This window comes from Morchella importuna (genome assembly GCF_003444635.1).
Source record: "Morchella importuna strain M04M26 chromosome Unknown Morimp01GS002, whole genome shotgun sequence".
Lineage (NCBI taxonomy): Eukaryota > Fungi > Ascomycota > Pezizomycetes > Pezizales > Morchellaceae > Morchella > Morchella importuna.
In genome coordinates this window covers 37,490-159,385 of record NW_025763399.1, presented here as the reverse complement: position 1 = coordinate 159,385, position 121,896 = coordinate 37,490, and the positions used below count along the sequence as shown (strand labels likewise).

At 46.8% G+C, this 121,896-nt stretch overlaps 26 protein-coding genes across 26 annotated transcripts; 11 read left to right on the top strand and 15 right to left on the bottom strand.

Annotated features, from left to right (window-relative positions):
* Window positions 1-299: 299 nt before the first annotated feature.
* On the bottom strand, window positions 300-917 carry LAJ45_00938 (uncharacterized protein; the record flags this gene model as incomplete). The annotated part of the gene is made up of 1 exon (XM_046110537.1): window positions 300-917. One exon carries the CDS (start codon window positions 915-917, stop codon window positions 300-302), a length of 618 nt encoding a protein of 205 aa, XP_045975715.1.
* Window positions 918-4,806: 3,889 nt separating this feature from the next.
* On the top strand, window positions 4,807-5,895 carry LAJ45_00937 (uncharacterized protein; the record flags this gene model as incomplete). Its single annotated transcript, XM_046110536.1, has 2 exons — window positions 4,807-5,705; window positions 5,775-5,895. The coding sequence occupies 2 exons, from the start codon at window positions 4,807-4,809 to the stop codon at window positions 5,893-5,895; spliced, it is 1,020 nt and encodes a 339-aa protein (XP_045975714.1).
* Window positions 5,896-9,017: 3,122 nt separating this feature from the next.
* LAJ45_00936 (uncharacterized protein) lies at window positions 9,018-10,039 on the bottom strand (the record flags this gene model as incomplete). Its single annotated transcript, XM_046110535.1, has 2 exons — window positions 9,018-9,857; window positions 9,920-10,039. The coding sequence occupies 2 exons, from the start codon at window positions 10,037-10,039 to the stop codon at window positions 9,018-9,020; spliced, it is 960 nt and encodes a 319-aa protein (XP_045975713.1).
* A 1,414-nt stretch (window positions 10,040-11,453) lies between these two features.
* On the top strand, window positions 11,454-12,841 carry LAJ45_00935 (uncharacterized protein; the record flags this gene model as incomplete). Its single annotated transcript, XM_046110534.1, has 2 exons — window positions 11,454-12,749; window positions 12,809-12,841. 2 exons carry the CDS (start codon window positions 11,454-11,456, stop codon window positions 12,839-12,841), a joined length of 1,329 nt encoding a protein of 442 aa, XP_045975712.1.
* Window positions 12,842-15,749: 2,908 nt separating this feature from the next.
* On the top strand, window positions 15,750-16,799 carry LAJ45_00934 (uncharacterized protein; the record flags this gene model as incomplete). The annotated part of the gene is made up of 1 exon (XM_046110533.1): window positions 15,750-16,799. One exon carries the CDS (start codon window positions 15,750-15,752, stop codon window positions 16,797-16,799), a length of 1,050 nt encoding a protein of 349 aa, XP_045975711.1.
* Window positions 16,800-18,931: 2,132 nt separating this feature from the next.
* Window positions 18,932-19,789, bottom strand: LAJ45_00933 (uncharacterized protein; the record flags this gene model as incomplete). The annotated part of the gene is made up of 3 exons (XM_046110532.1): window positions 18,932-19,531; window positions 19,599-19,685; window positions 19,748-19,789. The coding sequence occupies 3 exons, from the start codon at window positions 19,787-19,789 to the stop codon at window positions 18,932-18,934; spliced, it is 729 nt and encodes a 242-aa protein (XP_045975710.1).
* Window positions 19,790-20,989: 1,200 nt separating this feature from the next.
* On the bottom strand, window positions 20,990-21,833 carry LAJ45_00932 (uncharacterized protein; the record flags this gene model as incomplete). Its single annotated transcript, XM_046110531.1, has 3 exons — window positions 20,990-21,341; window positions 21,402-21,550; window positions 21,639-21,833. The coding sequence occupies 3 exons, from the start codon at window positions 21,831-21,833 to the stop codon at window positions 20,990-20,992; spliced, it is 696 nt and encodes a 231-aa protein (XP_045975709.1).
* A 673-nt stretch (window positions 21,834-22,506) lies between these two features.
* On the top strand, window positions 22,507-24,228 carry LAJ45_00931 (uncharacterized protein; the record flags this gene model as incomplete). Its single annotated transcript, XM_046110530.1, has 1 exon — window positions 22,507-24,228. The coding sequence occupies one exon, from the start codon at window positions 22,507-22,509 to the stop codon at window positions 24,226-24,228; it is 1,722 nt and encodes a 573-aa protein (XP_045975708.1).
* A 1,892-nt stretch (window positions 24,229-26,120) lies between these two features.
* LAJ45_00930 (uncharacterized protein) lies at window positions 26,121-29,631 on the bottom strand (the record flags this gene model as incomplete). Its single annotated transcript, XM_046110529.1, has 5 exons — window positions 26,121-26,490; window positions 26,556-27,297; window positions 27,346-28,488; window positions 28,588-28,848; window positions 28,923-29,631. 5 exons carry the CDS (start codon window positions 29,629-29,631, stop codon window positions 26,121-26,123), a joined length of 3,225 nt encoding a protein of 1,074 aa, XP_045975707.1.
* Window positions 29,632-31,285: 1,654 nt separating this feature from the next.
* Window positions 31,286-33,622, top strand: LAJ45_00929 (uncharacterized protein; the record flags this gene model as incomplete). The annotated part of the gene is made up of 1 exon (XM_046110528.1): window positions 31,286-33,622. The coding sequence occupies one exon, from the start codon at window positions 31,286-31,288 to the stop codon at window positions 33,620-33,622; it is 2,337 nt and encodes a 778-aa protein (XP_045975706.1).
* A 2,046-nt stretch (window positions 33,623-35,668) lies between these two features.
* On the bottom strand, window positions 35,669-36,646 carry LAJ45_00928 (uncharacterized protein; the record flags this gene model as incomplete). The annotated part of the gene is made up of 4 exons (XM_046110527.1): window positions 35,669-36,065; window positions 36,178-36,258; window positions 36,333-36,387; window positions 36,454-36,646. The coding sequence occupies 4 exons, from the start codon at window positions 36,644-36,646 to the stop codon at window positions 35,669-35,671; spliced, it is 726 nt and encodes a 241-aa protein (XP_045975705.1).
* Window positions 36,647-53,566: 16,920 nt separating this feature from the next.
* Window positions 53,567-58,005, top strand: LAJ45_00927 (uncharacterized protein; the record flags this gene model as incomplete). The annotated part of the gene is made up of 7 exons (XM_046110526.1): window positions 53,567-53,630; window positions 53,687-54,971; window positions 55,213-56,780; window positions 56,840-57,027; window positions 57,103-57,793; window positions 57,849-57,874; window positions 57,940-58,005. 7 exons carry the CDS (start codon window positions 53,567-53,569, stop codon window positions 58,003-58,005), a joined length of 3,888 nt encoding a protein of 1,295 aa, XP_045975704.1.
* A 4,211-nt stretch (window positions 58,006-62,216) lies between these two features.
* Window positions 62,217-63,178, bottom strand: LAJ45_00926 (uncharacterized protein; the record flags this gene model as incomplete). The annotated part of the gene is made up of 3 exons (XM_046110525.1): window positions 62,217-62,230; window positions 62,291-62,954; window positions 63,023-63,178. The coding sequence occupies 3 exons, from the start codon at window positions 63,176-63,178 to the stop codon at window positions 62,217-62,219; spliced, it is 834 nt and encodes a 277-aa protein (XP_045975703.1).
* Window positions 63,179-69,435: 6,257 nt separating this feature from the next.
* Window positions 69,436-70,643, bottom strand: LAJ45_00925 (uncharacterized protein; the record flags this gene model as incomplete). Its single annotated transcript, XM_046110524.1, has 2 exons — window positions 69,436-69,971; window positions 70,046-70,643. 2 exons carry the CDS (start codon window positions 70,641-70,643, stop codon window positions 69,436-69,438), a joined length of 1,134 nt encoding a protein of 377 aa, XP_045975702.1.
* A 1,381-nt stretch (window positions 70,644-72,024) lies between these two features.
* On the bottom strand, window positions 72,025-74,783 carry LAJ45_00924 (uncharacterized protein; the record flags this gene model as incomplete). Its single annotated transcript, XM_046110523.1, has 3 exons — window positions 72,597-72,612; window positions 72,689-73,102; window positions 73,186-74,783. The coding sequence occupies 3 exons, from the start codon at window positions 74,781-74,783 to the stop codon at window positions 72,597-72,599; spliced, it is 2,028 nt and encodes a 675-aa protein (XP_045975701.1).
* Window positions 74,784-75,747: 964 nt separating this feature from the next.
* Window positions 75,748-77,083, top strand: LAJ45_00923 (uncharacterized protein; the record flags this gene model as incomplete). Its single annotated transcript, XM_046110522.1, has 4 exons — window positions 75,748-75,751; window positions 76,005-76,083; window positions 76,143-76,640; window positions 76,714-77,083. The coding sequence occupies 4 exons, from the start codon at window positions 75,748-75,750 to the stop codon at window positions 77,081-77,083; spliced, it is 951 nt and encodes a 316-aa protein (XP_045975700.1).
* A 1,030-nt stretch (window positions 77,084-78,113) lies between these two features.
* On the bottom strand, window positions 78,114-78,792 carry LAJ45_00922 (uncharacterized protein; the record flags this gene model as incomplete). The annotated part of the gene is made up of 2 exons (XM_046110521.1): window positions 78,114-78,532; window positions 78,747-78,792. The coding sequence occupies 2 exons, from the start codon at window positions 78,790-78,792 to the stop codon at window positions 78,114-78,116; spliced, it is 465 nt and encodes a 154-aa protein (XP_045975699.1).
* An 819-nt stretch (window positions 78,793-79,611) lies between these two features.
* Window positions 79,612-79,989, top strand: LAJ45_00921 (uncharacterized protein; the record flags this gene model as incomplete). Its single annotated transcript, XM_046110520.1, has 1 exon — window positions 79,612-79,989. One exon carries the CDS (start codon window positions 79,612-79,614, stop codon window positions 79,987-79,989), a length of 378 nt encoding a protein of 125 aa, XP_045975698.1.
* Window positions 79,990-80,017: 28 nt separating this feature from the next.
* On the top strand, window positions 80,018-80,389 carry LAJ45_00920 (uncharacterized protein; the record flags this gene model as incomplete). The annotated part of the gene is made up of 1 exon (XM_046110519.1): window positions 80,018-80,389. One exon carries the CDS (start codon window positions 80,018-80,020, stop codon window positions 80,387-80,389), a length of 372 nt encoding a protein of 123 aa, XP_045975697.1.
* A 724-nt stretch (window positions 80,390-81,113) lies between these two features.
* LAJ45_00919 (uncharacterized protein) lies at window positions 81,114-81,631 on the bottom strand (the record flags this gene model as incomplete). Its single annotated transcript, XM_046110518.1, has 3 exons — window positions 81,114-81,200; window positions 81,267-81,406; window positions 81,481-81,631. 3 exons carry the CDS (start codon window positions 81,629-81,631, stop codon window positions 81,114-81,116), a joined length of 378 nt encoding a protein of 125 aa, XP_045975696.1.
* Window positions 81,632-82,242: 611 nt separating this feature from the next.
* LAJ45_00918 (uncharacterized protein) lies at window positions 82,243-83,932 on the bottom strand (the record flags this gene model as incomplete). Its single annotated transcript, XM_046110517.1, has 3 exons — window positions 82,243-82,458; window positions 82,527-82,981; window positions 83,038-83,932. The coding sequence occupies 3 exons, from the start codon at window positions 83,930-83,932 to the stop codon at window positions 82,243-82,245; spliced, it is 1,566 nt and encodes a 521-aa protein (XP_045975695.1).
* An 882-nt stretch (window positions 83,933-84,814) lies between these two features.
* On the top strand, window positions 84,815-85,953 carry LAJ45_00917 (uncharacterized protein; the record flags this gene model as incomplete). The annotated part of the gene is made up of 3 exons (XM_046110516.1): window positions 84,815-85,135; window positions 85,196-85,363; window positions 85,441-85,953. The coding sequence occupies 3 exons, from the start codon at window positions 84,815-84,817 to the stop codon at window positions 85,951-85,953; spliced, it is 1,002 nt and encodes a 333-aa protein (XP_045975694.1).
* A 2,450-nt stretch (window positions 85,954-88,403) lies between these two features.
* LAJ45_00916 (uncharacterized protein) lies at window positions 88,404-91,126 on the bottom strand (the record flags this gene model as incomplete). Its single annotated transcript, XM_046110515.1, has 5 exons — window positions 88,404-88,830; window positions 88,879-90,429; window positions 90,510-90,640; window positions 90,698-90,981; window positions 91,075-91,126. 5 exons carry the CDS (start codon window positions 91,124-91,126, stop codon window positions 88,404-88,406), a joined length of 2,445 nt encoding a protein of 814 aa, XP_045975693.1.
* A 943-nt stretch (window positions 91,127-92,069) lies between these two features.
* LAJ45_00915 (uncharacterized protein) lies at window positions 92,070-95,937 on the top strand (the record flags this gene model as incomplete). Its single annotated transcript, XM_046110514.1, has 3 exons — window positions 92,070-92,402; window positions 92,635-95,589; window positions 95,647-95,937. The coding sequence occupies 3 exons, from the start codon at window positions 92,070-92,072 to the stop codon at window positions 95,935-95,937; spliced, it is 3,579 nt and encodes a 1,192-aa protein (XP_045975692.1).
* Window positions 95,938-96,761: 824 nt separating this feature from the next.
* LAJ45_00914 (uncharacterized protein) lies at window positions 96,762-97,310 on the bottom strand (the record flags this gene model as incomplete). The annotated part of the gene is made up of 1 exon (XM_046110513.1): window positions 96,762-97,310. The coding sequence occupies one exon, from the start codon at window positions 97,308-97,310 to the stop codon at window positions 96,762-96,764; it is 549 nt and encodes a 182-aa protein (XP_045975691.1).
* A 4,228-nt stretch (window positions 97,311-101,538) lies between these two features.
* Window positions 101,539-103,826, bottom strand: LAJ45_00913 (uncharacterized protein; the record flags this gene model as incomplete). The annotated part of the gene is made up of 13 exons (XM_046110512.1): window positions 101,539-101,563; window positions 101,625-101,859; window positions 101,914-102,270; window positions 102,324-102,558; window positions 102,609-102,710; window positions 102,765-102,831; window positions 102,890-102,900; window positions 102,974-102,995; window positions 103,064-103,206; window positions 103,259-103,348; window positions 103,471-103,481; window positions 103,551-103,629; window positions 103,701-103,826. 13 exons carry the CDS (start codon window positions 103,824-103,826, stop codon window positions 101,539-101,541), a joined length of 1,503 nt encoding a protein of 500 aa, XP_045975690.1.
* Window positions 103,827-121,896: the final 18,070 nt, after the last annotated feature.

Below are 121,896 nucleotides of genomic sequence, written 5' to 3'. Positions count from 1 at the left end.
CAGACCGCCCTGAAGATTCACCAAGCCTCAAGCGAGGCTAAATTCTTACCTCCGGTACCGTGTCAAACTATGATACTATGCTTAGGTCCGTTTATCACGATCACTGCCTGAGAAATCGGGGTATTTAAATTTTCTTTCGACGCTAACTAACACCATTTTAAGGCTACATCTATCATCTATCGACGTTCCAGGTAACTCTACGGACATACTTATCTATACGAATTACAAAACAACAAACACAAGCGGTTAATATATTGCCATACGGAAATCCGCGCAGCTTCTATAGCTTAGCCCCATAATCAATTCTTCTCCGGTGCCCTGGTGGTCCTTGGGTTGAGACTACTCATTCTTCTAAGTAGGACCTCTCCCGCATGCCTTATCCGGTCCCTTCGTCTAATCCTATCTGTACCAGTAGCCGGAGATGAGGCTCCATCCTCACCCAAAGCCAGACTATCATTATCCATAGGATCAGCATGTTCATCCCCATCATCTGAATACCAACCAGTACCTTCAGGAAGCTCCCCACTAGCCGTTGCTTGATGCCACTCGCTTTCTGTTCTGACCCATTCAAGTTCTTCTCTCAAAGTGTCCAACTCTATCTTTCTCACCAATCTCGCTGGTATATTCACAGCTTCTGGATCCCTGATTCCTTGGCCCGGACGCGCAGGTCTCATAAGGATAGCAGTAGACTCTGCAGTCTCTGGCTTCAGTGATTCTATGCTGGCTCTGCTCATAAGTCTCCTTATGCCGCGGGCTATCTCTTCCGTCTCTATTTCTACCTGGTCTGCGGTTTTACGTGCGTTTTTGGCTTCAATGGCGGCGCGGAGGCGGTCAGGAATAGCGATGGGATTCCCGGAGATTGGGGAATTGGGGGGTGCGGTGGTTTGGCTGCTATTTGGGGTGTTGGGAGCGCTCATCTTGAGATTTGTGTATTCGGCTAAGAACGGAATGTTTTAGAAGCTTGAGCTAATTACACTTAATAGTCCTTTTGTTGGCTTGAAGTGATGGTATAACAAGCTGGTGATAGTAGTGAGGAATTTATTTCTTGCTGGTAATTCTGTCGCTTTATACTGGAGAGATCCTATCTCAAAATCTCTGCAAAGGGTATACTTTCGATAAATTTGCACGAAATCTCCATCTTGAAACAGTATTTCTGCTCTCCTTCAACTTTCGTGAAGAGTTCTCCATTTCATGCCACCCCAGAAGATTTTTTGATAGCTAACTATAACCTTGTAGTGTAACTTGAAAGTCGACCTTGTAATGCAACTTGAAAGTCGACCATTTATATGATTCAGTTTTATCAATGCGGAAAGGCCATGTATAGATTTATCTATTGGCCAACCAGCCGGGAGTGTTTCTTTGAGCTGCCGAAGAATGTGTAGCATATTATATGTTAGTGGATCTATTCGAATGAGGCAGAACTACCCATTTTTGAGCTTTGGAGGAACAGCGACACCACTAATACAAAATACCACACTCTACGTCTGCTCTAAATCTTCTCAAAGGACCTGGAAGTTCTAAGAGTTTGGCTTTGGAAAATTGGTTGTGATTGCGGTTTTCTTTCGAGCCCTGAATGTCTAGTTGCACTATACCCTTCACGGTAAGCGTGTGCGAATAACTCGAGTGATATTATGTGATCGCGTTAGTCAAGGTTTACAGAGCGAATCATGAACGTGGGGGCCGGTTCTCTTTGAGATTTAATCATGTGAGTAAAGAGACATACTTGAACTATCATCCTCAATGGGAAACAGGAAACAGTACGGCGATTGCTTACTCAGTAATATAGCTACGATATCGGCGAAAGAAAATGCAAGTTGAAATGTTATCTAGGACTTTGAACATGATGTTTGTACAAGATCTTAACAATTGGAAGAGGGCTTAATCTGGTACCAGTTACCACGTCGCTTGCCAATACATCTGCTGAGCTTAATGACCACACTGATCCCCGTATACCCCTGCGAAGACTCAGCACCGAATATTCTTCATGGAAAACCCCGAATTTAACAAGATATTAAAGATCTCGGATGACCCAAGCTGATCATTTACAAATAATCCGTACAGGTCGACCTAAGCCTCCGTCCGAACCTACGGCCGCTATAGGCCAGCGTCTCTGTAGTACTACTACAATACCTTTGCCCTCTACACTCAAAAGCCAACATTGCGAATCTGGTGAAGATCAAATGTATCCCGCTGCACAGCGTCGTCCAGAACGTGCGCATAATCAGTGTTGGAGCGTGAAGTTGAGTCGTAGGGTTAGGGTTCCCGCTAGCGTCAGTGGTGACCTCGAAGCGAGATGAATTAGCGCACACCAAAAGCCTAGAAGCATAGCAGATACTCGTTGAGAGCAGGTGAGGAGAGGCTAATTTTTTGATAACCTAGTTCACAGTTAATAATTTGTTCAAATAAGCTTAATACTTTAGTAGATCAATCCGTTGTGGTGTAATGGTTAGCATCAGTCGCTCTCACCGACTAGATCGGGGTTCAATTCCCCGCAACGGAATAACTTTTGTCACTGGATCCCCCCGCGCGATAGTTGAACAAGAGATATTTGAGCTCCTTGAATAATTGTTTTTTAATTTGGATTATAAAACCTACCCACGAGTGAGGTTTCCGGGTCCATAATGTGGAGTTGGCGATCCTTCTGCAAAGTAGTAATGTTTGTGCGCCTTAAAGGAGAGACCTATCCTATCCTGTGTGCAGTTCTGTCATTACGAATGATAGATCGGCTGTGTTATTCAAGAGCAATAATCCAACCCAGTCAATGATCAAGATAAGATGAGATGAGATTAGATTGCCAAGCCAGTAATTCCTCTAGGCTAGCCTACCTTCGTCATTACCGAGCACGACTCTACCTCTACATCTCTAATTTCCATCGCCAGGTTCAACGGGGGCGGTCCCAAAGCTCAAATCGTGTTTTCCAAAGAAAACTGGCCCATAGAGGGCGTGTTAGGTTGCTATTAGATTAACTTCCGTCAGATTTGGATATCAGCTACGTACATGTAAACATATATTAGCTACATTCAAGTCCCTTCTCTACTAATATATTTTATGAAACGCGGCGGAGCGCATACCACAATCAGGCGTAGAATTGATATCCTAGCATGTTTCTTCACCCATAATCTGCCCCACCGTAAATCACCTTTCATGTGTCTCTTACCCGGTAGCATGGGTTGGCAGTTAGTATCAACTAAACTAGCTTACCATGCGTGTTTGCGGCGGTCTGGCAGACTCTTCCGGTTGGAGATATTCCTCCGTTCTAAATAAGACTGGGACGTTCCTATCGACGATAAACCCCCATTCATGATTTTGAGGCCAAGACGAATCGGGTGGTATGATATATATCTCAAGTACCTAAACACCGTGGCCACAGAAGCGGCTTTTCCTCGACTTCTCTGCCTACACAGATATTTACTATAAAGCTTGTCAATGAATATAAAGCACGACCAGCCCCTCCTAATTCTCTGCGGATGATCGGCGGATATAATTACCCATGTGAATTGACTCATTACTCGCCCAAATCTCATTGTTTCAACCTCCTAGCCATATTTGTAGTTATGTGCCCATTGAAGACCGGCCCTCCAGGTATCAACCCTCCTGAGCCGACGTAGAAGACATTTTAGACAATATAAACTTTCGGATTTAGGTTGCATACGCTCTTTCCTTTATTAACTGACGATAAACATAATATCAGATCCATGAAAACGTCCAGAATGGTTGGGAGATATCAGAAAACTCTCCTTTACCCAGGCCTCTTATCAATCAGACGCAACCGGAGCTGGAGTGATCTTTTCTCATACTCAATCTCCCAGCGTCGGCCTAGCCTTGCGAGTCCCGTGAGCAACAGCTAGGGACCGTTCACGCGCTCCCAATATAGAAAGTTGAGGCTGTCGAAAGTATCCCGCACTAACCAAGGAGAGCACTAATGTATAATTCCCAATATCAATTTCATGTCCTATATACTTAATTAAGAACCTGTACTTAATTAAAGTCAGCAGTTGATTTATTTCCGCGTCGAGACTCCACCGCCAAGCGCTGCCAAATCGAGTGATACCTTATGCTCCGTTGCCCCACGCCTCAGCCCGAGCGATGGCCCGAACTAAGTGGGCAGTGCAAGGCGCGCTCTGAACATAATATAATATATCTCGGGAAGATATAAGTCCTCCGTCATACCGCTTGATTCTGCACCAGGACAGATCATATTTAGTTCCGGTGGTCTTGGCGACGCCCTAGCACATGGAGACCAATGATAAAGTTACATACTCTTACTAAGTTAGAGTAAAGGTTGGGCGGATCGACTACTCAATCCGGAAAACCGGCATTACCAGTAAAGTGGTTATGCATAGTCGAATAATTACAATACCCTAATAATCGTCCACACACAAGTACGCGTTCTCGTATCTGTAGGCACAGCCCAATGAGCCCATAGAGGTCCATCAAACGATCGCCCCAGGACTCAGGAGATGTCAAGTAGCGTTTGTGTTATACTTTTTCTTACAGGGCTTCCTGGCTGCGGCCGTTACTTGTCGTCTCAAGTTGACGGTGGCTTGGAGCGCTCTGTTCGCTTATGATAAGGCAATATGCACAGCAAGTAGCATTCCTGATGGGATAATGAAATCTACAGGGATCAGAACAAGGCATCCCCCTAAATTGAGCATCGATCTGCCAGAGCTTACTTTAGTTATTTATGCATCCAAAGCTGTCGGTAGTGGACATAAGAGCTCTCGAGCTCCGTCCAACGGAGTGGTCCATACTTATTTTCAATCACAACCTATTCTCAATCGCAAACATTTTTTCGCAAAATCCACAATGGGTCCACCAAACGTTTCTTTCAGCTTCGTGCGCAGCGTCCTCCTCAGTGCTATCTGGCCCACACCCTACCCTAACACCTCATACGCCGGTAAAACCGTGATCGTAACCGGCTCCAACACCGGCATTGGCCTCGAAGCCGCCCGCCACTTCGTACGCCTCGGCGCCGCCAAGGTCATTTTGGGCGTTCGTAACCTTGAGAAGGGCGAAGCCGCTAAGCGCAACATTGAGACCTCCACACTGCGACTCGACGTTGTCGAGGTGTGGCAGCTCGATTTATCGTCCTTCGCCGGCATGAAGGGCTTTGTTGACAAAATGATGGGCCTGGAGCGGCTGGATGTCGCAGTTATGAATGCTGCGGTGGCGTGCTTGGGGTGGAATGAGAGCGTAGAGGGGTGGGAGCAGATGCTGCAGGTAAATGTGTTATCGACGGCGCTGCTATCTCTATGGGTTCTGCAGAAGCAGCTAGAGTCTGCGAGGGCTCATCCGGATTTTAAACCACGGCTTGTGGTTGTTGGGAGCGAGGGGCATGAATTAACCACGTTCCAGGAGCGCAAGGCGGAGAATGCCCTGAAGGTACTAAACAACAAAGAGTATTTTTTGGACCCGGCGAACGAGTGGGAGCGGTACCCGTTGTCGAAATTGTTGATTATGTACTTTGTCAGGGAGCTTGCAAAGAGGGTGCCGGGCGCCGACACAGGCAAACCTGAAGTTATAGTGAATACGGTCAATCCAGGACTGTGTGTGTCTGAGCTAGGGAGGGATCATAGTTTTGTAGCGAATCTCTTTTCCACGATTGTGGGGAAGAGTGCGGAGAGGGGCGGTAGAACTCTTCTGGATGCGGCAGCGCGGGGAGAAGAGAGCCATGGAGGGTACACCACATTTTGCCAACTTGTCCCGTAAGTTTACTTCTCTTTCTTCCTTGGTAGCAGAAGATATAAACTAATGCGAATATCCATCAAACGCAGGCCGGCGGCGGTTATCACAGGCGAGGAAGGCCAAGTTGCGCAGAAGAAGATGTGGGGAGAAATTGTCGAGGTGCTGGAAGAGAAGTATCCGGGGCTTGTTAAATTCTGCTTGGGCAATTAGCTACATGTTAGTTGAGGAGAAAGGTTGCGATTGGACTACTGGGCTATATCTGCTTGAGATTCCAAACAGGAAGGAAGTGGGGCCTAGATCATGTATATAAACAGGGGAATGGCACACTGCACCACGGAAAGTGCAATTTTCTTCATGTTGGATTTGTTTTCTTCAAGCTCGCTATGGAAGAGCCAGCTATTCGAATATTTCTGCGAGGGATAGCTTACAACTGGATCTTCTTGCCTGTGCTATAAAAATATTGTCAAAGAGAGTGCCAATAGACTATGTGACAAGACACTTGTATTTATTATGGCGGATCATTTCCCTCTTTGGCTCTCTATTTGTAGTTGTGAAACCTTCAAGTTTCCATCAGAATACTAGGGAGAGTTCCAGAGGCTGAAGTTTTATGCAGGCTTTTGTGAAAAAGAAATTTACACTACATGGAAGGAAATTTATAATGAAAAGAAAAAAAGAGAAGAATGAATAAAGAATTTCCCAAATGGGACAAGGGAGGACAAAAGGAAGTGCTTGAGTAGTAGCTAGGATGGCGTATATACATAGTTCACTATCCAGGCTGGAGCGTGTACATACGCATACAATTCTCTTACACCGTGCATTCATATGTTGGCCTGCATTACTGAGGCTGTGAGAAGTGTTCTACAGCTCTTCTTTCTGGACTTTCTGGAGGGCCGGAAATCTCGATGAATGTCTGCGGGGCGGTGGTTTGCGGTGGAGTTTCCCTTCTGTGGTTCTAAGACCGCGCACCGGTAGTAACAAGCACCGGAATTAACCTGGGTAGCAACCTCCAAGCGCTATCAATCGACTGTCATGAATAGTTATGGGTACGGGACCAGTTATCTCAAAAGTAAGTCTCAAGAGCTTTGGCAAGATAGTAAGAAAACACCCGAGGACTGAAAAAACACAGCTTTATCCCGAAATCTCTCATAATTGTACTCAGTTTCCCTATCGGTCCATTGCTACTAAGCCACGCCAATGATTAGAACTTTGGAAGGAATACGTGCTCGGAGAGATGGTAAAGATGGTTTTCCATCCGGATGTCTTTACCAAAAATACATACCTGTGGGCACGAAGCATTGCCAAGTTTCGTCTTGTCTCGTTTTGTCTCGCGCCCAGGACCACTTACAGATCCCCAGGGCTGCAAGTCCATCGGTACTTTCGTGTATTCTACGCTCAACGAGTTGGATTATATACTTGTCTCCACCAACCATATACAGCAAGGAGTATTTAAGTACCAACCAAGCCCTGCAGTAAACAACAGCGCGGGAGTCTTGGAGTTTTAATTTTAGATTAATCTTCGCTATTGCAATCCTATCCATCGCAGGACAGCCTACACGAGAGGGATAACGGATTATTAGTATCTGCAGTCGGCACTGGAGGGCATAAGAAGGTATGTAATTTTCTCGCACAGTTAGGAAGGGGAGTATAACGTTTTTTCTAGATTTCCTTATCTGATTTTGCTTCTTTTCCACCTGTAGCCTGCCAATCGCTGTACTCAATTTTACTTCAGTAAACAGCATAGCGAACGGCCTCGTTCCGCATATTACATTCATTTGATAGATGGAGAAGAAGTTTGATGAGTTTCAATCACCGCTCCCTAACCTAGATCCACTTATGCCGCAATCAGATTGTTGTTAAATGCCTTGATCATAAATCATCACTCGGAATCGTCAAATATTGATTAAAATAGGAACATCTCGACAGACCTGAAACGGGAGCTCAACACACAGTTCTGGAACTACATAGCTAATTAGCTCACCACCAATTATGTACAGAGATCGTTCTATACAGTCCATTCTCTAAAGCGTTGGAAACCTAAGATCACATCCCTACTCAGGGACTCAAAGCCATATATGTCCAACCCGAGCAGCCCCCGGGGGTGAGAGAAAAGGTGTAAAAAAACATATAAACATATGGCAGTCTCTTAATATCAATATCTGAAACCTAGAAAGGCGTATTCAAAGAGATCAGTTTTAAAGCCGCCGGGCCACCTCCTAATATACTCGCATTAATTTGAGAGCATGATCATGGGCCGTTGGTCTGTACATATATAAATGGGATCAGAAAAACGGAAGTCGGATAGCAAAATAGAGATCTCAAACGGAAAGAGGAACCTAAAGGGACTCTGGTAATATTATTGATGCATATAGGGGGGGGGGGGGGGATGGGACGTAGTATACGACATCATTGATTTTCTCCGGTTCTTGCGAGTGTTCTTGTTGAGCCTTGGTTCATAGTTTGGGATTACTTATTGAATCGAGAGAGACTCTGGCTCTGGGGTAGGGGGGGTCATGTCTATATCGAGTCGAAGGATAGAAGAAGCTTTATGGGGTTGGAGAGATTCTATATCTCAAGATCTTCTGCAATATAGTTTTCTGGTCTTGAAGGTTGTGAGGAAGATGATTCAGTATACATACAGCTCTGAATATACCACTGAAAATAGACTGCACAACCAGAGCTTGTCGAAACGCGAAACACCACAGTTAACAATATTATGTGATTTTTAACATTCCCACGCTTTGTCTTGTTGGTAAAGAATACTACTACATGGTACAAACCATGTATATTTGATGTCTTTGCGCTTGACTATTGTATAAAATGTGGCTATTAAACAATAACACCGACTCTTCTAGACAAAAGAAAGAGTATAGGTAAAGCCCTGGAGTACATGTACACGTCCAATACTGACGAAAGAGAGTCGCCGTCAACCCTACAGTGATGTGCCAGGTATTTCAAACACTTAGATCACAGATGTCTTATAATAAACATACACCCACACCGCTAATCTTTTGTATCTCGAACTTTTATCCTCGAACCGGCTTGGCCTGGATCATTCTGTCCTAAAATTATTTCGTCTAATGCGAACAGATGCGAGATTATATCGCAATCGCAGGTGGCCAACAACTACGGTAAAATCTGTAGCTGGTCGCCTCATCCTCCTTGCCCTCCTTCTGCGGACCACATAAACTCTTGGGGGGACTATTGGCCCACCTGTGCAAGGGAAAAGTGATCCTCTGTGGTGTTTGCAGGTGCATGTATTAACCCTTCCCCTTCTGGGAGCTTGCTGCGTAGGTGGATCGTTAGATCGTTCATGCTTGTGCGTTTTATCCACATTAGCCATATGCATAATCCTTCTTTTTGTAATGGAAGAAACCTACAACCTGTGTACCAAAGATAGGCGTATTATTTCTTTGTGCTGATGGGGGTCGGGCTCGGGAACGCGAGGTGACAAGAAGTCTCCTTGCTGGACCACGTTTCCCTGTTGAATTTCTTGGTAATTTCGATTCTATGAGTATACCCTGATCTGATGGTACTGTCGCTTTAGAATTTAGTATTTGGGATGATGAATTTCTATTAAGGTCGTTTCCTGAAACTAGGCGTGATGATGGTGGATGTTCCTCTGAAAACACTTCGCCGATATCTTTCGTTTGACGTAAAGATAATGACTCCTGAGCTCCGGTGAATTCTAGGGCACTATAATTAGCGTATACATGATTATCGTCGATCTCAGCGTTGTAAAACTGATGAGAACCGGAATCCTCATATGGTGGGTAACTTGGCCAAGGCTCAGAACTTTCCTCCCCCGGTGCGGAGGAATCTCCCGAGGAAAATCCACTATTTTCATCCTCTATGTCATCAAGGTTTTGGGCATCTTGAGGATATTCCTCCCCCGACATAGCGAAAGCCTGCGGTGAAGTATCATCTGTCTCATCCATTTTATCATCAAAGTTTCCAACATTGTGGGGACACTCCTCCTCCTCCTGCCATGCCTCGGACCAACAGCGGGAGGCTTCGGCTTCAGCTTCTGACGGGCCGCATAGCGTATCACGTCCGTGATGCACGCGATGAGCGGCCAATAGACCCTGGACGTATATTTTCTTTGCTTTGTCTATCCTCTTGTCAAAGGAGGAAATTCCGCCCAAGGCGGATGTCTCTAGCCGGTCACCTTTAAACTATAATTCCATGTAAGATATTAGTCCAGTAGTCACCTCCTTCGTGAAAGGGCTATGCATACATCCCAATCTTCCCATGGGTCTCGGGAGCCCTCAACCAATACACCTTCCGCTAGACAGTCGAGACTCCTTGAATGTTGGATATTTGGAAGAGCTTTGTTGATACGGTCCCAACTCTGCATACTGATAATTGAGCGATAAAAATTTGGATAATGATAGCAAGCTAAATATATTAGTTGATAGAAATGTTGTAGAGTAGGATTATCACTGTTATGACAAGTGAGGAAGGGTTTGTTGTGATTTGCCCCACAAGTCGGTGAACTGTCATCTGGAAACGTGTGCTATTGCTAAATGTAGCCTCTTGTACTTGGTGGAGGTCAATCATTCGGGTGTGTATGTACGTTACACTACCTGTGACATACCTCGCAGCCGCGAGTTACCACGGCTTTCACTCGATATTCCTTGTTGGAATTCAATAGCCTAGTCGTTCTGAGGAGGACTTTTGTTTGTCGCCTAGGTGTAACCAAGTTGATTGGTACCGTTGAGGTCTTGGGTTGATCTTAATGCTATCTGGGTTGGCTGCGACGCTCTCTACCAATCAGAGCTTAAGAATTCAACCATAGAATAGCAATGAAGGTAACTCTAGGTGAGACTCGAGAAAATCCCGCACGCGACCAACTCTATGATTTTACCCAAATTCCATTCCTTCATTACTCTACTCATGAGTTCAACCCAAAAAGAGTTTGTGCTGTCGCATGAGGACAGTGTTTAATGGCGTTATGGTTGCCAAGACTAACCCTAACCCATTCAACGAGTGAGACAAGATGCCGCGAGTGACAAGATGTGCTGCGAGTGAGAGGAAGTGACGGAGAATTAATGGAACTTCAGGACGGTACCATATTTAACGTCCGACTAAGTAAAGAATGTACTTAGTTGATTATAATAGACAAAGAAGACGGCAAAGATGATTTCCCAGAATTGCTTTGTGATCGTCTTAGTATACGCGGGGGAGTTCCTTCCAGCTTTATCTTCATTCATAAAGCCCACAAAATGCTTCCCGCATATACACAAATTCAAACACGAACTTGGTAATATACGGTAATTTTACTCGTATCTACATGTATTCAGTGGATCGAGTTCAGTATCAGAGATAATGACTACATGTATCGAAGTTTGATTCATGTGACCCATAGAGAGAATGTTCAATATAGAAAGTGCGCGTATATTCCTTGAAATTGAATGTAGCCCAGGCGGGGAGTTCAACAAACCTTAACCCAAATATCGTCATACCCCACTCTGTGTAACTGAAGTACAAACCTACCGAGAACCATCCCACTGCCTTATCTCCGTCCTAAGAACGAACCAATAAATTGGTTCACCGTGTGATCAGCTCAAGGCTCGTATCATATTGGGGGGAAGATACTTCTTTGTCTTACACTAGGGGGGCTGCTCTCTACCCCCAGCGATCTTCGTCCAGGAGGGCCGGGGGTCTTCTCCTACATCAACCAACCTTCTCTCTCCCCTACTCCTACACGTATCGACATCCACGTCTCCTCTCATCTCCGTCATCATTATCAAACCCAGACTCAAGCAGCCATGACAACCACTGCTGCTGAAGCTGCCATTTTAGCTGCACAAGCCGCTGCCGATGACGCTTTCTTCAGAAGTCTCGATCTCTCGGAAAGTAACAAAGAAAATCTACCCCCATGGCTCCTTGAAGAACGCGAGCCCATCTGGGAACGTCAGCGCGCATATCTGGCTGCTTGGCGCCCTTCGCCTGAGCAAGAAAGACGTTACAGAGCGCGCCATCCCCTTCCCCCGCAGCGAGATGCTGCAATCCTCGACATCCATTTTAGCATGGCTTCAACACTACCGATTATCCGCCCCAGACGCGTCCGCGATGAGTGGCATGAGATTTTTCTTCAAGAATGGGAGAAGCCTATCCTACCAAACCCAAATCAACCCCCGAGGATCAGCAGTGCCCGTCGCGGGAACCCTGTTCCACAGCCGTTCTTGAACTCGCCAATCCTAGACTCTGGAGGCAACTTGATCCACTCTGTTCTACCAGCAACAGAAAATGAACCGAGTGAAAGACAAGAGCAGATAAATACTAGGCCAGAGCCGCCTAATCCAGCCGCATCTGAGCGGTGGAGCCGGAATCTGCAATGGAGAGCACCTATTCCGTTTTCTTTTTCCACACCCCAGATTTCGACACCGAGAATATCTGCAAGAAACCGCCCCATGTCCATGATGACCTTTCCTCAAGAAGACAAGGTGAACGAATTCGAGATATTCATAGACCCTGGGGAGCGGGAGAATTCCGCCGAAGAAGATGATGAACTAGAGGATTATGAGGACGAAGAAACGCTTAGAGCATTTAGTATGTCCGTTGATGTACCAGAGAGCGATCAAGAGGGAGAGGCGGTGGAGGAATTGGCGCAGAGGCTGTCATCAATCAGGATTATTGTTGATGGACCGGCTGATACTGGAAGGAATGAGCTTACTGAAGCCTTAGTTTCAACGCTAGCGATTACTCCAACAGTTCTGGCGGCTATCCACCGTAGGCCTAGATCTGCAACCTATCCCGGTAACAAAGACCAATACGCTTTTGCTCCCGTCGACATCATAACGGAAAGCTCTCCCAGCCCCGTCCAGATGGGCCTCCCCAAGCCGGGTCCTATCACAAGAAGCATACCTAGCCTTAGTCAAGACGCACCGGCTACACTAACAGCCGCCGATTCAACTGGTCCAGTCATATCCCCCTTTTTCCAGGATTTTGAAGAGTTTAAAAAGAGCTTTCCAAGACGCGTACGTGAAGCTTTAGAGGTACCAGTCATCGGTAACAGAAGAGTGCGGTCATGGATGGCACTTCCGTCCCCTCCTTTTGAAAATGTATATCTGTCCTAGTTTCGATTGAAGTATATTTCACAGCTAACACTCTCTAACTCTAGGAAAGTGGCTTCCTTGAGGCGGTCCAGAGTTAAATGCCGAATTATCGTCTTATTTTTACAGTGAAATTCGGACGACGAAGCGAGAGTATCATTCTTAGATATGCAAAAAGAGACATGAAGATAGGGAGGTAATGGAGAGAGAGAAGGCGTCGCGGAAGGTCACATACGTATTTTTTTACTAGGGAATTAATATTCAGCAATTTGAAGGCACTGTAGCGAGCTCTCATTAGTCTGCTCGGCGATCAAATAAGCACACCACATATCTGTATATTTTATATCAAATCGTTAAAGCTTAAACATAAATCTTTACAATATATTAACAATTACCACAACCTCTTTTCCTTAAATTAGTGACCTAGTAATATCTATGAGTAACATTGCTCCTCCCGAATCCTCAGGTATTGCGCTATGCCCGAGGTCTTCCCGCCCCATCTGTGGGCATGGCGTGACAGTTGATGGCAGTATTTTCTTTTATATATTTGAGATACTAGCTATCGCAGTCCTCGGAAAATTAAAGCTCGAGAAAACCTGGTAGGAACATGTTTTAATTTCTAAAGGGTATATGTAATCCACATTGCAGCCTGCGTGGCCTGATAATTGACTGCTACAATAAATCAACAAACTTTGTCTCTCTTATACCAGCTTTTAACGTTATCATCAATAAGAGCCGTCTTTCAGGCTGTATAGAGTATTCCATTCGGTCTCCCCTGCTGTGCCCATGGCCCACATGTTCAGGCTTCAACCAAACCTTCCAAACATGGAATCAACAGCTGATTTGGAGTACTTGGATATATATTCTGATAGTTCAGGGAGCAGCTCGGGCTCTTCATACACCCCCGGGTGAGATTCCCCCATTAAACATCTTCCTAGCCCTTCATTGCAGGCAATATGACTGACGGTCACGTACAGGACTCTTTCCACATACCGAACTCCTTCTCTCCTGACAGCTCATATTAGAACATCACTCCGCGAGCTTGATCGAATACTCGAGTCGATGTGCCCAGTACATGCGTCATCTACCCGTTCCAGAACTATAAGTCGACTCGGGCTAGGTCCCGGGCTGAGACGCGTGCTTAGTCCTGAAGAGATGAGAGCCTACCTGGATTGCGCTGATATTATCAGAAACTTCCCGATATTGGTTGGAGAGTCGGTGGATGAGATAAAAGTGGTCTTTGCCCTGATACTGGAACAAGATAGTCAGCAGAATCTCAATAATTCAATGACCTCAAGGAGACGGGCTTTTCTTCAAGGACGCGCAGAGAGAGATAGATCGCTTGAGCAACTGTTTGAACCCAGAGATAGTGGCCACTCTGCAGAGACCCCTACTCTCTATAATAGGGCTCGATTACGGGCGACTAGTCCTCATTCCCATATTCCAGGTGAGGGGTGACTCCTGCTTGGGAAATCTTCAGTACAGAGTTCTGGTGAATATGACACTGACCTGTAGATTTATATAGATATTCCGGATCATATATTAACCCTCGAGCATATACTTCATGTTCACTCCGCACTCTGGCGTTATCGGAGGAGAAATATCAGAGCAGAACATCCAGATCTGGGATCACCTCGCCGATGCTTTTTGCGTATCAAAGATTATTTCGTGAACGGGGCCAGAGAAGTTACAGTGGTAATGCGCCTTGATACTGAAAGATCGTTTCATTTCGAAATATATAACCGCCCGAGCAACCCGCCTGGGGGCAGGCAGGAACAACAAATATCCCTCCACAAACTCCAGAAGCCATTCTAGCGACACTCGCCGCCGTACAACCGCCAGAAGAGGACCAGCGGGGTATTTTATGGAATCATAGGGTTACGCTGAGGAGAATACTCGGAGAACCTGAGGCTGTAGAGTCACACCCTGAACTCGAAGAAAATGATTATGGTGTTCCTGTGTCGCAGGCGGACGTGGATACACCCGAGTCCATAGAGCCAAGAGTCACCATAAATGTGGGCTACTTCACGATGGGAGCTAGGTCAGTTCGCTGAATTGACCATCTCTTATGCGCCAGCAAGAGGGTTAGACGCTCAATCATCATCAAGTGCCGATCATAATCTTCTGATTCATTGATGTTGTAGGAATAGTCATACAAAACGTATATTAATCTTTGATGTTTTCAAATGTTTGTAGATTGCGGTGCGTCCATCAGCAAACACCGAAGACTGAGTGCGGAGATAACATGCATCTCGCTAAGCTTGAGACAATATATGATAAAAGTTTCCTTTGTTTTGTCCTCTTCGTTCCGACTGGTTCTCCCCCTACATGAGGATCTATGAATGTCTTGGCATCGAGTGATACTTTATGATTGGGCACAACTAGTGATGCCATATGATATTGTCGTGAACAACGCACTTTTCCAGTACACTAAAGTTTTCAAAGTTATTATAGTTGTTGTTGAGAATGAATGCTTGGAATCAAATCAATTTCGGGACTGTATAGTACGTAAGGGGGCTCTAGAGAGCCGAAGTTGACTTCCGTGAGGAATAGCACTTGTTGAGGACTGCTAAAACATATTATCACGCGTACCAGGGAGAGTTTGTTTCTGAAAAACGCAAGAAATATTGATTGACAGCAATCTCAGGTGGTCAGAAGATACGTGCCATAGAAGAGGACATGTAGGAGTAAAAGAGCACAGTGCCGTAAATACCCATACGAATACCGGAGGTAGGCATGGTCTTTCTGCAGGTATACATTTTTTTTTTCTTCTTTTTTTTGCGTAACTCACTGTAGCTACACTGGAACACAAAACTTAAACCTCGAATCAAAAAATAGTACGCGGGCCATCCACTCGGCCGCACTTGGCGTGATGTTCTATTTGGTTGTTGTCTGGGTCTACACAATCTTCTTATCATATAACAACGCCCCACATTCATAATCACTCGAGTACTCACCATCGCCTCACATTCTCCACTTCATCGAGTCCGCTATATTAACCCCTCAAAAATGCCTCGCAAAAGACCACCCCCGATCCAAGTCCCCCCCAACCACCACCACCAGCGCGTCCGCTCCTCCAGCACCAACACAGTCCTCCACCTCGCCCAGCACTCCCCCACTCCCTCCTCCCCATCCTCACCGCACCCGCAGTCCCCTGCCCAGCCGCGCTCACCGCTGGTGCGCCAAAACAGCATCACGCCCTCCATCTCCACCCCGCTCTCCATCAACCTCTCCCTCACGCCCCCCTCGGTGGTCGAAATGTGGATCCTCTGCCGCCAGACCGGCCATTTCTACAGCCACTTCATCGACACCGTCACCGCCACCTCCCTCGACTCGCGCCGCGCGAAAATTACACAGAAGAACAACATGTACGCCATGGCCGAGCGTGCACTCACCGTCGCGCGTGAGTTCGCGACAATGACACACTACAATATCTCGGTGTATGACCTGGGACAGCGCAAGATGGCGAAGGACTGGGCGATCTGTGATACGCCGAGCTACGATAAGCTGTTCACCATCTGTGGGGAGAGCTCGGTGGAGATCTTTGGCGAGCGGTTGGGGAATAGGATTGATCATCGAATGATGTATGAACCGCCGTACGTGCCGGCGAGCAGGAGTATGAGTAGGCTGGAGGAGGCGGGGCTGCAGCAGGAGTTCCATAATGTGCTGCTTCAGTCGATCCAGAATAACATGGACGACTGGGGGCGGAAGGTGGAGCGGTATATTATGTGCTTTGATCCATTTCGCCCGCTGGATGCGGTGAGGTTGATGATGGAGACGGCGAAGGAGCTGAGTGTGGCAGCGAGGGCGGTGGTGAGGCTTGTAGAGCATCATTATCGGCTGTGTTTGGGGCTGCTGCCGGTCGAGGGGGTGACGGATGCGAAGAGGGCATATGATTTGTTGTTGCTGCAGCGGGGGGAGGATGTTGAGGGGGAGTTGGTGAGGGAGATGCAGAGGATTGCGGCGGAGGTGGAGACGAGGTTGTGGGTGTTGCGCGGGGAGAAGAGGGAGGCGCGTGCGGGGTTGCCGGCGGTGATGGAAGGGAGTTGCAGGGAGTAGTCAACGGCATGGCTGTGTTGGTGCAGACGTCGTTTAGGTTTTGTAAGCTGTGGCAGTGAGTTGTTTCAGCAGTCATGCCCATTAATGTTTCTTTCTATAATTAATCCAAATGTGTTTTATCCTGCTCCATGTACTTGAAAGCCTGATTCCCAGGCAACTATACACTTTTTAAGGAGATGAGAATTTAATGTTAGATGCACCGCACTATATCATCATCACACCCGAAATTCCTTTTTGCGTTCTGTGTATTTACATTTAGACCTTCCATACTCCCTATGGATAGCCCCGATAGTAACCGGTGTATGAGCAACCCCTTATATCTCCACCCCCGTATTCTTGCAATACCAAGCTCCACTCTTCATCTGGGTCGAGATAAGATCACGACTTATGGTGTGGACTCAAATAACCTTCTGTAGCATCGTCCGGAGGTCCTGCAGTCTAAGGTACAACTATTGAACGAGTAACATGCTGGGAGGCCTAGTAGTGACGTCCTCTCAAATTAGAATACCGTATATAAAAATCTCTGTGGCACGCCCCCCTGTATAGAGTTGATATAGGGTCTGTGTAGATGAATGTGTACACATATATAGCGAAGAAGCCGAATACGCAAGACAGCACAGTAACTTGGAGATAAACACGAATCAGCAAGAGACAAAACAAGGAGAGCGGTAATGAAAGCGTACTTAGCCTCCAACCATACTCATCAAACCATATTATCCGTCTCTCCAGGCCGCGAGAACTCCCCAGAGTAGACGTAGTCGTGCAATTTGGGAAGAAATTGAACGGGCCACATGTTTAGCACCGCAAATGTCGGCCGGAGGTTGATCGATATTTTCTACATCCTCACAAGGAGTTCTGATTGTTATCGCCTTACGTCTCTCTCATACGCCATGATTTACTCACCAAATTTGCCCCCCGAATCTACTGGGATAATGTATCACTTCCCACGAAGCGTGTAGTCCCCCTATTCTTCATTTTATAAGCCTGGACAAGTCCTGTCGAGACTCTGCGTCATCGATGGTATATACACTCGGAGGACAAGATTGTAAACGGCAATTCTGTCGAGTGATATTTTATGATTGATCCTTCTTGTGCTGCCGGGTAAAAAAATGGCAAGCTTCGTTTTTAAAACTACAGTAGTGGAGCTTACTACGAAAGACGAGAGCTCTGAGGGGTGTCGTATTGGTTGTTGCCGTTGCTGGGAGAAACAGCTCTGTCTGCAGGGGATACGTGCCAAGATACGAAGGCAACACCTAGCGCTACCACAAGTACTCAAATTGAAGAGGTGCAACAACGAAGCAGTTCAACTTAAGGGCAGATGTAGTCCCATACATCACTATGCACGCATCTGTCTCCCGCCTAAACCCGCTACCGGAGCTTCATTGAAGAAAGAAAAGTAAGGACCGCGATTCGCTACTCCGGTACTACGAGAAGGACGGTTTTCATCCACCATATTTTGCAAACTCATGCGGCCTGTGTCTTCACTCAAGGATACAGGTCATGATTGAATCAAACCACAAATTTGATTCGTAATTAAGCTCAGCAGATCCATTAATTATTTACGCCGACAAAAAGAACTTAGTCAACAGTTAACAGCACGGAAATTTTTCATTATTTCTAGCAAGGAAATAAAAGAAAGAAACGAAATATCAACCCGGTACTTTTAGTAACAGCAAGTCCTCCTTAGTAACTCCGCTTCCTATGCAAACATATCAATCCACGACTCATCTCAGGAATCGACCCCCCAGTGTTCGTTGAAATATCCTATAACTCTAGCGAAATGTAAGAAACACCGTCCCATCATTCTTGCTACGCAAGAAAACAAATTTAAGAAAATATTAACAATCTCATCAAGCGCCATCATGTCATTTCTGCCACGCATTAAAGAAACAAATCAAGAAGATATCAACAATCCTATCAAGCTCCATACGTATCCATACCATTTCAGCATATTCATACGATAAATTATCAAGCAAAAGAAAAAGGAAATTAGAATGAGAAAATCAAAAGAAAGAAAGAAGAAAAGTCAATGAAAGTAAGAAAGCAAAGAAATGTCGTCACGTCATTTTATCCTCCAACTTTCTTTTTCAGAAAGGTCCTAATCGATGCTCGACGCATCAAAATGACGACACTTAACGCTTGCGCTCATAGCAACGCTGATTCTGGTATTTATCTTGACCATTATGATAGCACTGCTCATGCATCGCCGGCTCAGGACGGACGAAGAATTTATCTTCGCTGTCATCTCTAGTCTCAGTCTCGGACTTAGCCTTGAAAGTGTCAGATGACCTGGCTGCTAAGAAAGCGTTTAAGCAGGCAAATACCTTGATGTGCACCCCCTGGGGCACACCAGGCATTCCGAGCGCAGTAAAACGTTCCAAGTTCTTGCCTCCCATAGTAAATATGGTGGTTTTGACAGCCTGCGAATACTCAATGATAGCCTCGGTGGTTTCTTGAGAATATTGCTCGGTCTTCTTTTCGTGTTTCGAGGGAATTCTAAGAGCTTTTCGGATCTTCCAATTGTTGAAATCTTGACGCTTGGCAATCTGTTCAATAACATCCTTTTCGCTGAGGAGGCTGGTAGTCATAATAGGAAAGCCATCGGCGGTAAAAGAAGTAGTATTTTTATATGCCCTCAGAGGATAGTTATCGTTAGATTCGGGCTCTCCAGTACCAAAGTAGTCGAAGACCTCGTTGAGGTACTCTTTCCACTGGTCTGGGGCAATCCACTGCTAGTAAGTTTATTAGCTTTTTATTTATTTTAATTTCTGCTATTATAAGGAGTAAGGTGAAACTTACTGCCTGCTTAGCCGCATCGGTAATGTGAGTTTGGGCATACACAATCCACTCCTTTTTCAAAGGATTGACATGGTTGGTGAAGTGGTACTAACAATTCATCTTAGCAAAAATTCAGAGCCAGGATTAGGAGTAGAATTCCTTATACTGACTTTCGGAGCGGAGCGTGGGGGAAATGTGGTTTTTCTATACATAGTATCGACGAGGATAGGGTTTATAAGGGAAAGTTGAGTTAAGATAGTTGAATTGAAAACGGATTAACTATTTTCGAGATGAGAGAGACTCAATTGAAACAATTGAGATGATTCAATTGAAGGTAGATCAACTTCTATCAGGGATGATAGATGTAAAGGGATGTGATCAATTAAAACTCGGGACAGATGAGGAGAGAAATAATGATGGAATGTTATGAGAAGATGTCTAAAGGAAGGTTTTTGGAGTATTTCTTAACGAACGTGATGATTGGAAGGAGTATGAGGGATGAATAGAGGAAGAGAAGGTATTTGTGTGGTTCAGACTGTCTTATAGGATGCGGGGTAGCTGGGCAGTAAAATATCAGACCATAAATTCCTCACGTTCAACTTTCACACTATTATATCCGAGTCTCAGGGGTTAACATTGACCGAACCCTAGGTACCGTTAGTATGAGTGTAACAAGACGGCTTTTCCAAAGTTTAATTTCTATGCACACTGATAATTACCGGTAAGAACAACTATTATCTTATTTATCAACTATTTGTGCGCTCTTTTACAATCCTTCTCATATGGTAAAGGTTAGAAAACAGCAACTGTTTTCATTTAGATATTCATTGTTCAAGTATTTCCTCATTCTCTGCCCCAGTTAACAATAACAATCACATATATTTGCACTTGTCATAGGAAATAGTTCGTTGATCGATTGTACCAGCTAAATTGGCCAATACCCCCTCTGGCATTCTACTACTAAAACAACCCGAAAACTACATGTATATAGGTTTAAAGCGCTTCCCTTGTGATATCTATATACGAACAACGCTTCAGGGGTTTCGATACTTTACGAATAAAATGGGAATGATGATATGAGCTTTATTCAGAAACTACATAGCCGCATGTATTTATTGAATGAAAAGCTCAGACTCTCGTATCGGATTTCAGCCAGCGCCACCGGCTCAGAGATTGGTTCGGTAATAAGATCGATCTATTGGATTTGTGAGGAGGAACCCTAAAAGCGACTATGTCGACAAGGATAACGTTCCAAACGTATAATCAAGCACTCTATTATTGAAAGCCCATAGCTGCAATTTCTCTCCAAGACAACCTCTCCCTCTTCAGAAATCTTTGTCCAAACGTACCCTATCCAGTTATACGTCTCATACCGGCCCGGAACGTATTACTACAAAATTAAGATCCTATACCTATTCGACCCACCCAATCCACTGAGCTGCTTCGTTAGCCGGCCGTATCGGAGGAATAAAGCATAAATCTTCGCTTATTCCTTCAATATATTTAAAAGTTGTTCGCTTGTTATTCAGCGTCCTCCTATCGATAATGTTGAGGATGCTTTTGATCACTTCATAATCGGCGATGGAATTTCCCTCCCCATCAACGAAGCCATAGCGTTCCCAGAGCGGACGCCAATTTTTAACACATCTGAGGATATATTCCGAGTCTGTATTGATTATGATGTGGCGTGCATCAGAGGCCGAAGCGAGTACCCCTTCAACTCGCTTTAGCTCTCCACTATCTTGCCCTGTTGGTGGAAAGAATCTAATCTCGGCGTTAGTTCAACTCATGACATTCCACCATACTATTCAATTCAAAGCTGACCCTCTCTCGTTATAATCGTTATAATCGCCCGCGGAATACGCAGAGGTAACCATATTGATTGATGCAGGCCTTTCGAGGTGAATTGCAGCCAGATCCCTACCCGCCATGTCCCTTTCCATAGGATTGCTTTCATAACTTGGCTGATTTAACTACCCGTTCAAATTAGTCTCTGATAAGCAATTATGTACTGCTTTCTTCCCTTAATTACGGGAATTTGTTTTTAGAGTATTTACGTACCAGTTGCAGGTTCGGGTCATCATTCTGAGGTAGTGTATCCTCGATTGAAAGACCATCCGTAGGAGAGCTAATAGAAGATGAGATAACAGATATTCCGGGCTGAATACAATTGAGTATTAGAGGGTCCGGATTATTCCTTCTGGCCTGGACTAAGTTTGAAGAAGCTGAATTAGGGTCTTCGGAGTTTGTAGACATAGTTGATGAAAGTGACTATACTATTCTACCATGGCGCCACTGGGGCGAATTCAGCAGTTCATCGAATAGCGAAAACTGTTCTCAATCTCGTAAGTCCTAAACTACATGTATGCACGCACCAGTTCATTGATAACAGTTTAATCAATGATCGTGGCCTTTTTTAATTTTAGCATTTGATCTGCCTGACTGCGATATCGGTGGTGGCCTCAGTACTCACTCCCACCTGTACGGTGGTTCGACATACGTTCCTTCCTCGATGGCTATTCTGCGCCTTTTAGTACAATTGAAATTACATTAACAAGGATATCCATGCATGATTGTCGGGAATGACGGGGAACACAATTTCTCAACCAAAAACACATGCAGCTTGCAAATTTTTATACATCTCATGACGTGTGCCGGAACATCTGAAGAAAATTAAAGGACCAGGCAAGTTGACCCCAAACGCACATAGCTGCCGAATTAATCCCCATCGATGTCTAGTGGGACATAATGCTACCTGCATATAGGAAGAGGGATATTCAAATTCATAGATCTACGCAGTAGTTCTCATAGGCCAGTAACGTACATCACTGGGAAGTCGGATATAGCTGTGAAACCGGATGACTAAGATACACCTCAAATTTCATCGTTTGCAAGTTCAAAGTGCTGTATCTCCGCATCCACAGCAGTTATGGGGAAGGTGAAGCAACACGCTGGTGCCCTTTCCAGCAAAGAAAGGGAAGATCGAATTCATCGTGCCCTAGTCAAGAAGGCTGAAATACCAAAGGTTCCGTGGTCTGTCCTATCTTTGGAGTTCGGCATACCCGCTTCCACCCTCAACGATCGGTTCAATGGCAGAAAGAATCGCCAGGAAGCTCATCAGAGCCAGCAAAAGTTGTCACCGGTTATTGAGAAGTCACTTAAGAAATGGATTCAAGATATGGATGATGCGGGTTTTCCTCCTAGGGTGGATCTTTTGCGGGGTATGGCATCAGCCTTAGCGCAGAATATTGCAGAAGAGGACAAGCTTGATCCTACTGCGGCTATTATTGGCCGAAACTGGGTCTCTCGATTTTTAGACCGACACCCTGATTTGGCATCCAAATATAGTACCCAGCTAGACCGACAGAGACAAAATGCGAGCAATCCTGTCACCCTGCGCAATTATTTCAATAAACTTAGCCGGCTTGTACGTCGCTTAATCCCCTTGGGACTTCGGCCTAGTGACGATATTTATAACTTTGACGAAAAGGGTTTCATTCTTGGATATTCGGCAAAGGCAAAAGTAATTTGTCGATCCGGTAGACGAAATCCCAATGTCGCACAAGATGCATCAAGAGAATTAATTACTGTCGTGGAAACGGTTTCTGTTGGTGGACTCGTTTTACCACCTTGGGTAATATACAAAGGGAAGGGCCACTACATGGGCTGGCACCAAGAGACGAATGACGCGAATGCTGTATTTGCATATAGTAACAACGGCTGGACTGACAACAATATGGGACTGAGATGGCTACGAGAACATTTTGATGTGTATTCTTCAAAAATCAGTGGGACACGACCTCGACTACTGGTTATGGACGGTCATGGATCACACTTAACATATGAATTTTGTTCATATGCGCTATCTCATAATATTTATTTAATCTGTCTTCCCGCACACTCAACGCACCTCTTACAACCACTCGATGTCGGATTATTTGGTCCTCTTCAGCACTACTACGGAAAAGCGGCGGACAACCACATAAGAGAAACCCGAACAGGCATCACAAAGGGAACATTTTGGTCTTTTTTCACAGAGGCAAGAGCCAAAGCCTTTACCAAGCAGACAATCCAAGCATCTTTCCACGCCACGGGCATCTTTCCGCTGAATCCAGATAATGTGTTGACCAAAGTGAAACCAAATCAACTTACTGCTATACCTGTGGGCTCAACTGTTTTACTTCAGAAGCAACTCTCAACTCCAAAAAACCGACGGGAATTGCGCCAGCAGACACAATTTGCCCTTAATCCAGAAGCGCATCTAAAGATTGGACCAGCGGAGTCAAAACCAATTCTCAATCCGACCGATTATTCAGCGATCATTCTTCGCCTTTTGCACTTAGCTGAGGAGACACTCACACAAGCGGACATAGCCAAAATTCAACTCCGGGATCTGAGGGTAAAATATGAAGGTAAAAGAGCTATTAGGGCAGACAGGCGGGTTTTATCCAAAGCTCAAGTCATTACTGGAGCGGAAATAATAAGGCTCAAGAACGCTTTAGAAAAGAAGGAAATGTCCTCTAATGCCTTGAAAGATAAATTATTAGCTAAGAAGAAAGAGGAGGCGGGAGATGGTACAAAGCAAAGGACTCGGAGTGTGCCAACCAGGAGACAGCCTGCAAGACCTAAAAAGAACCTTGACATGCTTTAAATATTTTTGACCAACGAGTTCAACAGAGAGTTCTGTACCTACTAGGTAAGCCTGAGACCTTACTTTATCCGCAATTATCTATTCTAACATAATAAATTAAACTCCCTACTAGGCTCCTATTCTTATTATTATCTACATTTGTCATTTCTCGTGCTTCAACTGATTTTTGGTTTGGACCCGCTGCCAGTGGTGAAAGGGAGTGATTTGGACATTGTTGTACTGTTGGGGTAGAAGAATTGGAAAAGATGACTTACCTATTGTATTAACAACTTCTTCTTTTGACTGCTATATTGCTTAATTTCAGTTCTTCATTCACTCGTACTCTGTAACTATTTGCCAGTGCTACATGTAGTAAAGTGAGACAACATGAGTAATCTGAGACATCCGGCTTCAGGGTTATATCCGACTTCGCCGTGATATACGTTATATATCATCCAACTTCCAGCCTAATATTACAACTTCCTACATGTAGTCATCTTACAGCTAGGATACACGACTCCAGGTACTACGAGATATCGCGCGCGTTGTTCTCGTGGTGGATGCCATATTTAAACAGGATCGAAATGCCAACATGAAGTTACCAGGCCCCTCCGCTATACTTAATCTATCTCTTCCTATAGAATGATGACCCAGCAGAACAAATTATCGGACACATGTACCTCGTGACATGGGTCGCTTTTGAATTTTTGTTGTTAAGTGGTTAAGCACTCGCTAGGGCGACACCAGCACGCAACCCATAACAATATTTTAGAACCGCACCTATAGCTACTCACGAATAGGAAGAATCGAAGCGAAAAGATTGATATAAAGTACATATAGTAGTCGCGGGGTCCAACGTACTCTTCTCTGCATCGTTACATGTATTCTCAGCGGTGTGATTCCCTCCGGTATTCTATACTAACCCAATCCGGTAAGTTTGCACCACAGGTCAATGATCGGTCGACAACCTTACTGAAACAGTCGAGTTTTTCCGACTAGTATATGTATATGGAGCTGATAATTCTATGAAGGACTTTAAGCTGCATTGCTATGATTTGTACATTTCTGCTTGGGCGATATTCTACTTGTTTGGCATTTGTCCCTGATATATACATACCTAGCTAAACATCATAATACGGCCTACTATAATCCGTAACTACATGTATGGATCAAGTAGATTCATACACTTCTGTCCAAGTAAAGTGTGACCGGTTGTTTCAATGTGATAACGAGAAATTAGAATATAAAAAAACATAGTAGTAAAGCTAGGCCGGGGAATGTCCGCGAAAAGGGACTGCGTAACTCACACGCCGCTTCTACCAAACTACCGAGAAGACATTGAGTATAGAAAAAGGAAAAGAATAAACCCATCTGTGGATGGGTAGGGTATCAAAATACTCTGCAAGATCTTCAAGCCTATAGGGAAAGGAGACTCTATATCTCTTTTCCACCGGCGAACATTTTCCTTCAACTGGATCGTTGTATCATCTACATACCTTTCATATTTCCTATTAGGATATATGCCATGCAAGATTTTATTTCGATCTAACTTGTCGCATCTTATAGTCGGATTGCAATTCGATCATAATTAATAGTGGGAAACCCCTGATCTCGTATTTCTTATTTTGTTTGAGCTACTTAAGTAGAAAATGAGAATGCCGTATACATGTAGTTCGCCCCCTCAGATTATGAGTACGATGAAAGAGGATTTAGTTAATCAAATCTGTTGAAATGACAAGATTTGTACATAGTTAGATAAGGACTTTAGCTATAGTACTTCTGACAATTTTAAACTTTGCACAAGAGAATTGAAGTGTATCCATCATCGGTAGTTCGCTTATGTATCCGTATAATAGTCTTCCCCGACCAACATCAGATATAGATAGCACTGTAGAAGACTATGGGTTAAGTAATCAAGAGTTGGTTCCAGACGAAGCTTGACCATGGGCCTCAAGATATTCCCTTTGCGCCTCTAAAATCAGGCCCTCATAAACCTTTTGTCCACCCCAAACACGCTTGAACTCGGTTTCTTTCCCGCTATTCTTTCGCTCCTCGAGCAATTTAACAGCCTCCTCGATCAAGGCCTGGTCACGTGGTGGGACCTGAATTCCCCATTGAGTTCTCCACTGTGTCTTTCTAGCCTTGAGATGGTGAACTGTAACCCACTCAATGGCGGATTGTGAGCAGGTATAGATATACAGACGTCTATCACTTTTCCCTTCTTTCAAGGCTTCCACAAGTTCTCGAAACTCAGTAGTGAGGACTCGGTCAAGAAGACTCGCGCTAAGAGAGAATTCGTTCAGCGGATAAACTCCAAGACCAAAAAATGCATGGTGGGGTTAATTTACCGTTCCTCATATATCCTCCTCCATGTTATGGGACCTGGAATAGCGGAGGGAACGCTTGTACCAATAGCACCGCGATCGACATAAATACGACGAATCCCTCCCTCATTTTTAGCAAACATAACTTGAGTTTTAGATGGAGGAGAGATATCGGCGGGTGCGGCGACTACTATCGGCCCAACCGAAACTCCACATATAGTTGCAGCTCCAGCTCGATCAATAGTGTTTTCGTTCTTGGCGTGAGCCAACCTTACCCTTTTGATAGGTAACTGCGCGGTTTCGATAGATAATTCCAAAGCTTGAGGGATGGCCCTTTTCGTATTCTTCTTTAAGTTAGGAACCGCTCCGAGCGTTTGGAACATTCCTTCGTCAAGGATGCTCTGTGTCTTCTCTTCGTTGGTATTACTAATGACCTCTGTGTCTTCATTCACGTAAGTAAAGTTCATATTAGAAAGAGTAGCGCGTATCAAAGGTCCAACCCTAAGCGTTTTATACCTCTCTAAACTAAGGCGATGATAGGGCTTACCAGATTCTCGAACGTTGTGATCGATACCAGCAACCCCTTCCCTATCCCTACTGTGCTCCATATCTTTCCCCAGATCCTTAAGGGAATTGGAACTCCCAATACTCCTTCTCGCATGAGCGAAAGTCATTAAAGATCCAACTGAGCTTCTTGGAGAAATATCAAGTAATTCTTCCGTCTCCAGTCGCGGTTTAGAAGACTGTGCTTCATGTGGTCTCAATGCTTCATGATGTCAGTATTCATAAAACAAAAGGCAATTAATTTACTCACAAATAATCTCGCCCGAGGGTTCCGCCACACTAAAACCCTCTCGGGCTCCACTCACGACCCCGCCATGGACGGCAGTGCCGGGAGTGTTCGTAGAGGCAAGTTTTTTCGGTGATGTGAGACCCTTTTTCGCTCTACCCCTTCCAGCTGCCAGTTCTGCAACTGACCCTGTCTTGGCCTTGCCGAGCTCCTCATGGGTAGAATTCCCTTTCAAGAGTTTTCTACGACCAGTTAAGCTATTTGCAAGATGTGGTTTTTCAGGAGAGACAGGAGCTTGAATTTCATTATCCTTGTCGGTAGATGGGGGTGCGAGGACTTGGCGAGCGATGGAATTGTCAATACCAGTTGCTTGAACAACATCTTGATACACAATATCAAAATGCTTCACTGGAGCACTTTCTTTTCCGAGATTTTCCTGGATTTGTTTCTGTGCATCCGCTTGGGAAGCGGCATCAGCACAACTAACTGAATCTTTTTCCATCTCGTCTTGACCTGGAAGAGGTAGGCTGCTGTGTTCAAGATCAATTTGATTTAAGTTAATTGAAGATAATGGTTTGATTTCGTTGGTTGTTTTGCGTACGGAAGACGAAATAGAAGGTGTGGTGAGATCCTGCCCGAAGTTTATAGGGATGGGAGTGACGAATCCCATTTCAGTAGCTTCTTCATAATCGTCGTCTTTGTCATCTTCAACGTCCCCTTCGCTTTCATCGTCTTTCTCATCTTCTCTATCCAGAACGGATTTTAAGGTAACGGATTTTAAGGCAACAGATTTACCATGTATCTCCTCGTTGGGAGACTCAACTTTTGATAGTTCACTGTTACTATCGGCATCATTCCTCAGGTCGATAACCTCCCTTACACGGGTAGCTGATGTATTGGCACTCTCCTCAAAAGTACTATTTCCTCCTTCATTCTCCGGGCTTTCCTGGTTGTCGATCTCGCCAATGGCACTGTTTTCGTTGGCGGAGATATCTAGCTCCTCTATGAATGGAAGCTGCTCAATTCCAATAGCTTTTTCGTCGCTAACTGAATCCGCTACCTCCTCCTGCTTATCATCTTCATTCTTTTTACCCGGGGCTTGTTGCGCCTCCTCTTCCTCCCTTTGGCTTTTCTCACTATCAATCCCAGTCTCCACGCTCGCGGTTGCTACTCATGTTAGTGGAAGAAAAGCAAGTATCCGTTAGGGAAGTAACATCCTATGGTAGTGTGCTCTCTTCTTTAACGAGCAAGATTAAGTTGACTTACACTCTTGGTAGCCCTCAAGATCAGCAATCTCAGCATCGTCGCTGTCCTCATCTTCAGACTCGGCAGCTTCCACCCAGTCATCCTCGACATTGCTTTCATCCTCATCATCGCTTTCTTTAACCGGTTTCGCAGCTTTTTTAGGCTTTGCTACTAATTTCGAGTTTTTTAACACCTGGTTTTTCGAATCCCCCCTTGGTCGCAGAATTATTCCAGGTTTCTGGGCAGAAATCCTAGTCTTCACGGCTGTCTCCTCTGGTGAAACTAAGAATTTGTCAGTAACTAAGTACAATCAAATATCGGGAAGTAAATCGTACGTGTGCGTGACGCAAAAATACCTGTTCTCTTTCTTTTATGAGCTCCGGACTCATATACCCACTCTGGGCCCGAAGATACAGCATCAGATGCGCTCCGGGGCCGTCCTCTACCCTCTGAGACACTTTTTGAAGCTATTGTTCTAGCAGCATCTGATTTTATAGGGCCGGGAAGCGTTCCTTTACCCTTGGGAGTAATGTCTGGACCAAGCTCATCGCGATCATCCGATTCCGCAGGATCGACAAAGACAAGCTTACGTCGAGCTGTCTTCTTCAATGCTGGTATCTCTATGGAATTCTGGCCATTAATTCCTCGTGGATCCACGCCTCTTCCATGCTTAATTTCACGTTGTTGAAGCGTATAATAACTTTTGATCATCCTAGCTTCTTTCGTTCTATTGTAAGTGGCGTTGAAATCAGCAGTAACATCTTCCCAGGTACGATCACCGCTAATAACTCTTTCTGCTTGCTCAAATATCCATTTCTTTTCTTCGAAAGTATAGTTTCGCTGAGCAGTGTGAGATTTTGTACCAGTCATCATTAAACTAGAAGGTCCATTTACAGGCGTGGATGGCTCTCCAATACCTCTGGTCGACCTGGTTATCTTGGCGTGAAGGGCCCGTGTTGAACTTGAACGGCCAATAGTGGCAGGTGGTGGAGGGGAATTAGAGCTCGCTCTTAGATTTCTTCTTTTTCCCATAGTAGAAGCTCGTAGAGGTTTTGAACTTCCCATTCTGTTGATGGGTAAACGATGTTTGTGATGGGAATTAATGAAGATGTGTCAGATTTCGAAGAGGTGTGAGGTGTGGAAGACTTGGAAGGTGTAGAAGGTATGTAAGGTGTGGATTTGGTTCTAGGACACGTTCTACCATTCAAAAGCGTGGCTTACCACTGCAGGCTCGTAGAATCTTGGCATTTGGCTATAACGAATTTTAATCTCGGAAACAAAGGCAGTGGTGGCCCTGCCTTTCCTCCTCAAGTCAAACGCGACCAGGGAGCTATCAAACTATAAAAACAATTTTTCCCCGACGTCAGAACACGTATTTCTCCACTTATTTCTCTTACTTCCATCAAGTATATTCGTCAAGTCTTGACAAAAGAGATAAATAACGCACATCCACATATACATGTATGCAACCCTAAAGAAACTTCCAGTGCGTCTCATTTCTTACGAATTGAAGACAAACCAGGTCGGATCTTGCCCTTATGCCGACATAAAATCCATCTGTATCTCCTGTTTGTTCCTTCTTTCGTTTTGTTTTGTTTACGCGACGTTCCTTCTTTATTATCAAAGTTCAATCCCTTCTCCGGAAATATACGGATGAGTACCTGTATTTACCGCTGCGGCTTCTCTTCATCTGTATTCGAAGTTTTACTCATACTCGACTATACTTTCACTGGACAAAAACCCTTGACCGTAGTCTCAAGCTTTATTAGCCCACGGAGAGAGGAAAAACAGCTCACCAGATTTCCTTAAGACGGAAATCACAGTGTGTCACTCGAGCTAGCCCAGATATGCTAGTATTGAATAGTACTACCGTATCACATATAAAATCCTACACGAAGACTTGGCGGTACCTGCATGCAACCACATGTATCTCACATCCCTTCGTTCGCTCCTGGTTTTCACAAGAGTAGGTTCAGCGAAAGCCTATGGATAAACGTCAAAGTAGCTGTTATTGGGTTTGTAACACTGCCAGAAAAGAACAATCCCTTCTAAAGCTAGTAAGAGCTGCTCGAGAATAGGTGGCGAACGTAACATTAGGCAAAGAGGTCCGCGGGTTAGTAAGGGTTAAATAGACTACAACTGGAATTGCCCGAACAAATTAGTTTTCACTGTAGCGAGAATGAATGAAGGGACGCGCAAGTTGACGCGGAACCTCCATTAATACCCCCCTCTTCAAAACACATCGTCGAGTAAGATGCAGTGTAAAGAAGTAGCCATCTTTAGAGCGTCATTCTCAAGTAACCGCTATAAGTACATAAAACACCCACGCATACGAACCAAATACTCCGCAAAACAAGAATTCTAGAGCAATTTAATGAATACCAGTTCTAAAGGCTCGAGCCTCCCAATGTCATTACCGGAGTACGAATGAGCTCTCGAAGAACTTTAATCGTTTAGTTGGGATAGTAGAGACACGAACTACACCACTTGGCTTAAGTCTCCTCATAAAAGAACACCATACTATAATGGTATTTACCGAGTGATACTCCGTGATCGAGACATATATCTATTCTTGGCACCACGTGATCGCGAATCTTGGCGGTAACACCAACAATTACAACCGAGAAAGTTTCTGCCACCTCTTGACGAAGATTCACTCCCCTTCTTTACCTCCCACTTTGCCCTCTGAGCCAGAGCCCCGCAGGCGGAGAATCACGATATGGACCGTGATCATGATCACGGTCCTCAGGCGCCCGCTAGTTATCCAGACCACTATCGACCTCACCAGACCGCCACCCCGCGAGGCAACTTTTCTACCCCGGAAATGAATCGGAACCACCAAAACTACCAGGAAAAGGACAATCTTGTACATCCGTCGCGAGAAAGTCGTTTTCCTCGCCTTGAGGTGCGGCGCTATGAGACGCGACAGTATGGGGCAGCAGCATACGCCCAAGTACGGGATAATTCTGCGCAAAACCCTATCACACCGCGAAACCTACACTATTCCGAGCGACTCAATCGTACACAATACAGCCAAGGGCGAGACTACGATATGCGAGAGTGGAGGGCAGAAAGCAATAAGGCATCATTTAATCCGGCACAAAGTCCTGCCGTACCCCGACCCATTCCCACGGCCGGTGCAACGGCATTAGAGAATTTGGTCGACCACACCAAAATTTACCTTCGATCAATCAAGGCGAAAAACATACACTCTGTAGTGAAAACGTTCTGGACTCTTGATATCGCACCTAACAAATACCCTCTAGTGAAAGAATTGTGGTCTAGTCTTGAATTTTCGCTGAACCTATCCGTCGAGAAAAACCTTCGCGGAACTATCACGAGGAAGTTCATGTATCTACACTGCACACCACGGTCGTCTAATGACCGAGCTTGCCTACTCTTCCATATTCTTCCCCTGGAAGAAGTGTATTTAAAAACCCATGACGGGAAGCCATCGTCTTGGGTTTGGTTACAGTTGTCCTCACCCGGCACACCTTCTGGTACTGAAAGTATTCAAGAGGAGAACTGGCGTACAATTTTGAAGAAGATTCATTTAATGCTGCTGGATGCTACTGCTCTTCCCTCGACGTTACAACTGGAGTTAGAAAATCAGGGCGATGTAAGAACTATTCACTCGTTCTTTAATGGCGGATCCGCCGCAAAAAGTACCGCCAAAAGTAAGGAATCCGGGGCTATGAAGAACGCCCCTGTCGTCGACAATGATACAAACACCACCGAGGAGCTACAGCAAGAGAATCCGAAACTCTTGCCCACCCAAAACGGTATTGTCAACGGTGGGGGGCTGTTTACTGGAGGGGCATCTGGAGTCGATCTCGAAGCCCCTCGGGGGCCACGGCAAAAGAACTCGGTACCCAAAAAAAAACCGACCCCCAAAAAGAACTCATTTCCCCGAAAGATCTCGACTCCCCAAAACCCCCGGTTCACCCAAAACGGTACCGCCAACGGCGGAGCATCTAGAGTTAAAACAAAGTTTTCTGACGACAGTAATATTGAAAAACCAGTTCTGCCACGGCAAGGGAAGAGAAAGAAGCAAGAGCCAGAGGTTTCTGAAACCAGCGTGAGCGATTCCGAACGTCCCCGACAAACTAAAAAGAAGAAGCTAGACCCCGTGCCAAAATCAGAACCGCAACCAGAGCAGGAACGAAAAATTCCGGTTGTTAGTAGTGATACCGAATCCCCGAAGGAGGCACGACAGAGGAAAAAGAAGCCACTCCCATCGGAACCGGAGCGAACCGAGGAACCACGGCGGAAAAAGAAGAAATCACTGCCCTCGCAACCGCAACGCAAAGCTCCTGTTAATAATGACAGCGACAGCCCGGAGGAGCCTCGGCGGAAAAAGAAGATGATCCTGCCATCAGGACGGGAGCGAGGAGTTGCTGTTGACAGTGACAGTGACAGTGACAGTGACAGTGATACCCCAGAGGAGCCGATACAGAGGAAGAAAAAGAAGGCACGACCATCAAAACCACGACGAAAGGCTCCCATTGACAGTGACAGCGACAGCCCGGAGGAGCAACGGGTAAAAAAGAAAAAGAAACCACAGGCTCTTATTGTGCTGAGTGACAGCGATACCCCGGAGGAGCCAAAGCGGAAAAAGAAGAAGTCACGGCCATCAGAACCAGAGCCAGCCCCCCCAGCACCACGCGGGAGGAAGCCGAAACAAGATAAGGCACGATCTATGTCTAAAGCGCCACAGTTAGAACGCACAAAGTCAAAAAGGAAGAATAAACAGACTCCACCGCCTTCGCCGTCACGCTCCCCGTCACCAGATCCAAGAACTCCGCCCTCGAATAATACCGATCTCGAAAATTTGCAGAAACGCCTCGCGGAAATCGCCGAAGCGAAGAATGAACTATTTGTGGAAGAGCTGGAACTCAAGGCAAAGATGTTACGGCAGAGAATGCACAACAACAAACTGAGTGGCAGTGAAGGGAAGTCGCTCGGGCATTTCACCTGCTCTGCCTGTGGCGAGTATGGGCATAGGAAGGATTCGTGGAAGTGCGAAAAGCACCCGGGGAGGCAGAGAGTGTTATGACAATAACTTATTTGGTAACCAAATCTTTATATACCCGTTTACCGGCTACCCGTTGTTGGCCACTGCTGCTATGTATGTACATGTACTTAAAGGAACGTATCGATCATAGAGTAATTTCTCGTGTATCTTTATCTCCAGAGTTGTGAAAAGGAATGTTAAATTATGGTAACACAACGCAGCGAGGAGTATGAGCGTTATAGTAGAGTCTTAGCATGCGACAGATGATACTATGGCATGTATGGTGTAGCGTATTATCAGTGCGGGTATATGTATAAGGAGATTAGCTCCTTGAGCCTTCTCTTATAATCATTAGTAGTGGAACCCTCAAAGATACCGCATACATACTTCAAAGATTATACTACCCCAAATACCACAAACTACGTATGTGACACACATCCAATAGCCCACTTCGCGGTTTGGAGTAGTGAAGTCAAAATTTATTATTCACAGATTATCACTCGATCAGCTAGCAAGGTTGCCAAGGCCACATATAGACACAAAGGACTTCATACTGCCAAACCGGAGGGAGTCTTCTTTACCGCGAAGAAAAGCGATCACTACCAAAAAATATCACCCTTTAGCCGCGATAATTACACGGTTCTTGTACCCGATACGTACTCACTTCTAGTTTATCGTTTCCTATTCCCGTCCCCAGGCACCCAAGACCCTGCGCCCCCCGCAGGACGTCCAGTCAGTCCTTGTTTGCGCTTCAATAACGAATTCAGAAACAAAGCTCGAGACGCGCGGTCGACTTGGCAAGAGATGTGGTATAGAAACCAGCTCAGATCTGACTCCCTCCGCACAGGAGCTATTTCCATTTCCTATTACCGCTCTTGGAGCGCCAGTGCCCAGTCGACTGATGATTCATGACTGCACCCAACCCGCTCCACGATTAATCTTGGAAGGCCGCCTTACAATGTTAGATTTTCTACCCGCAATGACGCGATACTTACTCAACGCCCGGAAACAAAAACTTTGGTCTGACGCCGACCATTGGCGTTTCGGCTAGCCGTGATTCTGGTGCGGCGGGGGAATTCTGAAAAGATCACCAGACTTCTATATCGGTATTGGAGGATGACAGCTGGCTGACGGTGGGGCTTTGCGGGGGTCATCTATCAAAAGAGTCCATGACGTGAATCGGAACGCATTTCTCCCCTCCACTTGAGTTCTACAAGTTCCCGAAAAACTCGATTATATGAATTAACGTAGTCCAAATAGAGGAAGCGCGGCCGCACGGTCCAATCAGATCAAAGACCGGTATGGATGTTTTACTTCGTTGTAGAACTCTTTAATCAGTACATTCTACGGCTCCATTCCGTGCGCATTACCATACACTGCGAGAGGCACCTAGGCACACAATTACCACGCAACCGTCTAACCGCTTCACTTAGCTCTATATCCTAGCAGGAGGTGGGTATATAAACCCTTCGAGCTCTCCTTTGTTTTCCACCTCTCCATATCACATGAGTTGACAACGCTTCCACTACATACTTCATACAATTCGATAGGATACGGTTCCGGCCGACACCGCATTCCTTCCTCTCCCTTCTATCCTATCAGCCATGACTGCGTTGCGCTAGCTAGGCTCGCTATACGAACCGGATCGAATCGAGATGGCGATGGATTGGTTGGTGGATATGGGTGATAAGAGAGGGCGTAGGGTCTTCCGGGCACGTAACCTGTTGAGTTGTATTAGGTGTGGGGAAGGGCCGTGTGGGCTGTGTTATAAACCTCTTTTCCTTTATTTGGTTTATTTGGGGGGGCCAGGGAGGGCGTTTGGGGTAATGATTATTTGGGAGGATTTTGGAGGGTTGGGCTAGGTGGTATCTACATGTAGTCATGATCACCTAGCAACAATACAATACAACTACATCACCTTCTACATTTATTTCCACGCTGAGTTCCGTTTCCGTATATAGACTTTAAAGTTTCTTATAAATTAAATTAACCGTACCATACGTAACCAATCCTTCACAAACTAGGTATTAAACCCTCCATCTATGCCCACATGTAGTCAAGTAGGTACATATAGTCGAGTAGCTAGATTTAGATAAAAGCCCCACCGACAGCCAACACAACGGCGACCACTCCCGCGCCCAAAAATCCCTCCCTACCCGCTGCTCCACCGGAAAACACAGGTGGCTGGGACACAGTGGAGTTCGGTGCAGTGATGTTGCTGCCGACACTCGTAGTGGTCGGGTGGATGGTTGATGTGGAAGAGCTGCTGTAGGCAGGGGGTGTGGTGTACGATATCGAAGACGAAGAAGAAGATTCAGAGCTCTTTGTGGCAGAAATGCTGGGGGTCACAACGGAGCTGAGGGTAGATGTGACGGTGTTGGTATTGGTGGAGGTGGACGTGAGTGTGTTGGTGATGGTGAAGCTTTGGTTCAGCTCGCAGATTGCGCGTCCACCTTGGTAGGTGCAGTAGGGGGCGCTGCTAGGACTATAGTTGGAGTGTCGTTAGCCATGAACAACATATAGGATCGGACTTCAAGCTACATAGCACCCCCGACGACAACAACCACGGAAAACAAAAGGAAGGGGAATAGACGAACCAGCAGGCCTCATTATCGGGACACTTAGAATCGCTCGCATCGTAGCAGAGTGTTGCTACACCGCACTGGGAGAGTGGTTTACTGTTACACCCACACTTCATCAGCACCCGCATACGATAATGCTTCGCATCTATCAAGACTTCGTTATAACATACGTGATATCACAGCACCTTCCACCAGATTCACAGCTGTAGCCAAATTCGCAGCTAGCTATTCCCCGGAACACATATCAGCATGTTTAACTACACAGACAATGAATGGATGCGAGATACATACTTCCGTCGGAACAGCAGTTCTGCCCACACTTGATCGTGTTCTCGGTCTGCTCACAGATGTTTGGGTTTGCACCAGAGCACTGGAGCTGACGGCCACTCAGGAGGATGCTGCGGGGCATGATGCCGACATTGGAGGCGGCGATGGCAGTGCTGCTGAGGAGCAGAGAGACGAAGAGGGGGGTAAAGGCGTGCATATTTTTCTTTCTTTTTAGGCTGGAAAAGAGTGTTTGTTTTTTCACTTTTGCAACGAAGGTGGGAGTGGACAACGAGTGGAGTGCTGAAAGACAGGATGGGGATGGGACGACTGCGGAGGATGGGACAATTGCGGAGGATGGGACGATTGCGGAGGATGGAGAAGGGTTTTTATATCTCCTCCAGATTGGGGGATTGTCAGTATGTAGGCACCCTTTCTTCAGCCCCAGGTCTAGATTTAGGAGGAAAAAGAATGAAGGTATATGTATAAAAGGCGATCTTATTTGGATAAAAAGCAGTGATAAATTACTACCCCACCATTACATCTAATCAATACGAGCCGGTAACACTAACTAATGTTCTACTGTCCTTTGTTTGTAGCATGTTAATATTCGATACCAACCAAGCGCCAACTCCGGGTTGTACCTGCGCCATGAGAGGCCAATGAGGCGTATCAAGCATTACCTACGTGTGCGCGACCCCAACGTGCAGAACTAACGACCGACGATCCCAAGGGGTTGTTGCCAAAATGCAGGAAAAGCAGCCGGGAAACTTTATGCTTAATTACAATTCTGGGGGGGGGTAAGCATTGAGAACGTAATTAAGAGCTGTAATAATAATTGGCTCGATCGACGTCAAACCTAGATCAAGGAAGTGAGTGGTTGCTGTGTGAAACTGCACTTACCACTTTTAATTTCCAGGAACAGGTGACACAACCAACACCGCGTTACACCCGTACATGAGTTGCAATACGAGCACACCTTATCCGGGAACCCCCGTTAATGTAAAGTGCAGCAGGTTCGGGTAAGCCGACGTTATATGAGGGATTGTTCGTCTTCAGGAGTGCATACGGGCATGGCATATTCCGCATGGGTTCCCGGGGAAGATATAGAGGATTCCCGCAGCGGATCGGCAACAGATACTAGAGACTCTGTCGGAAACTCCGTAAACCTTTTAAGATATTATTACCACAGACATGCCTGAATTCGTGGTCAATCGGCTATGTATGTACCAGGGCTTTGATCATTCCCGGTCCCCTTGCCACGAACACTTAGGATCGCGGATGTCTTGCTGACTCTAGTGATTTGAGCATGTGTATCTAGATTTCTTGCTATTGCTATTGTTATCCAAGCCACACTTATATTCGAATTCTGCCGGAGACACTCACCTCTACAAACGTTAAACGGGTCTTCATTTAGCGAACCAAAAGCAAGGCGGCGAATACACCTGCGATTAACATCTTAATATCAAGTTCGTAAAAATGTTTCTGGCGTCGTGGCAGGGATGCACTAGACGTGGTTAAGCAGTTTTTATTTCCTAGTGCCTGAGCGGATAATATTGTGGTATTCTAGTAGATATCGCTGTCGTCAGCTAGGTATATAGCCATATTACCAGCATCACCCACTAGGCAGTCTGTAAGTCCAGTTAGCGAGCCTCCTAGATTGTTGACCGTCGCTCAAGTCTTTTCCTTTCTGCTTATCGGATTCCCCGATTCGCCAATCCACCGATTCATCATTCCCCGCTCACCGGACCCACTATTATTACCAATGAAGGGTGCCTATTCTTTAATCCTTTAACTCTTTCACTTCCTCCTCTTCTCAATTTTAGGCAGCGTCTATACCCCAACTTCGGTCCGGATTCTAATAAGCTCCGAGCACTACCCTTGTGTGCTGAGGGACTCTTCCGTCTCCATGCCACTGATTCATGATGCTGTGCTTCTAGAGATACCCCGTCAGACGTTTGATCTAAGTCTAGGATTGACCATGTAGAGTATAGACCTGCAGAATCAGGGAGTGATGCGCGAGGCTACCCCATACGTTTAGCAGAGAAATTCAGGGAGTGCGGAGACAGTGAACCAGATTTTGTTAGCGACGAACTTCCGCTTGGGATAGAAGTACCTACAATACTGGTAACCGTACTAAACGATTTGATAGAAGAGAAGGGGCTAAAACTTGGTGAAATTGGAGTAATGCAGAAGTGAGGGGTGGAGCGAGTTTAAAAGGCCGGTTCCGATAATAGTTTAGCCAAGACAACCGACACGAGACTCGTTAAAAGTAGGAATAGATGAATCTTTTACATAACTAGATTTGACGAATGTAATTTCTGTATTACCACTATGCATGATTGTGTGGTTGTGACTTCTCTGAGTGATGTGGTCAATCAAAGACGTGCGATACCAGGAAAAACGTTTCACGGACAGCTGCTTGCGGTTTTAGCGCCGGTCAGACCCGTCTTATTTTTTGGGCTGGATTCTCAAGGATACGTATTCGTGTAATATGAAATCCAGGCTACACATATAGTATCGAGTGATCCCTTATGAATCCCACTCCCTACCCAGCTGACGTTCTGGGGATCGTCCCTTCTCCTACTCTTTCTTTCTAGACTAGATACGCATACCAACACCAATTATGATCAATGCAGGATAACTAGTTTTTACAATCTCTTGAGGTGAGGATACATTATTATCCCAGACAGACCAACAAGGGACGAGTGGTACCATAATATCGAAATCGACTCAAACTTCAAGTAATTTCAGCTCTCCGTTAGATACTTCCGATTACACAGGACTTAATTAAATTCCTTCAGTCTCAGTATATGGGTATAGACTCTACGGCAGTCGGATAAACTCCAGCAAAGAATGGTGATCGACACCGAAGATATCCGCCTTCGAGCATATCTTCCTGCTGTATAATCTGCGGCTTCACACCCGCACATTGTAATATCTCAGCGGCAGGAACGCTGTCTTAAGACAATTGCTCCGTAAAGGTTCTTTAGGGGATTTCACGCGGTGGGACCATAATCTGTGCAAACTGTTGGCTTTTGTTCATTGCCTATAGCCACTAAGTTCAAACCGGCTGCAGTATCGGACATCGTACCTGACAGATTTTAGAATGATGATGGGATGGGACTGTGTAGATACACAACCACCTATGGGCACGCCGTTTGGGGATTACTGTACAATTACAGTCGCTCACCTACTGACGGCGGATCCTGTTTGATGGTTCTGTTTGCAGTAATTTGCCCTTGGCGTCCATAACCTAACTCTTTTATTGGCCTCAAATCGCTGACCGCCTGCATCTGACGGGATCCGCCTTCACCCCGTGAGTGTGTGTAGTGTTTAGATTGTACTCGGAGAGAGCTTCTGTAGTTGTATGGAGTACGTATATACGCAGCACTCGACGATTTAATAAACCCACCTACTCTATGACGACCATTCCCGTTCTTTTCAACTCTCAAGAGTATGTCGCTAGCTAATTTCTCCTTCACTACGTAAGGTCCTGCATTCAGTATCGTGGTGTGTTATCTTATCAGATTCTCATCTACAATTTACACCTCGCTTATCACAAGATTGTTATCTACTAGTAGCTTGGCACTGATGGAGCGATAGTAAGCTTTGATAATAGGCTTGGCATTCAAATAGGACTTCCGGCCAATAACACACATGGGCGAGTGGCCTACCGGTTAACACTCGCCTTCCGGAACACCGCGTGGTTGTGCCGACCTTTGAACGTCTATAGAAGGTCCACGGTTCAACCCAGGGGTGGGGGTAGTAGATGCCAGATCTGCAGTACCTTTTGTTCCTTTTATGTATCAAAGAATTTGTTCTTTTTATGAAATAAATACAAACCCAGATATCTTTACCGTTTCTGCGAAGCTCCTAAATCTTTGTTCCTATACTACAGCTACATAAGTACATGTACATATAGGTTTTATCTACATATTTCATGTCCTTCATGTTGTTTAGACGTGGTTCCAAACTCTCTGTTCTTTTATCTTAGAGCCACCCTGTTCTCTAAACTGTACTTATAAAGAGCGAACCTCCTCCCTGTCTCCCCGCCCCTAACTATCAGTTCATACAATACACTTTATGTTCCCGGTTCTCTATTTCTTCAAAAGATCATCCCGGAAAACCCCCCACAAGACCACCCCCCAACGCCCGGTTCTTTTTTTTTTTCTTTGGCAGACCGGCACTAAGCAACACAGGAGCTCCAGACGATATTAGTAAGAATATTGAAAATCTACCATTCCTTCCGCCTTTACAAGAAAATCACAGGTGCTTCTCGATTAACAGCAGAGACTTTAATCGAGTGATATTTCATGATTAACTTCCCATCGTCCGTCCGAGCTGCACCCAACACCAAACACAGGAGCCCCCGCTCTCCCTGTATAAGAGTTACGCGAAAGTGGAGCTCTTCCAACAGGACTGAAGGAGATCAACTACAACCCACGCCCCCTGGCATAAGAGAGAAGGCGGGGGCGGGCGGTTTCCCAATTCCTCAGATTAGGCCGAGACTATATATATATGGTGTTAGGGATAGTGTGGTCCACAAAGCGCATCGAGGCGAGAAAGACGGGGTATATCGAGTTGCCTCTCCCTCTGAGGAGACCTCCTTTGTGTTGCCTCGAGCCATATACACCAATGCCTTGAGCTATCTCGATGCTCCTCGAGGTAGGTCTTGGCAGTGTGTTCTCAATAGTTCTGATCTGGTTCGATCGCCTGGGATGCAGGTATATTAGAGCGTATTTGACAACTGTCGATTCCGACAATTGAAAGTTCGCTGGCTGCAATAGCGGTTGCCGAACCGTCAATTCTGATTGATGAGGGTATCGGCACAGGGTACCGGAACTTGGAGCTGGACTCTATCAATTCGCAAAAGGCCTTATGTCTCGATCTCGCCACTGATAATGGTCGAGATCTAGTAAATAATTTGAGAATTCGTGAAGTAAATGTCAATTTTGCGACCCCCAACTGTCAAAACCGAACTGTCAATTGTCGAAATTGACAGTTGTCAAATACGCTCTATTACACGAGTATCTCTATTCTGGCAGCTTGAAGAGCATTTATTGAGTTGACTCGAGTCAACTCGAGTCGAGGAATATGCCATGTATCGAGGTGCTTCGGCCTCATTGAAGGGTATACCTTGTATCACCTCGAGACATTTTCCCCGAGGCGAGGCACGAAGTGCTTCGCCATCGTGGGCCACACTGGTTAGGGATAAGTTAATGGGGGAGGCAAAACTCCCAACGTAACCTCTGAACGACAACTCCGGCCAACCCCACCCCCATCACAAACTTGGCCTCAAAGGTATACCCACAAAACAAAACGGGCACTCTCTCCCACGCCAATTCTTACAAGTTCCAATTTCTCTCGAAGTGAAAAAAAATAAAAAATAAACAAAATAAAGCCTCTCGGGGAACCACGCCTCCGATACCTTTATTGACTGGGCTGAAGTGGAATTGATACAAAGAAGCAATGTCATGACTACACTAGTGAAGTTGTTGGTGTGTTTGGGACGGGAAAACATATATATTTGAGATGCGTGACTATGCCAATGTTACGGGTACTATAACTGTGGCGTGAGGGTCTTTCTCTCCCCCCTCGTCCAATAGATTGGTCTGCTCATAACCATTGGAACACACAACACCTTGCAGAACCCAGCGTTAGGGATTGGTCGGAGAACAAATCATGGTATATCACTCGTTATTTGGTGTTCATCAATTCCTGAATTCCTCAATTCCTAAAGTCATAGCAAGCTTCCCCTGAGCAGCCAGCATATGTGAAGTGGTTGATCCATGCACGCAATCCCATAGCTTATCTAGCCGGCCCGAAGATTTTGTAATCAACCCACCCGAAGAACCTGGCACGAAGATCAATTCCCCCCTCTGGACTCCCAGGACTGGAGCTAGAGAATAATACCTGTACAGCTCAATAACAGTTACCGATACCGGTCCACGTGCACCCCGAGTTGTTTCTCTGCCCACCTAGACCGCTCGATATCTACATGTCTTCACCTGCTCGCCTCTTCTTCGCACAAACTCCACCACTACACCGTCTATCCGGTCCGTAGTCCGTCATCGACGGCGAGCTGTTTTGGTGGGGGCCATAAGCCACGAGAGTTTCGGGCAAGAGATCAACAATGCAATGATGATGATCATTGTCTATGCTACGAGCACCAGCCACCTAGGTGCCTACTCGGCCCCCACGAGAGCAATGACAGCATCGTGTTGAGAACATATGCATACTTGCAACAGACTACTCCTAACCGAACATTGTGTTTTCTCACTAGTAATCACTTTTTTCTCCTTCTCACCGATACTAAATTTTCAAAATGCAAAAACACACCCAAATGACGTCGGATCTCCAGGCAACATCAGGATAAAAACCACCATCACGAACCCGCACCCAGCGTTCTCGCCATCGCTCGGCATCGCACCATCACTTCAACAAACTCATAAGCGCAACCGCGCACAAAGTAAGTATTTCAACCCGACTAAGTAAAAATACTCCGAGTCTCCTTCTCCCTCCCCCCTCCTCCTCAAATAGGTGAGTACTCAGCCCTACAGGTACTCCGGATACCTGCAGTCACAGCAGATTCAGGACAGATCTACACTACATACATGTACATACAGAAACACCTGCAAGGTGGCCTTGCCGTTTTGGCGCATCCCCCAGCCACAATGTCCGTGCGTCTGCCACGTTGCGAGTCCGCAGATCGATCATGTTCCTGCCAGGAGTTACTTTTTGGTTTTGTGGTGTTTCCCACGATAGGTTTTGGCATGGGGTGTGCCCGTGGTTGTGCTCGCCCGACCTTGCACGGATCCATGTGCGCAACAAAAAAAAATAGAAACCGATACCGAAACTGAAACCCAGAGCTTGGGCGATCATGAAGGCGCAATGTGAGAAAACGAAAAGGAAACTAAAATTGGTTTTTTTACGAGCACGATACGAGGTTACGAGATACACAGTTAGTTGCTGCTTTTGCTGGCTGTTGCTGCATGGAGAGAATGTATGTTGTACCTGGACAAAACGGACACTAATAGTAACAGCAGAAGAAGCTATTTGAAATCATGGCACCGGGATCGGGATCATTCTCACTCTATTGTTGCCCTTCTTCGGAAGAATTTACAAGCTGGCTTGGTGGGAAGATCCTCAGCCAGATAGATTTCAGCCACCACAGTCGTTTCATGTGATCACTCATGTAGTTGTTAGCTAGTACTTGTTCGTGCAGATCTGTGTGGTGACCTTCGCTGTGACCCGCAGATCACTACTGTTCGGTATTGGTAGAACGGCATATTATTTTTGGATGGTGGTAGCTCGTGTAATCGCTGTAGGTACAGAGGTATCCTATTGCTTCGTCCGTCCGAAGAGGAGCCATGACGCCACAGTAACGGGGATAGGCCTGTGATGCCTCTAAGTAGAATTATACTTGGCCAACTACTAAGGCATACGGGCCACACGTGAGACGGATGCAACGAAGCCCATACGCAACCTGGGTCCAGGAATCACGCCACGCCGCGCCAAATGAAATCTTGGTCAATGTAATATTTGAACTATTTGGGTCAAATAGGATTAGGATACGATGAGAGTTACTCCAGTCAGATACAGCTTGATGCCGATTATCGCCCACGTGTATTTCCAAGAACATCTTTTACAGGTGAACCCCTTCCGAGAGTGAAACAAATTATCCATTCTTCCATTCTTCCATGAATGCTTCCATCGCTACCGTCCGTACAGCTAACCCAAAACAAGCCGGATTATTAGCTTGTCTCGCTAAATGGACAGGGGTTTTCTTCAGATGATGTAAATTTAGAACTGCCCTTCCGGATTCCCTACATCACCCCCAACTCTTGAGGCGAGCGAGCGATTTTTCCCCATTGCTAAAAGATCATGGGATTTTGAGTCGGCATCTAGGCAATTTTATTCAAGGATTCTCCATTCAAATGTCATAGCGCGTTGAAATTGACTGTTTTATCCAATTGGGGATTGCGAAGTTATCTTTATTGAAACAGCGAGTCTATTCCTGTTGTCCATAAAGTGCTCGCTGTAAGCGATAGAGATACTTAATTGTTGATCACGAGCACCTGAAGTAGTTAATTGAATTGCAGTACTTGCGACACGAATCGGTGAGGGTGAATCTTGTTAGGACGACCTGCAATGTTTCCGAGATTATGCGTCATCTGTCAGCAGCGCAGATTATCCGGAGTGCGGGTTACTTTAATCGGGGACTTCCGAAAATCGAAATGTAACAAACAACTCGAGAGCCTCACAAGAGAAAATGTAACTCTCGTTAGAAACTTTGCAACTTCAACCTGCTAGGCTCACTAGTTAGGGACTGCGCCTAAGAGATGTAGATACAAGCAAGCTTCGCCTCACCTCTTGTCTCGTACTGATGCTCGAGTCCTCGTAAATACCAAGCTAAAGCATAAATCAGCAACAATTCTTACGAGAGCATGCACGGCAGTTGTAAACAATAAGTCGGGAGCACTGTTTTTTTGCGACTGAATGAGATGAAAACTAACCATCATCATTGGATACCGTCTGTACTGGAGTCTAGATTGAATAGATATCAATTGAGGCTTTTGCGATATATCTTGAAACGAGTGAATTGTCGGATGTAGAAGAGTACGGCCGCGTGATGAGGATGAGGATGCTGGGGATGTTGATGAAGATAGATATGGTAGATATGGTAGAGAAATGCGTCACCTGGTTACGTTCGAAGCTCACCGAGCTTCTTGGTTGTCCACTTTCGACGCCCCACCCTGTTTGTATTTTCCCATAGTCTACCCCCCACCCCCGCCAACAGCCGATAACGGGCCGTTAAAGAAGGTAGAGTCGCTGAAAACACATTGCGGGGTGAACAAGATGCTTGTTCGCGACCACGGTTGTGAGTCCTCGTGACGGCCGAAGTGAGTGCCCTCCGAGATGTGTCACTGATAAGGCTTTCTGCTGCGCAGCCAACACCGTATTGCCAGATATTGCGCACCAGACAGAGTGCGAACACCTTGAACGTATGTAACGCAGCTTTTCCAGTGACCTTGAGTCAGCCTTTCGCGTTCAATAGGAAGCACTCCCTTGAGAGTGTGTAAGACAGACTTGACCTGCACAAGAGGCTATGAAAGTCCAGTCAGAGTAATTATGTATAAGCTGTTCAAATGGGTAGGTACAGCGGCAGTTTGAACATGTTTCCCAGGGATCTTTGATTGATCTGAGCCGAAGGAAACCTTCTAGAGTAATTCCGTATTCGGAGGCTGACACAGTCAGTGGGGGTTTGAAGAAAATCGCGCATTTCAGCCTCAACTACACCTAACCCGGAACACGCAATCACGTGACTGATTATCAGTAGAGCCTCAACGCGTCTCACAAAAGAGTTTAATTGGGTTTCTTTACCAGTGACCTCGTTGATCTGTGCTTTCAACAATTTTATCTTTAATAGGCTTCCAACCACTTTCCCAATTTTGGTAATTTTGGGTGAACACTTACGTCTCTCCAAATTGAGTATACGTCTAGTCTGCGTATCGATGAGTCTTTGATGTCGTTGTTTACAACGCAAACGTCTCTGGATGCGGGGCACAGGGTTCCACCGAAGGGCTGGTGGTACGAGATTTCCCAGTTTGTGCTTAACCCTGCGTCGATGTGTCAGCGTTTTTCGAGATCCAAGCCTTAGGATTACTCTGCTGCATCTGATGAAATGTTTCGTTGAATGTGTGCGGGAGGGATGATCCAGGCACTCGGAAACCTCAAATGGAAGAAGGTTATTATGTCATGTACGATTCGGTTTCGCAAGATTCGTTTCTTTAGAGTCGGTTAATGCGTGAATGGAGACCAATCCATCCGAATGATGATGGAAGGAAGAACTAGAAAGAGGACAAGGTGTCGCGTTCTATGTGTACGTATGCTAGGACGTCATGGGAAAGTTGTCGCAATCCCAAGGCTCAAGTGTAACCAAAGCAAACAACCTTCAGGTACACGAAAACCCTATATCACAAGCTACGTTGTTTCAATACCATCTTGAAAGTTGTTCTTTCTCTCTGAGCATGAGGTTCATGCTTCGTTGCATCAATCGTAATCATGCACCTGTCCACAGGCAAGCATTCGTTTCCCCTACAAGCCCCCCCCCAAAAAAAAAAAAAAATCCCCTCCCCTTCCCCCCATTCAGTCCCTCCATTCCGCTCCTCCAACCAATACCAACACACGGATATCGCCGGAAATTGTTCCTTGACTTGGACTCTAAACAGAGCTGCGTTGTCAGATCTGGTGTAGCCGGATTATTTGACACTTGGGTTGCGATGACCAGTCCTCCAAGACACTTTCGGCATGTAATTATATCTCCATGCTATGTTTTTAATTTAGACGAATATGTATAGTGGTTGATTGAGTGGTCCTTCAAGGATGTGCCAAGCCTCTGGGGATAAACGTAAATGTGCTTGCTGCTGTGAGCATTGAGCTCCGCCGTGACTGATATTATATGACATTGAGCGAGCGAGAGGAAAATTCATGTCCGACGTGACGGCCTTGTCCAGCCTCCTAATTTACCTTCTAAGGGAGAGCTTTGAGGGTAGATATGGGCGAAAAACCGCCTACAAAAATCACCGTGAAGACTAATATTACCGGTCCCGCGTCGGACTCAGAGGGTTCATGAGTCACCACCGAAGATGGCTTAGCAGAAAGCCACGGACCGATCGGTTCAAGTCACACGCTAACTACATTTGCTGCATTGCACTTCCGCAGGGCTGGCCAGGGTCGCAACGCGTTGCGCGCGAACCACATTTGAGAACTCATATTACATGTATTCTTATTATTACAGAAACCTCAGAGCATGCTTTTGGGGCGGAGTCCGCAAACGCGACCTATACATCGTCTACATATGATACTGCTCTACTTTACTCTACCCTTTTGTTCCCTGCATTGTTTCCCTACTTGGGCATAGCCAATGAATCCCTCCCCCTCTACGAGTGACTAACATCACACACACACCCCCCCTCTCCTTCTTCCACACCCCCCCCCCCCATTTCCCTTCCTTCTGCTATGACTTGAACACACTCCCCAAACAAAACACATCAACGCCAGGCAACGGTTACGAAAATGATTGGCCCGCTTAGCAGAGCAAGCTCTCCCTCCCCCCTACCCCATGGGAAACCTAATGACGGGTCATAGCATGCCTGCCGCAGCAAATCCACCCCCCCCCCCCCCGGTCAGAATATGAACCACCACAGACTTGGACTAGAGCAGGACAGCGACAAGGAAGTGTGACGCAAAGCCCAAAAGAAATAATCCGGGGGAGGAGTGAAAAAAGAAGCCCCATCGATGATGGGCCTGGCTGCGTCTCAGTTTCTTCTTGTGTGCCCAGCCAGCCAGCCAGCCAGTTAGTTCGCAGCTAGCTAGGCGGCCGCCGTCTCGGAGAGAAAGCTGGCAGGAAGCTTGCTGCGCTGCCTGCTGCGCTATTCCCTTTGTGTCCCGAGGACCAGAGACAGAAAAATATAATATAAGAGTCATTCGGAAACCAGTGTTCGAGCTTCTTTCATTTCGACCCTCATCCAAGTTTCCATTGCGAACAAAACAGAAACATAAAGACTCCTCAGCATCAGCATCCTTCTTAAGCTTATCTATATCTAGCTTGGTCAGAACTAGGAAGAACATTATATTCACTACCGCATCCTTGCCTACCTGACACTCATAAAACTCGGACGAACACCTTTTATCTTTGCCACTATCTAGAGCTCCCGTTTCAAGCCAGTCCACCCCTCCACCTCATACCACACACCCCAAGCTAGCAAGCAACTTGCCACTTCCGCTACCACAAACCACTACTACTCCCGTCACGATGCCTTCAAACAACCCTCCACCTCCGCCAAAGCCGCAACCACCCCGCCTTCCTACCCCAGACTTGCCACCAGCACCGCGGGGCATGTTCGGCGTAAGTTTTTAGCTTTCCGCTTGCTCTCCACTCCAATGTACTAATACACCTGTCATTACAGAAACGATGAAGTGTACCAAGTGTGGAAACACACCAAAATGAAAAAAAAGGAACAACTCAACTCAACCCCATTACCATACTCGGGCAAACCTCTATAAACGAAACCTCTAATCGGACACCCCCCAAAAAACACTACCCCCCGATTCTACCATGTTTTTTTACCTGGAACGACCTATCGGCCGGTTTGGATCTTTTGGGTCTCACGGACGGCGGACGGGCGGGCGAATACGGCTGGCAACAATGCTAGCTACAATTTTGCTTGCTCGGAGTCATTGTAAATCATTATGATTGAATTGGCTGGCCGGTCCCGGATGCAACGCATATATCTCCACTATCTCTCTATCTCCTGGACGGAGCGAGAAGAAAGGCGCGCGCAAGAAGAATCGGAATTCGGCCTACTTGTTGATTTCTTAAAGGGAAATTCGGTTTTTTTTCTTTCTTTTCTTGATCAATCGCCAGCTTCGCTTTCTAGCCAGAAAATTGCAGTTGGATGCAGGGATTCAACCTTTTTGTTGGCTCCCCCCGGTCGGATTCATTTTTTTTTTCACAACCTGCCATATTTTTCTCCAATCTTTGTATCTCGTTTCTCTCTCTTTTTACTTTCTCTCCTGTCTAGTACTTGCGTGGTTTCTATTTTTTCTACTCATTGTCTTTCTCTCTGGCATTAGCGTGGTTCGAGGAGAGCAGTACTGTTCTGTTTAACCTTTCCTATTTTTAGGATCGGATGAAACATGGGAACAGTCATTCTCAATGGGCGGTCACGTGGGGAGCCGGAGAGTCTATGACTCAGGAAAGGAAAAAAACGGAGGACCTTATTAAGCGGGAAACGAAAGCGGAGAATGTGGGAGCCGAGGGGATCTCAGTTTCTATTCTTGATGTATTAAAAGTTAGTTATTTTGGGGGAGTACTTTATGTCGTCTTTCTTTTCTTGTTTTTTTTCTATTTTGTTTGGCGCAGTTTCATTAACAGTTTTAGTTATTTTCTTCTTTTCTCCTTCTCTTCTTAAGCCTTTCTTTAGTGTGCGCTTTTTGCCTTTGCCTTGCGCTGTAGGGATTGCATGTATGGCTACATGTCAAGTTTCTTTTCTTTTTGTCTTCTTTTTCCTTTACGACTTTGTCTTTCCTTTCTTGAAAGAGTCGTTGTCTGTTGCTGCTTAGTTATTCACTCGCTTGTTTCATCTACAGGGTTAGGGATATTTCGTTCTTACTTTTCAAATTCAAACCTCAAACAAACCAAATCTTCAAATTCAAATTCAAGCTCAAATAATCACATCTCCAAACTCCACCTTGAAACCTGGCCACCTCATAACCATACCAAATTACCAAAATGAAAAGCACACGTAGAACTTGGAACCATGTCCATAAAAACCCACCGCGCCCCACCCCCTCTAGTGCCACCGTAAAAAAACAAAATTAATCAAGCACGTTTAAAAATTATTCCAAACCCTCGTCATCCGCCCCTTCAACCACATTTACACAATCCGCACGCGGCACTACCAAGTGCTGCCACTGGTACTACTGCTGGCGGTGGTCGCGTGCTGCGTATATGCCCTCGTGCTGGTTGTGATGCAGAAGTCACTGCTGGCCGCACCGGTGCTGTGTGTTGTGATCGCTGGGTGTGGGTGGTGTGCGTGGGCTTTCGTGGAAAAAGATGAGGTGGATGAGGAGTCGGTGGAGAAGGCGGGGGTGAATGGGATTGCAGTGATTAGTGTGCCGATGATGGGGCTAAAGGAGGTTTTGGTGAGGTAGGGTAGCGGGTTCTACTCGGCTTTGTGTGTAGGTGGTGGTAGTTGTGAGGAATAATGGTTTCGAGATGAGGTGTGAGTTCGAGTGATAGGTTGTGGAGTGGAGCGGGTGTGGATGGACGTGGGTAGTTAGCAGCTAGCTAGCCAGACTAGAAATGGCTGGGCAGTCCGTGATAGGCGGGAGTTGTGGTGGTGCTAGCAATTGATTGTGCACGATTACCGAGACGATCCTAGTGTGGCTGTAATCATATCAGATTGCAACTGATCGTTTGGCTGTGCAAACCACGACACCCTACTATTACTGGTACTAGTCTGATGAGTCACGCAAACCACCAGCGCCACAAAGTCAAGCACTCATTCATCCACTCATCCAATCCACGGCCAGCGAGGCGGCAATGGATGGCTATCTGTTCATCCGTATCCGCTCCACACTTTCACCGGGTTTTCAAAGCCATCCTCTACCCCACTCCCCTTCCCGCGAAAAAAGCGTTAGACTTTAGAGTACATGTAGGAGCAGTGATCTAGGCAGCTAAAAGAGCATCCACAACGAAAAAAAGATCTCAAACTTTCAAAGTCTCAGACAGACCCCGGAACTCCAGCCATCCCGCTCCATCCATCCATGAATCTCCATCTACCCATAAATACATGTTCATAAATAACACCCCCATACCCATGACCATGTCGATCAAGTTCTCAATATGAGGTACGAGGGTTGAAGTGTCTTGCGCACTGCGAACACCAACCAAACTAAAGCGATCTGCACACCCACCCCCGCTCGCACCGCACGGACCAGAAAATAAAATAAAATAAAAAAAGCGCCTGCATAATCGTTTCCATAACCGAGGGAGATCTGCCTGCAAATGCAAATGCAGATGTCAGTACGCTACGTAGATAGGGCTGAGCACACATGATCCGCCGCCGAGCAAGCTTGTCTGGCTTTGCTGCCTGCCGTGTGCGGGCTGTCTGGCCCGGGCAAACTACAGATGTTACACAACGAGTTTTTTTTTGTGTGCGCGCGTAGGTCTCTGCCTGTAGCGCACGTTCTGTATGTCTGCTGCGGTGTGTTGTTCGCTGGCTGGTTGGTGCAGAACTGTATCAGGTGATCTTGATTAAGATCGGAAGTTTTTTTCGTTTCGTTTCGGTTTGTTTCCGGGAGGAGGAGGGGCTTACCTGGTGAAGAGGTTTTTTCTTTCTTTCTTTCTTTTCCTTTTGCGTTGTGGGAGTGTATGGAGTGAGGTATGCGGTGGCCTTGGGCTTCTTGCATACATCATCACTTAGGTTTGGGACATCCCTGCAGTGTAGATCGTTTATGATTTCGGTGGAGAGATGCTTTTTTTTACTATTTCGGGTATTCTCTTCGTGAAATAGCTACACGTAGGTAAAAGCATACCTACTACGTAGATGTGCGGCACCATATCGGTACGTGTGCGAAGTGAGAAAGAGATAAAAAAAAAGAGAGCGATAAAAAAAGACCGGAAGAAAGAAAGCGAAAAAGTCAAGATCGGCAAAGAAAACAGACCCCGAGTCGGGGAGGAGGTGCATCCGTCATGGTGACCTGGTGGTGGTGGTTTATAATGCCAAATTCCCCCAATCGGCGAGGATGCTTCATGGTAGATTTGCTTTTTTAACTCAAGACCCATTCATGATCTTGAGCCTACAGCCTTTTATCGAGTTTAGACCCCCATGACAACCTTTAGGAGCAATACTTCTCGACATTCTGTCCTGAGCTCGTGCGGCGTGCATCTTGTAGGTTCCCGAGATCCAATCCTATCATACCACATTGTTCTGGGGGTGACGGAGGGCGTCGGCTCATAACCGGGATCGAGGGGTACTTTTAGGCACCCATCGTCCCAACACTTTACATTTGGCGAGCTCTGCTGTATGGTCCAGTGTTTCCGTCCAATGACGAGGACTCTTGATAGCTGGGACATTCTCCCTAGGCGGACAGTTCGAGTGAGAAGGCGGCAGAGTAAGGCGGACCGACTGAGGTCACAGTTATCCATAACTAAGGGATGAGGTCTTCGGTTGTGACTTTCGTAGTACTTTGCAGTTTACCGATAGCCTTGATGAGGGGTTTCTCGGTAGGAACCGCCTCTTCCGGCAGTGCTTGTGCAAAGCGAGGGAGGGTGGGGGCAGAAGAGATCAGAAACACAGTTGGCTGCGAATGCCTGTGGACGGGCCGTCGTTCTGGGGTCGGCCGCTATCGGTCTGAGACGTGGATAGGCATAGAGGGGCTGAAGGGCTAAGTGGCCATTACTGATTTGCGTTGTTTTGTGCGGTGTTGGCCTTGGGTTGGAAAGAAAACTTAGGGTGACGCTCGAAGGCGGAATGTGTTATGTCATAGACTATCACTCGAACCAGAAACCTTGCTCGTGTTAAAAACAATTTTGTCAACTCAGTGATGTGTTGATGATGGGGAAAGGGGGGGGGGGGTAGGACGAGGTAGTTAAGTGACTTAACTCTTTAATTGACAAAGAGTCTAACTGGCTATACAGTCAAGAAATATCTGATAATGGCAGTGACAGGTATCAATATGGTAGACATGTGTCGACAAGGCATGTCGACATGTCAGGTCCAAACAGCCCACCTATAGAAGCCCAATATTAAAAACCGAATATCTGAAGTGAGAGAAAAAAAAACACGGGTGCGTGGGTGGGGTTTAGAGGAAATCAAATGACTGGTGCTTAAGGCGTAAAACAAGCTCTTGAAGTATCCACCGTGGTATACACCTGATCTAGCTAGACTCGGAAGGCCGGAAAAGAAAGCTGCCTCTGGTCTCTTCGGGGCTGATAACTTTCAGCTTTCTAGTTAGCGAGGAAGTACATGCAAGATTGCAGAAAACTCCTCATGATATTAGAGCACTGATACCAATTGGAAAGTGAGAGGAGGTATATATTTTTTTTTGTTTAATTCAAGAGAAGAGGTATATGGCCTCTTACGGTTTAATATCACTCGACAATCTTAAATAAGATAGTTAGAAATTTCGTAATGCTGATGAATAGAAAATGGAGATCTGGGTTTGGCCGGGTTCAGCATCAACGAATCGGCTCGAAACCAGGATCGTTGACACCCGAGTGATCGTTTGTGATTATAACATTTTTATCTGTTTTGTGAGAGAACACAAGGTTGTACAGTCTTTAAACACTTTATGAACAATTTATAATCTAAGAAGTTATAGCCACGTATTCAACGAAATATTCTGGCTCAGTTGGTGGGCTCCTGCTCTTTCTGTTACCGCTGAGAGGAACCTTCGACTTGGTCCAAAGACAACGAAGCCTTCATTTGGATTGGAAAAACCCCATAAACAATCACATAACCTCGACTGTTTTTATTGTTTGTTACATTCACTGTCTTCTCTACCAATATTCCACCCCTGCCGTCTTTTTCAAACCATTAAACTTATTCCAATCCGCTCCTCCAGAATGTCAGACCCAAATCGAGCCTCGCCCGGGATCAAATCCTACATGTCTCAGTGGACAAGTTATGGTAATCCCTTCCCGTCCAATAACATCGAAGCTCCTGAGCCAGAATAACTCCTGTAGGTGCCAAACAAGAGAAACCACGACACGAAGCGACTAATACATCGAGTAAGGAACTTCAAGGAAAAAAGAAAACCCATTCCTGGATATCAAAATTCCAGAGACGTGCCCGTCAGGTTATCAAGAGAAAACGGGACAACAACTCTTCTCTAACGACGCAGCGTAGCTCCATAACCGATGATATAGTAGAGCCAGCCTTTCCTCCAAGACGCAGCTTGTTTCCGTTCCCACGGGTTACCTCTCCGGTAGCATTTTTGCCTCTTCCGAATCCAGAATCTTCGAGTTCTAAACTATCTCCTCCTATTGAGCATCACCTTCCTACCCCTCCGCCGCCCGCTTTATCTTCCTCTCAGGCCTCTCCTTTAGACCCCGTCGCTCTCATTGGGGATAGAGAGCCGGTCACTGGCTGGAGGCCGATTAACGCGACGATGGAGTTAAACGATCTGTGTTTTGAGTTCCTTCAAGTGGACGACAGGCCAACAGTGATCATGGAGGTAAAGCCAAAACTAGAGACCAGTAAAGCTGAAGATGTAACTGTCGATATCTTATTCGCAAATCTTGCGTTCGAGCACCTCAAGCCTCAGCTCAAGTTTGATCTCAAATCCCCCAAGGAGATGGGTGAAATGCTAAAACGAAGTCCAAGTCCTACCGAGTGGACCTTGGAGAATGATGATTGGCAGTTGCGATGTGTCGGTATCGGTAAAGGCACGGGTGACAGTTGGGCGAAAGTTCTGACCGTCGATCCTATTATGGAATCAGTAAATGGGGACTTAGAAGGGGAAGGTGCCAGCATCTGCAGGGGCCACGAAGAGGACAAATACGGGGGTTCTCGCGGAGGCCCGGACTTCCTACAGCGAGCAGTTCCTTTGGACTATCATCTAGAGAATTATGGTGGCGGGGGAATTGGAGATGTCCGCCGAATGTCAATTACAGAAGAGTCCCCTCAAGGTAGCTCTGGATCGGATATCACACTTCGGCTTGTGACTGATGGTGCTTCAAGCTTAAGTAAAACGATCACTCCCGTTTATAGTAGAGCTCCAACAGCTCGAGGATCACTAGCCTCATCAAGTTCCACTTCAAGACGGTCATCGAGATCACTCCCTAGTAGTAGAAGAGGCTCTACTCCGCTTGGCATAACTGAATTGCCCTTGGTAAAATCGGAAGGCTATGACAGACGGCTCGGGGATAAACCTAATATGGACTGGACAAGGGGTGCCATCCTCCAGAAAAATACACAAAATCTGGAAGGAATGGATGACCATCTGGACTTCTTGATGAAAGTCCCATGGTAAGAATCTCCTCACGATCTATTGATTATAAGTCCAATTAATGAATTATCAATAAACCAATCATGATTATAAGTCACATTCTGATGTCGGATGAATTCGAACTTTTAGGAATCAATCACCTATCGGTCTTCCAAATACTTGGCCCGTATCTCTCCGCTGTATCGCAAATGTTGTCATGTACGTCATTCCCTGTGTCGTTCAGTGTGCAGAAAGCTGATATCCCCATCCCGCTAAATAAAGGTCATTCACTCATCCTGCTATGGTATTCTGGGGTAAAGAACTCATTGCCGTGTACAACCCACAAGCAAAGATACTAGCTAGTGATAAACACCCGGGAGCCCTCGGCCAGCCATTTGAAATTGGGTTTCCTAAATTCAAGGAATATATGATGCCTATGTTACAAGCCGCACTTGATGGAAAAACCACCTTACGGACCAACGAGCAGATATTTGTTCATGGAGACATTCCAATGGAGGAACGCTACTACAATTTTATAATCTCGCCGATAATCGGAGCATCAGGAAGCGCTGAAGGTGTGCTAAAGCAAGCTCATTCCAGAACTTCTCAAGTAATCCAGGACCGCCGAATGGAAACATTGCACAAGATTCGGACGAATGTAGAACTTATCCGAGATCTGGATCGCGATAATTTCTGGAACTTAGTCCTTGAAGGGCTGGGTTCTAACGAGGTTGACAGCCCGTTTGCAATTCTCTATAGGGTCGTTTCCGAGAAAAGCTGTATCCTAGCCGGAGCTTTAGGAATTCCAGAACATCTCCAAGTAAAGGGCGGGTTGGTTCCAGAGGAGGTTAGGGTTGGCGGGAAAACCACATGTAGCTCCAGAAATACACTCACGGGGGCTTCGAGTCAGTGTGATATGTCTTCGTCGTCTTGTCCTAGGGTAATATGTGGACATACCGAAGAGCATAGTGAAAGTATGACTCCGGCAGACGAAGAAAATACGGGCACAACATCGTCATCAAGTGGATTTGCCGATCCTGACGAGCAATTTCTATTCTATCACGAGATGATACTCGCACGGGAATCAAACTCTGTTATTGTTAAAGACCTGGCAACGGTACCGTATAATTACAAGCAAGGACTTTCCGAAATTGAGTTCAGAGGGTTTGGAGACCCATGCACGCATGTGGCTATCATACCTATCCAACCTAGCCCTTCAAGGACATTTGGATATCTTATATTGGGGCTGAATCCAAGGAGACCATATGACCATGAATATTTCGCGTGGCTTACTATGCTAATGGAACAACTTGCAACCTCTCTCGGAAGAGTGAGGTTATTGACGGAAGATTTGAGAAGAGCTGTGCAAGAGGCACGCCATCAAAAACAGTTGGCATCTCAAGCACTTGAGAGAAAACGACAACAAGAGAACTTTATTGATATTTCATCACACGAACTTCGCAATCCTCTGTCTGCTGTCTTACAATCAGCAGAGGGAATTCTTGGGTTGTTAAATAGGCATAAACTCGGTAGAAGCCAAATACTAGACGTTGAGCAGATAACTGACTCAGCTCAAACAATCCTTCTTTGCGTCAATCATCAAAGAATAATTATTGAGGATATTCTGGCTGTGAGCAAATTGGATTCAAACTTGATGACAGTAACTCCTGTCCCTACGGATCCTAGAGATTTAGTGTGGAACGGGCTGAAAATGTTTGAAGCCGAATTTGCTGAGAAAGGGATTCACTGGGAATTTCGTGTGCTTGAAGGTTATGATTTATTGGATGTCTCGTGGGTTAACATAGACCCAAGCCGTACAACACAAATTTTAGTAAATCTAGTTGCTAATGGTTAGTTCCTATTCTCCACAATACCCATCCGAATCTCCAACGAGCTCACACATCTACAGCTATTAAATTCACCGCTCTCAAACAAGGCGAGAAAAAGATTTGTGTTCTACTTGATGCTTCATTGGAAAGCCCGACAAACTGGTCGAACTTTGATTACCTGCCTACTGAAAAGCTTCCGGAGAAAGATGAGGCGGATGCCCCAGATTGGGGGACAGGACAGCGTCTTTTTCTGACAATCACTGTTAAGGTATTTCGATTGATTTCCTTGATTTTAAGCACCCTAAAATCTCTTGGTCAATACTTGTCATTAACGTTTAAGTAGGACACTGGGATAGGTATCAGTAAGAAGAATAAACGAAACTTATTTCAGCGGTTTAATCAAGTTCCCAAGACGCACATCACTTACGGTGGAAGTGGCCTTGGCCTTTATATTTCCAGACGTTTATGTCAACTGCAAGAGGGAAATATTGGTGTATCATCCGTTGAAGGCGAGGGAAGTGTTTTCCGGTTCTATATCAAGGCCTGTCGAGCCGACAAACCAACAACTCCGGTTGTGTCAGCATCGATTAATTCACCCTCAAGTACACAGGGAAGTTATCAATCGAAACGCCCAAATAGTCACCACTCCAGTCCCGGAAACATTCACGTCTATCCAGATCTACCCCAGCACCCCTCAGAAGAAAGCAGTATACGTAAGGTCAGCCAGAACCCACTTTATCATGTTCTGGTTGTTGAGGACAATTTGATCAATCAAAAGGTCCTTCGACAGCAGCTGGTCATGGAAGGATGTGTGGTTGATACAGCAAATAATGGAAACGAGGCCCTGGAAAAGATCATGCAATCGAGGTTTGCTAAGAAAGACGGAAAGCCACTGGATGTAGTATTGATGGATATGGAGATGCCGGTTATGGGGGGTGTTGAGGCCACTAAAAGAATTAGACAGTTAGAGGCACAGCGGAGAACTGGACATATTCCAATTATCGGCATAAGTGCAAATGCCAGGTCTGAACAATGTGAGAACATATCCATGATAATATAAATATCTAGTTGTACTAATAGTATCCATAGTGTCCATAATGACTGCGGCCGGGATGGTAAGTAAAGAGTGCTGGTCAGGCAGGTAAATACATTTCTGAACAATATCTGACAAATACAATAGGATGATGCAATGCCAAAGCCGTTTCGGATCCCCGAACTACTAGGGAAGTTTAAGACACTTATTTAATGCTTTCTCAGTCACATAAAGTGACCGGACTTGTTTGTTGACAATAGCCTACTTGCGGTTATGACCCCAAGAAAACTTCAATTACAGTGCTCTACGTATCAGTCTTGATTTCTTGTATTAGAAAACAAGAGGCACTCATCCTGCTCAACTTTCAAACTCGAGCGATGTTTTTTTCCTTCTTTGCTTCTTTTATCCGAATGATAGACATTTGGTATCAGCATGCGAGCACAATCGCTACCAGGCATTGCTGTTATACCTACTGAAGTTTCCACAGAAATAAAATCAGTGTTAAATCAATCACAGGGGTTAAGCAACTTCTTCGCTAGTGATTCCATTAATTGTCATTTAGTATAAATTTCATGGTTATTCGGATTTTCTTCTAATAGTATAAACTTATTGGGTTGGTGTCTATTACATAGCACTGCCTTGGCTGGAAAATCAATGCCCATGCTACCAAAATAACCGGCTGAAACCGTTCAGAACCTTTATCCTACAGTAGAGTAGAGATCCCTGTGATTATACTCAGAAAAAGTATGCGAGTGAGACTCTATGATCAAGCCATGAATACGTCACGCTTACATTAATTATATCCTAGCTAGGTCCAATAAGTCTCCCAAAGAACCGACCATAGTCGTAGTAACATACATATAACGAACAAAAACCCTGATCACTTCCGCCCGGACCAGCCTTAGACAGAATGTGCTTATCTGTATTTCGTAAATAAAGATTTGACGGCATTCCACGCCTGGGAGTCAATTAATGAATTAAATAAAAATAAAAAAAAAACCCCTGGGAGTCTATTAGTTATAGGGGGGTAGGGACCTGAGCTCGGGGTAATACATAATCGCCGCGCCGGAGAAACCTCAACTTGAGCTAGAAATCTTGTTGTCCACAAGTCTCATCGGAACGTAAGCTTTTTTCCAATTCGCAAATTTTGAGATGAAATGAAATTCACGCACATGCTATATAGTAACCACTAATCCCATACCTTGTGTGGCTTTTGAGGTATGTGAGCAGTAGGACAAGGTGTAGAGAGAATCGAATTTTTCGCCAGACCCTTGTAACCTATATCTTTGAGGTCATCTTTGAGCATTGGATACGATACAGTTATGCTTCCCTAGATCTGAAATTGAGGAGAGGCAGTCGCTCGCCCACCTCCCATATTAAGAACCTATCAATTGTGGTAGACCTCCATGCAAGCTCTGAACCTCGTGTCTGTCTTAGCACTCCCATAGAGAGCCCGTACTAGATCCAAGGAGATTGATCTTTCAACCAACCCCATTATACAGGAACTATCCTTTCCCTTGCCTTTCAATCAGATATTAATCAAGCCAGGCATTCGTAAGTTGGCTACGAGTAGACCAGCATGGAAATGGCAGTTGATGAGGGAAGGGAAGAAAGGAAGGATGAAAAAACTTCCGACATATCTCTGACTAGTAGAAGTCCAGGAGGATATTTTCAAGCGTAAACAGATCTGCTCCAGCATCGAGATTTACCATCGAATCTGGAGGTCTATGGATAGAGACATAGGGGAAGGAAGATGGTTGAGGTCTGGTAATAATTCCAGGAAATCTTTCCCGATGTAAGATGTACACGTTACTGATGCTGTTGACCGCGTTAAACCAGCCCCCTCATGGGTCCAACCGAAAGCACCAATATTCCATTGACTTCCGGCAGTACCATCGACAGTTGGCCCCCACCCCTTTAACATCACACTCTTGACTACTCCTGATTCCAGCATTTGATGGCTGGATGTGTGGAGATATTATTACACCTGATTTTCAGTCTTCGTTCGGTTAGTTGTGTCCCCCATTCCAGCTCAACATTGGCCCCAAGAGTACCCGGATAAAACGGTTTAAGTTGTTAGCAGAGGTTCAAATATGATGGCTTTGGGTGGGGAGGGTGTGTTGCTTACTTGGGGCGTAACTGGGCACTGATGGTAGGTTTTCTCCTAAAACTATCCCTTTCTCCTCAAGTTTGCAGTTTGCTAAAACTAATATGCACTTCTACTGATAGACTGCTCCCACACTCAACCTTTCCAAGACCTCGCGACAGATGCACTTCTTCACCATCACAAACCATCACTCACCTGAATTGCCTAACATCCATTATTCATCTCAACGACTTCTTTATTAATCCAAACGGCAGTACAGCCGATGGACCCCACTTCGCTAATGAATCCGACTAAGAAGCTTAAATTGCAGAGCTATTTTACCCAAAAGAAAAGAACTCAAATCGGTAGGCGAGGGTTCCGGACAGGCTTGATTTTGGGAAGTGAGTCAGATTAGGCGCGGCAGACCGGGGATAGCGCAGAACCACAGGGTTCTAAGAAGCCTTGTGGGGAGCTGTTTGTGGAGATCCCAAGGCAAGTATGAGGCACAAATATGGGTACTACCTAGTACATGTATGTACCTGCTATCGGCCTATGGCACGAGGAACAACCTTTCGATTTTTTCAATCAATTCACGGCACACAATGGAAAGATTTTCTTCCTCATCTTGTTTCCATCGTACATCCTTTCCGTTATTGAGTGACTAAATATAAGAGTAGTATAGTAATCCGGACATTCATAATCATATGGTACCTGATAATCATTACTGTACGTCCATCAAAAGGGGAATATTGTACGGTATCTATATGCCGGGAGACTCGGCAATCGATGCCAACACCATTACTTGCAGAACTCTTGTTCGATCCCTTCCCCATTCAGAAGTCAGGAACCAACTACACACCTTCCTTGTACGGATCCCCGAACAACTAAAAAGAAGCTTAACACTCAAAGCGGATCCTCTACTATTTCACACCCCCTTTAAAGTCAAGAAATGTCAAATAAAACTAATCGACGTTAGGGTATCTATCACGTCCAAAATACCACCCATGTCTCGTATTGTTTTTGCCAAGTCGGCACCGAAGCCGTCCCACAAATATGTACCAAGATCGCGGGACGTCACACTACAATGGCATCATAGTCACAGACCCGCACTCGACCAACAACCAATCCGTTAGTCAGTGAGTCACATAAGCGAGAAAACCGCAGGCTACAGCGACTCTAGTCTACTTGCGCGTAGAATTAGGAAGGGGGTTTTCGGCGAGTAGGGCCCATACTCCCGGTCGCGGTACGACGGCTCCACAATTTATTCTTGGTATTACGGTGGAATAGGGGTGATGGAGAACGTATCGTGGGCATGCTGCTCGGAGGCATGGAATAAATTGCTTAGAGGGCTATGCAAATTTAACCAAGCAGGTAAACCAACAAAATAAGTCATCATAATAGATTCCGGTAAAGCACATATTATATACTGTACACACACAGCAAAAAATTCTAATAACTAAACCCGTGCTAGATTTTGAGTGAACTTTTTTTTCCTTCTAACGCATCCATCCGAGTATCGTGTTATGTCCCAATCCAGGTGTGACAAAGCGATAACTAAGGCCGAATGTTACTCGTTTTTTTGCCAATTTAGTGATCCCGGCCTGTACGAAACACCGGAGCGAACCCCACTTCACCCGCTGGGTGACTGCCTTAAATTTCCTTATTTCAGGGTTCTATCGTAGGCCAAATTAGGCCATAATTAGAAGGTAGGTTTGAAGGTCATTTTTGAGCGCAAGGCTTCATAGTTACGGTGTGGAGATTGGATTTTGCGGATGATTTGGTTTATTTCGACCGAATGCAATAATAAACAATAGAAGTTAATTCGCAAGCCTCTCCAAGAGGGCGTAGATAAATAAATATTCTCTGCACAACAGAAGAAAGACGAAAAGAAGCAAAAATGAAACTTGCTAGCTAGGTACAAAGGAAATAAAAAAATCAAATTTACAAACGAAAGCAAAAAAATTCAAGCTGACCAGCACAGAAAGTTAAAAACAAAAACACCGATTCATTAGTTAGTTTCTGGCTACCGTTAAAAAATGTTTCCCCCTATGAAAAAAAAGTAGAATGACAAAAGAAAATATGGTAGAAGGGTTTCCTGGTCAGTTTTCACACCCAAAACACCAATCTCACACAAAGATAGCAATGCAAGACTAGAACAAAACAAGACAAGCCGTGGTTGGTTGGTATAATATTGTTTCATTCATTAGTTTTTTCTTCCATCACTACTTTTCCTAATCTACCTACGCATTCGCCATCTATCCCGAAAAAAAAGTAAAAACTAAGATCCGGAAGATCTGCCGAGATTGCAAGAAGCTTTGCTCATTACTGATTAACTGATTTACATGGCAAGCGCTACATAGAATTATTAGCTTTTTGTCATCATATATCAGAATATTAACAGCTATAACATACCAAGAGCGGCAACCAAGACGGCACCCATAGCACATCCAACCCTGATCTTGTCACCAGCACCGGTGAACTGGGAAGGTGAGGCAGTGGTGGAAACAGCAAATCCAGTTGAGGCAACAGCAGTAGCATTCTTGGTGCCGGTAGCGGTAGCCATGGTGCTGTTGGCCCACGAAGTAGCAATGACGGCAGAGGTAGGGACGCTAGAGACAGGGGCAACAGTCTTTCCAGGGCAGTTTGAGACCGAAGCAGGGCATGAAGTGACAGTCGCAATGACAGTGCTGTACACAACGGTGTCCATGGGCTTAACGGTAAGGGACGAAGAGACGGTAGTGCTGCTGCTTGAAACAACGGCGGTGGTGGATGAAGTGGTAGTGGGGGCGGTCGAGGATGAAACAGCGGTAGTGCTGGTGGTGGCGGGTACAGAGCTTGAAGTAACAGCGTTGGGGTCGGCAGCAATACCGAACTGGGTGGTGTACTGGTAGAAACCGGTGACATCGTCAATCAACTGGATTCCATAATGGGTGGTATCGACTTCAAGGCCGCTAGCAGGAGTCCAACTGTAGGTTCCGGTGTTGGGGATTTTCTCAACGATAACGGAGAGAGGGACCACATTGGTTGAAGGGCCGCGCATGAGAACCAAAGTCACGGTGTTGGGGGCGGAGGTAGGCTAGAAAATAAGGTTTAGAAAAAGCATCACCAAAATCAACTTTCAATGCATTTATTGATTCTACTCACAGTCCAGGTGATGGTGAAGGGAGATCCAATAGGAACCTGCTGGTTCAAGCCAGGAGCAGAGATGGGGTTTCCCTGAGGCTCGGCACCCACAGGAGTGGTGTAGGCCGCAGCAAGGGCGATCAAACCGGAGAAGGTAGCGATGATTGAGAACTGCATTGTGTGATTAAGTTGTTGGTTTGTTTAAAAGAGCGATAAAAACTAAGTTTTTAGATGTTCGTTGATGATTTTGAAAAGAGTGTGTGTAGTTTGGATGAACTGAAAATCAAAACGAATTGTTAAACCGAAAGGCGGAAGTGAAATGAGATTGACTGGTGTGTGATGAGAAGAAAGTGAGAGAGGAGGTTGGCCCGTATATGTAGTGAGTGGAGAGCGTGGGATGTGTGGAAGGGGAGGGGGGTGTGCCGCTACTCTGCTACTGCACACGCATTACTAGTGGAGGGATGGATAGAATGAGTGCAAGCTCATCGTGCTTGCTTCCTGCCTGCCGGGGGGGCGAAGACCGTTGACAGGGCAGGGGCTGTCCCTGTGTGTGCCATATGCGGTCCCTGTGGAGAGAATATGCAGTCCCTGTTCGTGCTAAAACTGTATCCCGCTCACTGAAATGGGAAAGTCACTCGGTGAGAATTGTGCTTATTGTGAGACGGGATTGGCCTCATCTTCTGGGGTGAAATTGAAGTATCCATGGATTATTCACCCGCAACTTCAGTGGGAGACATCTATCCTCCACTATCGACTACTTACCCCAGTGCCAATTAACGGAACCGTCTACTTGGTTGGTTAATCACTCTACATGAAGTCATTACCGGGCGGATTTGATCAACGATTTACTGTTTTGTTCCAATTCGATATTCAGATAATTGCGTATGAAAACTACACTTTCATTCGACATTCGTATAGCCCCCCCCCCCCCCCCCAACCCTGAGTTGTATTAATACTTCGTGGACATATATTTCCAGAGAGTGCTGAACCAGGAATGTTGCTTTTCCGGTTGAAAGAAAAAGAAATCCGCCTCAATGATGAACCATGTACGCGCTACTGCAGGCACAAGCGACCGAACCGAGGCGGTGGTGTCTTACTTCCTCGTTCACCACCTGCCTCGATAAAAGAACAACTTCGCGATGATTTTTCTCACTGTCCGCTTGTGGTTTAACGAGATGAAATGCGGCGCAAAATCAACGAAAGACTCATCCACAGTAAACCCGAAAGATTATCCATCCCTTCCCCTGCAGTATGCATATAGAAAACTACTTGTACTATGCGTAAAGTACTGCATGCTCTAGAATCAAGTTTGAAGGAACTTTCTTTCCGGCGCGCTGCTACTGCAACTTCCCCCTACTCTAGGTACACCTACTACAAACCGGCCAACGCGAAAAAGAAACTCCCCGACATCTCCCTGAGAAAGAGATAACTTAATTTGTGTGTCAGATCAGGCGATGCAGTGTACGAGTGCAGCGAAAAGGGGTGCCAGAGGGGTGAAATATCGTACTGTACTGCTACTAGCCGTTGCGTTGGTGGTTAGGGATCTAACCTATTCCACCCTGTGCAGTGCCCCCGCCCCCGCTAGTCATTGGTTGATTGGTCTGGTTGGTTGGTACCTTGCAGTAGTTTAGTTAGGAGGCTACTTCTAGCCCATGGGTCGATAGCCACTTTCTTATTTTGTTCCTCCTCCTTCTTCTCCTTCGTCCAATCTTTGGGGGTGCATAAGCGCCATACATATGAGGTTTCCGGTGCTGATTGGACAGGTTTGAAGATGACACAACCACAGCTCATAAGCCACTCTCGCTTCCAAAGCCAGAAACAAAAAAGTAAAACCTTAAAAAAAATTTCATCATGTCTCTTGAGCTGCCACGGCTGAAATTCAGGAAAAAACTAGAGGCTTTCTTTCTGTAGCTTAGGTGATGTGATGTTACTGTGTCTTCGTCGCTTTGCATCGATTCGATTCGCCAAAGAAGCGAAAGTCGGCTAAGAAGCTAACTAGACCCCCCACTTGTCAAGAGGGCCCACATTCACCCCCAATCTCCACCATCGTAGTGCAATATCTCGCAAATCTCATATATGGAGATATGGAGCACTTTCTTTTACTCTACATTCCTGTGAATTGGAACTTTAAAGGTACCGAAGCCGTGGTAGCCTCTACTGCCTGCCGAACACCGGGTTTCCCATATATTTCTGGGCGATCGATATAACTACATGTAGTCTACCTCTGAACAACCACGTGAACTGTCGTGAAAGTGTTCTTTTCTATTTAGAGGATTTTTTCACCTCATTCTAAGATCGAACGGAGAATACCATTTAGAACAATAATGATGATGATATAAACATGAGTACGACGAATGACCGCACTGAATGGGGCTGAATCAATTGCGCGCTCAAGTGCCCCACCGGCGATCTGACTGGCGGTCTATTTCCATCCTGCACTTCATTCTTTGCACGCCCAAAATCTACGCCCTATCGGACCAAATTTGATGTCATATTGTATCCTAATTGTTTTCTATGCACACTTTAAACGTGCCAGCAAACAACGTGCAAAAAGGTAGTCACTAGCAAATGATCACGACACATCACACAGCTCAGGCTGATTATCAAGATCTTGTCTGTGCGTACATAAATCTTTTAAGATTGATCAGATGCATGTAAGGGTGTGAGTGAGTGAGGGTGCTCTAGGGTAGGTATTGGACCTCCCACTCCTAGCCTCAAGAGCCCACAGTCAACCAGCACCCATGCCTCGAGTGGTATCGCTGCAGGATGACGGTAAAACACCCTCGCTAACAGCCGTACCCCTGCAAAATTGCCCTGCGTCGAGTGGAAAGAGGGATGAATTAAAACCCATCCCCACTTATTTCTCCCCGCCACATATCCTCCAGAAGTATTCGGTATGACCGACTCATTTTGTGCAACAAAGGGACAAGTGTTAAGTAGTTATGACTCAGTTGATCTCTTATGCATATAGCGGCTGCATAGAAACATGGACAGAAACTTCGGCGATATGTATATAAACTCGGGCCGGGAGGTTTGCTCTGTTTAGTGATGATGAACGGCTAGCGTAGGTACCAACTACCAATACCGGCTAGAATACGGGCCGAGATTGCGTGGGTCCTTTTCATCTCAACGTACGAGTGCCTACCACTTTATCGGCGCGTATGTAGGAGTAGGGTAAGGTTTAGACTGACGAATAGCTTAATGATGTCTTTCTTTCTCTTTGACGCGTACCTGCTGGGCTGGGCACACGGGCTGATTGCCGGCGCTGTTAGTGGAGGGCATTTGGTACCTGGCTCCAGCCTTTCGGAGCTCTGGTACAGCTTCTGTACTGGTTGATGGAGATCATCATGACAGGTAGAGTGCATGTAGTTGCAATGCATTCGCCCTACCTATTTCGCTCCGCCAGGCAAGACATTTTATTTAGGTTTGCTGGTTGTGTTTGTTTTTTGTTGTTGGTTGGTTGGTTCGTCTTGTACATCGACTGTGTTAGGTGACGAGGAAACGATAAATTCCGAGAAACAATGTCTTGTTTTGGACCCTTTACCGCTCTGACTACGTTCCTTTAAGCGATGCGGTAGAGCACGATTCCCTTGGCTCGAGCTCTCCCTTTCGGGCTAGGTTGGAGATCTGTGGCAAGTGACGCACGAGGGAGCATGAGATGAGCTGCGGTACTGCGGTAGGTATGTATTGTCGTGGTTTCAGAACGGTTGTACCTTGTGGCTGCGGTGGGTTCGACACAATTATCGTGCCAGGTCTGCACGAAAGGCTGAGATCGGATGTGGGGTACGTGTATTAATGAGGTGCTCATTAAAAAGCGCTTGTTCAATTGAAGCTTTCTGGCTCCTTTGATGAGGCTCCTTCTACTATGGGCTTGGGTGGAGCCTTGCGTTCCTAGGGACCCGACGAATACTATCAGGAAGATATGGAAATCTAAAAACTCGATAGATGCTCCAAGTGCCTAATACCGAGAAGGAAAGCGCGATTACTAATCGAGCATGATCGCGAACAGACTCGCACGAATATTACGCGTCCTCGAAACCGAGTGAGAATAAGTGACTGAAAGCCGATTCAATGGTTGAGTATGGGCATTTTTGCACGGTTAACGCTTCTAGAATGCTTCCTGTTATAATTTAGCTCACGTTCCCACTCATGCCTTTCCTTCCGGCCTGGATTATCTCTAACCTCTATTTCCCATGTAATCTTTTGCCGTAATTGGAAGATGAGAGACAATAACAGCCGACGATGCGGAATGACTCGAGTACGTACCTGTGATGATTTGGGTTAGCAACCTTCACACGGGCAAATTAACACCAAATAATAGAATCAACGCAGATAAGCGTAGCTAGTATCCGCGCACAATAATCTCCACATGTTTGTGGACAAAAAGAGGCCCTAGAATTCTATTTGCCTTGAAAAGGCACTTTCGATAGCGTAAGACTTATGTGAAGACGAATGGGGGGATCGAGGTGTGATAGAGGAAGGTGCAACTCTTACCTAAAGTTAACACAATGAATTAAATTGGTTTTGATAAACGATGAGTGTGCCAAATAACTTAAGGTTATGTATATAGGCCCGCTATGCAGTGTCGGAACGTGTGCACACAAATTCACATGGTTTTTTCTCCAAAGCCAGTTTGAATCGAGTGATATTTCATGAATAATTTAACACTCTTTTTTCTTCTTTTTTTTATTATTTCCTCTCCTACACACGATCAATGTATTTTTTTGAAGTTCTCGAACATGCATGTGATATGAAAGTATATAATTTTACTTTCCGTATTTTTTTCACCTATACTGGCCATTTTTCTATGAGAACCAGGAGCCAAAATTAAAGTGGAATAAATAGATTGGACCTACGTATATAGTAGTAGACAATTTTGGTGTCAAAAGGGTATAAGAAGCACCATTTTGACCGTGTTCCGGGTTGACTTCCCCGAATTCCACTTAATCACTCCGGTGAGGTGGCGGTGGGGGCGGGGCGGGGGGCGGAGGCGACACGTAACACCAGCGGCGGGCCGGTCAATACTAGTGCTAAGTATACCACACTCAATCCGCACACTTCTGTGAAAATGTAAGTTTAATAATTTTTTTAGTAATTGTATAATGAGGAAATAAAACGAGGCGGTACAGTGGAGCTTACATATCGAATTCTACCATAAGATCACAACAATATATAGCCGCCCATGTTGTCATCATTCCCGACATACTTGGCAGGTTGACCTGGATATTCTTCAGGGAAGGTAAAAGAAATGTCACAACTACTCTTCACTGTTCCCATGATGTAGGTTGAAAGGTTTAAGAACTGCGGCCACGATGATGATCCTAGTCATGGTTGTATATATGTAGCTCTGTTGCTGCCGGTAGATAGGTATTTTGTGAGCACTTGCCTTGCACGGGGTTCTGTTAGATCTTGCGCTAATCAGCCCAGGCAAGACGGCTATTTTGTTTCTGGGATTAAAAGCTTGTTTGTCGTTGACCGGCCTGCAATTTGTTTTTACAACGTCATACCTTTGGCACATAAAAAGACTAGTCTCGTGCCCAATAGGGCTAGCTGGCTGTGGTCCACACTTAAACTCTCAATCATAGACCCAAAGACTAGATTAGATTTGATCTCTGGTATTAGGCCCCAGCAATTCGGCAGAGTAGAGCGCGTACTAAAAGCGCGTCTTGGACATCGACGGTGGTCCAACATTTATCTTCAGGGGAGAAATATATCTCTGATTGCTGTCGCTGAGTTTGAGTTCAACGTCCAAGTTGATACATATAGGTATGCCTATGGTAGAGTCGATGGATGACATGAGGTACACGTGCAAAGGACGGGTGTCATTAAGCAAGACATGATATATTGTACGCTTGTCTACTGAACATGTAGAAGGTATAACCCGCTCCTCCATCCTTTTCGGAAGATCCCTTCTTTGGATCTCTGGGCGGAGCTTTCCTCTATTATAATCGGTGTGGTGTACTCTACGTACCCAGTAAACCTTGGAATTTCTGATAGAAAAGTGACAACATAGAAACACATGCGAGGGTTGGTTGGAATTGTAAGAATTACTCTTATTAATCCTTGATTTAATCACGACCTTCTCCCCCATCGATCTATAAGGCCGTTTGAAGCTGGTGACAATAAGAGTTGCATATGCTGCTGCTAATAATTTCAACTAGCTAGTATTCCAGACCAAATCATAACTTGCACAGGGATGGCCTTTGCTCATGTACAATGCATCCGAAGAATCTCAAATCGTACCGAAGCAGAATCTTGAGTTGAAACGAGAGATAGGAGCAGAATAATTCATCAACTCGTAGCCTACGATTCTCTGTGTTCAATAGGTCTGCTTACATGTTGCTACATCATACTCAAACAAACATAGGAAACTTAAACGAATGAAATACAAATAACATGTGTCCAATTACCCCCCGGCCTACTAAGAAAACACTTTAGATTTCCATGAACTGAAAAGTTTCCCACGGTGCCCCGCCTTGTGACTCTCCCTTGGGCGGCATCTGGCGTGACTTGAAGTCATACAAGCTCAGCCCCTGCACTCCCGACTTTATGCTATCCAACCCCATATAGAACTCGGGCAAGAAACTACACTTGGTGTGGTCTCCGCACTTCAGCACAGCCCCGTGGATATAACACTTGGTGTTGTCGTAGTGGTTTGGCTTGCACGGCTTATCTCGAACAACCTGGAGGAAATGGAGCTGGAAGCCCCGTAGCGCAGCGTCTAGCGACGTGACGCTCTCCAACCACATCTCTTCTTGCTTGTAGGGAGTCCCGAAACCTGGGGGGATGATCTTCATGGACTGAAAGACCTTGATTAGAGATCCGAGGATCATCATGTCACATTGATCCGAGCGGACTAGGTGTCGACATCGAGGCTTGTCACCAGGGTTATGATAATATCGTTGTAAGAAGGATGTTGCTACGTTTAGCATCGACCTGATGGTTTGTTTCCTCCTCTGGATTATCTCCTCTTGTGACGGAAAAGGGTAATATCAGCGAAGGAGCACCAAGACACGTTAAGAAAAAGAAAGGAAAGGAACCTACCAACTACAACCTCGGGAGTATCAGTGTCTACAGCTGGGAACCCTCCGGTAGTCAAGAGAGCGCTATTAGGGTCAGAATAAAAGCCCTCCAAGACGATTTTCTTTGAGACCTCCGCAAAGATATGCTCAATCTTCAGCGCCCACGCAATAAACAACCACTTCCCATTCCCGGGCTGCAAAACACTAGATATCGATCCACCCGTCCATATCGGCACCCACAACGCCACGGCCGTTGCACAATCGTACTTATCACAGATCACAGCAAGCTTGTACAAGTTCGCAAACGAAACCGTTTTTGGTACATGGTCGTTCCGCAGATGAAACACATTTAGAATGACAGCCAGAGCTCCTGGGTCCGACTCGTCAAGAGGTACGACATAGGGCGCGCTGTCTGAGTTCCGCAACTCGCATGCTTCTTTGAAGTTCGAGTTCCGGCCCAGCATCACACGGAATACGGGAGAGGCTAGACAGAGCACTGAGGATAGCACTCGGAATCTTGCTGTGCCCGTAGGAGACTCGACTTCGAGAATTACATCTCCTTCGGGTGCTATCTCTATCGTGGCGCACTGTCGCCGGATTGTCTTCTTCTCGTCCGACATTGCTTTAGAAAAGTAACGTCCGCACGGTCGGTTAGCTATAAGCTGGATGCGTACTAATTAGCTTGTTCATTCTTGAACATACTGTGTGTAGCCTGTATAATAGAATCACGCGATAGGATTCCTGGCACCTTTTGAGGTTTGCTAAACTTGATTTGAGGTTGATAATGGTACGAGTTTTGTAGCTGCCAGTTGTGAAGCTAGGTTCGTGGACGCCTGCAAGCTCTTGAGGGAGGGGAAATCGCAACGTTGCAGGCTGCGAGGGGATCCTGGTTCTTGGTGCTGCATAACCCTAATCCCGAGTTTAAAGAGTTGGTGTGACAAGGGTGATGTCAAGGGTGACAAAGGTGACAAAGGTGACAAAGGTGACAAAATTCAAGATATTATGAAAAAAGTCACTACACTGCCACCGGTATGAGCTATTCGGCTGGCAGAAGTGGTGGCGCAAAAAGAGAACTATACTGTGAATCTAGTACATGTCATAATTTGCCTGGTAATTAGGTCATGAAATATCACTCGAGATATCTTGGTGTCGAACATTGATTCTAGATGAACACTTGCACAAGTGGGCTAGACATTGACGGCAGCCTACATGTATGGGTAGCGATTTCGCTCTCATCCACTAGTCCGATAGAGGGCTGTGGTTTTGTGTGGGATGGTACTTAGGGATTGATACATATCAAATAGCCGTCACTATATATATATACAAGTAGTGTTTGCAATGATTTTACTTTGGTAGATAAAAATGTTATAATACTAAGCACGTAGGTATATTTACTGTACTGCTTGTTGGAGTGACGGTCATTAGCGTCCAGTGGAGGAACTAGCAAAGGGGGGCTCTCCGTGACTGTTCTTTACCTGTACCCGCACCCGCTGTCATTTCTTTACTTTCTCTTATCACGAACTATCACTCATGTACTTAATCAATCAATCAACTCTTTTCATCACGAAACCACCTCAACACTACTCACACGGAACTGTGTAAAACCCGAGAGTTAGATCGATCGGAACCCTCAGCTTTGTACCGTAGCACTACAGCCCCACGGCTAAGTCGCTGAATACATCTACTTCTTGTTAAACACTGTAACCTATCAACAGAGAGTGATATATAGGTTTACAATCCAGACACAGCACAAAACACCCCGCCACAGCCACGGCCCACAACCTCTAGGGTAAAGTGATTTATTGACTCCATCAAGTTCCTTAAACTACAAATAAAAACACAAAATCTAAAGAACAAATGGAACGCTGTACATGTAGAGTCTGTTTCTATCGAACGTGAGCCTGCCTCTCTTTAACCATCCCTCGCAATGACACTTTACGAATATGCTATGCAATACTCCATGATCCACCGAGCACTTCCCCACCGCCCTCTAGCTAGACCCTACCCAATCAGCTCCTCCGGCACCTCAAACGCCGCCGCCGCCTGATGCCCCCACTTGTCCAAGATCTCCTCAATCGCCTCCGCCGTACTCCTCCCCGGCCCCATGTCTCTCAACCACTCCAACCACCTCCCCATCGCCGGCCCCGCCACATCCTCCACCCACGCCAGCTCTTCCTCCAACTTTCTCAATATCTTCAGATCCCCCCTCCCCACCAGCCTACACTCCGGCCTCGTCATCTCCTCCACCCACCCCCTCCCCGCCACCCTCCCGCGCGCAAACTCCAGCGTCGACGTCACGCCCTTCCCCTCCACATCGTGATCCAGCTCAAACATATACCGCGCCGTGACCTGATGCAGCAACTTCTTCCACACCGCCTTCGTCGCCAGCTCCCTCGCCAGCCCGCGCCGCTTCGCCGTCTCCACAACCAGCACAAACCCATCCATCGGATACTTCCACACCAGCCCAGAGTCGCCGGGCGCCTTGATAATCTGCTTGCACCACTCGCCCACCACGCCCTTGGTCCCGCCGCCGTTCATCTTCACCTCCTCCAGCATCATGTCGCGGCACCACGTCAGCGCCCGATGCCGCTGCCGGTTCTCCTCGGACCCGTCCGCCTTGGCCCACTCCTTCGTCTGGATCGTGTGGTCCAGTATCGCGAGGAACAGCAGCGGCAGCACGCTGACCGAGTCCGGCGTGAAGCCGTCGAGCGCCTTCAGCAGCGTTGCGCGCCACTGCGAGGACCGCTCCGTCCACGAGACGAGCGGCAGTGCGGAGGTCGCCCGCTCGCGGAACGGCGTCTCGCCGGCTTCGACGAGATACACGGCGCAGTTCTCGCAGACGAGGAAGGTGGAGATGATGTCGTTCTCTGGGGCGCCGCCGGCCGAGAGTGGGAACACGAGGCGGACGTTGCGCCGCGCGGTGGCGGCGTTGTAGGCGTGGGGCCGCTTGAGCAGGACGGTGAGGATTATGTCGCTCTCGTAGCAGATGCCGCAGTCGCCTTTGAAGGATTTGGACACGGGGGGCGGCGGCGGTTTGAGGGCGACGGAGACTGGGCGTTTGCTGGTGATGGGCTGGTGTCTGAAATTTATTCCCCAATAGCCGGGGGAGGGGGAGCCCCGCTTGCTCTGACGGATGGTCGGGAGGTGGAGAGGGAGGAGGACTGGAAGCCGCGGCTGGAGGTTTCGTAGAGGGAGCTGATGGCATTGTCGATTACTCGAGAGCGGGAATGGCGGTGCATGGCGTTTGTCCTATGCGTCTCTCTAAGCTCCTGAGCCAACCTCTCAAACTCCGGCCCGGAAGACCGCCGGTTCGCAATCGCCGTAGAGATATCACGAATAGTCGACCGCGCCGCATCATCCCTCGTCGCATCCGTAGCAGAGACCGAACTCTGTCGCTCCAGCCACGTAAGCGTATCCGAGAACTGCCCGCGCGAGTGCGAAGAAAGCAGGATCGCCTGGAGATGATCCTCGTTCCCTAGCAAGCTATTAACCTGGCCGTCGTCCAGGTCCGAGGAAAACAGATTGTTGAAGTCGATCGTCAGATCGTTACTCAGCGCGAGCTCGCCCGGCGCAAGCTCCCGCGCCGCCGGGACGACAATGTTCTCGAACGCCGTGTCGGGCCGGATCGTCGGCAGATCCGCCCACCGCGTGGCATCGTCCAGCACGGGCTGCGACGCCCCGTCCGGCAGCAGCTTATTGAAGCAGCCCTTCGTCGCCAGCACATAGCACGTCCTACTCGTGATGTTCTGATACAACAGCGCCGAGTTCGGCACCGCCGCAAACGGGGAGATGCCCACCGAGATATCACACCTCGCCGGCGCACTCACGCCCGTCCCAAAGATCACAATCACACACGGCACGCCGTGCATTCTCTTCGCCGTCAGCGTCGTCGCCAGCTGGCTGACACCATTGTTACTAACCTGCCCGTCCGTGAGCAGGAACCACACATTGCTCCTCTTCAGGGCCGCCAGGTGCTGCTCCGACCGCAGCAGGACGGCGGGGTCCGTACCGCCGCCCGACCGCAGCCGGTGTAGATCCGCAATGAGGCAGGGCCGCAGCGCGGTGGTTGACCAGGGCAGGACGTGCACGTTCTGCTGGACGTTGCCCTGCACGAGCTGCAGAACGATCTTTGTGACGAACTCGCGCTCCGAGGCGATGACGCGGCCGGACGTGGAGCCGGACGTGTCGATGCCGAGAGAGATCTGGCAGTGCGGGAAGGGCGTGGGCTGCAGCGTCTCTGGCGGGGGTTGTGCGGTTGTTGTTGTTGTTGTTGTTGTTGCTGTTGCGGGGTTGCGGGGGGCTCCAGGGGTCTGCGTTGGTGCTGGCGGGGGTGCTTCATGGGGCGTGGGCGTGGGCGTGGGCGTGGGGCGTCCGGGGGACTGGGACCGGAAAGACGGGTGTGAGGTAGAGGTGGGAGCTGTGAAGGGGGGCCTCTGCATGGAGCTCCCACTGGCACTGTTGAGGTCTGCAGGAGCTTGAGGAGCTTGAGGAGGAGGAGGAGGAGGAGGAGGAGGAGGAGGAGGTGGAGGTGGAGGAGGTGGAGGAGGTGGAGGAGGTGGAGGAGGTGGAGTTGCAGTGGCCGGTGGTGCTGGTGTTTGCAGGCTGCGCGGTGGACCGATAGCTGATATCCGCAGCTCCTGGCGTCTAATCCCAATCCCGGAACCCTGCGACTGCTGTGCTGTATCTTGTTGCTGCTGCTGCCGCCTCCACAGCTCGAAACGGGGTCGGCGGTCACGGTGGCCGGTGTGTTCCTGGTCCATTATGTAGAGTACTTATGCAGGTTATGTATTTGTGTGTGTGCTATAGTTGGGGTATATACGGTGGGAGATGTATATATATATAAAAAAAAGGACTGTTTACTAAATGCGGGAGATGGTGAGCAAGGAGAATGGGTGGGAGAGCTCGAGGCTTCTAGTTCTAGATTTTAACGTCCCGCAAGTTCGGGGGGAGGAGGAGGAGGAGGAGGAGGAGGGAGGGGGACGGAGAGGGAGGGAGGGAGGGAGGGAGAGAGCTCTGTGCAGCGTGCGGGTGTCTGTCTGGACTCACTCACTCACAAACATCATCATACACGGACCCCATCCATGTCTGTCGCTGTGCGTGAGCTTTGCGGGTTTGCCCAGCGGGCACCTCAAACATGAGGCTGAAAAAGCTGGTTGTGCTGCAGCCGGGGCAGAGCAGTCAGGGCATGACATTGAGAGCCAGAGATCAATCTGCCATACCGACTTTTCCGGTTTAAACTTCCACTCCTCAGCTGCCCGCGCCAGTTTAGCCGAGACTACCTCGCGATCGCCAGAGTGCTTCAGAGCTCCAATTCTATGCGCATCTTCAGAACGCAGAGTTTGTTTCCAGCTGCTCCTGCCATACGCAGTACTATACACAGGTGGGGTCGCCAGCTAGCTACATGTATGTATGTAGCTCCTGCTCTCCTCCTCCTCCTCCTCCTACTGGCCAGGAGACTGACCGAGTGATGGCTGGTGCATGACAGTTACACCACTCTACCTACATGCAGATGTCTCCTCCACCCTTTGTCTACATACAGTATCTACCAGTTGAGGAGGGGAATTGGATAACAGCACATCCACCTCAATGCAGAAAAGTTCCCCGCCCAAGGAAAGGAGTACGCATGAAACAAGGTTATGGGCACCATCTCGTATTCTCTAACGTGCCTAGATCGTGCGCAGCTTATTCCAGAATTAGAAAGCTGTCCGTAGATTAGAGCACGACATGGGTATCTACACGCATGACCAGGATGCACCGCAGACGAACGCCAGAGTGACGTGAATGCCAAGACGCCTCTGGACGGGGGAGAGGGAAGAACGTTTTTCCGGGATGAAATTACTGGGAATGACGCAACGGTCCTGTAGGAGGGCAATTGGAGAGATATAAAGAGGGAAGCATCCTGGGGGGAATTGTGGAGGAAGCTTCAAAGACAGCATTGCTATCGATATTTCACTATCATTGACACTCAAAGTCGTAACAAGCAACAACACTTCAAGATGGAGGCAGCAGCAAAGAACATCGCAAAGAAACTGACCAGCTCAGACTCCCAGTTCGAAAAGGGTAAGAAACACATCCAACATAACATCTACAATCTAGTCCCAATTCCTAACACCACCCAGGCCACCAGCCCCCCATCCAGCACCAAACGCCCCCGGCCTCGAATCCGCCATGAACCCCCAACCCGTCTACAACCAGCTCCCCACGCCCTCCGGCGGCTACCAGCTCTACAAGCCCGCCGGCAAGCTCCTCAACAAAAAGGCGCTCATCACCGGCGGCGACAGCGGCATCGGCCGCGCCGTCGCCGTCCTCTACGCCATGGAGGGCGCAGACTCCGCAATCGTCTACCTCCCCGGCGAGGAGAGTGACGCCCAGGAGACAAAGCGCCTTGTCGAGAGCTACGGCCGCAAGTGCGTCCTGCTCCCCACGGACCTCACGGTCGTGGAGAACTGTAGGCGTGTTGTGGCGCAGACGGTCGAGGCCCTGGGCGGCATCAATATACTGGTTAATAATGCGGGCACGCAGCTCGCGCAGGAGAGTATTGCGGATATATCGGACGAGCAGTGGGACTTTACGTTTAGGAGTAATATATACTCGATGTTTTACCTGTCGAAATACTCGTTCGTGTTTCCCTTTCCCCTCTTGCATGGCTCCTTGAGATCCTGTGCACGTACTAATCCTCCCATCATGTAGGCTTCCGCACCTGTCCCCCGGCGACACGATAATCAACAACAGCTCCATCAACCACTACATCGGCAAGCCCAACCTGCTCGACTACACCTCCACAAAGGGCGCCATCATCGCCTTCACGCGCTCGCTGTCAAACCAGCTCTGCGGCAAGGGCATCCGCGTCAATGCCGTCGCACCGGGCCCCATCTGGACCCCGCTGGTGGTGTCGACCATGACGAGTGAGGACTTGGACGCGTTCCATTCGACGCCTATGGGCAGGGCGGGACAGCCGAGTGAGGTGGCGACGTGCTTTGTGTTTTTGGCCAGTGCGGACTCGAGTTTTATTAGTGGGCAGACGTTGCATCCGAATGGTGGCAGTGTGGTGAATGGTTAGGGGTGGACTGTGCTGTGCTGTGCTGTGCTGTGCTGTGCTGTGCTGTGGAGGGGGTATATGTGCTTCATGTGGTTATATATCTAGATCTGTGTTTAGCGGTAATGGAAATGGCTTATCTCGTTGTACGTGCGGGGGTTCGTGTTCGTGTTTGTGCAACGCTTGGTCGATTATGCCCCAAGGCATAAACTACATGTACATGTAGTTTTTCAGCTTACGTGTGCTGGGAATCTCACTTCTTCTTACACGAGCTGTACAGGTTTTGATCAATACATGTACGTGTGGCCTGTCTTCAATGTCACACGGGTCGAGTGATATCTGGTGATGGAATCTCTTGGTCTAGAGTAGATATGACGTATATTAGCTCAGGGGGTGTTGGCAGACGCTTTACAACAAAATAAAAAAAAATGGCATGATGCGCGGTCCATTCGGTTCCAGACACATTACCGCTCTCCACTGCGCCGAGGTGTGTCGAACGCCCGACCCCGTAGTCGACATGGTGGCTCCGTTAGGCTGACTGCATACCCCTCGACCATTTAAACCATGCGTGTGCTGATAACTGGCTGTGCGCCCTCTTAAAGCTTATCAGTTGGTTAGTCTTAGCACGTCACTACTGATAGCCCCGATTGGGAGTTCCAGCCATCGAGGGGGCTCGGCGAAACAGAGGTATGGGTACATGTATACTAGCACTGGCCGATGCGTTAAAAATATTTGTTTCTAAAGCACTTCACTGCATGTCCTTCTTCGCTGGCCAGGAGTCACGGCTGTCGTTCGTACCCGACACTCACCTACTCCGCTCCGGCTGCTCTAACCCGTTGCGTTCACCAGCTTCATGGATCCTCACTCGACACACCAAACACCACTAAATAATCTGTCTGATGCAATTTATTCCTTTCGCTTCCATGCCATAATCTATTCTTCTAAAACAATTCTCTAAATCATCTGTCAAAACACATCATCGCATATCACAATCTCATCTAAAATACTTATCTTTTCCCAACATCATAACCTCTAGCTCTCTCTCTCTCTCAAACTAAAACGGCGCACCAGCCCAAACCCCCGCCCCACTCCCCTCCCTCACAACACCCACCCACCACCCCTTCAGTTCGGCAAAGCCCCTACTACAGAGCTCCAAACCCTCAAACACCTGCCTGAACATCCGCACCATCGCCCCGTCACTCTCATCAGCGCGGTAATACTTCTCCTTGAGCTCCTTTGCGCCCTTTTCTGCGGCTAGCAGGTCTTGCTCGAATGCGTTGAGGCGGGCTGCGATGCCGCGGGCGGTGGTGCGCAGGGCTTGCACCTTGCGGAGGGATTTGGGGGCGCGGGTGGGGAGGATGAGAGCGGTGGGGTGGGTGGAGGGGGAGAGGCGGATGGAGTGGATGGGGTGGATGAGGAAAGGGAGGTGGGGGTGAGGGGATGAGGAGGGAGGGGTTGGCGTGTGCGTGGTGGCTGAGGTTTGCGATGTCGCGGTCGAGGTCGGCGAGGGTTTCGAGGAGGGTGGTGAGGTGTATGTCGAAGGTTGTTACTGTGGCTAGTGGGGTTGTGGGTGTGGAGGCCATGGTTGGGTATGTGGGGGGGGGGGTGGTATATGACGTAGGGTAGCTGTAGGTTATATATGGTTATGCTTGGGTAGGCGTGTAAGGATGATATGGGAGGCATATACTGAGAACGACGGGGTTTGTGTGTTTTATACTCGTGGAGAACTTCATGTTGAGATGGTAGAATAGTTGAAAACTTGATCTAAATCCAGATCCAGCATTATGAAAAAGCGAGTGATGGGTTGTGAGTTGTCAAGGTACGGCACCGAGAACTTGATGTTCTTGCTACTTGTTGTTACCGTGTCAAGACAACGGGTTTAGGTGTCTAGATCTGATAGATACGTGTTTTTATAATTTCTTTGTTGACTAAAAACGGGCATGTTTCCTTCTGTTCTTAATGTAATGGCAATCATGCAATGCAATTCACAGCTTCGGTCTTTTATAAACAGCGCTCTGAGTAGCAGAAGTAGCTTTTGAACCTCTGAAATTGTTCTATCCTTGGAGTTATGGAAAATGTTTGGAGCTCTGAGCTGCTTCGATTCTCAAATGTTGACCTCGAGGCGCTGGCAGTTGATATGAAGGACGTGTATACGTATGCATGACAAAAAAACTTGATGGTCAGAGCAAGATCTCACACGATTCTATGTATTAATTTGTGAGTTTACCTACATCATATCACCAGAAAGACATGGAATGCTAACTTTCTTGCAAGATCACCAGCCCAGGCTTGGCCGATTGGTTGTTTGCTGCAAATACTAGAAGCATGCCCTAAGGCTTGAAAATTGGCCGACCTTCAAATGCATAGGGCTGGGCTGGCTAGCTAGAACACAGGAAGTATAAAAAGACTGTCGACGCCCATGCTCCCATACTACGGAAGTACACACCGATCTGTGTATATATATACACATCCATCTAGCTGTCTGCTTCTCAACAACAACCTCACTTCTTCCCTCCAGAACAACCATCGATATCACACAAACAAATCCCACAATGGAAAACACACGAGAGTCCCCCTCCGCTCCGCGTGGCCGCAAGCGCAGAGCATCGGAAGAGGCGCCCTCGGCCCCTACTACCGCCGCGCTCGCGGCCCGCACTCTCCGCGTAGAGAACGCTCCAGGAAACAGCTACATCGCCCCGGTGGCGATCCGTTATTACTGGCCCAACAACGGGTATCGCCGCCGCAACGGTTCGCCTGTCTACAACGCTGCCGCCGCCGCCGACCTCGCAATCCTCGAGCGCCACGTTAAGAAAGGCCTGCCCGCCGTCACCGCCTTCGACCACGTAACCCGCGTCGCTGCCACACCCATCACCGGAGAGGAAAAAAACCATGCCCATCCCCGCCTCGCCCCCCCGCCACCGCATCCGTAAGCCCATGCCGCACCCGAGCCGTATCAGCATGGACGCTCTCTTAAGACTCAATGACCGCTTCCGTCATGACCCAAATCTCGTCATCCCCGGGTACGTCCCCCCAACTGTCAAAACCGGCGACCGTAGCGAGTACACCCTCACGACGAATCGTAGCCCGGGGTCACGCGGGAGCGTCGGCGATATCCATGACCTCGAGAATGAGGTACCAGGGGCGGATTTGGCCGAGGAGGCGAGAAAGGATGTAGAGGGTGAACAGATCTTGATGGAGATTGAGGAGGAGGAGAAGGAGATAACGGAGGTGGTACAGCCTGTGCTGGATAGGACGGGACCGACGACTAGGGCGAACATGAGGTTTGTTCTTGAGGTCAGGGAGAGGAAACCGTTGGCGCAGGAATTATAGAGAGGGTGTAGCAGCTTGTTTTGTGGTTTCTTCTGGTAGCAATTAATTCTACTAGTGTTTTTTTCTCCCTTTTTTTTTTTTTCCTTTTTCTTTCTTGTTTTTAGTTGGTATAGAGTATATTTGCGGAGTTGTGAACTATTGTAGGCCTTGAAACCAATCGATCAATTGACCAAACGTCCTCACAGCCCTTCTAAACCATCCTGTGCAACACATATCTTCTCTAACGGTCTTCCCACAGACACAAAGTCTCCCTTAAATATCCATGACATTTATATATACATTCTAGAGAACATCCTAGCAAATCCTCGCCCTCACTCCTAATCCGACCTATTGTCATAGCCTTCGGGTTGCATACCATAATCTCACTCGAAGTGTCAATGATCGAACCGGCTTCTCGGCCATGGGTTAGGGTTTATCGGTCACGTGCGGCACATTGCGGGGATGGGACGTGGGGAACATTGCAGGGACACATGCATGTAGGAGAGTGCCGAGATGCGGGTAATGCGATGCTAAATGGATGCGCCAGCTTTAGGCTATTTGTGAGCTTGGTTAGATTTTAGGTTGACATCTCGGGGTATATGGCTTTGTTATAGTGGGGTTTCTAATCGGTGTCAGAATAACAAATAGAGAAATTAAATGAGTGAGTGAGGGATGTCTATTATATTGCTACATGTATTTAATAGTCGATAATCCAATTCAGCTCTTGGGCATAAATAGTCAATATCTACTCCTTCATGTAAAACACCTCCTCCGTGGCCTTCCACCAGCCAGGCCCCTCTTTGCTACTAACCGCGCCTTCAATGGGGCTCTCCTACATCGATCACCCCCATTAGATATAACCAAACCCAAAAACCATGAGAACGGTATTACTACTAACCTGCATCTGGTCCGTCACATCCCACCACTCCCTGACCTTCTCGTTCGCCGCCATCTTGTTCATGTCTGCCTCATAGTCGGTGCCCACGTACTTGAAGGTCGCAAACAGGATACCTGTTGCGTCGTCGAAGAATATCGAGTCTGTACGTTTGCTCTCTCTGCATTAGACATCAATCACCAGTGAGTTGTAGATGTATATGAGAGAATGCACGAACAGTCACGGATGTTACACTCCCGTATCTGCTGCAGAACCTCGGGCCAGACAGCTGCGTGTATCTCCTTGTACTCCTTGAGTGCCGAGGGGCGGAGGCGCACGTACTGGCCGAAGCGCCGCTCAGAGGGGACTGTGCTGGTGGATGTCGACATTTTATATTATGGAGAGAGAAATTGTGGGGTAGTGAAAGACCTGGAATTGTGGGGTGGGAGGGTGGTTATATACATGGACATGTACATTTAGTTTGGTACAGGTGTAGTACAGGCTAGCTGCATGAGATGCATGGGCGTGGGGGGGTGCTCGGTGTCGGCAGAGTATGTGCCGAGCTTGGGAATTCAGCCTTATGCGAGACAAGACATTGCCGGGCTTCAGTATCTAAGAGCGCTTGATTGTACACTCTGCCCGCGCAAGTAAACGCACCCGCTTGTATTAGTAGTGCTTGGTGCTGGGAGGTTGTGTTGTAATGAAACTGTCTGGCAGTCATTGACCTTATATTTGTGTAGCGAGTATCTGTCATGATAAAAAGAGGCCAATCTGGTTACAGGACCACCGCATGTTGTCTTTTATGATAGGTGGCCTAAACAGACTGTACTTAAGAGCGAGAGTTCTCCTCTTCTCCTCATCATCAATACAGTTGGTTATTCGCGCGCTGCACTTGGCCTTCTTGCAACTACATGTACGTCACCAAAATCCGAGTGACATCTTATGTACCATTTCAATCTACAACATCTACATCTACATCTATCCACAATAACCTCATCATCTACACCTCCGCCTGTACTGCCCAGCCCTCCACCAGCTTTGCCAACGCATCGTCACCGCCCACATTCCCTGGAAACACCACGTATGGCACCCCGCTGTACAGGCAGGTCTCCTCGTCACATCTCCACAGCGGCACTCCGGGCGCTGCTTGCCCCAGCACCATCGCCCGACGCATCCCCAGCGCCTTTGTCGCCATGTCTGAGGACGTGATACCTCCCTGTCATCCCATTATCAGTATACAACCATACACATCACTAATACACATCTCACAGAATCAAAACTCACCTTGGCAACAATATACCTCGGCCTTGTAGTAACCCTCCGCACAACATCCACCAACGCCGCCGCCACAACGCCCCCAATTTCCAATGAGCTATCTGCATCGCCGCCCTTGATGAGCTCACGACTCGTCATGATAAGCACGTCCTGCCCTGCCGCAATAGCTACGCTCGCCGCCTCCGCCGTGCGGGAAAGAAGTTCTGCCGCGGGGGACGAGAGAAGCATGTTGACAGAGAGCTCGAGCACTTTGAGATGCGGACCGCGTGAAGTAATGAGACTGCTGAGCTGTACAGTGGTCTTGGGGACGTAGGAGCCGGCAACAATGAGTGCGCCGGGGCTTCCGGGGGTGGTGGACAGGCCGGCGGCGTGCGCGCTGAGTGGGGGTTGTGGGATTATGCCGAGACGGGAAGAGACAAATGCGGCGGCGGTGCGGAAGAGGAGTTTAGAGCCTTGGGATTCGGCTGTATCACGGAAGAGAATGAGCTACGAAATTATGGAAAGAAAGGACAAGACAAACCATGCAGTACCCCCGCCGCTACAATATCCATATCACTCTCCGCACACGAATCCGCGACCACCACCCCGCCCCTCGGCACGCCCCTCAATACCTCCACCACCCTCTCTACCCCGCCCTCCCGTATCTCCCGCACCCCCAGGCTCACCACCATGCCTTCCGCCTCGAACCGCCCCGGCGCCTTCTCACGAACCCACTCCCTCACCTCACTCGCCGCAAACCCGAATGTCGCATCACGCGCAAACGCAGTCTCACCAACCGGCACCATCACATCCCGCTCTGCAACATAGTGCACACCCTCTAATGTATACCGCCCTCCCTGCAGGAAAAAAGGTGCAACAATCCATGCGTCACTGGCACCAAAGACCTCGTCGACAACATCACACTCCAGCGGGAAGTGGCCCCGCAGCGTCGAGTCCCCGCGCAGCACAATCGTAAATTTTACATCAGCGGCTTCGGCTGCAGTCCTTAGATTCGAGAGGATATTACGCAGCAGGGTTGTCGTCGCGGCAGGCGACATGGCGCGGGTGTTGGTTAGGATGAAGAAGCCTGGAGCCGGGCGGAGTAGCTCGGATTGCAGGGAGGGGGTCTCGAATGTTGTGAGGACGGCGATGTCGTGGCATGTCTGTGTTCCTGTGGGATCGTCGTCGAGGATGACGAGTTTGGGCGTGGAGGGGGTGAGGAGGGTGAGGATATGGGAGCGCGGGGTTGTGGTGTTCTCCGGGGGAGGGTGGAGAGGGTGGATGTTAGGGGTAGATGGGGGTGTTGGGTGGGCATTGTTGATAAGAGGGAGGTAGGTGCTTTTTTCTCTCGGTTTTGGTGTTTTGTGGAACTGAGATCTTGAGCTTGGGGGCCGAGGGAGCTTTGGGTTATATCGGAGCTCGGTAATAGCGATCATTACCCCACTGTGGGGTAGGTACTCGCGTTACACAAGTAGGGATGGACATGTAGATAATACCCGTTGAGAACACCGGCATCACAGCTCCTCACTCGCTGAATTTCCTCAGTGCTGTGGCTGCAGGCGCTTCTTATCGACTCCGGGATCAGAAGCGTAGCGGAGTCTAACCAACCTTGCAATCATTGGCCCCAAAAGGCAAGAGTCAAATATGCAACTAATGACGGGCCAGGAACGGAAACGCAAAACAGCACCACAAGTAGCTCTAGCAAATACTCTAGTGAGAAGACAAGCTTGACCTGCGGCATCGGCGTCCGCACCAACTGTACTCGGGGCAGGTAAGAAGAACCTGAAAATGACTTTTGATGGTAACAACCTCTGATTCGCGGCTGGCGAAAAGCTACACCAAATTGAGCACATGCTTGCAGCTTGCATTTTCAGGTTCTTATTGCCTGCCCCGAGTAGTCTATAGCTGTCAAGATGTCAAGGCTCGATCTACACCGCGCCGATATGTCAGCACGGGAACGGAGATAAAAAAGAAAGCGGGAGCCTATCACCTACTGGTTCTGCACTGGCGCTGATGCTTATTTGAACCACAGGTCTCTCTCACCCAACCACTCAACACGCCCCAACCAGGGACTCTCCCGCAGACCTGAAACCTGAGCACATTTTTCTTTTCTTTTTTAGACCCTTTTTTCTATGATGTAATTTGTGCTTTTTTCGAGATTTCACGAACCCCTAACCCACCTCTGCCGCCGTGGTGCGGGGAATTGAAAAAAAAAAAAAAAAAAAAAAAAATATAAACAAGCAATGATATCCATTATGTGGTATCTACCTACCTACATCATCGTTCCATTATCGAAAAAAAAAACCCAATTCGCCACCATGAAAGTCCTCGTCACCGGCGCCGCCGGCTTCATCGGGCAGAAGCTCGTATCAGCCCTGATTGCGGACCCTCTCTATACGGATATCACAATCACAGACATTATCCTCCCCAAGACGCCACGGTCACCCGAGGAGAAGCCCGTCACAGCAGTGCTGTCGAACCTGGCAACACAGGCAGACCGCGAGATGCTGGTGACAAAGGACCTCGACGTCATCTTCATCCTCCACGGAATCATGAGTGGCATGGCGGAAAAGAACTTTGAGAGTGGTATGATGGTGAACTTCGACTCCACGCGAGGCCTGCTGGAGTGCGCGAGAAAGGTATGTCGTAGCGGGGAGCTACTGGCGGAATGTTGGGAGTGGAGCTCATGAGAAATGAAGAGGAGGTGGCATGAATCGAGGAACAAGTTGTTTATAGGTGCTCAGGTCGTCCCCGGCATCAAAGTCGTCTTCGCCTCCTCGCTCGCCGTCTTTGGCGGCACCCTCCCGGACGAGGTGACGGAGCGCACCATGCCCACGCCGTCAACGTCGTATGGAATGCAGAAGATGGTATTATAACCTGTCTACCTTACCTACCGTTCCTGAAGAAGAAACCGTTGATTTGATACCCCCGCCCCGCATGATAGCTGTGTGAATACCTGATCAACGACTACTCCCGCCGCGGCTACATCGATGGCCGCACCCTCCGCTTCCCCACGGTCGTGGTCCGTCCCGGCGCACCCTCCGGCGCCGCCTCATCATTCGTCTCCGGCATCATCCGCGAGCCGCTAAATAACCTACCCTCCGTGCTGCCCGTGTCGCGCGACATGTCGCTGTGGGTGTCCTCTCCGCGCACCGTGGTGTCAAATATACTACATGCCGTAAACGTGCCGGCGGAGCAGCTGGGGGAGATGCGGCAGATCAACCTGCCCGGGATCACGGTCACGGTGAAGGAGATGCTTGAGGCACTGGGCGCAGTGGGCGGCGAGGAGAGGGTGGAGCTGGTGAAGGAGCAGAAGGATGAGACGGTGCAGAGGATTGTGGGCAGTTGGCCGGCGAGGTTTAGGATAGAGCGGGCGATGGATCTGGGGTTTGTGGGTGATGGGGGCTTTGCACAGGTTGTGAAGGAGTATATTGAGGATGAAGGGATATTGGTTTAGTACAGTTAGTAGTGTTGGTCCCCCTCACAGCCTTTTCTTACCGTAATCATGATGGTCTGGTACCCTTAAGTTCGTAACCTCCCCCACCATATATATGCGTATGCTTTGCACCCCACTCCTTCATACAAGCAACTCCTTCATACAAGCAACGAAAACAATTATCCATTGGACTTGCCTCGAGATATTAGGTCTGTATATGGTCATTTCTGGTACTCAGTATACGCAAGGAAATACACGCTTGAAAACTACTTATATACTTTCTGAGTTCCTCTTGGTGATGGTTAAGTTTGGGTACTGGCCAGTAGGTGAATTTAAAGCTCGCCACTCAAGCCCAGGCCTAGCCCAGAAGCCTCTCAGGAAGACTCACCCCATGAAAACATTCATTTTCTTCATACTTTCTGACCTATATGGAATGTATTTATACACCACCTTATTCCAGTTGACACCGGTACGGCTATTGGGTCTGGGAGACGTTGGAAAGGTTGTGAAAGTCGTGAGGAATCAGATCAGATTATCATACGATTGGTGTTATCGATCATTGGTACTGTGAACTTTGGGAGTCTGCTGCGCAAGTGCTGAAGAAGGATAATCTACCTATCTCCCATAGGAGTAGAACAAGTTTATGATCATGAACAAACAGGTAATGATGCGTGCAATTCGACTCTAATCTTAAGAGTCCTCATACCAGCCTGCCTGTAGCTCATCCAAGGGTCCCCCACCACTTGCAATGTCGGACGGATTATCGATGTTCTTTTGGCTAAGCCGGCTGCTGGTTATGAATGTATGAGGTCAGATCTTGACAGATCAGAGTATATCATGGGGGTTGAATTGGCAATGGTCAATAGGCCTTGGATATTGAAAACATTGCATTCGTGGTAGTTTAGCTGTTGCCTATGATGTCTTAGTCTGCGGGGACTTTCTTGTACCTGAATTGACCTCTCATGCCCCAGTTTAGTCGTTGTAGTAACCATAGACGCTTCATCTTTACCATGTCTTTGACGGAATGTATTTATATCTCTCTCTGCTAGATAACCTCGGCTTTTTCCATATTAGCGTTTCTGTCCGACCCGTGGTAGAGGGGAATTATGTAGGTGGAGATGGGATTTGGGGATTCGACCTCGAGGCTTACACTCTTGACTGCTTCTTTTTTGTAAAGTAATGAATAGTGAAGGAATGGGTGAAAGACTTGGGGTCAGTAGCGATTGAAATACTGAGGCATCCCTAGACGAGAATGGCTGTTTGCGTTAATGTGGAGTAGCCTTTCGAGAACCCTACTAAGGGAGCTGCTCTTGTATCCGTGGACTAATCTTATGGCAAGACGGCACAACCTAGCCAGATGCAATTGATCTGATATGATGAACAAATGTGGTTTAAGGTCCACCTAGGACATCAGGTGAACTTATGGCAACTACTTCTAACAAATATATACTTTACTTAGAAAATACAATTACCATCTAGCAACTTTCATATAAGCTCTCTAATCGTTATAGGAGACTAGCCAATGGATATCGGATGTACGTATCAGCTTCAAAGCTCAAACTGATCAATAATACCGTTTGTTTTGTGATTGTGGGGCTTAGGTGTTGTAGGTTTTGGGACAAGAGCTACATGTATCTACATATATCTACTAGCCACCTGGGGGGCTTAGAGGGGTGGAGGGGGTGTGGCCAGTGAGCCACGATGTACTGGACTCCATTCAATTAATGAACAGGGCCGGATGTAGGATCTAGCGAAACTTTTCCAATCTATACATATTCTTTTATAGGATAGTAAACATCTATCACGACTAGAAATACCTCTTTCAAGAACAAATTTTTACATAACTCCGCTATGGGACTGAAAAATCCCAGTCGAGTCTTGGGGTGTTGCCCCACAGGTATGGAGTTGATTTTTGGCTGGGCGGATAGAATGAAGTTACTAGCTCTAAGTTTTGAGAACGGTCGGGTTAAAAGGTTATCCTTTTCCAAAGAAAGATAAAAGGATACTCTTGGGGATAGCGACAAGGTGGATTGGAGATGAAAGAAATGTTTTCTGTAATTCTCTATTGCGATAAATGAAAGCAGCTTATCACACCCCCCTGCCTTCAAACGGAATATTCCCTCGAATTAGAGCTTAATTCTTTTATTCTTTGACGCCTCCTAAGAAAGGCTGATGGCGTCGTTGAGAAATCCGGAGATGTAGCAGTGGTACCATCCATAAGCGCTGAAAAGTGAAACTCCGTATCATTCAGAGTAGCTGAAAATGGGTTAGAGATCACATTTATCGAACTCACTTCTACCGAGTGATATTTCATGATTAAGTATAAGCACTCGTTGCCTGCACCAGACATCAAGAAAAGGTAGTATCAAATCTTGGATGATAACGTTAACACATCATATTCAGTGGTATCGTACATACAAATCTTTTAAACTCACAAAAAAAAATAGGCAGCCGAAACCCATACTTCACAATTACATTTCCACATCCATTGCTTCCTCGTCATCCGCCCCGACGAAGATAAGTTTTGTGCCTTCACCTGCTACCTGCCAGACATCCAATGCAGCATATTCATCCACCACTTCCGCAAGCTGATCATCCGTGAATCCCTTTGCGAGTACACGGTCCCTCACGGTCCTCATACTGAGCTCGCCATTTCCATTACCAGCGGCGCCACCTGGGAAAGCGAGCGAGCGGATGATGTTATAGATATTAGAGCTCACGGTGTTATCTTCATCCCAGTCATCCTTTCCGTAGAGGGATGCCTTCGAAACTTCAATCAGGCGTAGAGCCTCGTCGGTGTCTTCAATAACAACTTTGTCGGCAAAACGAAGACGCGCAAGAGCTTGGGATAGACGAATTATACCCAGTAGAGTACGTGGGGAGGCATGTGTGAATTGTCTGGGGTCTGTTAGTTATGCATCTGGACGTTGTGGGCGGGGAGCCTACCTGTTCTCACTCTCTGCCTTCTTGGCATTCTTCCTCATGCTGACATAGGCACCGACAATATAGTCTGCCACCTCTTTTGGGATGACTGGTCGCTTTTGTCTGGCTTGCGCAATGTACATCCGCATCTCGCTCGGAGTTAATGGCTCAAAATTCATGTCGGGATGGCGATTCTCCATGTGCACGAAGGTGACGTGACGTCCTAGCTCTTCGTCACTTTCTCTGTTAGGGGTATCTAGGATCAAGAACAGAATATCGAAACGAGACAACAAGGCGGCGGGAAGATTTATATTCTCCACCGGTGAGATTTTGGGGTTGTAGCGTCCATACAACGGATTTGCGGCAGCGAGGATAGAAGTCCGCGCGTTCAATGATGTGGTAATACCAGCCTTTGAAATGGAGATTGTCTGTTGCTCCATGACTTCGTGAATCGCGGTTCTATCAGAGTCGTCCATCTTGTCAAACTCATCGATACAGCAGATGCCGTTATCTGCAAGAACTAGAGCTCCTCCCTCAAGCACCATTTCATCGGTGACGGGATCACGCATGACAGCCGCAGTGAGACCAACACCCGAGGAACCCCGGCCGGTAGTGTAGATACCTCGAGGAGCAACTTTGCAGATATATTTTAAAAGTTGAGATTTGGCCACACCAGGGTCTCCCATAAGACAGATGTTGATGTCACCACGAATTCTCATACCGTCGCCCATTTCTTTGGTTGCACCGCCAATGAGAAGGAGGAGGAGGCACTTCTTGACATCATCATGGCCGTAAATCTCTGGCGCAATTGACTTAGCAAGAGTATCGTAGAGGTTACCGGCGGCACGAAGTTCCTCAATGCGCCGGACTGTGCGGGGGTCTACAACAATATCGTCGTACTGCTTTTTATGTTGTTCCACATGCATTGCCTCAAGATAGGTATCTGTGAGGAGTCCTGCCTTGATCGCCTTGAAACCGGTGTATGGTGTTGGGAGAAAAATCCCAGCAATGTCAACGATTTCACCAGGGTTGACAGTGCGGGTTTGAGACCCGTGGGCGTGAACAGTGAGAGTACGGGGGATGTGACCAACTGGGACCTGGTCTGACATTTCCTGGATACGAATTTCCTGGAATGGGAGGAACTTTGAAGCACGTGTAGACATAAAGAGTTGACCACGTGCATCATTGTTCTTGCACTCCTGTGAGGGACAATCGACAAGTGGGGCAAAGGACTTGGTCTTGATTTCTTGGAAGATTTCAGAACCACAGCGGTCGCATGTATACGCATTAACTAGAACGGTCGGCTTCACGTCTGAGACACGAGTAGCGATACCGCGGACGGTAATGAGATGACCTAGATGGGCGCCACGGACATTACGAACAGCCATAGCCTTACTACCCTGATCGCCAGTGGGAGTAAGGGGTTTGAAGTAGACCTGGTAGCGACGGGTAAGAAGCGCCGGGAATAGCTGAGGGGCATCGTCAAGGGAGAGAGGATCCGCAGTTGAATCAGCGGCGGCGATGTTGCGGTTCCGACGTTGCGTAAGAATGACATCGAGAACATCGTCGTTGTATCTGAGGGGCATTAGTATTGTATATTATGAGGAGTGGTCTGAGTTTAAAGGCGGGATTTTTTTGGGGCGATGGGGTCATACGTGTTTTCGAGTGTCTCTGGAGGAAGAACTTTGTCAATTGCTCTAGAGAAGATCTCAATGTAGTGTGCGCAATTTTTGTTTATCGAAGAAACCAGGTTCAACGGCTCATCCGCAGCAAACCCCTCCTCGAACTATCCCGACATTATTAGCCTCTACCGGTGGGTCTTTCTACATCTATCAAAAAATACCTCTTTGAGATCATTCAGTTCAATTGTTATTGAGTCCCGCTCCCTGTTTGCAATTTCCTGCAACTGTATCATATATTTGAGCTTTGGTTCCTGTACCGCAGCTCTCGGCCTCCTCCCAGCCCGTCTTCTAGCACCGCCCGATCGCGTAGACCGGCGACCGGGAGTGTCATTCATATCCATGTCCTCCTGCTCATCGTCCATGCTCAGGTTCGACAGGGCATCACGGGCATCGGCTTCTGTGATAGTGGTAGTTTTGAATTCCGCGAGGAAAGACTGAAAGGCAGCTATTCAGTGTAAGCGAAAACCTCGTTTGAGAAGAGGGCGAATTGCGACCGAAAGAAGAGCATTCAGTCAATGATTAAGAATGGAGAGCGTACTTTGCTGCTTGTCGTAGTCGACATCAAGCTTCATAGTCGGAAGCTGAGCCATATTTGCGGTATATGCAGGGACTCTTTCAAGAATATTAGATGATTGATTGGTATAGTGGGAGTGATCGTGCACAGGTTGTCGGTGATAATAAAGACACAAGAGAACACAGAAAGAGGTTTGTTCTGTTGTCAAGGGAAGGGGTTAGGTTTGTTGGACATCCAGTGACAAGAACGCGTTGAGCGTTGTTACTCGCGCGTTCACGGGCGAGGATCAACAATTTACTGTGTTGGGAGGTGGGTAAAATATGTGAATCAAGCCCCGCCCCTGGTTTTAGGCGCAGCCGAAAGAGTTCTGAACTACATCGTCATGCGCATTCTATAAATCTGCTAATCAAAGCTGGCTTCAGACTCCAGTGAAACGAAGATATACCTAGCAACACATAGGTTTTTTTCTCCATATCCTTGGAGGAGCAGCTTGCTGGGCCTATGCACCCACATACACCATACTCTACCAGTATCCCTATTTGGTTTTTTGTAGAGGATCGCTTTGATAAACCCTCGCGGTCCTCACAAAAACCTATCTAGTATCATTCTAAAGAACTATATACGGTAATACAGAGCCTGCAACTGATACAGCTGAAACCTTATCAAGATGGGATCTGATAAGTGCACCATTTATCAGATCTCGGTGTTGCTAGGGTGATCTTCCTCATAGCAACAGAGTGGATCGGTTTGTGTAGTATCTGGCACCTGCATCTCCGCCCCGACCAATTGAGCCTCGGCTTCGGTCTCAGACACCTCAGCGTTCAGCAGTATCTGCACCCCCGAGTTCTGTTAGTGCTTGAGGGCTCTGCCTGATACATGCACTAATAGAAATAAACACGCTCTCTCCATCTCTCATCCCTTCCTCACCCCTTGACCGACACACATCCTCAATTAATCACTCGATATTCACTTCAAACCCTTAGCTAGCGATATCCTGATATTCGTACCCGTTTAGAACGATGCCTCACGCAGCCTCACGGAAACCATCCCCGCCTGCAACCCCAGCTACTGTCTCCTTCTCTCCCCTTAAGAACTGCTTCCTCAATCTTCCTACATCACTCGTCTCAGTGCTCACCAACAGCAACACTCCCGCCCAGAATGTAGTTGTTGAGATCTCATTCCGGACTACAACCTCAAGTAGCTCGGGCACAACGAGTACTTCGAGATGTGCGTATGCAGGGTGGACAGGAATGTCCAGTAAAAGGAAGCCAGGCGCAGGGAGAGTGGAAGATGCAGTGGTGGAGATGGATCCGGCTTTTGCGAGGAACGTGGGCTTAAGTGAAGGGTCAAAGGTGCGACAACTCCTTTATGTCTTGATCCACCGTTTACCGCACATATATACCCCTCTACAATTGCCTATAACTCCAATTTATTATTACACCGCCAGGTTTGTACACTCATGATTAGTGTACATCGTACTCCTTCTTCCTTAATACCTTATAAATTCTGTTAAATATGCATCCTAGACCTATCTTTCTTGATCCTCTACGCATTTATCGTGGGCCCGACTAAACAAACCTCCAGGTTTCCCTCCATCTGCATCTTGACCCTCCCCCAGCCCATACATTGCACATTGAACCCCTTACTCCGAGCGACTGGGAAATCATTGAGCTCCATGCCAACTTCCTCGAGCTCAACCTAATCTCCCAAATTCGTTGTGTATCCCCCGCCCATCCGATAAGTGTCTATCTCTCTCCCACATCCACCGCGTCGATCCGCCTTACCAAGGTTGAGCCCGAGTCAGCGCTTTCGTCTCCGAATGGATTTGCGAAAATCTCTCCCGACGCTGAGATTGTCGTTGCTCCAAAAACTCGTCAGAGAAGACAGAGTAGAGGCGCGAAGAGTACAACAAGTACAAAAACGGCCGCGGGAAAGAAGAAGAGCGAAGGGGCAGCAGCCTCATCGAATGCGCTTTTCCTAAGAGCTGTCGCATTGCCGGCAATTAGATACATTCCCAAAACTGACGATGATGAGGAAGTAGATACAGATAATGAAGAAGAGGAGGAAATTGCTGAGGGCGGAAAGGGTATGGCTGTTTACCTCGATCCAACCATGATGTTTTCTGCACGCCAACTTCGGGGGGTATCACACGTAGTGGTCTCGGTCGTTAAGCCGCCAGGCCTTGCACCACCATTAGATCCTTCCCAAGCGCAAGCCCAGCAGCCGGATGATAAGGACAAAAAGGACAAGAAGGATACCGCCCCGGAGGTCATACCAACAGCTAAACTTATAGCTGTGATCAAGCAATGGCCGTCTGCACCAGATGGGACACACATCGCGCTCTCCAGGCTCTTGTCGGCAGCTCTTCACCTTGCACCCGGACAGGTGGGAGATATGATCCGCATTGAACCCGCGCCGCCACAGATTCCGGTCAAGAACATTGCAAAGATCAAAGTCTTCCCCTTCCAGGGTGTCGAAAAAGATGCGGGACTGAAATGGGGAGGAGGAACAAAACGACTTGAAGAAGTTGCGATTGCAAGGTTGCAGGAGGTCCTAGGCCCAAGAAGACAGCGAAATGGGACTAAGGCCATGATCGAGGAGGATAAAAGTGCCATCTCCCCGGGAGAGTACATTCTTGAGGGTGCAATAACGGATAACTTGATCCTTCCTGCCGTTAAAGATTCCCCTATCACCACTGGTGGTATCATGCGAATTGAACTTTCTTCCACTGATGGCACCGATTCCGCAACAGCTATCAAGTGGATCCTCGCAACTGATAAGCGGCTGCCTATAGAGCTAGGCACCCCTGTCCCTAAACCGATTGCTCTCAAGGAGACAAGCGAGACTATTTTTACACCAGATGAAACGGGGACGCTGATTGTAGGAGTTGATGATATTCTAAATAACATTACCACAAATCTTTTGTCCTCCTCTTCAGTTCTCCTTTCCGGTGCTCACGGGTCGGGGAAGACAAGCATTCTCCGTCTCCTTGCTAAACGTCTCTCCGGTTCTCCCCACTTTCACCGAGTTATTGACCCCGGCTCGCTCTCGAAAATGGCGGAGGAGCGGGTCGGAACAGTGAAGGAACAAGTCTCGCGTTGGTTTAATGAAGCTGCATGGACTGCGGGAAAGACTGGGAAAACCATAGTAATCTTGGATGACCTCGACAGGCTGTGCGCCTCTGAGTCTGAAAATCAGGATAATTCCCGTGTGAGACAGGTTGCAGAGGTTGTAGTGGCCGCAGTGAAGAAGTATACTTCTTCTGGCGGAAGCGGTGTGAAGAGGGGTGTTGTAGTTCTCGGAAGCTGTCAGGCCAAAGAGAGCATGCATAACCTTGTTATCGGCGGACACGTATTTAGAGAAATAGTAAGCTTGAAGGCAATGAGTAAGGAGGGGAGAAGAATCGTGCTCGAGGGCGTGATCGGTAAGGATGGTGTCCTCGAGAAAGGCTTGGATTTGAGGGACATTGCCGCAAAGACAGAAGGGTATATGCCTGGTGATCTTGTACTTCTTGTTGGGCGAGCTAGGCACGAAGCTGTGGTGCGCATGGTTGATGCCGGCCAGAACCGCCTTTCCCAAGAAGCCCTTGTACTTCGACGAGTCGATTTCGACGCTGCACTAAAAGGTTTTGTTCCAGCTGGACTTCGTGGTGTGAAGCTGCAAACCTCTGGGGCGCGATGGAAGGATATAGGAGGACTAACGGAGACTCGAAAAATCCTGCTGGAGACACTTGAATGGCCAACTAAATATGCGCCAATCTTTGCATCATGTCCTCTGCGTCTCCGTTCTGGATTACTTCTATACGGCTATCCCGGTTGTGGTAAAACACTTCTTGCATCCGCTGTGGCCGGAGAATGTGGCCTTAACTTCATCTCTGTGAAGGGTCCAGAGATCCTGAACAAGTATATTGGTGCTTCAGAAAAAAGCGTTCGTGATCTCTTCGAACGAGCCTCTGGCGCAAAGCCTTGTGTTCTATTTTTCGACGAGTTTGATTCTATCGCGCCAAAGAGAGGGCACGACAGTACTGGTGTCACAGACCGTGTTGTCAACCAAATGTTGACTCAGATGGATGGAGCTGAAGGGTTAGATGGTGTTTATGTCCTAGCTGCTACCTCTCGGCCAGATCTCATTGATCCTGCCCTTTTGCGTCCTGGGCGATTGGATAAGTCTTTGCTCTGTGATATGCCGAACGCACAGGATAGGCTTGAGATCTTCGAAGCCATTGTAGGTGACGGTATGCTACGGATCGATCATACTGTTGACTTTAAGGAGCTTGCCAGGAGAACAGAAGGGTTCTCTGGGGCAGATTTACAAGCGGTGCTCTACAACGCTCACCTAGAGGCCGTTCAGGGTATGATCGGCGAGGAAGTTCGGAAGAGAGAGGAGCAGGGTAATAGTGATGAGAAAGAGAAGGAGCGCGGAGAGGAGGTAGAATTTTTAGAGTTTGTGTGGGGAGATAGCCGGAAGGGGAGAGACAAGGTCGAAGAGGGTCTGGCAGCAAAGAGAATGCTAAAGGAGCGACTCGCTCTCATGGAAAAGGTATTCGTTTCTTTATCAGGGTTATACCAAACCAGCACTAACCCATTTGTTATATAGCTCGAGGGACTTAAAAAGAAACAGCGTCTCCGCAATCTTACTCCTTCCGAGGAAGATATAGCTTCCCAAGCTGCTGAAGAGGAAAAAACCTTGGATGGGGATGGGAAAACGGAGGTCATGATCACTTGGGACCATGTCGAGAGTTCACTTAGCTCTACACGCCCTAGTATAGCTCCAGATGAGAGGAAGAGACTAGAGGCCATATACACAGAATTCGTTGGGCAGAGGAATGGAGAAATGCCCACCGGCCAGGGAAGCACCGAGGTGGGAGGAAGGAGCAGCTTAATGTAATAATGTAGGGGGAGAAATAATCGTTGCGAGGTGATGTTTTATAAATTTTAACTTGGGAGTTTTTATTATAATCAATGAATGTGTACATGTATCACACAAATCATATGGAGCACTACCACAGAAATTGGAAATGTCTGCCCGGGCTTGATGGGGGGGGGGGGGGGCAGCTTAGTAGGAGGGCAGGATATTCGAATTTTGGGACAACCATCCTCTAGTACGATCTTTTAGTAAAACTAGTAATGATTTTACATTCGGGTGACTAATGATTTTGGGGGGGCATCATATTCGGAGGGGCAGGATAATCTGGAGGGCAGCTACATGTATTTATAATTTGGCGGTAGTAGTAATTGGATCATGTTAAATCACTCGTGTTATCCTAGATGTCCAAGTTTTTTTTCTTTCTTTTTTTTTGTTTAATTCAAGGTGTCCCAGGTTAACAACTTCATCGTTGGGGGAGAGTCATTCCCATGATAAGTGAATTCAATAGAAAACATATACGCCTATAGATCGAATAATGCTATAGAACTATTGTTACGGGGTGGAGTAGCTGGTTGCAGAAACTCAAGAATTATTCAACAAGGTTCTGAACGTAAGAGTATTTATTCCAGCCATTTCTATTATGATCTATAGTATGTAGTACCCCATGTACTATTATACCCTTGATTTTACTTCTCAACGGAACTGCAGCTACATATGTATATCTAGCATTTGCCGAAACATCATGTAGATACATGTATTCCTCCTAATGTGTGCCATGGGGTCTGATTCTTGAGTGCAAACATAGAAGAAGTATTTCAGCCCTCCTGAGTCGCGACTCTACTCCCTCAAACGGCGGCGGCGAGATGTATGCCATACATGAGAATTGCATCACTAGGAAGCTCGGGAGACATATCATATGAAGCTCTCACTGCCTCGTATAGTTCCTGAAATGCAATGTCTACGAAGCTAGCTGGCGCTTCCATGTCATCGAATATTTCTCCATCGTCTGCACCATGTTGTTGAAAACCTTCAAGCTTCTTTAAGACCATGGAATACTGCAGGGGAATAATGTTTTCTGGTTCGTCGCGGGAGATACATTCCCTTTGGTGAGCACCAGAGATCCATGGTGTGAATTTAATTGGCATGAGGGCACCAGTAAATCCCGGTAGATCCAATGGAAGCTCCCAGGAGAGTGTTGTCCAACCCTCGAATAATGTGGTGAGCTCGGGGCTTAACGGATGCCAGGCTCTCGCATCACTTGCGCTATAGGCAATGATAACATCATTAGCATTATAGTCACGCTTCGTGGTCTCCGTGAGATTCATTTGATCAAGGTCAAGTTTATCAATGTCTTCTGTGTAATTGCTTGCAGGGGGTTCCGGATTCTGGGCCATCCTGCATGATATGGTTTGATTCATGTCGTTAACTGCGAGAGGCCTAGAAAGATAAACACCAGGAGAACAATTTACCGAGTATTGATCTATTGTCTATTTTAGCAATCAACAAGGATAGTGGGGAATGTTCTAGGATCACTGCTTGAATAATTTTACGACTGACCTTCACGTTCATTCATTATGAAGTGTGAGCCTGTTTGGTCAAAGGTCTCCATTCTTATTTGGTGACTTGATATTTTTTGACTCCTTAAATCATACAATGTAGCCATTTGAATGTTTGGGTATAGAATTGAAATATTCAGTTTATAGTCCTCAGAGCCGTTGAAGAGTGTTGATGGATTTGCCTTTGAATTTCGATTGAAAGAACTAAGTCACGGTGATGCCGAACGAATGTGATGAAGGGTAGTGGCAGTTGGAGATGGTTAAGATTCTATCCACAGTACCTTACTGTATAATTAGAAGGAATCGCATATACGTACCTACAGTTCGGGGCCTACATTTATAGATACATGTATATAGTTGCGTTTGTTACCCTACTCAAGGTAAGCTGTGTGCCGTGTGAGGTTGGGTACGAACCTAGCTGCATGTGTGTACGTATTCAGAACCTAAATTAAGGCTATGGTGGTAAGTTATAGACTCGGGAATTAGAAACCTTGCTGGTGTAAACCACGTTCAGGGCCCGTCCTAAACAGATACCCCATTCAGGGATCTAGTATTCATTGAATGGCGTTCGTTTTAATGACTGATTCTTATAACTGAATAAAGTGCGTACCCTACTCTTGCACGGGCAAACTATGACATTGAGCTAGCATGATGCACTGATGAAAGGAAGGGTATGTGTTCCTAGACAAGAACAAGATTTGATGGTATTGAAGTAAAGGCTCGTCGTAATTTATGTACGATATCACCCTTCTTCAAAGGCATTAGGGGCTCGTAAATCTTCGCTGAGGGTACTGAGGAGGTTCTGATCTAAACATGAATATTATTCTCACTGTATGTTCTATGGTTACAATTCTACTAAGTTACATATATGTATACATCTAAGAACTACATATACATATATCATGTAATCATTGCCTGTTCCTGAGGCATGTGTGGGCAGCCTTAACTCAGTGGAAGAATAGAATAGAATGTAGCCCATAATGACACGACTGTGTCTGCTATAGTGAGGTGGCCTTTGTGGCTACCACAATGACGCATAGCATACCGTGAGTGCGCATGTATGCCTCAGGTAAGTACATGTGTATTAAATGTAAGTTTGTTAGCTGCGTAAGATAGACTACATGTACTTACATCGAGGTATACGGTATCTTCACTGGGACCTACATGTATATATTCATACAAGGGTGGTCCACGAGGACGAAGTTGCGAGGTGCTTCGTACCTTACCTCAAGCTAAATGAATCGAGGCAGCTAGAGGCGTACTCAGTGATATAGATATACCTGCATAGCAGTTCTCTCCTCGACTTGAACCTAGCCCGGGTGCTAAGAACATGATTGGCAAAGCTGTATTGAAATTTCTCGGATCCTACCATGAATGCTACTACCAATAACCAAAAACTCGAGGAAAATGAAGAAAACTCCAGGTATACATGTATGTGGCCCAAGACAGCCCGCCTGTAGAGGAAACTCGATTCGCCTCGCCTCAATGCGCCTTGTAGCCAGCATTGAGCACTAGGTGTATTTGTATGCTAAGCCTGTGTCTTTGAACATACATGTACTTGTACACGTACATGTAATAGACACATAACGTAAGTCGATGTTGGGGGCTCATCAACATACAATATCACTCGACTTACTTAATAGCGGTATGATTGATTGATTGATTGATTGATAATTCATTAATTGTGCGGTATGATCTATTAATTGGTTAGTTGATAATACATTACAGTAATGACCGGATCCAGGGCATCTTGTACCGTATGTATGATCGCTGGGCGAACATGTACAGTGTGCTCAGGGACATACAAAGTACATGTACCAATGTTTCACTATCTACCAGCATTTTGTGAAATCTTTGAGTTACTGTTACATTCACTATTTGCCACTATCGGCTATGTGCACATGCCCTACATGGAGTAGCTTAACTACTGGTCGATAAGTCCTTATCATACGACATGTAGGTACACGTTCAGAAGTATGCATTGGACCACTACATGTATAGAGGTGTAGAATTACATCGCATATTGGCTTCGTGTAGTTATATGTGGTGCTTTGTGTACCCCCGATATAAAATAGTTTTATCTACGTATCCCTTGGACGGATGAAAGTTGTCAAATTCGCGACCTGGACCGTGCACAACTTAGTAAGGGAATTATCTTGCTTTTTACGGTTGGCAACAACAACAGAGCCAATCAAGAATTTCCAATAACTACTACATCAGGCTAGTGATAGCTGAAAGAGTGTGGTCGCGAATTTGACAACTTTCATCCGTCCAAGGGATAGTATCGTCGTTTTAAAATGAGAGATTATGCCCAAAAAACTATATTATGTATATAGCTAATGCCCTTTCAGCACCGATACATGGCTTCAAATGATAAACCTAAGGAGAAATTGCACGGGCCCGCCCAAGCCGGAGGGCGTTGACTTTGGGGATCACCGAAACTTTAGAAAAAAACAGAGAATGAGAGCTCTTGTCTAGCGGACCCGATTATCAATCCCACAATATAGCTATAACTCGATCAGGCTCCTGCTGTAGAAGCTACTCATGCAGTACACTTATAGACCGTGTGCACCTGTGCCGAGAATGTACCTGTGCCGAGCATCTTATCTGATCTCTAGGGATCCGCTCCAAATGGTGGCTAAAATGCTGCCTTTATTATAAGGTGCTCGGCACAGGTGCATGCTCGACACAGGTGCACACGGTCTACATGTTTGAGATTAGAATATATACAGCCACTCAGCAAAAGTGTTCGTGATATAGTTTTAATGTCAGTGCGCAGTGTGGCGCACCCGTAATACTGATGTTATTAAAGCTGAGATTCAAAACAACGAAAAATATATAATATAGTTTGTGACTATATATAAAAAGAAGATAGGTCATTGATCTTATAATTTGGGCGCCATTGGTCACTGGGAAAGTCTTCTCTTGGGGGTTCTTGATGGTCCGCCGCGGTTACATATGGAGAAATGTCTCACTCCGAAATCGGAATCACGAACACTTTTGCAGAGTGGCTGTACCTGCAATATATTACGGAACAGCATGCATACAGGTCTGTTCTGGGCCACGCTGGTAGGCGAAGAATGGTCATGTCTACACAGACATGAGGGGGCTCTCTTCAGCATCTAAAAAGCTTGAACAGCTTAGAATTAAACAGTGAAGTGGCTCCGCACACATTTGAGGAAACTTAAGTACAGTGAGACTAGTGGTAAAAAAGAGAAATACATGTATGGGTCTCTGCATGTCATTATCTGTCAGATCCATGCATTGTAAGGGAACAGTTGTCATCTATAGACTACTCGTAGGTTCATGACGTTTCCGAACACGACTGCTATTGCATGCCATACAAAAAAGCGCCAAATCCACCTTTTTGTATGTCATGCAATATTGGTCGTGTTCGGAAACGTCATGAATCTACGAGTACATGTAGATCGTAAATACTTGAAATAGCGCGATACCAACTGCGGCATACATCCGTGGGTACCCACACTGTTGTTGGTCCTCCTTTTGGAGGAAGAAGACAACGATAAGCTGCAAGGTCCCCGGATTCTTTTGATCTAGACTCCCTGTTTATTATAATTGGCTTGCACGGATCATACGGGCTCCATTATTTTGTGGTCGTATATTTGGAGGCGATTGAATGTTTTAACGGCCGCCAGAATCCTAACACTTCACGAATTTTTGATTAACTGTATCTATGGTCTCATCGAGGGTCTGACTTCTTTGCATAGGTTTATGTGCATGTAGGTATACATGTAGTTCTTTATCTATGATGAAGGAATATATTTTGAGTCTTCTGGTCATATTCTCGGGTACTACCCTTGTATTTCATAAACATTGGTCGGCCTGGTGTCTCTTGGAAAGTTACTAGGAGGAGATACATATGTGCTAGGTCAAATCAGCGAGTGAGGCTTTGTGACCCTATATACGTGCCTCAGCTGCATGTTGCCTGGTTACGGTATCATCATAATATCTCTATGTACAAATACGTTATATAATATCTGTTCTGAGGGTAAAAATGGTCCTAAATTGAAGGCTTTCACTGATCGGTTTACCGATTGGACCAAGCTCACATCGTGTAGATGAAATCGGGTCTATGATATCAGTCAGTGAGCGCTAGTCCAGAGCGAGCGTCAGACGTATAATGGATCTTACCTCTTATCACCAAGTTCCTCGATCTGTCTCTGATCCAAGCCTTGAACCCAAACATCTCTTTCTCCATTCTTCCGCTTATTGTTCTCGCGTTGCAGAAGCACATAATTCAAGATTGAACCACCCAACAGACCAACTGCGAGGTATCCCAATACAATGGCATGTCCTAGCGTATAGTGAGGTTTATCTCGTCCACGGTACACATTTGATGACATGACACCATTCAAATTTCCCCACCCTAATCAGATGTCAGTTAAAGTTGGGAACGGGATATCCGCGCGCGAAAACTCACCAATAACGAACCCCAAGGTTACACCTCTCTTGTAAACCCCTTCCACGTTATTGCTCACCCAGGTAATTGTGTTTGGAATACACGGGTATATTCCTAGAGCGCCGAGGAATACGCCAACGTAACTCAGAGCTGCATTTCTGGATGCTAATAGGATAGCGAAACCGAGGATTCCGACCAAGGAGACCCCGATATTATAAATACCACGCTTATTGGTGCGGTCAGCTGCCCAACCAATGAGAACGGTAAGAATACACGCTGCTGCATATGGGGGTACTGATAAAAGTTGGGCACGAGTTGCTGAATATCCGAGCTCGGCAATAATTGAAGGAAGAAACAGTGAAAATGCATATAGTGCTCCTGTACGATATGAGACAAATACAGCTCACAGAAATCTTCTAGGTTTGGCTTACCATCAACGCCCATATAAATCAACATCCCGGTCCAAGTTTTCCAGTCTTTTAAAGAGTCCCACATGTACGACATCTTGAAGTCTTCATGACCAGCGGAGCTTTGCTGATCGTCTTTCAATCTTCGGATAACGCGGGCTCTCTCCTGATCGCTCAGGAATCGAGCATCATCCGGAAAATCGACTACAATCCAGAAGGAAGCTACCCCTATAAATATAGTAGCAACACCCTCAAGGATCTAAAAGATCTAGTTAGCCTTTGTAACCCCGAAGGAGTGTGTTGCCATACAAATATCCAAGCCCAGCCTTTCATTCCGCCGATACCGTCCATCTTTGAAATAGCTGCGGCGAGAAGACCACCGAAAGAACCGCTCACAGCAGCAGCAGAAAACTATAGGATAATTAGGTATCTCTGGCACAGAATTAATATGCATGAATAGCCTACAAAGATAGCAGCTCGAATTCCGAATTCACGTCTCTTGTACCAACATGACAAGTAATAATTAACACCTCTGTCGGGATGTTAGCAAGCTCCGCGGTTTACTTCAAATAATGTTTTGGAATACCCACGGGAAAAGGCCCTGATGATCCGCGCAGGAATATTTGGTAAGTATTGATGTCTAAATGAATATCATGCAACGAAGGGAGTCTTACAGCTTCCGTCAAACCCAAAAACCTATACGGATGTTAGATATGTAATGAAGAATCAAAGACTATATTCACAAGGTCGTACTGGAAGCTTACCATCTTGCGGCCATCATGCCCGAAAAGCCCTTTGCAAAACCCATAAATGTCATACAAAGGCCCCATAGTACCATGATCAGAGGTATGTAGATGCTTGGCCTCATTCGTTTAAGAAGTATATTACTGACAGGTTCGAATATTGACTATTTTGGGGGTTAGAAAGGGGCAAGTAGTACTCCTTTAAAGAATTCATACGTAAGAAACAAAAAATATCGTGAGGCAAGCATTGTACTGGCCTTCTGTCATATTCAGATCTGTCACCAAACCTTCGATTTTGGCATTTCCCTGTGTAGTGAAGATAAATTAGCTACTACTCTTCCCTTAGGTTTCATAAATCATTGTTGGCCAGTTATTAAGCTTGGCTAAGAGAAGTAGAGACGCTTGTTTTTGGTAAGGAAAGCACACACAATATTGGTTCCTGGATTATTGTATTAGAAAGATCCGGACAATTATTGAGTAACTACCAATTGATACTGAGTTTACTTACTGTCTAAGAACGAAGCTAGATATAGAACACACAACCAAGGGATTAATCGAATGTCAAGCTTTCGTACCAGCTCCCGATCCTAAGAATAGCTCGTAAATCATAAGCAATTTGGTCATTTTATTAGTGTAAGCCGCCAAAGCATAATCTCACAATTCTTGCTCTCTCTTCATTACTAAGGCCGGCATCTGGGTCTGGGTCGATATCATCGATGAATTCGGCTTTTTTGGGATCCTCTTTGTCGTCAAGGGAAAATGCGTGAGAATTTAATTCGGTCATGGTTAAAGCAGTCGGACTCGCTACTTCCAGGGACTGTAATTCTGTGGAGTGAGCTTGAAAAAGACAAGCAAGCGGAGACAAACCGGTGGGAATTCCTCATTTTAAGCTTTCCAGGCTGTCACTGTAATGGTTTCATTATCCGGGGTAAGGACTGCGGGCTCTCCTACAATCCCCGAGGAACTAATCGCACATGGACCGCCACTGCGAGAGCGGAAGGTATGTACGATATGCGGGGCAAGCACGGACAGATAACACCATGGCTTGCATATGCGTTGATCTCGCACAGGTTGGTGTAAGGGGACGCAGATGATTAGATACTTTTGTTTCCCTTCGACCGTGATGTCACATAAGCCACAGTCCAGTCGGACAGATTGCCGTCGGGCACTAAAGTAAGCGGACCGTTACACTTGTAACTGTGCTACTATGTTCGGCAATTGTACCGATCAGTAAGCTTTGCTTCGGCCTGCTTAACTACATGTACCATGCATGATAGGCAGTCGGCAACATCAACGGTGGGCATGCATTTTGACTTGCTAGAATTCACCTATGTCGATATTTGGGTTTTCGGCTTTGTGAGTTCGCCGACCTCTCGGAGTGTCCACGCGCAGGCGTTTAGAAGGGCGTACATGATACATGCGAAAAGGACAAGCGGCGGGTTTCAATCCGCAAGGAATTCTACCGACATCACACAACCAGAATGAGCTCGGTGAGAAATACTCACTCTCTTGTGGATGATAACTGATCATCGAACTAGCTATTGTTTGGTATCAAGTCTCTTCGGGGTAGCCGAAGGCTTAAGTGCGCCTGCGGACCAGTATGCACCAATCGCATTTATGAGGATTGTTCAAGAATGCATTTTGTCAGAGATGATAAGCCGGCTGCGACCTGCCAGAAGGGTGAAAAGACCTAATCAGGCAATGATGTTCCATGCCAGTGATCATTGGTGATCTAAGGTGTCCCTGCTCGACCGGGGAATAACGCGGGGAAGATTAAGCTGGCTATAGAGTAGACAAATACTTACGGTAAGTACTTACAGTGGAGAGAGCCGGGTCAGGTTATTTCCTGTCTTTCTACATTTGACATACGTGATGCTATCGATTTGTTTGGTACACTCACTCTACACTTGATCCGGATGCACGGTCTTTGATTAGTACCCGAATTGTGCTAGCATTTACTTGGCACAAAAATTATAACATCGATTGATTGATAGTAATATGGATTCCTTCACCGCCTCATGCCCACACAAAATTGGCCTGCAAAGGCAGGATGCTGTCAATAATGGCACTCTCCCAGGAGGCCACATCCACTTCTCCTTCAGCTCCCCCTCCACTCATACAAACAAAGAAATTACTGAAATATGCTAGGTTTCAGTAGCCGAGATGAACCTCTCCGACGCTTAAATGTTAGGAGACCCAAACAGTCCCTTGACCCCTTTTCTATTCATCATACAATATAACTGAGCTGGAAGGGATAAGGTTTTCATCAGACTCTTCTCTTCCACTACGGTCGCAAAGGGCCGAATCATTGCAATCTAAAAATACCCTTTCTTCAAAGGCAAACTCTTCAACGTTCTCATATTCACCCTATACTCTCCCTCTCCAACACGTGACAATGACAAGATATCCACCTACATTTACATCTACAACCTCCTCCTGTAATGCAATTCGGCAACAGAGGTCCCCTCCTAGACAAGGGGCCTTATTTCAACCAACCTATTCATGTCAACCTCTTCCAACGTACACACTACCCTCACAATAATCAGCGTCTACATTAGGCAACTCACAAACTACTCAAAATCCATTAGCCCAACCGAGATCTTCACCAACATTTACAATCTGTAATGGGGGCAAACGTTTTATGTGACATTAGAATCCAATAGAACAGGTGCGGCGATAAAAAATAGATGTCAGGTTGCGGATTACTCAGAGATACGATCACTGGGACTCAATAATCTTTAAGAGTTCTATTACCGCTTATAGTAATAGTCTTGGGGATTTGGTACAGTTGAGCGGGAATGGTCTTGAGTACTTATACTACAAAGGGCTCTACTCTCTACTTGTAACGGAGCCACTTCAACTGTCTGGCGTATGAGTACACACAGGGCCCGGTTACAAGCTGAGAGTTATTGTTAGAAGCCAGTTGCGCAGTGACATGCAAGTACCGGCAGTGTGGTTAGCTACCAGCTGTCAGAGCAACTACATTCTGAGCGCTAGGAAGAGGATCTATTCATGGTAGTAATGACTGACGAGTCTATACCTCGCCAATGACTAGAAGGCTACCCAGAGTGAAGCTCTGAGTGCTCGGCGATCCTCTACATCCTCTGAGCATGATGAGTCTGCCTGTAGTGGCAGGGACTATGCCTGGGAAGTCTACAATAAGCGAAGAGCTCTACAGCAATGATTAAGCTTACACCTGAGCGGCAGCTCATTCATGCAGGTCCCGGTTGTGTGACAACCAAGACTGCAGGTGTTACAAAGGCTTTGACTAAGGGTGGTTGCTTTCGGAACCGGAAGCACCCGCTAACACTTAGAGAGAAGCGGAGTAGCGGTGGTATTGCTTCCCTTCCGCTAGAGGGCATCGCCGGAACTTGGTAAGGAAGTAGGAGCAGCGGAATGGAATCCTTTGGAGTATAAGTACTCAGGATCCTTCCCGCCCAACTATCTGATTTCTCCAGTCTTCAGAGGAACTATCAAGTATTCTCTACCCGGTAGCAGAGCCCTTAAAGATTATTGAGTTATTAGCGATAAATCTTTGGGAATAATCTAAACCTGATTTCTATCTTGCACGGCCACATCTTTCTATCGGATTCTAGCGATACGTGGAAAGGCTGTCCCCGTTACAGATAACCTTTAGTGCTCAAATCACCTTCAGATTATTCTTTCCTCTTCCAACATGTCCACCCTCCCGGCTCCCCAACTGCCTCTTCAGATTGAATGGCAACCGGCAGCCTTAGAATTCCAAGAGGGTCAGACACAGTTGATCCACAAGCCCAGGACGGCGCTCCTGTCCTACATCCCCAGATGTGAGCCCACCTGGCAGGATACCGATGAAGTCACCCTACAGGACTTCTTTGCGGAGTTGCAGCGCTACCTTAAGCACAGCCTGCAACAGGAAGTCATCAAGGCCGGCAATGTGCTAGCCTTGGTGCAAGGAAGACAAGAAGCGGAGGAAGTCCTGCTCAGGGATGCCTTTGGCTACATGCGAGAACAGGTCTCCTCAGTCCAGGCACAGCTTCAGAGCTATGCACAGAAGGATGACCTAGGAACCGACGATATGGAGGATATCGAGTGGACAAGCCCGGCCATGCCTCCTAACTTTCTGGAGGAAATCCAGAGAGCTATCAATGAAGGAAGGCTTTCGATCGCCAGGATGCCCACACCAGCACCTGTCCCCAACCCCGCTCCTCCGCAGAACTCCAAGGCCTCATCCAGAGCGGCACTAAGAACCTTTCACCAAAGGGTGAACCCCTTTGCAGCGTTTCCAGTCAGGTCCATCAGGCAGAGGACTCTTCCCCTGATAATGCCAGCGGCTATTGTAGGCTCACCTCTCCCTCCTCAGAGAGCCCCATCGAGCCCGTTGGCAGGTGGCCTAGCAAGGCCCCCCCGACAACCTATAGGAGACGACGATTAATACTCCCAGACACCGGTCCGGAGTGGTCCCTCTGGGCTTCCTCCCACCTGGGTTCGTCAGGGGTTGTCCCTGGAATCCCACAGAGGGTCACCACCCCTGGAGTCACCTAGGAGGAACCTCCAGCCGGAAGGAAACCCCGGTATAGAAAATCAGAACCCAGTACCAGCGGGGAATGGTGGAGGAAATGGAATAGTTCTCCCGGTTGATGGCGCTCCCAATCCGGGTAGGGGCTCAGACAGTTCAGACTCGGAGCCTGAAGATGGAGACAGGAGAGGATGGCGGAGGTACCTCAGAAAGAAGCTGGAGAAGCAGCAAAAGGAGCTTCTGGCCTCCATGGCCCAGTTCATGAGACCTCCGGCCCCCTCACACCCTACCGCTGCCTCCAGGGCTCGAGAACCCAAGGCACCCCCTCCGGCCAAGTTCAATGGAAAGGCAGACAACGTGGAGACCTTCATCAGGCGATGTGAGAACGTTTTCTCCATTGAAAGCCAGTCCTTCACCTCCGAAGAGGTCAGGATCCGTTATGCTGGCAACCTGATGGAAGGAGATGCTCCGGTCAAGTGGTATGAAGCTTACCACAACTCCATTGACCAAGCCTCTGCCAACCGAATAGCTGGGATGCCTGTGGTGTTGGATGAGAGATGGAAGCGATGGGATTCCTTTGTGGCTGCTCTCAGAGCAGCCTTTGGCGAAGCCATCTCTAGGGATGATGCTGTAGCCCAATGGAATACCCTTACCCACACAGCTAAAGGAGGAATAGACTCCTTCCTGAATAGCATTATTCAGCTGATGTGGAAGACTGGCTACGAGGGTCAGTTAGTGGATGATAAGATCCTGAGTTCCCTCCTTCTGGACCTAGGCATGAGTTGGGCTCTCTTTACCCCCAAGCTAAAGTCTCTGGTGGAGCGGATAGCTGCTCTAAGAGATCTAGGACACACCCACAAGAGGTACCAGACGGTAGTAGCTGAGAAAGCACCCGCCAGGACCAAGAAAGACCCTCCTGCTGAGAAGGAACGGCACCCCAAGAGAAAGAGAGAAGCTGCAAGCTCCTCAAAACCTCAGAAGGAAGCAAGTTCCAAAGATAAAGCGGTGGAATTAAAGGGTATCCCGGGGATATCCTAGAAGAAAGAAGGAAAGCAGAAGTATGCTTGAAGGTATGACCTTCCGGTACTCCCTATTGGTAGAGTGCATAGACTGACTTGTGCAATAGTGCGGCAAGTCCAGACACAAATGGACTGATTGTTGGTCCAGGGAACCTACTGTAGTCCGAGTGGCAGCAGTGAGGGTACAAAAGCGGAAACGAGGAAATGGCAAGCCCAATCCTCAGAAGAAAGCTAAAGTGGCTGCTGTTGTAGCAGAGGAACCACTTGTTGTACTCCCAGAGGTTACAGGAGATTTCGTCTTTCAGCGTGAGCAAGACTCGGACAATGAAATCATCTGGTAGAAATGTGTCTGTTTAGAGTCTATGTTTACTAGTTTTCTTTTGGGGTCTCGGTTTCTTTGTTTCTCTTGAATAAATTATGATTGTGTTTCGCCTATTTTGATTGTTTTCCAAGCACTCTGAGGATGGGTTTTTGATCCGAAACAGCTGGTCTGTAAGTGCTCTGCCAAAGTTACATTTGCTACAAGACACTTCCAGCCCACTACCAGACTTCCACACAATACACTTGCTATATTATCGCTTGGGAATAGAACCAAAGTATCTTTTGATCTTAGTAGTGCCCGCAGCTATTAGCAATAGAGAAAAGACAAAGAGAATCAAGCCCAGAACCCGCACAGAAGCGAAGAAGGTTGGAAGAGAAACTTCCATCCTTACCAGTACATGGCAAGAGGCCGATACTGAAGGCAGGACTGTCATGGACGGTCATGAATAAAGTTGAAGACGCCCAAGGGACATTCCTCTTTGACACCGGCTGTACAGGAGCAATCCTCAACCAGAGTTTTGTCAGGAGGCATGGAGTTGCCTTAGTGCGGCGAGGTCAACCTCTGACAATGTATGATGCTCAAGGAGATGTCATGATGGGCGGAGGGGAGTATTACACTCACCCAGTCCACATGAGCATGGGAGATCATAGGGAGACACTCCGTTGGGAGGTGGCTACTTTGGAAGAAGGAATATCCGGTTACCTGCCAATTGCCTGGGCAAGGAAGCATAACCCGGATATCAATTGGGAACTCAATACCATAAGCTGGCGAAGTGACTACTGCAAGCAGAATTGTCTCCCAGCAGCGATCAAGTTTGAACGCATCTCTTCATACCAAATGATGGAAGAAGAAGACGTAGTATATCAACTGGCCGCTTCAGTATGGCATGATCAGGATGGAGGAGATATCGCTGTGAGGATACCTCTCCGTTATAGGGAATGGGCTGATCTATTTAGTCAAGAGAAGATACAGGAGCTACCTCCGCACTCCCGAAATGATCTGAGGATCAACCTCTTGCCTGGTACCGCTCCACCATTTGGCGCGCTATACCCATGTTCCACTCCAGAGCTGAAGGCCCTCCGAGAGTACCTAGACAAATAGTTGTCTCTGGGAAAGATCTCCAGATCTAGCAGCCAAGCAGCGGCGCCAATATTGTTCATACCTAAGAAGGATGGTACATGGCGAATCTGTGTTGACTACAGAGGTTTGAAAAAGGTTACTGTCAAGGACAAGTACCCATTGCCTATCATGAGCGAGCTCAGGGATAGGTTGTTCAAAGCAAAGATCTTCACGAAGATAGACCTGAAGAATGGCTTCAATTTGATCAGGATAGCAGAGGGTCATGAGTGGAAAAATGCTTTCAGAACCCGCTATGGACTGTATCAGTATAATGTGATGCCATTTGTTCTATGCAACGCGCCTTCCGCCTTCCAGGCAATGATCAGTGATGTGCTGAAGGAACTACTGGATGAAGGAGTGGTTGTCTATATCGACGACATCCTCATCTACTCAGAAACTGAGGAAGAGCATGAAAGGCTGGTTGAGAAGGTTCTACAGAAGCTCAGAGAAGCAAAACTGTGTGCCTCCATCAGCAAAACATCCTTCCATGTCCGAGAAGTAGAATACCTTGGTTATCACATCTCGGAAAAGGAAGTATCAATGTCAGAAGATAAGTTAGAGGCGGTTCAGGAATGGCCGGTACCCCGAAACATTAAGGGAGTACAAGGTTTCCTGGGATTCGCAAACTTCTATCGCCGCTTCATTGAAGGCTTCAGTAAAGTTTGCAAACCGTTGACCGACCTCTTGCAAAATGACAAGAAATGGTATTGGACCGCAGCCTGTGAACAAGCCTTTGACGAGCTCAAGGGGCTATTCACAAGCGCTCCAATCCTTCTCCATTTTGACCCTAGCAGGAGAACGGTGGTTGAAACTGATGACAGTGATTTTGCCAAAGGAGCGGTGCTCTCTCAGTATAGGGGAGATGGGAAACTGCACCCAGTAGCTTTCTATTCTAAGAAGTTCTCCCCGGCTGAGATTAACTGTGACATTCATGATAAGCAAATGGGAGCTATTGTAGCCTCTTTCTGGGAATGGGAGCATATGCTCAAGAGTTGCGAGCATGAGATCACAGTTTTCACAGACCACAAGAACTTAAAGTACTTCAACTCCACCAAGGTTCTCACTAGGCGGCAAGCTAGATGGTCTGAGGACCTAGCAGGCTACAATTTCAAAAGTTGTCTACAGACCGGGAGAAAAGAATGGCAAACCTGATGTGCTATCAAGGCGTTGGGATCACCGCCCTGAAGAGGGGAGTGAAACCTTGCGGCCGGAGCCACAGATGTTTTTTAGGCCAGGTCAATTGGTTTTGGATTCTGTTAAGCTAGCGGCTGTCAGGGTGAATCAATTGCAGAATACATTCTTAGAGTACGTATGTGAGGCAGCTAAAGAGGACGAATTCTGGCAGGAACTGCACCTCTCCCTGGTTGAAAGGAAACCAAATTTGGAACAGAACTTGTCTATCAAGGACGGCCTCATCTTCTATAAAAATCGATGGGATATTCCCAAGGACAAGAAGCCCCAGATGGATATCCTGTCCGATACCCATGACTCTAAAGTGGAGGGCCATTTCGGGCAGTTCAAGACATTAGAGCGGGTCAAAAATAACTTCTTTTGGCCCAACATGGATAAGGATTTTGAGGAATATGTCAGGAGCTGCGACAGCCGCCAGTGTAATGGGGGTCTATGGGCGTAGGAACTATAATGCCAACGAATACAACCGAGGTGAAGACGTAGCAATAGGTATTCAGGACTATGGACTATGGGGCGGCTCTACCTGGTATGACAACCAGTTGAACCCTATGGCGAGACGTGAACAAACGTAGTATTCGTAGAGTAGATACAAGAGGTTGCGTGAAGAGAAGAGGAAAGGAAGGAAAACATGAAAAAGCACGAGGCAACGCCCCCTTATATATCCAGCTCCTAGTCCGTTGATGACTAATACCCTGCGTAATGGAAACCGAAAGAACATAACAGAACCTTCATTACAAATCTTAATTCGACTGCGCAATACCTTCTCTTCACGATCCAATCTACCACCTTAGCCATCATAGGATATTGCCGTTACAGATTACGCCCCCCTCTAAGGCTACCTCCTGGTAGGCTTAGGTTTCCGTGGATAACGCTCATGGAATCGTTGAACAATATCAGGCGAATGTTCGAGGTCCGATAGGGGTTGCCAAAAGGCTTCGTTATATCCTGTATATCGTACCAGATACTCCAATCTTCCCTTTCGTTTCCTAGAATCTAAAATATCTTCGACTTCCCACTCTTCCTCTCCTTTGATCTCAACCGGAGGTAGTGGTAACTGCTATTACCCCGGTAACGGATTCCCTGCTTCAGGTGACAATAACGAAACGTGAAATACTGGGTGAATCTTCATGGAACGGGGAAGTTCTAATTCATAAGCATAGGGGTTGATGATTCGCTTAATGCTGTAAGGTCCAATATGTTTCCAATCGAATTTCTTGGAGGGTCGCTTTGTCGAAATATGGCGTGTCGATAGGAAAACTTTATCTCTTATACTGTAACAGGGAGCGGGAGAACGATTCAGATTGGCCGATTCTTCTTGTATCCTTTGTGCTCGGAACATCTCGCTCTTCAGAAATTCCACTATATCCTTCATTTCCCTTGCGATGCTGTTGGCCTGGTCTTCCGCCGTCGTTCTACCATGTTTCAAAGGGCCGAAAGTCATCCTTGGATTTCTTCCCGAGTTGGCATAGAAAGGAGAAATCTTTGTTGTTTCCGAAGCATGATTGTTTGTTGCAAATTCGGCCATCGCCAATAGTCGGGCCCAATCATCTTGTTGATAAGAGACATAACTTCGGAGATACTGTTCCATTACGGCATTGATCCTTTCAGTTTGTCCATCAGTTTGGGGGTGGAATGCGGTGGAGAATCGTGGAGATATTTCCAGGCGTTTGCAAAGCAACTTCCAAAATTCCGCAACAAATTGTGTTCCTCTATCAGACACAACGGTATCAGGTAGTCCATGTAGCTTCCAAACATTATCGATATATAGCCTTGCTACTTCCTTTGAGTCCACCTCTTTAGTCGTTGGTATTAGATGACGCATTTTGGTTAATCTATCAACAACAACTAGGATCGCATTATATCCATCACTCTCAGGGAGGTCAGTGACAAAATCCATCGAGATATCTGTCCATGGTCCATCGGGTATTGGCATTGGGCGAAGTACTCCATAAGGCGCATTGCGTGGTGCTTTGCTACGGACACACACATTGCAATTCCTGACATATCTATCGACATACTTTCGCATTTGAGGCCAATAATATTCCCGACTTAAGAGTTCCAATGTCTTTGCTCTACCCGGATGGCCTGCCGATGGTTTATCATGATATTCTTTTAGGAGCCTCAGCCGGAGGTCATTGTCATTTGGTACGTAGAGTGCGCCTCGGTAAAGTAGCCGACCGTTATTGTCTTCCATACATTCGGCAAGTGAAATTTTATTCGAATGGCGAACGTCACTCCGAAGCATAACGAGAACCTCATTTGGAAAACTATCAACTTGGTAAGCTTTTGAAAATAATTCCTCCACAGTGGACATTCCTTCAGCGGATTCATTTGATAAAGAACCCGCGAACAAACTTAGCTTTATATTCAAATTTTTCCGCTTCAGGACCACTTGGCTCTGATGCGTCAACCGTTCATCCCCCTCTTTAGGTAGGTCACCTGACCTTCTAGTCAATGCATCTGGTTTCGCTCCTTGTTTTCCTGGTCGAAATTGTATAACGAAATCGAAACGTGAAAGGAATTCCGACCAACGAGCTTGTCGGCGATTTAACAATTTTGTTGTCATGAAATATTCCAGGTTCCGGTGATCGCTGAAAACTTCAATGGGGAATTGTGCTCCTTCCAGATGATGTCGCCATTCCTCAAAACATCGCACAATCGCTAGAAGTTCTTTATCATAAATTTCATAGTTACATTCCGCAGGGGAATGTTTCTTGGAAAAGAAAGCGACCGGGTGTAAAACTCCTTCATCATCACGTTGCGATAGGATTCCTGCGGAAACATAGTCGGATGCATCGGTTTCCACCACAATCTTTCGGTCCGGATCGAAATGAACTAGTATAGGTGCCGTTGTAAACATTTTTTTTAGGGTTTGAAATGCTTCCTCCCTTTCATCTGTCCATTCAAATTTAACATTTTTCTTCCTTAGAGCTGTAAGCGGGGCAACAATTTTTGAATATCCTAAAATAAACCGTCGATAAAAATTTGCAAATCCCAAAAATACTTGAACGTCATGGAGATTCATTGGTGTAGACCATTCTAAAACATCGATAACTTTCTTTGGATCCATTCCATTGCCATTCGGGGTAAGGATTAAGCCAAGGTATTTCGTTTCTTGAACCATAAATTCGCATTTCTCGGGTTTGAGATGAACGTGATTTTCATCAAGTACCTTTAAAATCTTTTGAATATGATCCTTGTGCTCTGCGAGGGATTCAGAATAGATGAGAATATCGTCTAAATAAGCTGTCACAAATTGATCGAGATAGGGGCGTAGAATATCATTGATCCAATGTTGAAATGTAGCCGGAGCATTCGCTAATCCAAAGGGCATTACCGTATATTCAAAATGCCCATATCGAGTCCGGAATGCCGTTTTCCATTCATCGCCCTCCGCTATTCTAATCTGATTATATCCCCATCGTAAATCCAACTTGGTATAATATTTTGCTCTCGACAATATGGCAAGGGTTTCCTTCAATAATGGCAATGGATAACGGTTTTTAATCGTAATCGCATTAAGGCCCCGATAGTCGACACATAAACGAAGGGTTCCATCGGCTTTCTTGACAAATAGTATGGGTGCTCCCGCTGGCGATTCGCTATGGCGGATGATTCCCTTAGGTAAATTTTCCTGAAGGTAGTCCCAGAGTGCCTTTAACTCAGTTTGAGATAGAGCATATATTGGTCCCCATGGTGGTTGTTTGCCTTCTTCCAGTATTATCTTCATATCATGGAACGGTCGATGTAGCGGAAGCACTGAAGCATCATATTCTTCGAACATATGTATATAGCGGTGGAACTCTCTCGGTATCAGTTGCTCAATATCGATAGTAGATTTTTCAGTTGCTGAAACAACAACTGTATGGGTTTCCGGTAGGGGGATCGAAATGCCATGAGCTACAATTGCAGTTCCACTGAGCGAACAATGTTGACAACAACTTCGAGAGCCAAAAATAAGCAAATTTTCCTTTGGTCGAATCGTAACATCATGGTGTCGCATCCAAGGTATCCCCATCACAATCGGGTAATGTCCTAACTTTGTCACAAAACATGGCGCAGTCTCTCGGTGACCATGGATGTCTAGCGAGATATCAACAATATGGGTAATCTTTCCTGACTTGATAGGTCTGCTGTCTATGACATCCACATAGCGGGGTATTTTGAGGAGGGTCATGGTGAGATTATTGTGGCGTGCAAAAGATTCGTCAATAAAAGCATATCCTGATGCTCCGGTATCAATAAGGGCATAGGTGGGTACGAAAGTATTTTTATTCTGTGAGATTGAACAAGTTACTACAAATTGATTCCCATTCATTTCCTCCTCTGATACCCAAAAACCAGAAATACACATCTTAGAAAAATCCTCAAATGGTCCCTGGGCTAAGCCACTTAGTGCAGGGACAGATCTTTTGCCGACTCGTTATCGCTTTCATTATTTTCCTCCATTCTCAATGCCGCTCCCCTCATCACCGGTCTCCTTGGTTGATTTCCTGTTGCCCTCGCTTGGGGGCAATCTCTAACCATGTGTCCAACACCTCCGCAATAGAAACATCGGCCCTCAGCTAAGCGGGCATTTCTCTCGGTAGGGGTGGGGCGACGACGTCCGCCAGATAAATCCATCGGTACATCACCTCCCGAGCGGAACGAGGGATGATTTTCAGGGATAGGTGCATTGACAGCTGGGGCAGCACGGGGAGCAGGAGCAGGATTTGCTGGTGGGGGACGAGGGTTTGGAGCAGCAGTAGCATTCCAAGGTTTTTTACTTCCTCGCCTAGCCTCTGCCGCTCGTCGGCGATTGTCCAGTCGTTGCAAAAGTGTCGCACAGGCATCTACTGTCGCAGGAGTTTCATGGTGTATCATTGATTCATCGAGTTCCGCATTAATGCCTTCCATCAAAGCCTCAATCCGAGAAACTTCATCCATCCCTGACTCGGCAGCATATCGTTGAAATTCAGCGAAATAATCAGCAAAGGTTCGATTTCGTTGGCGGATGTTCCTAAGATTCCTCCTAGCCGTGCGCATCCGATCAGGGTCCCCAAAAGCAGTATCCAAGATCTCATAAAATCGTACCATGGAAGGCAAAGCAATGCCCTCTTCCCCAACATATTGTAAAAACTGATTGGCGGCGACATCCTCCAGTCGACTGAATGCATAGGATAGCTTAGACTGTAGTGTGGGGAAGCGGTCGGCATTTCCCAATAATTTAATCCTCATCTGTTGCTTGAATAGATGTAGTCTTTCTCGATCGCGATCCCCCCTAAACACTTCAGGATCTGGGAGCTTTTCTGACCGTTGGGTAGTAGCCGTGACAAGTGGTACTGGAGGCACAGGTGGGGCATCATCACCGCCAATTGGTTCTTCATCAGGGGCAACCACTCCCACAGCAACCCGTTGAGTTCGAGCAGCAGCAAGGTCTCGCTCAAACATCTCTCTTGCATTTCCAGCCTCACTTTCCACCTCTTGTAAATCCGTAGCATACTGAGCAAGACCGTGTTGGGCCCGTTGGAGAAGTGCATAAGCTTCTATTCCAACATTGTTGTCTACCTCTGGGTGTTCTTGGAAAAAGGTTTGAAGAGCATCGCTTAGCTGTTGATAATCAATAGGGGCGTGTCCCGACATTGTAGACTATGGTGTTGTATTGGTTGGCGATAGGGGACGCAATCTAGTGTGTAACGGGGGTCTATGGGCGTAGGAACTATAATGCCAACGAATACAACCGAGGTGAAGACGTAGCAATAGGTATTCAGGACTATGGACTATGGGGCGGCTCTACCTGGTATGACAACCAGTTGAACCCTATGGCGAGACGTGAACAAACGTAGTATTCGTAGAGTAGATACAAGAGGTTGCGTGAAGAGAAGAGGAAAGGAAGGAAAACATGAAAAAGCACGAGGCAACGCCCCCTTATATATCCAGCTCCTAGTCCGTTGATGACTAATACCCTGCGTAATGGAAACCGAAAGAACATAACAGAACCTTCATTACAAATCTTAATTCGACTGCGCAATACCTTCTCTTCACGATCCAATCTACCACCTTAGCCATCATAGGATATTGCCGTTACAGATTACGCCCCCCTCTAAGGCTACCTCCTGGTAGGCTTAGGTTTCCGTGGATAACGCTCATGGAATCGTTGAACAATATCAGGCGAATGTTCGAGGTCCGATAGGGGTTGCCAAAAGGCTTCGTTATATCCTGTATATCGTACCAGATACTCCAATCTTCCCCTTCGTTTCCTAGAATCTAAAATATCTTCGACTTCCCACTCTTCCTCTCCTTTGATCTCAACCGGAGGTAGTGGTAACTGCTATTACCCCGGTAACGGATTCCCTGCTTCAGGTGACAATAACGAAACGTGAAATACTGGGTGAATCTTCATGGAACGGGGAAGTTCTAATTCATAAGCATAGGGGTTGATGATTCGCTTAATGCTGTAAGGTCCAATATGTTTCCAATCGAATTTCTTGGAGGGTCGCTTTGTCGAAATATGGCGTGTCGATAGGAAAACTTTATCTCTTATACTGTAACAGGGAGCGGGAGAACGATTCAGATTGGCCGATTCTTCTTGTATCCTTTGTGCTCGGAACATCTCGCTCTTCAGAAATTCCACTATATCCTTCATTTCCCTTGCGATGCTGTTGGCCTGGTCTTCCGCCGTCGTTCTACCATGTTTCAAAGGGCCGAAAGTCATCCTTGGATTTCTTCCCGAGTTGGCATAGAAAGGAGAAATCTTTGTTGTTTCCGAAGCATGATTGTTTGTTGCAAATTCGGCCATCGCCAATAGTCGGGCCCAATCATCTTGTTGATAAGAGACATAACTTCGGAGATACTGTTCCATTACGGCATTGATCCTTTCAGTTTGTCCATCAGTTTGGGGGTGGAATGCGGTGGAGAATCGTGGAGATATTTCCAGGCGTTTGCAAAGCAACTTCCAAAATTCCGCAACAAATTGTGTTCCTCTATCAGACACAACGGTATCAGGTAGTCCATGTAGCTTCCAAACATTATCGATATATAGCCTTGCTACTTCCTTTGAGTCCACCTCTTTAGTCGTTGGTATTAGATGACGCATTTTGGTTAATCTATCAACAACAACTAGGATCGCATTATATCCATCACTCTCAGGGAGGTCAGTGACAAAATCCATCGAGATATCTGTCCATGGTCCATCGGGTATTGGCATTGGGCGAAGTACTCCATAAGGCGCATTGCGTGGTGCTTTGCTACGGACACACACATTGCAATTCCTGACATATCTATCGACATACTTTCGCATTTGAGGCCAATAATATTCCCGACTTAAGAGTTCCAATGTCTTTGCTCTACCCGGATGGCCTGCCGATGGTTTATCATGATATTCTTTTAGGAGCCTCAGCCGGAGGTCATTGTCATTTGGTACGTAGAGTGCGCCTCGGTAAAGTAGCCGACCGTTATTGTCTTCCATACATTCGGCAAGTGAAATTTTATTCGAATGGCGAACGTCACTCCGAAGCATAACGAGAACCTCATTTGGAAAACTATCAACTTGGTAAGCTTTTGAAAATAATTCCTCCACAGTGGACATTCCTTCAGCGGATTCATTTGATAAAGAACCCGCGAACAAACTTAGCTTTATATTCAAATTTTTCCGCTTCAGGACCACTTGGCTCTGATGCGTCAACCGTTCATCCCCCTCTTTAGGTAGGTCACCTGACCTTCTAGTCAATGCATCTGGTTTCGCTCCTTGTTTTCCTGGTCGAAATTGTATAACGAAATCGAAACGTGAAAGGAATTCCGACCAACGAGCTTGTCGGCGATTTAACAATTTTGTTGTCATGAAATATTCCAGGTTCCGGTGATCGCTGAAAACTTCAATGGGGAATTGTGCTCCTTCCAGATGATGTCGCCATTCCTCAAAACATCGCACAATCGCTAGAAGTTCTTTATCATAAATTTCATAGTTACATTCCGCAGGGGAATGTTTCTTGGAAAAGAAAGCGACCGGGTGTAAAACTCCTTCATCATCACGTTGCGATAGGATTCCTGCGGAAACATAGTCGGATGCATCGGTTTCCACCACAATCTTTCGGTCCGGATCGAAATGAACTAGTATAGGTGCCGTTGTAAACATTTTTTTTAGGGTTTGAAATGCTTCCTCCCTTTCATCTGTCCATTCAAATTTAACATTTTTCTTCCTTAGAGCTGTAAGCGGGGCAACAATTTTTGAATATCCTAAAATAAACCGTCGATAAAAATTTGCAAATCCCAAAAATACTTGAACGTCATGGAGATTCATTGGTGTAGACCATTCTAAAACATCGATAACTTTCTTTGGATCCATTCCATTGCCATTCGGGGTAAGGATTAAGCCAAGGTATTTCGTTTCTTGAACCATAAATTCGCATTTCTCGGGTTTGAGATGAACGTGATTTTCATCAAGTACCTTTAAAATCTTTTGAATATGATCCTTGTGCTCTGCGAGGGATTCAGAATAGATGAGAATATCGTCTAAATAAGCTGTCACAAATTGATCGAGATAGGGGCGTAGAATATCATTGATCCAATGTTGAAATGTAGCCGGAGCATTCGCTAATCCAAAGGGCATTACCGTATATTCAAAATGCCCATATCGAGTCCGGAATGCCGTTTTCCATTCATCGCCCTCCGCTATTCTAATCTGATTATATCCCCATCGTAAATCCAACTTGGTATAATATTTTGCTCTCGACAATATGGCAAGGGTTTCCTTCAATAATGGCAATGGATAACGGTTTTTAATCGTAATCGCATTAAGGCCCCGATAGTCGACACATAAACGAAGGGTTCCATCGGCTTTCTTGACAAATAGTATGGGTGCTCCCGCTGGCGATTCGCTATGGCGGATGATTCCCTTAGGTAAATTTTCCTGAAGGTAGTCCCAGAGTGCCTTTAACTCAGTTTGAGATAGAGCATATATTGGTCCCCATGGTGGTTGTTTGCCTTCTTCCAGTATTATCTTCATATCATGGAACGGTCGATGTAGCGGAAGCACTGAAGCATCATATTCTTCGAACATATGTATATAGCGGTGGAACTCTCTCGGTATCAGTTGCTCAATATCGATAGTAGATTTTTCAGTTGCTGAAACAACAACTGTATGGGTTTCCGGTAGGGGGATCGAAATGCCATGAGCTACAATTGCAGTTCCACTGAGCGAACAATGTTGACAACAACTTCGAGAGCCAAAAATAAGCAAATTTTCCTTTGGTCGAATCGTAACATCATGGTGTCGCATCCAAGGTATCCCCATCACAATCGGGTAATGTCCTAACTTTGTCACAAAACATGGCGCAGTCTCTCGGTGACCATGGATGTCTAGCGAGATATCAACAATATGGGTAATCTTTCCTGACTTGATAGGTCTGCTGTCTATGACATCCACATAGCGGGGTATTTTGAGGAGGGTCATGGTGAGATTATTGTGGCGTGCAAAAGATTCGTCAATAAAAGCATATCCTGATGCTCCGGTATCAATAAGGGCATAGGTGGGTACGAAAGTATTTTTATTCTGTGAGATTGAACAAGTTACTACAAATTGATTCCCATTCATTTCCTCCTCTGATACCCAAAAACCAGAAATACACATCTTAGAAAAATCCTCAAATGGTCCCTGGGCTAAGCCACTTAGTGCAGGGACAGATCTTTTGCCGACTCGTTATCGCTTTCATTATTTTCCTCCATTCTCAATGCCGCTCCCCTCATCACCGGTCTCCTTGGTTGATTTCCTGTTGCCCTCGCTTGGGGGCAATCTCTAACCATGTGTCCAACACCTCCGCAATAGAAACATCGGCCCTCAGCTAAGCGGGCATTTCTCTCGGTAGGGGTGGGGCGACGACGTCCGCCAGATAAATCCATCGGTACATCACCTCCCGAGCGGAACGAGGGATGATTTTCAGGGATAGGTGCATTGACAGCTGGGGCAGCACGGGGAGCAGGAGCAGGATTTGCTGGTGGGGGACGAGGGTTTGGAGCAGCAGTAGCATTCCAAGGTTTTTTACTTCCTCGCCTAGCCTCTGCCGCTCGTCGGCGATTGTCCAGTCGTTGCAAAAGTGTCGCACAGGCATCTACTGTCGCAGGAGTTTCATGGTGTATCATTGATTCATCGAGTTCCGCATTAATGCCTTCCATCAAAGCCTCAATCCGAGAAACTTCATCCATCCCTGACTCGGCAGCATATCGTTGAAATTCAGCGAAATAATCAGCAAAGGTTCGATTTCGTTGGCGGATGTTCCTAAGATTCCTCCTAGCCGTGCGCATCCGATCAGGGTCCCCAAAAGCAGTATCCAAGATCTCATAAAATCGTACCATGGAAGGCAAAGCAATGCCCTCTTCCCCAACATATTGTAAAAACTGATTGGCGGCGACATCCTCCAGTCGACTGAATGCATAGGATAGCTTAGACTGTACTGTGGGGAAGCGGTCGGCATTTCCCAATAATTTAATCCTCATCTGTTGCTTGAATAGATGTAGTCTTTCTCGATCGCGATCCCCCCTAAACACTTCAGGATCTGGGAGCTTTTCTGACCGTTGGGTAGTAGCCGTGACAAGTGGTACTGGAGGCACAGGTGGGGCATCATCACCGCCAATTGGTTCTTCATCAGGGGCAACCACTCCCACAGCAACCCGTTGAGTTCGAGCAGCAGCAAGGTCTCGCTCAAACATCTCTCTTGCATTTCCAGCCTCA